Raw genomic sequence first — 144,179 nt, 5'->3', positions numbered from 1 at the left:
GCCGAAGCAGGCCCAAAATACAGGAGAACGCAGGAAAAAAGAACGCAGGAGCTTTTCTGGGGGTTTAGCTTGAACCAATTCTCATTCGCCCATGTTGACACTTTATTGAGGCCTAACTGTACCTGCCGCTCACATATTGCAATATTACAGTATATAAACCCTATCTGAACATTATCGATGGTAAAAGCATCATTAATCATTAAATTCATGTCTAGACATGTGGTTTATGCAAGGAACTTTACCCAAGCTGCAGATGCTACTTTCCACTAAGGGTCGTCGTGTGATATAGAGTGGTGCTCTGAGGTTTGGAGGCAGATTGGGAAGTAGTCACTACCGTAGGGATTTTGAACCACCTCCCAATCTAGGTAGGATAAAAAAGTGGCTGGGCAAATTGTTAGGTCTATCGCATAGTATGTATTGTGCGTTGTACTCTAATGTGTTGGTTGTTTCTTATTTAAAAGACATGTACCACAGTTCAAGAGGTAGCTCTCTATCAAGCAGCCCCTCGCATTACACCGACAGTCGCCCCAGAGCCAGTTGTGTGCATTAAAATCTCCGATTAAGATAAACGGTTCCGGGAGCTGATTAATTAAACCGTCGACATCCCCCCAGTTTAGTGTTTGGTCAGGAGGGGTATATACAGAGCAGATAGTTCTCATTATATTAAGCAAGATGGCGCGAATAGCCATTGCGTCTAGAGAAGTTTGGAGTTGTAACTGCTGCCTAGCAATAGACTACTGCGATGATAGCTACCCCACCTGATTTTAGAAAGTTGTTTTCTGCCTTTAGATGTGTCTCCTGTATAAAGAAGGAAGCAAGGTGACTTATCAAGGGCTCGTTTTTGTTTGTTAGAAACAATATTACCGAGAACTAACAGACAATAATCCAAGGAAACTATAGGAGATGTTATTTTTAGTAATTAGGATATAAAGGTGAAGAAAGTAAAGCGGACGAAAAGATAACTTGCCGCCGGCAGGGACCGAACCTGTGACCTTCGAATGACGCGTCCGATGCTCCACCACTGAGCTACGGCGGCGGTCATTCCAGAGGTTTCTTGGCCCGCGATCGCTAACAACGTGCACCGTCACGCGCGCCAACTGGCTGACGCGGGCCAAGAAACCACCGCCAACTTATCGGCTTACCGCTGCAACGGAGCCGGCGAGTCGCGGCCGCAGCTAATTTTCGTTCGCTCAAACCACGGCTGAGAGCAGCACGTTCGCTGCGCGGGAATGCGCTAGTCACGTGGTCCTTTTTGTATTTCGCGGACTTTCTCGCAGCTTCGAAAGAATGGTATACTTGAGGCTTTCTTTATCGCAAATAATGCAATGGGGGTTTCTGAAGACGCTCTCGAACTTTGCAGTTCGCATTTCTTGCCTAAAGTCAATATTTAGCCATTTACTTAAATAATCATAATTAACAAATTAATTACAAGCAAAAATTGTCTGTAGTGCGCAATGTGACTGTCAGCAATTTGCAGCTTATTTCACTCGCCTGCCTCTAATACTGTATTTTTTAACCCTTGCCTAAGGATAGCTGGGACACCCGGTATATATTACACCGTGACCAGAATCCTGAGGCTAAAATTACAGCGGAAACGCACAAGACACCCATGAAGAAAAGAAACGTACAACACAAGCGCTGACTAAAAATGCTTTATTCTTTTATACGCCAATGCATATATAAGCGCAAGGCAACCTTCGCGCACGTGCACACACAACAATAGCTCTAAACCAAAACGTGTAACAAGGATGATAGTGTATTAGATACGCTAAGACATGAAATCGTATTCAGATGGGTGCAGAGATAAAGAAGTAAAGAAGAAGTAAGAAGGACAAATAAGTACGTTTGCGCTGTAATTTTAGCCTCACGACCGCGTACCAACTAGACCAAAATGAAGTTTTATTTTAGTGACCAGAATCGACACCCGCAGGGAACGCGAGTCGTGGCTTCACATGCCACTGCCAAGCGTTGTCTTTATTTTCTTCTCTTGAGGCCGCGCGCTTTCCGGTTTTGTTCGCTGCCCAAAAAAGGCGCTGCAGGGTCTTGAGACAACGCGAGCACAAGAGTCAGAGAGTGGCTTGCGTTCTGCGCATGCGTCCTGGCGGCTTGCAAATTTCTTGCGTCCCCAATTCTAAAACTCTCTAGTGTTTCGCCGGACTTGAGATGAGCACGTCCAACTTGTACTTTGACATACAGGGCGTGGGCGACCATGCTCGCGCGATTATCTCTTGAGGGGCAGTCTTGTACGTCTTGTGCTTTGACGGCACAGTTTGCGTTGAAGCTATAGACCGCACGAAGGTCACTTTGCTCGCTGCAGCAGCCGCGTTTGCTAAAGAAGTGAGCTGCCAGCTAGAAGAGCCAAAGTAGGGGCTAGTGGAAGTAACAACTGTGACAGTTCGCGTTCGTCGTGTGTATACCTGTGCGTTCTTTTCGCGCGTCCTTTGTGCTTGAGCAGCGCGCAGCAAGTTTCTAGCTGCTTGCCGTTCTTCCTGTGGCACTCCAATTTCTTGCTATCGCATCCATTCGCCCTTGAGGCGAAACTGTGACTTTTCAGCACAAGCTCTGATTTAAGTTTTTAAACGAATGTCAAACATTGCATGTTATTGCCCCAACTGAACCGTAGATCAGCCTCTCAGGAGCAACTGCTGCTGCGGCAGCTTGAAGAGGCACATGTCTCCACGCCTTTGTGGTCAAGGGCTTTGTTGAGGCATTATTGCCGTCTTCGGGAAACGCCCCTGAGACCTTTAATTTTTTGCGAAATACTTTTAATCTATTTTATTCTCTGATCCATGCTTAATGTAACCCATAGCCCACCGCACTGCATTCATAGAGCCTTCATTTGTTATATACATCTGTTCTGGGCCTTTTTACAGCCACGATATAATAAACATATCGAAACTCATGGTTCATCGACATTCCAGCATAAATTGACATGGCGCTCTTTGGCCAGATTTCGCCCTTGCGCCAAGGTATATGTAAACTGGTAGCGTAACTTCCGTAGAAGCCCACGTGTCAAGCCGGTGGCTAGTTGTTGCAACAGTCGCCATCTATGTGAGGAGGGGACAAACAGAATTAAAAAAAAGAGAAAAAGATGACGTCACAACCGGAAGCGGAAATTACGTCACGTTTTAACGCGATGGGCGCGAAATTATGAAATTTTTTGACAGGGCGCCGCTTCTTACTTTTTTTTATAGCTGCATGTTCTTTTTCTTATCACTATGACGGCTCCATAATGAAAACCTGCAAGATAACGGGAAGACGAAAAAGACAGATTTGATAAATAAGGTGTATTTTATTGGCGAAATATTGCAGTTGAACAGGATATTACCCCAAAATATATAACACAGAAAGCAGAAGTAGCATAACAATTCAACGTGCACACTGTGATGGTGTAATGTGGGCCCAGGATCCGAAATAATTCAACCGGCAGTCAGGTGATTCTGTACACACAACACAGACTTTAACACAACCGATAACTCTGACGATTCACACACAACACACTACAGCATTTCTTATTTACATCCTAAACGTCCTACGCGCCTCGCACACAAACTGTTCTACTCGCCGTTATGAACTGTTGCCGCTGCGGCGAGGTCGGTCGTCACCGGTACTCCTTGGGCAGTCAACAGTCACGCTGCCTTGACCGTGGCGAGGAGGTAGTGGTGGTGATGATGGCACTACAGGCCGGTAGATCACCAGGCCACTGCAGCGCAGGTTAGCTGCCCGTCGCCAACATGAGCCGCGGCCACCTCGTGACACCACTCGGGCCCCAGGACCTCAGGCCAGGAACAGACTAGGCTGCCGGTCTCTGTGTCAGCACCGGGCACAGAGCGGGAATCAGGCTCACCAAGTCCACATGGCTGCCGGACACCTGGTTCAGCGATGTCGCGACCCGAACCGCCGACCAGCGGCTGCCGTTCCAACCGTGTCGCGCTCCAACTCCTCGAGCCGCACGCCCCGCTCGCGCTTCCTTTCCGTCGTCTTCCCCTCCAAGGCGTACCGCAGAGCAGAACTGTCGTTCCCTCTTCGCCCCGCCACGGGCCACACAATCCACATCATCACACACACAAACCTTGCACACGTGTTGCTCTTGCATCCGTAGACAGCGCAGCGTTTCTTCGCGTAGCGTGGCGGACTCATCGTACCGAAGGGCGACAGCACGCCGGCCGTGCGCTGGCAAAACACAGTCACTGAAACGGTTCCCGATGGCTGCGATGGGCTATATTACCTTCTGCCAACTACCAGGACTAGAAAACAACGGTTATGCCAGGAAATATGTACGGACGACAGGCACAAACCTACTGCGCAAAAACGAGCGACGCCATTTGCATCTCAAAATGCGCAAAACCGTTGGCCCATGTTACCAGACTGCCTGCATGTGCCCGCTGTTTCTGAAAATAAACGAAAAAAATTGGCCACTCAACCACATACCCAAGACTAAAGTTTGATTACAGTAATCTACTAATTTAATTCGTGACAAATAAATTTAAAACTAATGAAAATAAACGCTTAATTAATTTTTTGTTTTCATTATTTGTCCCCCCCTCACCTAGTAGCGCTTTAATCGTCACGCGGGTGTTGATGTTTGTCGCAATAGGTTTCCGACCACTTTTCGTTCCGACTTTCGCAACCTATTTAGATTGACCTTGCTTGCGCCACGAAACACCAATGCGCCATCTATACTACACAAGGCTATGCTATGCTTTGCTAGCGTGCCCGGGTAGCCGAGTGATTCGGACGCTGGCCTTTAGACTGAGGGTACGCGGGTTCGAATCCCGCCTCGTAGTAAAGAATTTTTTTCGGCAAGATTTTTCTCCTTTAAACCTTTCTTTCCGTCTCGCTGTTTGTTTCTGTCTTTCATTCTCTCTCTCTCACCCATCAGGCTTATTACAGGCCACGCCGTAGCGGTGATTAGTGGGGTTGGCCCAAAATCTGCGGCACATACCAGTTCATCATGATGATAGTTTTGCGGCAGGGTCGACATTTCACGGCCTGCCTAAACAGCTTCGCTGTTAATACCAACCCGCACCTCAAGTGCTACTATATGCTATGGGATTCGTTTTCGCGCTGTGCAAAGGAAAGCGCATTGGTGCAATACCACTTAGACAATTGAAGGCATCGGTGCTGTGTGGTGGTTCATCATTGTGAAAACAAAACAGCGCTAAAAACGGAAGAATGGCGGGTGAGAACCAAGAGAACCACCGAGTTCCTTTGGAACACGGTGCGACCGACACTTCCGACCAGGAAAAAGATAAGACTGACTCAGGGTGAAGTGCGCCTCCTTGGTGATTGCTCTATCTCGGAGGACGTTCACAAGGTTTTGAGCCTGGAACCCAAGTTTGCTTTTGAACCTAACGTTCCACCGGCAGAAAAGGTTGCATTTTCAAGGACCATTTCCCGGTATGCGCCTGAAGACGAGCAAGTAAGTTGCGTGTCTGATTGTGTTGATGTGTGCGCTCAGACGTCGTTGGCTAGGCGAAAGCCTGCGTCTGACAAGTTTGTCATGGAATTTTTAGAGGGAAAGAGTCTTAGGGTATGCCTGTCAGATAAGGAAGGAATGTCCGGGGTGATGACAGAGGATGTTTTTATGGAAAAATCTGAAACAGCTGTTTTAAAGAATTTCAAAAGAGTTGATATAAAAGCAGGGAAGGTGAAACAGCAGACTATTGCTAGGCTGCAACATAGGAATCCGTGCAGTCTCATCAACTAGAGTAAAAAAGGTAAACGAATTAAACTTGCAGGTTTTCTTCTAAGTAAAAAACCATAAACTGAATTCCTCGTTCAGAGCCATCATTTCGGAAAAATGGACTTGGCTATCTGAGATATTGACTAGCCTGCCGACGCACCCAGAAGCCCTCAATGTAGTCGATCCCTTTTCAGTTAAGAACTCGGAAGGTGCAGTTGATTTCCTCAGGACAGCCAACCCGGGTTCATGTACTGCTTTCAGCATCGACATTGGGGACATGTTTTACTCCCAGCCTCATAGTGAAATTCTGCAGAGTGTTAAGTCTTGCGTTGTTGAGGACAATAGTGAAGCCAAGTTTGTTAACAGTTGTGGCATTTCCTTGGAAAGCTTTCTAGAATTGTTGGCGTTTTACCTGCGGCGTATGTTTGTTGAATGGAAAGGGAGCATATTTGTCGCAAAATCAGGGGTGTGTATTGGTTCTAGGGTGGCACCGGTTTTAAGTCATGTTTTTCTTGGTCAAGTTGACAGGTGTATTGCGGAGAAGCTACGGGACCTGACCTGTCGTGTTTTTCCTCAGGTCGATGATTTTTTGATCATCACTAAACCTGAATATAAGCCTAGCAAGACAAGTGATATCTTAACCGCTTTTGAGGATGCTGGTCGTGTGCTTAAGTTCACCTTCGAGCTGCCTGAAAAAAGTCACAGTTTCGACTGAAGGACGAAGCAATAAATGCGATAGCAAGAAATTGGAATGTCGCAGGAAAAACGGCAAGCAGCTAGAAACTTGCTGCGCGCTGCTCAGACACAAAGGACGGAGGAAAAGAAAAGACACAACGCGAGTGCGAACTAACAACTGTCCGAGCTCGACACATGCGGCGCGCTGCTCAAACACAAAGAAAGTTGCACGAAAAGAACGCGCAGGTATACATAGGACGAGCGCGAACTGTCACAGTTGTTGCTTCACCTAAACCCAACTTTGGCTCTTCTAGCTGGCAGATCAATCCTTTCGAAAACGCGGGCGCTGCAGCGATCAAAGTGACCTTCGTGTGGTCAATAGGTTCAACGCAACTTTTCGGTGAAAGCACAAGACGTACAAAACTCCCCCTCAAGATATAGTCGCGCGAAAACGGTCGAGCACGCCCTGCATATCAAAGTACAAGTCTAAGGCGCACATCCCAACTCCGGCGAAACACTCAAAGTTTTAGAACTGGGGACCCAAAAAATGTGCGAGCCGCCAGGGCGCATACGCAGAACGCAAGCCACTCTCGGACTCTTGCGCTTGCGTTGTCCCAATGTTCCAAGACCCTGCAGCGCTTTCCTTTGAGCGGCAAACAAAACCGCAGAGCGCGCGACCTCAAGAGAAGAAAAAGGCGACGATTGGCAATGGCACGTGAAGCCACGGCTCGCGTTTCCTGCGGGCGTAGATTCTGGTCACTAAGGTAAAACTTCATTTGGCCCTAGTTGGTACATATTCCTGAGGCTAAAATTACAGTGCAAACACACATCTTTGTCATCCTTACTTCTTCTTTACTTCTTTGTCCCTGCACCCATCTGACTATGATTTCGTGTCCTCGCGTATCTAATACACTATCATCCTTGTTACACGTTTTAGTTTAGAGCTATTGTTGTGTGCTCATGTGCGGTAAGTTTGGTTTGGGCTTATATATGCACTGGCGCATGAAAGATAAACCAGTTGTTAGTCAGCGCTTGTGTCGTACGTTTCTTTTCTTCCTGGGTGTCTTGAGCGTTTGCTCTGTAATTATTCGCAATGCCCATAGACTGTCGTGCCACCGAGCGGAATTCAGGAGCGTCCTCTCGAGGAGGGTTAGTAGACGACAAAATGGCGGCACTATGCAGTCGCTCCCTTGTTCGGCTGTGCTAGCCTCAGTGTTAACGCGTTTGCAAGAAAGGAACACTACGACTTTGCATGTACCCTGCATCAGTGAACAAACCGGGTCCTCCGTGACACGAGAAATCTGATTCGTTCTTGCGAGGCGCGAAGTTTTCGTGAAAATACGTCGCAACTCGCGCTTTCAATGCTAGCCCACAGTGTACACATACTATCAGCTTCGCGAGGCTTTCTGTAGCCACGTAGGTAAGTTAAATGTTATCGTCCGACATATTCAGTTGAAGCTCACCCTGTTTTACTTGCATATATAATTGGTCAGTGTTTCTTGTACTGCATGAGTCCCATAACACTGTACGCGGTAGGGAGGTCGCGCGGGCTCGCGATGTGCTCATGTATAACTGAGCGATCTCAAGTTGGCGATACATTAAAGTAGGGCCTCTATCCTTTGTCAGCAAAGCGCTGTTACGAATCGTGCGAGCGACGTTTCAATCATTCGAGGACGCGTCTGCTCGACGCCTTTCGTGGAGCGAACGCTTTCCATCCACGCTGTCCTTCGCCAGTGTGTTGGGTTTCATAGCCACCGCTGCGCCGCTTGTTTTTGTACGTTTGTTGATAGGTGGCAGCACACTGCAAGCGATTTGCTTGTTGACCGGTCTGAGAACAAAACGTTCTCCGCGCGCAGACGTCTCTCTAATTGGAAACGTGGTGACGCGAAGTGGTCGAAGTCGTTCGGCGGAGGAAATTCTTCAGATTGCTTTCAGCAGTGATGTTGAAAGAAACCATCTTGACGACGAAGATTTTTCACTGGACGTAGAAGACTGTGAAAGCACCGAGAGTGATAGCGACGATGAACCACCAGCTGCTAACTCACGACGAGCGAGTTGCACTTCACGTCCCCTCGTGCGTTAATGTTCTTTCAGGCTCGTAACTCGTAAGTCACTTTGATTGTATTTAATGTATAATATCCTTGAGCGAGATCGAAATAAAAGCATAGTTCCTCTTGTGCATTGCATGTATCATAATTATTGTGGATATTATGGAGCGCCGCATGCCGCCAACACGCTCGAGCTCGACCAGCGAAGCGAAATGGTTAGAGCGATGGATCGTGCAGTCACGGCCACAATCCACGCCTCTCGGCTAACTTCTTCGACGTTGCGAAAAGGACACGTGTGCAAGGGCGTCCGCAGAACTTTTCGCAGGGGGGTGCAGCTTGCAGGGGGGTGCAGCAGCAGGGGAAGGGGGGGGTGGCTTGCATTCAACACAGGTAGCATTTCTTTCACTGCTGTGACATCACCGGCAAGATTAGTCGATAGGAGTGTGTAACGTGCAAAGTTTGCTGGCAATCCTGAATCTCTGCATAGAAAATTATACGAAATTCCAAGGGGGGGCAGCCGCCCCCCCTTGCACCCCCCTCCGGACGCCCATGCACGTGTGCATTCTTTTCAATATTCATATTTCGATTGTGCTGATCGAGCCTGCAACATGCGAGTGAAGTGAATTGCACACGGCTACAGTCTAAGCATGGCTGTGACACAAGCGCTACTGAATGGCATGTTAAATGCTTGTGTTCCTTGAAGACGTAACTCCGCGTTTCCGACTGCGCAAGTAATGACGAAGGGGTATTATCACAGAACACTTTTATGTTTGCAAGCCATCATCACGCGCAGCAGCGATGGCGCTACTCGTTGGCGGCCTACTACTGCGGCAAATCCGTCAGGCAGGCTCGGTACGTACTACCTCGGAGTGCCGTTCAGCTCATACGTCAATTCTAGTTCATACGGGTTTATGTAGCACGCACAGGATTTCGCAAAGCATCGTTATGCACGGTAACGGAGCTGAAACATAACCTTTCACTTCGCAGCAAATAATTAGGTGGCGAGTACTTGGCACTTTCCATGGTTTGGGAAAGTATTTTAGTCTCATATCCATTTCAGCGCAGCTCATGACTTCATCCGGTGAAAGTGGCATGGTCCGTACGTCCGCACGTCCTATCTGTTCCTATGCTAACAAACGGGTTGACCCTCCTCCTGGCGCCATGTTGAAAAGCACGGCGCGCCACCTATAGTTCGTGGGCATTGCGAATAGCCTCGGGATTATGGCCGCGATGTAAGATATATACTGTGATTCTGGTTCAGCCGTCTCGTTTCTTCCCTCCTGTGGCACAAGTCTAGAAGAGCCAAAGCGTTCCCATTAGCTTGCGCCACCATGAGCCACTCTTTTTCTCTGGCCGACGGGCCACGAGTGGCGTGGTGCTACAACCCTAAAGTGGAAAACTAGCGTGGGTCGCCAGCGATACGACACACACGCAGCGCGGGCAACGATACAAGATGGCCCGCGTCTCGCATAATTTTAATTTCGCTAGGTGTGGCGCCCCGTGCGTTTCACCCAGCGCTACGTGCATTTGCATTCTTCCGTTAGTATCGCGGAGAACGAATGTCGCTATGTGATTGTACTTTTGTTTGCTTTATTTGTGCTCCTATTGTGCATTCTAATACTCAGTGTAATAAATACCATGAAAAAAAGAGGCATGGCGTAATTGTCTAAGGCAGCGAGCTGCGGAGCAAGGGGTCGCAGGTTCTAAACCCCGGTCGAGCGCTTCGGAATTTTTTTCTTTTGCATTATTTTTATTTGTGGCTTCTATTTATGTATACATACATATACATATCCGGGACCTGACGGCAACGGCAAAAATCCGCCGAGAGTGTCCATATAATTGCTATCGCAATTAAAGGACGTTTGCTGCTGGAACAGGGACGAACAAGGGACGACAACAGCGCTGACTTACAACACGACCTATTTTTCGACATGTGGGCACTGTCCGTAGGTGGTAGCTTCGCAGTGCGAAAGAGAGAGAGATAGACATAACTTTTGCTTTGTCCTTGCTGGGGTCAAGGGAGGCGGGGGCCGGGAGACTAGCCCTACCGGAGCCCCCCTTCCTGAGGCGGCGGCCAGACCTTGGGTCTTGGCGGCGTCTGCAGCCAGCCGGACTTCCCACTGTTGGTCATCCGGGCACGCACTGAGCAGCATAGCCTCCCACTGCTCGGGCGTGGTTATCTTAAGTTAAGGTTCTTGCTGTGTTTGATCTTGTGTGTCGCTGCGGGACATGCCCAGATAATGTGGTCGAGGTTGGCGCGAGCCACCCCGCAAGCTTTGCATTGTGGTGTGTAAAGGTTCAGGTATATGCGACTGTACAGCGTGGGTGTAATTCTCCACGAGGAGGGTTAATAGACCGTTCTCACCAGACCATCTGCGCATGCGCGAGTTTCAGACAGTGGAACTGCCGCCATCTTAGTTGTTCTCGGAGCGCTGCTGGTGCGGCTGCTTGCTGCGTGTTTCAGGTATATTGGCGTTTTGCACCAATCCTCGACACGCAAGACGATTGAATGCGGTGGAAAACTGTGTCCGCACCTCCAATGTATGTTATTTTATTTCAGGTTAACTGCATCCTAGCGCTAAAAGAAAAAAAGAACTCTTGATAGTGCTTACATGTGACGAGGTCGTCTCGTCGGGTTGATGAGCTTGCCTCGTTTTGCTGAATAAATATTAGTAATAAAAAAGAAATCACGTTCCCGTCGTCATGAGAGCAAATATCTTCTTCAGTGAACGCAAGCACGCAAGCGACACAAGCTACAGTATCCGGAAAATAACTTGCCTAAACTGCGTAGAGCTCTCCGCTATACGACAACAGGAGAAAAAAAAAGCGAAGGGATGAAAAGAAAATAGAAGCTTATTGCGCTTTTTTTGTTTTGTTTTTTTGTCGAGGTAACACTTTCCATGTAGACTGTATTGTCAACGCAGGCCTTCGATCACAGAATAAGTTAAACGTGAATGAAGATAAAACGGTCGCCCCGAAGCAGGTTAGAGGCGCGTCCGCTGAACGGTGACTGGCCACTGATGCCGTTTGCCAAAGGTTAACATCAAAAAGTCTCGTGAATAACATACTATTTCCAGCTGTACAAGGGATGGATGAGTCAGTAAGAGATTATGGCGACACACGCAATGCGGTGGATAAGCAGTAGCTCGCTCCGGCTGGCGGCGGCGGCCTCAGCCGGTGGCTCGGCGCCGGTATCGTCGCTAGGCCTACCGCTTCGAAACGGCAGTGTACAGTTAATAGCCCACGCTCATAAAGAAGTGCAGATTTGCTACCGTTGTTGGCCGCTTTACGATGCGTTCACAACAATAACGCATATTGAAAGGAATAGGGAAATCCCAGCGGCGGAGTTCGCTGCGATGCCAGCACGGCCGAGTTTTCGCCGTGCACTCCACGGCACGAGCTGTACGCAGCATGCAGTTATAATTTTGGCTTGTATTACAGGTCTAGTTCATGCTAGACGCTGGACAGTCGTCATCGCATTTGGTGAGAGGTCGGTTTAGGTCTCCCTATATATTCGGTTTAGGTCTCCCTATATAGCGATATCTGTTGAGCCCGGAAAGGACGTTGTATGCAATCTGTCGCCGCTGGCGGCGACCGCCCCGGCAAGGGGATCGAGCTCGCGTTATATGAACTTATGCTGTCGCTGATCGGTCCATCGTTCGCGCAGCATGTTGTTATGATGCAATAGGGCACTGCTAAACCACGATGCATTATGCACAGGGACTTCACAAACATGTTGAACTGGAAAGTGCGCGGTAGTTGCCTCTCTGTCCGACTTCGTTGACTGTCCCACACATTCCTGTCGGAGCTTTAAATCCTTTGAGAACACGTAAAATCCGAGTCCTTTTGCTTCAGGCTCCTGTTGTAGCATCCCAGCACACAGCACGTCAACCCAACTATCGCAATTCATCCAAATAAGGCCGCTAAAGCTCGTTAATGCAGCTCGCCAATGGACCAGCTGTAGGCAGCTGAACGTACCGAGTACCGGCATGCACTGCGGCAGCGGTGGCGTAGTGCAACTCGCGGTGAGATCGGTCTATTAGCAGACAATGCCACGCTTTCACGTGGCTAGCGCGAGCCCTGCCAACACCTGCCGTGTGGGTAGAGGGGCTTTTGTTAGCGTTTCCGTTCACGATGGTTAAGAGTAGCAATGTCCATTATATAGACGGTGTGCTCCTGTGCACAAACCACGGGTTCTCAGCAAAAACATGTCACGTTCTTTCTGTCGAAATATGCCGATGGAAAATGCATGGTGACCGGATGCGTGGTGATTTCCAGGCGAGCCTGCACCGCGTGGATACGGCTGATTGTTTGCCATTCTGTGAAGCGGAATACATTCTAGGAAGAATAAGAAAGCACAATTTGGATACAGACAGAAAACACACACTCACACACACGCGCGCCCTGCGTTTCAACGTTACTGGTTGTGTGATTTTAGGAAGTCATGCTGGTCGAATCAGGTTTTGTGGTATTGTTGTGAAGCTATCTAACATTATATATTTCAGTAGTTGCTAAGCGCTTCATCATTTCTGCCAACCATCCCACCCCTCAGCGAATAGAAAATGTATCTTTCTTAACAAACAAGAACTTGAAAAAAAAGAGAGTACCGAGCCTGGACCAAGCCATGAGCCCGAGGAGACGCCTGTTCAGACCTCCTCAGTATGGGATGAGTTTGACACCAGTTTGAGCTCATTGCAAGGAAAACGAGACCCTACAGCTCAGGCTGTAGTTGAGATAGCTAAGTATCTCAACGAACCGTACTTAAATCGCACTAAAGATCCACTGAAGTGGTGGGAAAGTAGGAAGTTCATACAGCCTAACTTCTATGCGATCACTTAAAAAGGTTATGTAATCCCGTGAGAAGTGTTCCTTGTGAATGAATATTTTCTAAACCAGGCCAAATTTGTACCGAAAAGAGGAGCCGTCTGACTTCTGATAACGTCAGAAAAACGCTATTTATTAATCATTGCCTGCATATAATGTAGTGTTTTCACAGCACATACGTCTTGTGGATGTGAGGGTGAGCAACTGGGCGTGTTGGTAAAGCATGATTCGAATTTGTACAAATTCGAATCAGTCTTGTGGATCTTACAAACGTTGTTGAAGTGTTTTATTATTATGCACTTGGCGTTTTGTTTTGTATTTGACTTTACTTTCTAGTGTAGTTTATTGTATTGTACTTAGCATTTTGCGTTGTATTTCATTTCATTTTGTATTGCGCTTTTTTTATTGTACTTGGCGTTCATTCTGTATGGCGTTGCAGCCCGCTCACTTATAATTAGCGAGTGTATGTGAACAAGTAAATAAATTCAAAAGAAAATGTGCACTAACCTTTGTTCTTATTCTGATCGACCGCAGTTGACGACCAAGAAATCTTAAATGGTCGGGTAACAGTGTGGAGCGAATCGTAGTTTCCTAATGATGAACTAATAATATTATCTGGGGCTTTACGTCCCAAAACCACAACATGATTATGAGGGACGCCGTAGTGGAGGGCTCCGGAGATTTTGACCATCTGGTGTTTCTTTAGAGGCGCACTGACATCGCACAATACACGGGCCTCTACCATTTCGCCTCCATCGAAATGCGACCGTCGCGGCCGGGAGTTAAACCGCGACCTCCGGGTCAGCACCCGAGCACAGTAACCGCTACGCCACTGCGGCGGACCTCATGATACACTGGAGGGAAATATGGCGCGAATGTCTATAGGCTGCAGCCACCGCGTTCAACTATTATACGAGTTGCGAAAATCCAAACACGGTATTGGCCGAAATCGTAAGGTTTTCTTATTGTCCCGTCATCTGAGTCGGGAAACTCAACCCAGACGGTCAGATCGAGCCCACGTATTACCCAGGAAGAAAAAAGAAGAACACGACAAGCCAGCAAAAAAGCCATACAACAGGATTCGGGGGCAACAAGCGAGGAGGAGGAGCACCACGGCTCGGAGGAGAGTGAGGCCTCAGTAGACGCAGGAGCCGAGCAGTTAACAGCAAACCAAAACGAGGAGGAATTCCCCGCCATTCCTCAATCTCAGGGCGGAACATCTGTGGAGGAGAGAGGATGTAAGAGCACACCACTGCAGAGGCTGCTAAAGGCTGATAAGAAGCTCTTCAAGGCCCTCTCCATCATAGCCGCTGAGGCAGCGGAAAATGAGTCTGTGGCCACACAGATCGATCTCATAATTAATGAGGTGGCCAAAATGAAAGCACTCATACTGGAGGCCACGCACGAGGTGGCAAGCCTGCAAGGAGAGCTCCGTGCAACACACGGTACCCGGAGCACGGGTCCTATGCTGAGCATGGCTGATGTTGTGCGGGCAGCAAGCCCGGGAGACCAAGGGAGGCCACCTAGGCCAATAAAGCCCACAGAGGCTATTGGGGTGCGATCAGCTAACCATGACCCAGAGAACCTAGCAAAATTAATAAGCAAGAGCATAGACCCATGCACGCTCGGACTATGAGACCCTCCCGAGATGGAGTGGTAATAACAGCCACGTCAAAGGAGGCCATTTCATCTCTACAGAGGGAACTGCAATATAATGCAGCAACAAGACACACGGTGGAGGTTACGAGGGGGCAGAAAAAGCTTCCACAGATTAAAATCGTTGGCATCAGCGACGATATACCCGACGAGGAAATTTCGGCTCGCCTCGGGAGTCAAAACGACCTGCAGTGCGCCACAGCAGACCTCACACTGGTCAGGTCCTGGAGGGAAAGGGCGGGGAAAACCGTCTGCCTAGATATCACCAAATGAGCACATGAAGCACTGAGGAGCAGGACGCGGCCCAACGTCAAGTGGACCCAATGTCGTTTTTTCGACAACTTTTGTGCCACGGTGTAAGAGCTGTACCGAGTACGGGCATGTGGAGAAGTTCTGTCAGGGCCACTTCAGACAGTGTAAGAGCAGGAACAGAAGCTGTCGAGCATGTGAGGGAACTTTATCTGGAGAGAATCGAGAACACTTATTCCTAAGCATGGAATGCCCAGTGTTTAGGGAGGCGCAGGCCAGAAGGACCAGGCAGCTAGTGGCGCAATTGTAAACACGACTCGAGGCACCTGGAAATTCACAAAGTAGATCTCCTTATCGAGTTACTCGAAAGCAAAGAATAATAAACGGAGAATTATGCAAAGCACGCAAACACAGGTACCGCCAAAGATCCAAACAATACATCGACAATCTCTAAAGCTGACACAAAAAGACACTCTCTTCTAATAGTTCAAATAAACCTAGCTCACTGCAGCAAGGCAAATGAAGCCCTTAACGTTCATCGAAATTGCAACCAATTTGATCTATCTATTCTCCAAGAGCCGTATCATTATAAAAACAAAATAACTGGATTCCCCCTCAAACACACAATTATAAGCCACAAAACAAACCCAAAAGTAGCAGTTATAATACACAATTCCAATATCCAAACATTCGCGATATTAATTTTACAAAATGTCATAGTACTAAAAATATATTGGAATGATCAGGAAGTTCTAATTATTAATGTTTACGCACCACCTAAAGGAAATATTGAGGAAATTTTAAATATAATTGAACCATTTATATCAGAATCTAGAAACCAAATACTAATCGCAGGAGACTTTAACGCATTCAACAAAATTTGGGGGGGGGGTATCAAAATAATGAACGAGGGGACATATTATTTGAGTTTGTAACAGCGCATAATCTACAACTTTTAAACTTACCAAACGCACCACCTACATTCGAAACCAAAAATGGGAGAAGTTGGATAGATCTAACTTTCTCTTCTGTAGACCTCCAACCCAAAGTACATGAATGGCATGTTAATGATGAAGAAAATTCCAGCGATCCCAGATACACCGAATATAACATATTTAATGAAGAAATAAAAAAGGGAAAAAGACTAACACAAAATGGAGAGCACAGGCTACTTAAAGAATTAGAAAAAGACCCTTGGATGAAAGAAACAGCAGAATATGAAATTAACACAATTAGAAAATTAGAGTTTGTCACTAAACTGTTGTGCGAAAAAATTAATAGATTAAAAAAGAAATATTCGAAAAATATAAATAATTGTTCCAACACATACAACAGGTGGTGGACTGCAGAACTAGAAAAAGAGAGGAAACTAGTCAGGGCGTTAAGAAGACGTTTTCAAAAGGCTAGAGGAGAACAAAGGACGATATATCAAGAAAGCTACCTTAAAAATCTTATGAGCTATCAAGAACAACTCAGTAAAGCTAGAGATGACTCCTGGAAAAATCTTTGCAGTGCAGTAAGAAAGAAAAAATAACCCATTTACGTTTCCATACAAAATAGCAGCAGAGAAATTAAAAACTTCCATTTTTATTAAATCCATGCCATTACCCGGAAACCAACAAACAAAATCAATAGAGGATTCACTTACCTATATATTAGAGACTATTTCCTACGCTAACAGAACGAATAAATGTAGAGGAGGAGGTAAAGTTAACAAATACCAGCAAGGACAAATCTTTTTCGGAAGAAATAGATAATGGCATGGGTAACCTTCGCAAAAAAGTAGCAGTAGGCCCTGACAACTTATCTACGTAACTAATCCAGGATCTTTATCTAAAACATAAAAAATTCTTGTTTAACATTTTCAATGCAGCATTAAAATTAGGACATTTCCCGTCAGTTTGGAAGAATTCTAAAATAATATTAATAGCAAAAAAGCAATTGGACACACATAATCCGAAACCCCAACATTACAGACATCTAGCAATAAATTCTGTACTTGTAAAAGTGTTACAAACACTTCTTAATGATAGGATATACCACTTCTTGTATGTAATCAATTTATTCCCAACTAATCAGTTTGGATTTACACACAGTACTTCAGCGACAGATGCTCTGGAAGAAATATCCAACAGTATTGCAAACAACACAATAAACAAATCAATTTTAATTTCATTAGATATCAAGAATGCTTTCAATCACATACAACCAAAACACATTAAAGAATACTTTGAAAGGGTTAAGTGTCCAAGCGATATAGGCAACTTAGCACTGAACACGTTAGTGAATAGAGTTATCTCCTACACTACTACACATTTAAACATTGAAAGGAATCTCAGACAGGGCTCACCACAGGGATCACCACTCAGCCCACTTTTTTAGAATATAACAATTTCAGACCTACTACAAACAGACTTTCCAGAAAATACCAAAATTCAAGCATTCGCAGACGATATAACTCTGATAGTTCAGGCACCAACTCGCAAAGCAATTGAAGACGCAGCAAATCAAGCTTTAAATATAATACATCAATGGGCAGAGAAGAAAACAGTGACCTTCAACTTGGCGAAAAGTGAGTTTTTAATTATAGGAAAACACTATCTAAATAGACCACCAATTATCAAACTAGGAGAAAAGAAAATACAATATTCCAATAACCTAAAAATTTTAGGTGTCACATATGATAGCAAACTGTCATTCCTCCCGCATTTAGATGAAATTAAACACAACGTAAATAGGTTAACAACTAACTTAGGTCGATTTTCTGGTAACACATGGGGCATGTCAAGTAAACAAATACGAGACATATATATTTGGGCTACAGAAAGAATGATTACATACGCAGCAGCGGCATGGTATAGACCACACTCACATATTCTACGTGAACTACAAGCAATTCAACGCACACCACTTATTAAAATAACAAAAGCCTTTTCGCACAACTTCAAACATAGTGTTGCCAGTTATTGCAAATGTTCCGCCGGTACACCTAACATTTGAAAAAGAAATCAAAATATATCGAATCCTCCACAATAAAGAATCATTCACATGGGAAGACAAAATATTTAAAAGTGAACAAATATCCAACAAATATGACATAAGGAGTATATACCCTGCAAATAGAGTGGCTATCCCCACGAAACCATTAAAATCAAACTCAATTAAAACCTTGATATACACTGACGGTTCTAAAACAGATAAAAGTACTGGAGCGGCATTTATTCACATGAATAACAATAATAAAATTATTAACACACGACAATATGCGTTACCAACATACAGCTCAAATTTTGAAGCAGAGAGAGAGAGAGAGAAGGAATGTAGGAAAGGCAGGGAGGTTCTCGCTTCTCGGCCTTTTGGCTAAGATCAAAGTGTTCAATGCTCACCCCGTGCTGGGGTCGGCCCGCCGCTGCCTGCTGCCTGGTCTTGCCTGCTGCCTGGTCCTGCCTGCTGCCCGGTCCTGCCTGCTGTCTCCCGGTGCTGTCTTCGTGGCGCCCGCTGTCCCTGGCGTGCTGACGTCTTGCTCGGGGGCCTGCCTGGTCCTGTCCCGGTTTTCTTGGTCGCCGTCCTCTACGGCCCTCCAGATGTCCCGGTGCCCTTGCTTTTAGCGAGGACAGGGGCCCATGGCCTTCGGGAGCAGCGATGCTCCCGACCACAGTGAGGACGACGGCGACCCCCCCCCCCGGGCAGGAGCGCCAGCCAGAGCGGGAAGACACCACCCTTACGCTCTTCTTCCCGCTGCCCCCCACGTTCCAGTGCTGCGAGGATGGCTGCGCGGCTGCCTACAACCCTGCGGTCTGGACGTCGCGCCGCCAGTCCCTTCAGCGGCACCTGGAGGCGGAGCACGGCGTGCGGATCCGGCGGACTGTCAACGTGTGCACCATCTGCGGCGACACGCTGGGCCTTCGGCCTACAACGCACGCCTGCCTGGTCAACCGGCCAGCCGGTGCCCCTCCCCCTGCTCACCGGCACCAGTGCTCAACCTGCTCGAGGTCCTTCACCACACGGAGGGGCCTCCAAAACCACGAGCAGAGGCACAGGAGGGAGGAGGCGCTGGCCAGGCAGAATGCCGCCGCAGGTGCACCGCCCACCCGCAGCAGCACCAACGGTCCGCCACAGCAACCCGACAGCAGCGCCACACCTGCGGACAGTACCGGGACCTCTTCCCCTTCACAGCAGGCCTCGCCCGGACCGGTCACTGCTCCGGAGCCGCCCTCGCAGGTGGCCACCCCTTCCCCCGCTGGAGTGGGGAGGAGGACCTTCCGGGCGAGCTGGACCAACCACAGCAGGACACCGTCTCACCCACCTCGAGCACCGCCTCGGAGAACCTTTCCCAGGTGGCTCCGCCCACCCCCTTGCTGAGCGGTGCCGAGGACCAGACGGGCGAGCCTGCTGACCAGGCAGCGGACACGAGCTCCTCAGACCAGTACGAGAGTCCTGCAGCAGAGGACCCGCAGGAGCTCACAGGGCAGACCGCGGGGCCAGCCGTCGAGAGACCAGCGTCTCCCGAGGCGACGGCACCCCGCGGGAACGACCAGGGCGACGGCAGCACGTACGGCACGCAGGAGGAAGCAGCCGACTCCATGGGACCAGAGGGCGGTGCTTCAGTCCTGGCGGAGGAGACGGCGGAGCTGCGGGCGTTAAGCCGGTTACCTGTGGCAGACGAGCAGTGGGCGCGGTTGGAAGACATCCTGGACCGCGCCGAGGCAGCCGCCACCGAACACCTGCGGCTGCCGAATCGGGGCTCGCGCCAAACACCACCACGGCGCGAGATTAACCCCGATAACGCTGCTATAATACAGGGTCTCTACAGGAGGAACCGGCGCCGGGCCGTCCGGCTGATTGCGGAGGGCCCTTCGCAGCTCTGCCCGATCGACCCAGGCACCCTGCACACCTTCTACACCCGTCTCTGGTCCCCAGCAGCAGTGGACACGACACTCCTCAGGTCAAGAGCCCCCACCAGCGAGGAACTGGACACGTGCCCCTTTCTGCCCGACGAAGTCGCAGCCAAGCTCCGGAGGTGCGAAAGTACAGCTCATGGGGAGGACCGCCTGACCTACCACCACTGGAGGCAGGTGGACCCGGACGGGCGGTACCTGGCGGCGGTATTCAACGTCTGCCTCCTATACCGCCGCACACCCCAGAGCTGGAAGTCGACGAGGACGATCCTGATCCACAAGAAGGGCGACCGCGAGGACCCCACAAACTGGCGACCCATTGCCCTTGGTCGAACGATCGCCAAACTGTATGTCGGGTGTCTTACCACCCGGCTGCAGCGGTGGTTGGGCGACCATGCGGTACTGGCCAGGTGTCAGAAGGGCTTCCTGCCGCACGATGGGGTGTTTGAACACAACTTCGTGCTGCAGGGACGCCTGGACGACGCCAGGACGGGAGGTGGGGAGCTGTGCGTGGGGTTCCTGGACTACGCAAGAGCCTTTGGCTCGGTCGCCCATCAGGCCCTCGTCGATGCTGTCCGCGGCGCCGGCGCGGGGGAGGCCTTCTCCGAGATCGTGGAGGAGCTCTACCGCGCCAACACCACCTGCGTCGTGGCAGCTGCAGGCACCACGGAGCCAATTCCCATCGGAGCCGGTCTAAGGCAGGGCTGTCCGTTGAGCGGCCTGCTGTTCAACTTGGTGGTGGATCCGGTCATCAGAGCGGTGCAGGGAGGCGATAAGCAGCACAACATCCTTGCTTACGCCGATGATCTGACACTGCTCGCCAAGGACCCCGCCACCTCCTTGCAGCGCCGTCTCAACATGGTGACGGCTCTATCGGACCGGCTCAAGCTGCGACTTAAGCCCGCCAAGTGCCGAACCCTCCATCTGTCCGGGCGCTACCCGGTGGGCACACGGCCCAACACCTTCACCGTAGGGAGCGACCCGGTCCCGGCACTGGCGGACTTCGAGGGGCACCGGTTCCTGGGGCGACCTGTGGGGTTTAGGGTGCTACCGGACCAGACGACGGTCGACGAGGCCATCCATCTCGGCAGAAAGCTGCTCTCCTCAATGCTCGCCCCGTGGCAGAGGCTGGATGCAATCAAAACATTTCTGTATCCAGCCCTCAACTTTGCCATGCGGGTGGGCCTCGCCAGCAAGGGAGAGTGGCATCGCTTGGACGAGGAGCTTCGCCCGCTGATCAAGAAGACCCTGTACGTGCCGGCTAGAGCGTCGAACGAGTACGTGTACGGGAGCCCACGTGCCGGCACTGCAGATATCCCTCTTGCGGCGGAGCTCAGCGACATCTGCCGAGTGGACGGGGCCTTCAAGCTCCTGTCGTCGATCGATCCGGAGGTCCGGGAGCGAGCGAGGGAGGAGCTCCACCGGGTAGTGTCGAGGCGGCTACGGCGAGAGGCGGAGACGGAAGACATCGAGGCCTACCTTTCGGGCGACACGGAGGGCGACTTCCGGCAGACTGCGACGCAACTCCAGTCTGTCTGGACGGAGGCCCGCAAGGCCTCCCGTCGCCTGACTGTCGCCTGGGAGATGTTTGAGCAGGGCGCCCGCATCACCTGCGGGGAGGCCTTGGTGTCAGCGCGGAACCGCAACAAGCTGGTGAAGACCCTCCGGGCCATCCTCAACCAGGTCCGGGACCGTTCTCTCCAGGACAAGCCGAACCAGGGCAAGGCGATGGCGTGCGTAGCGGCGGACCCCGCCAACTCACACTTCATGCGGTCCGGCCGCTACACCCGCTTCAAGGAGTGGCGCTTCATCCACCGGGCCCGGCTAAACCTCCTCCCTCTCAACGGCACACGCACCTGGGTACCCGCAGCAGACAAACGGTGCCGACGCTGCGGGTACGGGGAGGAGACACTGCCGCACGTGCTTTGCCACTGCATGCGGCAGAGCCTGCCATGACGGAGCGCCACAACGCCATCGTCGCGCGCCTCAAGAAGGCGGCCCTGGGACGGTTCACTGTCATCGGAGAGAACCAGCAGGTCGGGGTCCCCGGCTTGCGGCCCGACCTGGTCCTGGCCCGGGGAGAGGAGGCCCTGATCCTGGACGTCTGCTGTCCCTTCGACAACCGTATGCAGGCGTTCCAGGAGGCCCGGAGGGTCAAGGAGGAGAAGTATGCCCCTTTACAGCAACATCTCCTCCGGCGGTTCCAGCGCGTCTCCGTCGAAGCCATCGTCGTCGGCTGCCTCGGCTCGTGGGATCTGGGAAACGACCGTGTCTGCTGCAGGTTGTGCTCCAAGAACTACCTGCGGACAATGAAACGCTTTTGCGTCAGTGACCCGGTCGCCGCCTCCACGAACATTTATCGTAGCCATATAGGTCTCCTGTAAATAGTTTTTATTCCGAGAAGCGATACCGCGGTTTTTAGTATTGTACACCTTTACAGTTTTACCGTTTTAATACTAACACCACTAACTATATTTTTTAGCCCTTTTTGTTCCCGGTTCTTATTGTATACACTTTTATCTCGTTCTGTTTTGAGTTCCCAATGTAACCATTTATGATGTATTGTAAATAACATGAAAATAAACTCTGTTCTTATCAGCTTTGAAGCAGAGGCAGTGGCAATAATCAAGGCACTTAAATACATCAAAAACTTGCAAAATGATGAAACGTTTCAAATTAACACAGACAGTTTATCATGCCTTAGAGCGTTAAACAATTTAAATAACACTAATACATTTATTGATGAAATAAAGATACTGGTAACTTCGGTACAATTAACAAATAAAATTACGTGTTCTTTTTTTTAAAGGCCACTCAGGTGACTGCGGTAATGATTTAGCAGATGAATTAGCTTCCAAAGCATTTAGATCAGGGACAATGGTGACAGTTCCAATAACGAAACATTTTATCAAAGTCCAGTTCAAGAAAGAAACGTTCAATAAATGGAACATAATTTGGCATACGGAACATAAAAAGACAACAGTCCACAATTGGATTAAAAGTGTCTATCACATTCCGCAACATTTCCCAACAAACTACTATACGAGTCAATTATTAACAGGGCATGGACGATTCCCGTTCTACCTGCAAAGATTTGGAAAAATAAATAACAATATTTGTATTATCGGAGAAAACGTCACAATATTGATCATTACTTAACTACATGCAAAAATACACTTAAATTCAGAGATGAAATCTCGAAATTCACTCGAAACATTTAAGATAATAAACCAGAATTAGTAAACGAAGTTCAGCAACTAAAAACATTGGAAACCATGATAAAATACATTAATGAATCCATTCCACATAATCATATATAAAAAAGGTTTATTTTAACAATCAAGGTCTTTTGTCGAGCTGGAAGTGTGCTCAACCAAACGAGGTGGGGTTCTCCCCCTCACTCCCAGCATAGACAAGGCTTAAAACAGCTGAAAGCACCAGCGCCCATGACCTACAAGACCACCCCATTATCACTATCCTTCAACCGTCCTGGGGAAGAACAAGACAAGAGCCACTTTGGATGAACAAGTCACTTGGGAAGCAAGAAAACTTCGCAAATTCAAGTTTCAAGATTCAAGTTTCAAGACTGAACACACCGAAAAAAAAGAAAAAGCAAAAAAAAAGAAAAACCGAAAAGAAAAAAATTTAAATAAACGCCCGCTGCTGCCGGGCCCGTTCCCTTGGTGTGGTTCGCTGCGAGTAGTCCCCCCTTTTATTTTTCTTTATTTTAAAAATTTTTTTTTCGTGTTATTTATCTCTCTCGTTTTTTTTCGTTTTTTTTGTTGTTTTTTTCCTCTCCCTAAATTTATTTCTTGGCACCAGCCCTATTTATTTATTTATTTTGATTGGTTATTAACACGTTATACTTGTGGTACGCGTCGGGGTAGTTTCATTTATGTATTTCTTCTATTTACCCCACAATAACTGTTGTCCCGTTTAGAGTCACTGTATGTGCTACCTTTGGGTAGCAGAGTTGCGCATAGGTCCGGTTAGCAACCACAGCTATGCGGTGAAGTCGCACTCTGTTTCCGCAGGCGACATGCCTACCGTGCCGCCAATAAACATGTCTGGCATGTCGACGGCCGACGATAAACATTGGCTGCCGATGACTAGTGTTAATTCATTTTGCTGCAGAGCGGCGTCGAGAAATACAAAAATTGGCCCGAGCGTCAGCTTCTCCGCAATGCATGGATGCTAGCGGCTCTGGAAGACAGATACGCAACTCTGCTACCTAAAGGTAGCATATACAGTAACTCTAGTCCCGTTAATGGGGGTGGCAATCGCCGGGCGGATTCCAAGAGCGGACGTATCGGCCCCCAGAAACGCACCACGAAAACGCGGACAATTTAGAGTTGGTCCTTTCAGTGCGCCAGTGAACGCCGGTTGTGGTCCAAAGACCGAGTCAGAGCCGAGAGTCGATAACACAAACGAAATATATTCTCAGTTAAGGCAGTATAAACATCACAAACACATGCACACTCGGCTGGTAGCAGTTACAACTTCATAATATAACTCAGATGGTGTTAACGCAACGGAAACTAAATGTCCACAATTCTTGGACGGTACTTGAATTCTTCTCTTCAACGACACACTCACGCCAACTCCAGCGGTGTCTGTCGTTGCTCCTTCCGTCGACGTAACTTGTCACGGCTCACAGGGCGTCGTCATTTGATTCTTCCAGATCGACGATCGACTGACCGCACACCATCATAAACACGTCTTCTTTGGCTGACGGAGCCACACTCAGCATAACTTCACCATCTCCGGGCCGACTGACTCACTCACTCACTGACTGGTGGTGGTAGTGGTTTGAAGAGGAAAAGGCGCCTAATTTCTGCAGCCCGGTCGGGAGAACGGCGCTCACTGACTGACTGCTCACTGGTAGTCGTGGCACGCTTTTATCTCCCCTCCCCAGGGTTCTAGAAGCGTCGGGGGGGGGGGGTTCTTCGGCGTGCAGTACAGCCAAGGCTACGGAATGTTCGAGGTTTCTCTCGCCGGTTCTACTCGCGGCGGCGTCGCTCGGTGATGCGTCATCCTTTCCCTCTGCGTTTGATCTGAGACTGCTAGTGGGCGAGGGGGATGCGGCGCGTCGGCGTCTTTTGATACTTGTTTTTTCGTCGTTCGCGCTTCTTGGGCGAGCGGCTCGCGCCGTACTCTCGCGCTGCCGTTTGAAAGCGGCCGCGCGCGCGCTTTATGGACGAGCTCGTTTGTGACACGCGTCAATCTTCTGCTCCTTACAGAGTCGGCCATGAACATGTCCGGGTTTCAGAAACCCAAAAGCGAGAGGGGTGGTGAGGAAAGGTTGGCTTGTCGAGGCTCGGGGAAGCACGTTGCGCTCAAGTGCTTGTGCAGAACTTTTTGCAGAGGGGTGCATGGGCGAGAGGGGGGGGGCATTCAGCAGCGACCAGCGCAGGCACCGTTTTTATCAAGCTGCCTGCATGGAAAAAGTATTCTAAATTCCCGGAGGAGGAGGGAGGGGGAGGTCAGTGTTCTCCCTCTTGCCTCTTCTCTCTCCTAGTATCAAGTGAGCCGGTGAACCGCTAAACTAAGCCGGTTCAATTAAGTGAGCTGAGCCGTTCGGAGCCGCTCACTGAAGTGAGCCGCTTTGTCCATCTCTAGGTAGCGGCCGTTCATGCGCATGACGTGTTCATGCGTATGTGTCGTATGATCCTCTGGCTCCGGTGCCGAAGAGGGCAGGGAAGGGATTTGGCTATTTGGCTTGTGAAGGCTACACGGGGGGAGTGGCAAGGGTTTAAAACACGCCTCCTCGTATCATGGTTTCGCACCGCTACAAATTATTGTTTTTCTCAGCTCGTGATGAACTAATCTGAAAACTTCTTTCGGCATAATGCTCTTCATTCGGCACACAACTTCCAGCGTCTTACTATAATTTGCTATGCTGCCTGGTGAGGGGCCCTTTAAGCAAACGAAAACAAATCCACGGAAAGATGAAGATAATATGTTCTCAATAAAAAATTTCGGTTTCTCATATGCTACATAAATTCTCTTTACTGAAAACTAGTTTCTCCTATTTATTAAAAGAACAACTGTTAACACGTGTGCCTGACTGCTGCCGCTCGCTCGTTGCAACTGCTCCGTTCTTTTAGCACTTCCGTACTTCTCTTATTTGTAGTGTGTGTACCATGTGTTTTGTAAAAGGCGATGTCTTATTGCCGAAATGCGCAAGCGCGAGCCTCCCCTAAGTCTCTCTTGTGTGCCAGTGAGTAGATGAGCAAGACGACGAAGTGGCGCAAAAAGCTCGATAACACCTTCAACTGGACAACCCGCTGAGCTACAGATATCACCAAGTGCTGCTGGAGAAACCAGCGGGTGGTTCCCAGATGGAAGAAGCAGCGCACTCGCCTTTGAACGTAGTGCGATTGCACCGATAGCCGCGTCACATGAGCCTGCATAAAACAGAAAAAAAGATCACATATGTTACCACAGCTCTGGAGAACACGGAACGAAAAACAAGAGCCCATTCTAAGCGGTCATATCCCCGCGCAGACACTGTGAACACCATCTTCATCCACTTTTTTCGTCCAGCGGAAACGGTGGCGACATAAAGAACGCGAGCTATGACCGAAAATTGATAGACTATCCAGAACTGTGGGCGCGTACAAGCAAGAGCTGCAGAAGGTTAAGGAAAGCTGCTTAGTGAGTGCATTCTTAGAAGTTGCGGCCGATGCAGAAGACGGAAATGCAAAAGGAGTGCTGCTTCGAGACCAAGTAAAGAATTAAAAGACAATGTATCAGACAATGTATCGACAATGTATCGTCATTCGACACCTCTCCGCAAAGACCTACGAGAACATCGCGACTGAGGGCCTCCTCCGACTAACATGTCGAAACACTCTCCAGAAACACATTGGAATATTCACCGGACAAGTTCGGTTCAACGACCTGGTCCGTTGTCACTTTGAAAGACAACTGCAAAATCTGGACACACCTCCATCCAACGTCTGCAATCTCGTGGTATACGAGATGATGATCCGGGAAGAACTGATCTACAACAAGCAAATCGACGCATTTGTAGGGGAAGTTGACATGGGCCCTGAACTCCTGAACATTGGTCCTAGCTCGAAAACAAAGTCATGGTGAACTCTCTTTTATGCTTTTCATTGTGCGGTCTGCACGCAAGGTTTAAGATACGTGTACGGTATTTTTTTACCAAAGACTGCACGGGAGAACAGCTGGCAGTCATTGTACGGTGCCGAAGAAGACTGCCGATATTGGGTTGGACATTGCCCGGCTGGTGACTGATAGCCATACAGTGAATATGATAGCAATGGATATTTTGTGCGGAGGCAAAACGAACATACAGGCGTCGCACCCAGTCGATCCTTCTCAGCAGATTTCTCTCTTTTTCAACCAGAGCCACATTATAAAAAATGTGTGGTCAATGTTCCTGGCAAAGAAAAGAAGATCACGTAAAGGTATGTGAAAAGTCTCCACAAAATGCAGAAAAACTCGACAGTGAGGCCAGTAACGTTCCTGACCAGGAAAAACGTGCACCCAACAAACAAAAATGAATGTCTAGTACATCAGAAATCAGGCCTGCCACACATGGGACGTGGCCTTCACGTCACCAGAGCCCTCAATTGAGTTCATGCGAATGATGAAGAGGTGATTCACAATGATGGACTTCAGCAACTGCCAACAACGCATCTACTCTAACAACGCCGACATCCGCCAGTTTACGGAAGCAGACGAGCCTATATTAGAGTGGCCCGAGGGTCCTTGTTTAGCTTACATAGAAAATCTCAAGAACGAAACCATAGCTGATAGATTTTTAAGGAAGGAAACGTACCACGCACGTGTCTTTGCGATCACGTCAATTGTGCAGTGCATTTTTTGTCACTTGACTGTGAAAAAGTTCAGTTTCGTGCTCACACATGAAGTGTCGAGTGACCCGATAAAATCCAAGTTTGGCTTCCTGCGTCGAAGTTCCGGCAGTAATGACATCCTTGATGTAAATAGCACAATATGCGGGATTGAAAAATGCTGAAGACAGGCATCGTTGCTACCTCCGACCAGAGCACCGTTCAGAGCTCAACATCTTTCATCGCAAGGCAGCTGCTGCCGACTAAGCGCAGCCTCACCATGCCTGCCACTGGTGCCAAGTTTCTCGACGAGGCTGTGAACGACTTGAAGAGCCATTTGACAACGTCGGCACCTTGCATAAGTCTGGAAGAAGCCATTGTCGCTGTGGTTGGAGGCTTCACCGTAAGGGCTGCAAGTGAAAGCATTCTCTCCTGGAACTGCACTACTGCAGGGCCAGGAAGGCAATACACTTCTCCTTGGCCTTACTGCCCAGCAAGATCGGGACGGGGTCTTCAAGCCGAGCAAGGAGCTCTTAAAGCTACTGATTGGTCTTTAGAAGCTTGTAGACCACGTTCTCCCCCACAGAAAGTATGTCACAAAGCCCTTAGAGGTATGAATTCCGAGAAGTGTGGCAGTCGTCACAGAACTCATGTCCTCAGCTGTATAGACACAGACAGCGACTATCGCAAGTTTTTTCTGGAACACATAACAACGAAGTTGATGAAGCCGCTGTTCACTGACTATGCTCTCAGCGCTTGCGACGGTGGTGCAGTTGTTAAGTTCCTTGGCCGCAAACGTATGTCCCGAAAAGTGCTTAATTCCTCTTTATTAAGCATACACAAAGCTCAAGTCTATCGCTTTTATGTTGTCGCGGAGCCCTACTTTAGACTACCGTAATTTGCAGCAAAATTACACGAGGATAACCGTGCTGCTTGAAGGGACATGCAAGATACGAGGTCTATACGTGAAAAGAATTGTTCCGGGATTCTTGTTACGTTACTAGTGAACACCAGTCAGAGTGACTGAAACCGTCCCTATAAGCGCAAGAAACTAAAATTTCATCGAAATAGCCCGACCACAACCAATTTGTTCAAGAACAACTGAACAGAAGTGTCGCCACGCTTGCCGATTAGCCGCCGCCGTTACCACCGCGCGTCCACGCCACTCCAACCATAGGCATGCGCACGAGGGGGGCAGGGGAGGGGGCGGTCACCCCCCCATAATAACCTAAGAGGGAGGCGCAAAGTCTGTACCATACCTTTATCTGTCAGACCTGCCCCGTCGTTGTTTAAAGATAAGCAATATGGCCACGCAGAATATTGGCCATAATGGCGGCCAAAGGTCCCTGATGATTAGTGAAATATTGTGGCGCAAGGGCCAGGGTTGGCCAAAGAGCGCCATGTCTTTACATGTGGCGTTAGCGATGACCAGTGATTAAGATGACAGGAAGTATAATGGCTGTAAGAGGCCTAAAATGACGCGCTACGTAGAAGCCTAAAAGATATGATGGAGTATAAAATTCTGGCAGTGAGGCACGATGCGATGTATGGGGTGGGAAGAATGACCAGTGAGCATGATATGTACTAGGGAGAGATGGTGAATAGAACGTATGCGTCCTCAAGGCCCTTGAGGCCAAAGGCCGGCAGGCAGGTGCTTTCTGTAATGTGGCTACAGCAACAGCAACCTCTTTTCAGAGTCAAACTCTCGGGCTGCAGAGCTAAAAAACACACGGACGGAGACACTAGTAGACACGACGGGCGCTGACTTGCGACTCATTAATTGTAAGTCAGCGCCCGTCGAGTTCACTGTGTGTCTCTGTCCGTGTGTGTTTGAGCACTGCACCCCGAAAGTATGACCATGAACCAACTCGCCCAAAGCAATGCTCTGCTTTTCAGAGGTCGTGGTACGGATTGCCTGGGTATACTGCCACGGGCACTTTTTATATTTTAGACGCGAAGCAGCTTATGAACGAGGCCTGTCCCCCCGGCGTGACCAGTGCCCGCGTGCCACTAGATGTATGGAAGAAAGAAGAGGACGAAGTGCTGGCACGAGAGGAGAGCTCGCGCATGGTGTGCAGAAAGGGGTGTTTGCCTGAGAAAACGGTGCCACTAGATATATGGAAGAAAGACGAAAACGAAGTTTTCACATGAGCGGAGAGCTCGTGCAAGGTGTGCAGAAAGGAATGTTTGCCTGACATATGGACGCGCGATAGAGCGCTCGCTCCACTGCGACGCCTGCTCTAGTATAAATCATGCAAGGCACTCACTACGCCATAAATCATGCATGGTACCCTCTTCGCCATAAATCATCGTCATTCACGCAAGGTACCCACTACGCCATAAATCATCGTCATTCATGCAAGGTACCCACTACGCCATAAATCATGCAAGGTACCCTTAGATGCGAAGCAGCTTATGAGCGAGGCCTGTCATCCCGGCGTTGCGTCGACGTAGCCAGTGCCCCAGCCGATCCGGAGTGGTGGGCTCGCGAAGCCGAAGCGAAACGGGCGCGTTGACATCGCACTCTCAAACTTCAAGCTGCAACCTTAGGAGCCATTAACTTTATACTTTACGGACCACAAGGCCGTTATACTCAAGGAAAAACGTTCCCCTGAGCTTTGTCATATATTACGAGTAACAACATCAGGGGAACCTCGAATAGAAGGACCATGAAAACAGATGAAGAAAATAAAACATTTACAGAAATCTAAGTCGACTCATGCCTGCTTCGCTTACTACTCAGGGTTCCCTTTACGGGGAGATGGCGGGATTTTTTTATGAAACCGGTCCGTTAAACGTATAACCAGGGGAGTGAAACTTCCTATACCATCCATGGCACGCCATATTCGCTCGCAGCGCCAAACGAACACCTGGTGTTTGGGGGCGGTACTAAAACATGGCGGCGCAATGCAGACACGCACTGGGGGACGCCATCTTCATGAGGACTGAGGATCCGAGTGACGGGGGGAGCGATTTAGCGCCAAATTCAATTGGGATGCACCAGCAAGCCACATTGAGTGAGTGGAAGGTATTCAGATGGCGAGCGCGCGACCGTCTTCCTCTTGCGCAACCCGCCAGATGATCAAAACGACAATCGTTGCGTCCTGACTGATGAAGGTTTGTCCATCCACCTATTTTTGCACCACTCTAAGTAAAACGGTCTTTTTGTTTACGTGTACACATAAATTAGACAAAAATAAATAGCATAGCTTGTTTGAATCTTTTATTGCCTAAGCGTACCATTCATACAGTAAAAAGACAACACAAAAACAAAAGCAGACAATCAGAATGTAATAAATAAATCCAGCACGTGTATGCTCAATTAAATTACACAGCTACTGCTGCAACGGCATCCTGATATGCCGTGCAAGCATTGAAAAAAAAAAACAAGCTGCATGCAGATCGTACCTTTCGTCCGCCGCGGATCCGAAAGAATTTTATGCCGGTGCGGCGTCAAAAATTTCGACACCACTCAGCACAGCACGATTTGTGATAACGGCGCGAATACATTCATGCGTCTGTTTCGCTGAAGCTTGCAAGGGTTTTGCCACTTTCGCTGAAACAAACTTTACAGTGGTAAAAAGCGGCCTTTGGGACACCGTAGGCCGCAGCATACACGGGAGCGAGACAAGAAACGCCCCTTTTTCGCCGTGAGAGATAGGACGGCGCAGTTCCCGTTTTCCACTCCGGGTGGCGCTCGTATTTTCGCAATCCCGAACTGCAACCCTTAGGTTCACTTGCCTATTAAAAACACCGGAGTTAATAAGTAAACTGGTAATAAATGTAAAATGGAACAAGAACGTTCATTTATGCTCGTAGGTATAGTACAGCCCCCAAACATTAGGATCGCTGCGGTCACGGGACAGAAAAACCGCGAAGTTTCATCGCCCTGGTATAACCACTGCCTTGCGCGAACCCGAGTGTCTGGGAACCTTCCAGATTATTTCAGAAACTTTCGATAAAACTGTGTGCCGCACGTGAACGATACACTTTATTCTGGCAATAACCTGCGCCCGTATAACGTACTTGTATTCCGTATTTCGTATTCCGTTTTCCCCGTGACGTCACAGTTGAGGCGCTGCTCTTGAGGAAGGCCGTAACGTTTTCCGAATTTCGCCAATGAGAAGCGCTCGTAGCCGCCCATAGCTTGTTGAGCAAGACGGGCAGTTTGTCTTGTTACGTGGTAAATGAAAGCGCGACTAGGTTTGGATGGAACAAACACCAACAGAGAGTTTTATTCAAGGGCGAAGCCATCTTTATGTTTTACAATGACACTTATTTCCCGAAATTTATTATGCAGGCACAATGTGCAAATAACTTGTCACAGCGTATAATTCTTACGAAAAACCTTTTTCTAAGCGCCCTGTGAAGAGAGGCGCATGCCATTGTTATCCAGTGCAGCCCTTGCAGTGTAGGGCAACGCGCGCTCGTAAAGTTCGCCTGCGACGATACGCCCCCTCACGCGTATTGCTGTCTCGCACTTGCATGCGTTCTCTGAATTATTGTGGCCAGAGTTTAATCTTTGCTGAGCGCAGAGTTGTCAGGTGCGTTTCATTGTTGATGAACGCGTTGAGTACGGTATCCCATTGCCAGCGAGACGATGCGGATAAGATACAACGCCGAACGCTCGCCTCGGTGCCCGCGGAAGCGATGTGCTGTGCAAGGATGCAATAGCGACACACGTACGCCTGAAGACCCATGTCTTCTAGATAAGACACCGCGGCAACGGTTGGGAGTAGTGTGCTCGCTGTATTTTCATGATTCAGTATTCCTGCGGCCCGGTTTCCTTCGTGGACACGCAGTGCCTAATATTAATCCTGTTGTCGGTGAGCAAATCGCGTATTTATATATCGCGTACAATTGTCATGCCTTATTGGAACATAAGGCAAAACATAGCGCGCGTACTATGTTTGTACTTATTAAACAACAGCACTTGGTGCATTGTGTATACAGTGTGATAAAATTACATTGTTGTGACCATTGAAGAACACTGAAACTTCTTAATTTTGGCGTGACCAGACGTAAAAATTCTTGTTAGAACTGAAGCATGCAAGCGATGTGCATTTCAAGGTACCTGCGTATGCGCGAAGCAAATAAGCAACGCTGCAAGTACGAGAGGTACGCCGCTGCTTGCTTTAATGCAGCTGCGGAAGATTAGGCAAGCGCAGAATAAAAGTTCCAAGAATACATTTTCTAGTAAAACCAAGGTGAATTAAACGGGAGTACGCCGAAACACCACTATCCAGTAATAGTCGATGTTAGTTTAGCTGGCGTTGGCTTGAAGCGCACTCGCCTGCTCACCTTCGCGCGAGTCCTTAGCGATCAGGGGCTTACGAAAACTATTGTTAGATCAAATTTCGAGCTAGTGCCAGCAAAATGACGTCACCTTTTTTTTGCTGCATATTGCGTCGCATCCACCTTTGTTTTTTGGCAACTGTTCCCTCCTCATACAGATGGGGCTAAGCCCCATGAGTGGCTGATGAGCGGCCATTTTCTGAACGTATGGGCTTTTATGGAAGCTTCGCTGCCATGCAGTTACATTTACCCTGCACTACGTCTCTTCCTCGCTTTCTTATCGAGGAGAGCAAGAAAGGGAGAGAGATGCACGTCCTCCATGCTAGAAGCCAGCCTGCACCACGGCGTGATTGCGGTGGCAGAGCAGCGAGCTGGCGCTCCTCGGCCACGCGGAGCGGCCTGGGAACTTTTGACCCCCACTGTGGTCAACGGTCCTCTTGGGGATCGTTTTAGGGGGCCGAAGACTTAAGATACCAAGTTTCAGGAAATTTCCTTAGGCCCATGTCACCAAAATACGCGAAATGCACTTTGAAATCCTTGACGTCACACGCGAATTTTTCGGCGCGAGATTTAAAAATGAGACTATGACGATATTTTTCCTCCATTATTAAAGCTATGATGGTGAAACTAACGACTTCAGTGTTATCAGAGTAATAACATCTCTCAGTCGAAACCAATCGATCGTATCTCTTTATTGTCCCTTTAATAATCAGCAAAAACTCCTCTCACAAAACTGCGGTTCACCAGTCCTTCGCAATTGTAAGAGTCGTTCCATAAGAATTTCGCTCCAAGTATGACTACTCTGCTAATGCAAATAGCGGGTACGTTGGAAGATAAATGTTGCGAATGAGTATTGATGTCACGTTATTTGATAAAAATGGTCGGGACGCTTGAGTTTTCCAACTAAAACCAGCGACACATAAGCTTATCTCTATCGCAATATTCAGCTAGCTTAAGACGCGGAAGTGTTTCCACGAAAATGAGCACGCGTAATTGCATACATTGATAAGTCAGTGTGTTAGTCTCTATCAGTGAAATGTACACCGTCAACCTTTGTGAAAGGGAACACGGTAGCGCGTGGCCTACGCGCTCCAGCCGTAGGGTGCCTCGATGTGTGCGCTTCCTCCGCGCTGGCATCAAGGCACCCTATCCGGTGGTAAAGTGACTTTATTCGGCGCCTCCTTGCAGCGTCTTCAAGCGGGAGCGAGAGCAACCACAGCCTCTTTTCCCGTCATCTAGTGGCGAGCAAAACAACCAATCATTAAAGTCCCTGGATATTTTGTTTTTATTTATTTACAAATACTGCTGTCTCAGTTATTGAGACGTAGCAGGGGTGGATACAGATGTTTAACACAATGAAAAAAAAAATACAGTTCAGCAAAATACACGACTTCGCAGCTCCTTTTTAATTAAAAATTGCTGAGCATCGAGTCTGCGCAGAGACCCATCAAGCTCATTCCACAGATCCACGATCCGCGGAAAAAAGGAAAACTTAAAACAGTCAAGACTACCACTAAAGGGCATAATATTTAGAAGACTGAATCGTCGCGTACGGCGTGCAGAAGCTGCAACGAAAGAAATGGGCGCTAGAACACTGAATCTGGTGTGAACTATCTTATGCAGGAGGATGTTCGATCGGATGTGCGCCGATGTTCCAGATGCTGCAGTAATAAAACGTGCGCATGCGAACTAGGCGAGAACCGCCGGTCATAGCGACGAAAAATAAACCTTGTTGCTTTTTTGAACAGATTCTAACATAGCTATGTCATGTTTGTGGTGAGGTGACCAATCAACCGACGCATGTTCGAGTATGAGCCTGACCAAGGTCTTGTACGCTGTCAGTTTGCATTTTTTTGTCGAGTTGCATAACGTGCGTCGGAGATACCAAAGTTTTCGAAGAGCCTTGTTGCAAATTGTTTCGACGTGCGTGTGCCATTTTAAATTTGTTGTCCGAGTTACACCAAAGTAAACTCCGTGACACGAGCTAGACTGACACCATCATTACTATATATAAAATTAAGAGGCTGTTTCTTGTTTGAAAAGGTTTTTTTTTGGAAAATACCGTCTTTCATGTAACCGGGCCGCCGCGCGGCACGCCCTCCTCTCGTCTCGGCGCTTTTCTGAGCGATGATTGGCCCCTCGGGCCGTCGCCCGAGAAACGCGAGCGAACCTATGTTTTTGTGTTGTCATTTTTCTCATTTTTCGCCAGCGCCATCACCGGGACTTTCGGTGCGCGTGTGCGCACTGACCAACGCTCTGACTCTTGAAGGCCTGCTCTTTATATGGTTTTTGTCATTGCAGTGTGCTGCGCGTTTCAGTGCACCAGCCGGCGTGAAAATGGCTTCATGCAAAAACTGAAGCCGCGCGTAGAAAGAAGTGAATTCATAAGCTCCGCCGTAAGGTCTTCATTCCGACCGAGCATACTGTGGTCTGTGTGGTGCTGTGTATTCCTTTGTACTGAAACGACTATGTATACTGGAAACTTGTAACAAGTTCATGGGAATGCGGACAATCTTGCTATTTCGCTTATTATTTTGCTTATTCTTTTCATTTGGTGGCGTGCGCTGTGCGTTGTAGTAAAGATTGCTGGTGTGCAGAATTCGCATACAACACTCCGCAACGCTTGCCTTCTTTTCGCTGACTGTTGGTTTCCTTCGCAGGTGATCTGAAATATATGTACACTGAAAATATTTTGAAACATATTTTTAGGTTTATGACCTCAATAGTTTAGAAAATTGAACGAATTATGTCCTTCCAGCTATCAGTCACAAAATGACTACATGCATTATGACCAAGCTATAAAGCGCTAAAATTGATTCGACAACAAAAGTTTGAAGTACACCACTTTGAGACTTTTCAGGCGTCGCAGGCCAATGCGTTAAGTGGAAGCCTGCGAGTCTGCCGAAACGCTGTTGTTAGATCTTCTCAGCCTCCCCGAAGTGTGTGATATTCTTCATTCTGTTGCCTTGATATTATTTTGGCCACTGACCGTGTGAAGCGCAGAATGACTCGTCATCGGAAGCGATAGAAGTTAGTTGGTGGGCTCTGTATACATTCATGTACCCTGCATCTGCGATCGGTGCTGCTCTCGCTCTGTCGAACTCTGGGCGATCAAGCTCTTGATGGGACGGAGCAAATCATTTCGCGTCCGTGCTGATGTTCTTGCGCATATGCAGTGTGGGCAACATGCGGTAAACATGCCCAAGCTGTGCCCCAGGAATAAGCTTCTCTTTGCTTCGCCGTCGACACCCTCCTGTTCCCCAGCAAAAAGAATAGAGAAAGACGGCTGAGGCAGCGGACATTCGCAATCGCGGTGATCGCTTTTGTGGTTTGACCCCATCTCTAATGCCGGTCCTATCTTCACATGTGTGTCGTAGCTTTTCCAGGGAACGTTAAGGCAGATCTCAGCCTTCATGGTGAAGATGCGAAACGCTGAAGTGTCACGCGCTTGAAGCATGACGATGGCATATATATTTTGGCTGAACAACAGCAACGAATCAGATCAAATGCGAGCGTCGCATCGTTAGGGCTTCGACACCGGCAAGCTCTCATTGCGATAGCGAAAGAAGTTCATCAAATGAAAGCCGTAGAATTGTGCGCTAAGGGAAAAATATTTGCTAAGTGTCCAAGTGAATGCTAGCTGTCGCGAGGACTGGGCGCCATGCCACGCATTGACATAAATAAAACACTGCGCATAATTCCGTATTGTGCGCGCTTACAGGCATCAGGAGAGCGTTCACGATGCGCCAAGAGGAGGAAAGCCCCATGGCACCAGTCGAGATGAAGATCTTTGGATTGTGGCAGCTGGCACTAAGGGTTTTTGTGTCCACCATTCGCCGCAGATTGCACGCGGCCGGGATTCGCAGTAGCACTGCTTGCCAGAGGCCTGTACTTGTGATGAGTGAAGTGCGCGTTCGAATTGTGCGCCTTAAAAAAAATGCGCAACATAAAAAGAAGACTAGCGCGCGCAAACAGTCACCAACGAAGACGACGACGTCGAAACAACGTCCAGCACGAGAGCACGTGGCGCAAACGTTCGACGTGCAAGTGGCCCAATAAGAAAACAGCACGGATCATCTCGGGGGCCAATCACTTGCCAACACCGAGATCCAGCAGTCACCAATGAGGAGTGGACAAGTGTGCCCGAGGGCAGAAAAAGCCTGGCCTCAGAGGGTTCCGGGGGAGTTCGAGGATACGTGGCGAAGAGAAGGTGTCACCGGACCAGGCGCTGAAGACGGGCAGTCGGATTGCGGACCCGAGCAACCGGCCGGAGCATCCTGCCGCCTCGCTCCTGTGCGACGAGACCTTAACCATGGTACTCGAACACTACCTCAAGGCCTGCGGAGTTCGGTTCCGACAGGCAAGCAGCAGCAGTTGGGCTACGGGCCCGAGCTTTGCGTTCAGGCGCCTATCCCTGCTCCTGCGGGCATCTCAAGGTGTCGCCCAGTAACCACTTTTCCACGTCGCAGCCAGCCAGCCGGCGTCCACTCCACAAGCGGCAGCCACAGCGTTCCGGTTTCCCAAACGTCAGCCAGCATACACGACATGGTGAGACTGACCGCCAGTTATTCCGCCGCTCCGCCGCTCGTCCGCGATGAACTGTAAATCTTAGTTTGAATCTCTAAACTTTCATTTAGTTTGTCGGTAAATGTGTTTTATTGTGTGCATTGACTTTTTTGTAAAGTGTTTAATTTTATGTAGATAGATAGTTGCTACGCTTTATTTGTTTATTAAATGTTTTGTGTGGTTTCTGTTAAACAAACGGCCTTGTCCTTATTAAAACTCTCGGAGGCTCAGCCACAGAGAGCTATTAGCAACAATAAGAAGAACCTGCATCACAGTAGTAAGAGAGAGAGAGAGAGGCAAGAACGACTCCAATTTGCATACAACCACCTGTTCTGCGGAGAAGAACAGTGGAAGCTGGTCGTGCTTACAGACGAGTCTATTTTTACGCGGTGGGAGGAGCAGCAACGGATATGGAGAATCGTCGACTCAAGGTAAGCATTTATTGAAATTTTCGCATTACAGTAGAACAGGCAATGGAGCATCCAGCGCATTGTAACGGAAATTTATTCCAAGAAAACGCACTAGCTCATGCAGCGAAAATTGTGCGGCCTCTACCTCAGAGTCAGCTACTGTGTTAGGCGTTAAGAAATTCACGTCGGAAAGTTTCCAACCTAGGTTTCAATTTCAGGGTTCTGTTCAATTTCATGCGGCCTTCCAGTAGTATTTATTCGATTTTGAAAAACAGTATTCGATGCATGAAAAAGGAAGGAGTTCTAAGATCGTACTTACTATGTCAAACGTGTCAACGGTTTGATGCAGGTTGTTGTACCGACGAACCGCCGAGACACTGTGATGAAGTAGGCCCGCGAAGGAATTATGCCTGGACATCTGCGAGTCGAGAAAACTAACGACCAAATTGAAGAAAAAAGTTTTCTGGCCCGGAGTCACAGCCGACGTGAAACGATTCGTGGCATCTTGCGATATTTGCGAGCGGACTTGACGAAAGGAAGGGGGCCACACGTGTCTCTCGGCAAGTCTTCTGTCATTCACATTCGTTTCAAGCGGGCGGACACTGATATAGTAGGTGCTATCCACCCACCACCCGTACCAGGTAACCGCTATATACTAACAGTGATGGACTGCGTCACGCGCTACCCGGACGCCGTTGCACTTCCCAGCATAAAGACAGGGCGAGTCGCAGAAGCTCTCGTCGAACTGTTCGCCCGTTTAGGCGTACCGAGAGAAGTTCTCAGTGATTGAGGCACTAAATTTACATCGGAACTAATGAAGGAAGTGCCATATATGCTCCTCTTCCATACAACCCCCTACAATCCGATGGCAAACGAATAGTAGAAAAATTTAGCTGCACTCTAAAAATAATGCTAACGCGAATGTGTGCGGAAAAACCCAAAAACTCGGATTGATTCCTTGTCTGTTGCTGCTTGCATACGGGAGGCGGTTTATCACTGATTGAGCTACTCTACGGCCGGCATATTCGAGGCCCTCTGGCGATATTGAACGAAGTTTGGACGAACCAAGTGCTGGACGACGACTTTAGGATCACCTACCGGTACGCACTGGATCTCCGAAATCGCTTGTAAGAAACGTGCAGCTTAGCCTACAGAACTCCCAAATTCGGGAGCACGCTACGCCAAAAGCTATAATCGAAAATCTAAGGATGGAACACTCAAGCCAGGCGATAAGGTTTTCATCTTGTTCCCGACCGTCAACAACGAGATCTTCATACACTATAAGGGTCTTTCGAAGTCTAGGCAACTACTGGGAACTTCGACCGAGGCCTGAAGACGCCGAGCGGGCCCAGAATTTTCCACGACACCCTACTGAAAACTACGCGGAGCGGGAAGCGAACGAAGATACGCCGAATCAACGCCAAGCCACTGTAGAACTTATCGACACGGGCAAAAAGCAAGAAATTCCCGTCCCGGAATTAGAGCAAGAAAACAGAGGGAGTAGAAGATGTGACAATCCACCCCAAATTGACCACCTAAGAAAAGGAGGAGTTGGAGGAAACTATGTCAACGTACTCCAGAATGTTGTCCAATGTCCCGGTCAAGACAGACTGGATAGAGTGCCACATGGTACTGACGACGGACGCCCCACTTCCCGTCAAGCGGTACCTGTTACCAATAGCTACATCCGATGACATCAAAGCCGAGGTACATCAAATGAAAGCTCTCAACCTAGCAAATGCGAACTCGGAATGCAAGAGATTGATTTCTTCGGTCGTCGCATCGGGCAGAACCAGCCTGCGCCACTTGGGAAAACTCTTCCCAACATCCAAACCGCACCAGCACCGAACACGAAGCGACCAGTTACTATGGGAATTCATTCGGAGTTATGCCGAGATCAGCGCCCCCCTCACGGAGCTGACTAGGAAGGGCGAACACATCCTTGTTAAGTGGACGGCGACGCATGAGAAGGCGTTTAAGCTCAAGCAATACATATCGAGCCCCTCGGTGCTTCGCCTCCCCTACCTCTCGAAGGAATTCGTACTTCGCACCGATAATTCCGACATAAGCCTCGGCGCTCTACTTGTGCAGTCGCACCAGGGGCTCTCCATCCGATAGCTTACGCCAGCCGCAAATTACTTCTCTGAGAGGCCTCTTACAGCGCCGTATAAAAGTAATGCCTCGCTTATGTATAAGCGATGCATAAATGGTATAAGCGATGGTATAAGCGATGCATATACCCGTCTTGGTCCACATAGACCATCAGTTACATCAAATAGGCTAAGCAACTTAACAGCAGAGTCTTGCGGTGGAGTTTGCTTCTCTAGGAGCATCAGTTCAGAGTCGAACGTATTAAGGGAAGCGAGAACGTCGGTGCCGATTTCCTTAGGCGAATTTGATCTGAACTAGTTTGAATGTGTTGGATTATTCTGTACTGTGTCCAATGTGTATGGCAAGTGAGTTCAAGCGTCACTCTGTATGGCGAGTGAGTTCAACCGTAGCCAGAGGGGGGGGGGGGGCTAACCCCCTTCCTCTTGGCTACGTGCCTAAGAGCTGTGTATTTTCGAGTTGTTTTCTCTAAAATGCGTGATTATAAATAAATATCCCATTTATTTGAATTGTTATGATCTTGATGTATTGTGAAACTATTGCATTGAGAATTGTATTGAATACCAAGCGACGTGCAATGTCTAATGGACTCAATTTCGGACGAATGTGTGTGCCGGCTGTGTGTTAAGAACACACAGCCGTACAACGCAGGGGTTTTAATCGAGTGCCCTCCACTCTAAGAAGTGCGCATAATATTAGAAAGTAAGATTCGCCACATTTGCCGTATTAAATGCCACAGAACGCGACCGGCGTGTGCTCGAGGTCTCGGAGCCACCGCACGCTTTTATGTCACCGAGACGCAATCCGAATGCTGCTGGCAAGCTGTGTAATGGTTCGCGTTTCGCTTCCCAGCCATGGAGTGTCCCCACCGTCGAAACGACGACAGCGCACCACCAGCGTAGGTAAACGAGACCAATACGAAGTCTTTAATGAAATATTATTGTAAACCACACCTCGCACATCGGAATACCATCAATATAAACCTAGAATCGCTCGTCATGTGAGCCGGGTGAAAGGCTTGTTACTCCCATTTCACGCCTCTTTGCGAAATGGGACTTCACAGCGGCGGGAGCACACGACAGCAGCAGACGACCCGCAAGACAGTGGCATGCTGCGAGCTTCGCGTCCGGGCTTTCAAGTGTCGCTCCCATCGAAACGACGACAGCGCACCGCCGGCGGCGGTAATCAAAACGCCATCTAAGCCTTTTTTCGCCGATTTTATTTGTAAGACTCCAGATCAATACGCATAAAAAACCGTTTCTCATTTAATTTTAGGCTGCCAGAAGCGTATATAACGCGAAGGCTAAAAATATTTGAAAGTGACGCATTTCTGGTGACAGCGCGAACCAGAAAACAAACAGTCACGCCGCATTGGTAGCCGTGAAAGCGGATATGTTCGTAGCAGTTACAGACAGTTTGCTAAATACTGTGAATTGAGTGGTGCGACACGTGCGACATCTTGAGCTGCAGAAGTGCAGAGACTTTAGCGCTATACCTTTATTATACCAGCGAAGGCTTCGTGCAGTTCTACGTATTTATCATCCAGTGCTGGACAGCTTCTGGGCTCCGGACATCTGTGGTGGGGCTATGCGTAGTACGTACCTTCTTTGCATATAAACGCTTATGCATGCATGTTATTCACTGGTATACATCCTAAAACGCTACTTACGTGCCCTTCATTTTATGTAAACAACGATGCAGTCGCAATAAAATCATTTATTCCAGCAAGTTTGTGTGATCAGTGTTGTGATTTCGCTCGGCCTGTATGCGGCAGCACTAACCTACTAAAGTAAGTATGCAGGATACTTGTGAGTTTCTAATAAGTAATTTGATGCAGTGTACATTATGGAAACGAGAGAAATTCAGGCAGGTGGAGAGGGGGCTGCCGGAGCGAGCGGGGGCAGCCGCGACGCAGAAGCAGACGACGACGGTATCGTCTGCTATGTGGAACGCCAGCCGCCATATCAAAGCGACTTGTGTGTTTGTAACACATTTCATTATATACACAGCTATAAATTCTACAAACAATATTCATAGTTCTTAAAACTAAATTGCATGTGGAAGATATTAAAAGCTTTTTGTTTTGAGAGCAAGATAACATTCCTAATTGGTTTTGCAACTACCGTTAGAATCCAGACGGCGCTACCATCGAGTCCAATTTTCGTCCCCATTGGCTATATGGGCATGTCACTCCCTTGCGACCCCTACGCGAAAGCGGTGGAACGCTGATTAGCATCAGTGGCTTGCATGTCTTCGTGATATTACCTATTGCCATGCCTACTGCTCAGCAGAATGGTGCAAAATTTGCGGGAAGAAGTGCGTCAGTTCATGGAGACCACACGCACGCGCGCATTCTGACTGTGTTGCGTGAATGCCGTGTAAGTTAGGTGAAGGAACAGCGAGCACCATTATGTAGCGGCACTATTACTTGACGCGTTCGAAGACTGCAATCGATATTTCATTTCTTTAAGTGCGAAGCATTTCTTAGCGAACCTTTGCCACTTTGAGCGTTTCTATCTATCTATCTATCTATCTATCTATCTATCTATCTATCTATCTATCTATCTATCTATCTATCTATCTATCTATCTATCTATCTATCTATCTAGCCGCCTACACCTGGGTACTCTCATGATCGCCTCCTTAACTTCGTGTAGACCAAAATTGACAAGGGAGGGTAAGAGGATTTCACGAATATGACTGTCGGGTCATGACCCTCTCCTCCAGACACGTGTGGCACATACCTGTACGGGTATGCGCCACAGGTGATTGACAGTTTATATCTACCCAGGAACGACGAGCACAGACATTGGTAATGTAAACGCCAGAGCCTTAAAAAAAACCGACATGGGCAGCGTTGATCCGACGAATGGAAAGCAAATTTACGATCCCTGCAGAAGTCGAACACAAGCATTCTGCGTGGCAATCAGGTATTCTACTCCATAGCCACGCCACGTCTAAAAACTGGTTTAGAAAATTAGCCCATGCAGGCGTAATGTCGGCGCAGCGTCAATTGTGGTTGTGGTGTTGGCCATCTAGTTTTACAAGAAAACAAGAAAGCGTAAACACTACATGTGTTACTCCTACGATACAGGCGTCATATCAGATTAACGTCTGTGGCTCCAGTGTTGGCTCCGCTTTTGCAGCAGTTTAACAAATATTGCATTTGTGTTCCTACGATTCAGCAAGCTATACTGAAGCATTGTTGACCCCGGAGGAATACATTATTGAAAGTTACGTATGATATTCACATCAGTGCACCATAAAGCGCACTTAGTTTCGATAATACTGACGTATGTAATCTAACCTGAGGGCCGACGTTACCTCGCACCGTAAGTTACCCTTTACGCCAGTGTTCTCGACGTGCCTGGTAAGCCCAGGATGTACAGGCAGCTACTACACTTACCAAAACTCGTCGATCCACCTAGTAACGCTTAGCTCAAAGCCATAAAATACAGCATAGAAGTACTCGCTGACTGCATCGCATGAAACCGATTCCCACAACGCGTGGGATCTGCCGATCTTTTTTTTGCGTCTGAATATTTGAAGGGAAATGAAATTTCAATATGATGATTATGGGCGTGCCGTAGTGTCTAGGGATTGATTTATTGATTTTTTGCGAAAAATATAGCAGTGAAAGACATTTTCTAGCCTATAATATTTAGTCCCGAACATTTTGTACTGTGTCTCTTCATAGCTTAAGCGAACTTGCAGCTAGACGCACACAGGCGGAGATGGTGTACACGTAGTTAGATTAGCAGGCGCCTTAACGTAGCTTTTGTGAAAGTCGTGATGCTTGCTAAATCTCTTTACTGACCACTGCAGAAAATCTGTACGTTGATTTGTGTTACTGTTTTTACTCATGTGGCACAGAAAAGAGCTCGACATATTATCTGTGATTAAAAAGTATGATCAAATCCGGGAACAATGTTTCGGTAACTCGAGTGTAGTGTTCTTAGTGCACGGACAGCGGTAACCATGCCATAGCCTGAGGAGGCCGCAGCGAGACAGCAAGTCGACGCTGAACCCAAACGACAACTGGTCTTTATTGAACTCCGTACAAGCAGAAAAAGAAGATGTTTAATGACAAGAAGGAGGCGAAGTCGGCCTGGAAAGCGGTTTTCTAGCCTGCTACTCCTCGCGGGGGTAAGGGGAAAAGGGAAAGCAAGAGGGAGGTATGATGATAGGTGACTATGGTATGGCACAATGAGTCACTGTACACTATGTCCTGCGCGGAGACAGGACACGCGCGAAAGTCTTTATACCGCACATGCTCTAAAGGCGGCACTGAACAGGATTGAGCCAACAGGATGTAACCAGAGATATTTTCTAATTGGTAGAAGCTCCTTTTGGCCTGTTTCTTTTCCATAATGACATAAATGACAAACGTGGCCTTAATTTATTCTTCCGCAGCCCAAAAGCTAGCTGCGTTTTCAGGGAAGTGCTGCTCTTGCCGCGTGTGAGGACATTGACGCGCCCGCTGGCAGACATCCCATTGACGCGTAGTATTGTACCAGGTGCCATAGACACCAGTACATGACCATGGATTCCCCAGTTCAACACAGAGGATGCTGTCTGTTGCTTCATGAAATAGCCCTCAAATTAAAATTAAGGCATGATGAAAGGACATCATAATCGGTTTTACGGATAATGCAAACAGCAGGACTGTCGTGTAGCGAACGCAGCATTCTTGCGGTAGTGTGTCTCGAATATCAAGAAGTTCGTTGCAGCCGGCAGCTTCCACATTGGCACTTTAGCAGTTGTGATGCGACGAAATTTTCTCGATTTAATCCAACAATTAAAATATCTCTTGGTAAAAGCTGTAATGTGTGACCCGGGCTCAAACATTGCTAGTTTCTCAGGAATGCTTGACCATTATTTTCATAAGGCATTTTTTTAGAATTATTAACAGAAAGGCATCTTTCATGCTCGGCATTGCACACCTCATCAAATGCACATGAATTAACTTGAGGCGACTAAAGCTTATAATTGGTTCAGAGGTTGTGGACTGAGAACGCATTGGAGTGCTGCAAAAAAATCTCGTTACACCGATCATGCATTACCAAACCTATTGAACATTTGAAGAGTGGACAGCCCAATAAACTCAAGGTACAACACATCTACAGGATGCCCTTCACTGATATGAGAGTGAAGAATGCAACTCGGATTATCACTAAATATGTTCCCTTTACACCGCTCTCTATCACGACTGTCGGAGAGCTATACTGTAAGTTCCAAGATAATACAGTGTTCGCAGAAAGAATTTACAAGCTGTTTGGGAGTCTGAACAGCTCTGCATTGAGAACTTAGCATACGTCAGACGGCTCTCACACACCACACCTTCCTTGCATTGCTGGCGGGCACTTTGGTGGTGCTCGGGACAAGCAGCCGCACACAATGAAAGCATAGCAAATCAGAATCATGCAACAAGTACCAGCTACATATGGAGCAAAAAATTATAAGATATATCTACTACCCACGCAAGTCTTACGTTTATTGCGCAGATCAAATTGTTTGGACTCACAGATATTGCGAACAACATCCTTGAAAACGCGGCTTCTCTCTTGCAAGTTCCAAACCGCCCTTACAGTTTTAGAGCTAAGCAACAAGCGTCCCTAGCGGTCTTGATTGCAGGAAGAATACAGTCCTTAACTAAATCGTTCGGTAATTTTAAACTACGTGGAATCTATCACAAATAAGAGTCGCTCAGAACTCTTCGCCGTTCGAACTGACACTTTCAGAAGGTACGCAGCTCTTTTATTAAGTCTTTTACTCTAGTACGCCTCTCAGTACAGCATTACAGGCTGTAGAAGATGCTCAGCGTCACAGCACTGATATTACTTAAACAAGGATAACTTTCGCGAAACAGAGGCGTTCCTTGCAGCCACATTTGTTTTATCACCGGCCAGAGATTGCGATGACTAGCTGGTTTCCAGACATTCTGCAGACACGATGTATCCGGGAGACTCCAATAACGATACAATTTGCGAATGCAGAAACTCTGAGCAACATCAATATGTGTAAAACACGAATTAAGCTCTAATCGACCTGACTGAAAAAAATACGCTAGACGTGGTACACGAACATCAGTGTCGCTTTATCAGTGTATAGACTTAACAGAAAAGTCCCAGGCAAACGGGTGAAAGTAGAGTTTGTATGTTCACTTTTTCATGTTATACATGATTTCAAGTCATGGGTCCTCTACGGCTGGCATGTAATCGTCAGCAAGTCCCTGAATACATCTGAGATGTTACCGACGTACTAGAACAAGGCAACGGTTTGCTGGACGAAACGAGTTCTTGGAACACTCTCCGATTTTCTCAACGGCGAACGTCGGAAGCGCTGTCCTGGATCACTTGTAGCGGTCGGTCGGCACCCACCGCACGATTTTCCGGTGAAAAAACACCACTGTCTACGTTTCCGAGACAGCCTTCTCACTAACCGAAGATGCCTTCTCATTGACACACGTCATCACCTTCTCAGCTCGCCACTTCATAAAGCACTCGATGGCCCAGAGGAGGCTTGTTGTTAACGAGACAGCGGCGAGCATCACGTACATGCCGGCATAGGATGAACCCCGGTCTCTGTAATAACCTGCGCAGCCAATGTCACAACAGTTATTCAGATCTCATAGTCACTGAGTGATATGCTCGGCGACATATATGCGTTGAAAAGCCTGCGATATTTTATTGCATTTCACGGGTACTGCATTGAAATTAAAAGCGAGAACACACAAAAGCACACCTACTGTATCACGGCTTCTACGCACGCGCCATCTACTCTAATAACACCTTGACGGCTATTTATGTACCTACTTTGGAATTACAATGTACCGGTTAGCTATCATAGAATTTACAGAGATAATCGATTATTTTTTTTATCCTACTATATGCATATATGTATGCCATCACGTATCATGATACTGTCATTCCAACATTATCAAGAAAATTAAAGCTTTGTCTAAATTTTAAATGCGAAGCATTTCTTAGCGAACCTCTGGTACATTGAGCGTTTCTATCTACGTATCTATGTATCTATCTATCTATCTAGCCGCCTACGTCTGGGTGCTCTCATGATCGCCTCCTTAACTTGGTGTAGACCAAAATGTGCATGGGAAGGTAAGAGGATTTGACGAATATGATTGCCGGGTCATGACATGAATAACGTTAAAATCCTGTCGCGTACGTCGTCAAACCCTTTCCACTAGACACGTATGGCACATACCCGTTTACCACGGCCCGCGGCGTACGGGTATGCGCCACAGGTGATTGACAGTTTATATGTACCCAGGAACGGCAAGAACAGACATTGGTAACTTAAATGCTAGAGCGTTAAGGAAAACCAACATCGGCAGCGTTGACTCAACGATTGGAAAGAATGAAAATTAGGATCCCAGCAGGAATCGAACCCAAGCATTCTGCGTGGCAATCAGGTATTCTACCACTGAGCCACGCCAGATCTATAATCTGGTTTGGAAAAGCAGCCTACGCAGGCGTACTATCGTTGGATCGTCAATTGTGGTTGTGGTGCTGGCTATCTAATTTTACAAGAAAGCAATAAACACTACATGATACTCCTACGATGTGTACTCCTACGATACAGGCGTCATATCAGATGAACGTCTGTAGTTCCAGTGTTGGCTCCGCTCTTATAGCAGTCTAATAAACATTACATTTGTATTCCTGTGATTCAGCAAAATATATTGAAGCATTGCTCGACCTCGGAGGAATACATTAACGAAAATTACATATGATATCCACATCACGGCACCGTAAAGCGCACTCGGTCCACCAGAACGACGCAGTGTCCTCTTCATTTCTTACGAGGCTGGGCAATGGCCTCATGCTCACCGAGTATGATGCCATATTACTTGACAGCCGCTTTGTAGACTAGGCTACGTAGGCCACATACGCCCAGGTAGTGTACAAATACGACAAACACCACCCACTGAAGTTGGTCTACGTAGCACTATCCAGGCCTACCAGCCTCGACGGCCTATACCTCACCAACACGAAGGGTGGCTTCAGGTTCGGACATGTCGCTGGCTCTGTCGACAGAAAATTTGTCGACGAAATGTCCGAGGCATCCACGAATTCCAACAGCTCTACTATACCACATACTTCACTACACATGGACCCCTCGTCACCACGATCACGACGGGATCCTATAACAAGTCATGACCAGCTGCTGGTGCTCACTGATCACGGTGATGATGCCCTTGTTCAAGAACTGTCAAGAACTTCTTGCACACATGCACACGGGTTCGTGAAACGTGCGTGCGTTCTCGGGACACGTATAAGCACTACATATCACCTTACCGCTTCTGGTGTTGGTAATACCGACGGTGCCATTAGCAGCGTTACCCAACCGTAAACAACTGGTTATATAACACACATGCGGCTCTTCTACATGTATATGTGTGCTTATAAAATATATACAAATCTTTAGCGTCATTTTGTAACGTGTCGCTCAGTAAAAAAAGTTACGCCACAGTCACCTACCCGCCACATGCTTCGCATAACATCGACTCCCGCGGTACGTGGGATCTGCCGAATTTTAACGCGGTAGCGTTAGAGAGCTCGTGTCGCAGAAATTCCGCTGTCGGCGTCGGCACCGTTGGTTGTGAGCGAAAAATCATCCGTGAGCGAAAAATCGAGAAAGTAGCAAATAAAATAAACGATAAAATCTTCGGTCCCAATGAGGATCGAACCCGGGCCGTTCGCGTGGCAAGCAGGTGTCTTACCACAAAGCCACGATGTTGCTTGCAGCTACTTCGCACAAAAACACTACATAAATGTCATGTAGTGAAAGGAGTCTCGACGCATTTTGTTCGGCAGGTGTCACGACGAAAACGAGCCCATACGGTAGGCGCATTCGCGAGGCCATCAAACTACGCCGAAAAACGCCGGGATAGTGCAGCCATCGCCGCTAAATACACACACGAACTTTCAAACAGCTCTAAAAATGGACAACTATGTCCATCTAGAGGAAAACATATCAAGCAAACGCAGCAAACGCTAGATAATGTGCTGCCATCTGTGAGGCATTGTAAGAAATATGTCTCGACATTTCATGGCATCCGAGAGGGCCGGCGCGCGGCGTATATCTTGGCCATGCGACTCTTGCTTTAGATCGAAAGCCTGTAAAATTCGCGCGCGTGTGTGCGTGTGTGTGTGTAACAATACACATTAATAAGTATGCACTTAGTGGTTGAAGTGCGCACTAGGGGCCGGATTTCGCTATCGCGTTCAACTCTTAAAGGCGAAGCTTAAGGGTCCCCCAATTTTTTTTCATAAGTCTGACACAATTACGGCATAATATACTACGGCATCTTCGAAGCATCTAGCAGCATAGGTACCTTAGTAGTAGTGCTATATTTTAGTAATATATTCTCTATACCCTAGTAGTATATCTGTAACTACACCTTATTAGTATAGTTAGAGATACTAAGAAAGGGCCCCCGGGAAGTAACGGGAAAATTTACCAGCTTTACTAGCTGCTGGCTAGTAAAGGGATGTCGCGAAAATTGTAAAATACGCTCCAAACTAATAAATCTGTGCATGTACCAGCTGTTTACTAACTTTTTTCTAAGAGTATGTTATTGCAAGTAATATTTCGGATGGTACTACCGATTGCACTATCGATAGTTTGTTTACACTATCGATAGTTTCAAATAGACTATCGATAGTCAATTTACCGATAGTTTTGCATCGCTAGTAGGAACGCATTACGTACTTTATTTTCTAAACGGACTAGGTGATCCATTGTTGACCACCCTTTCTTGTACCCGCGCTGTTGCCTATCCAATAAGTTCTCTGCTTCAAGGATATATGTTAATCTGGTATTTGTAATGGTTTCATATGATTTTGCAAGACAGCTTGAGAGCGCAATCGGTATGTAGTTACTCGCTAGTGTGGGCGGCTTTCCGGCTTTCAAAGCCGGGACGATTATGGCTTTCTTCCATTCATTTGGCATTTCACGTGTTTTGCAGATTATGTTCAAAAATCGAAGCAGGCCTCCGCTGCTTTCGGGAACAAGTGAGCGAGCATCGCATAATGTATTCTATTAGGACCAGGTGCTGTATTTTTGCCTGCAGTGAGCGCCCAATTGATATAAAGAAGCGTTATCGGGCTGTGTTATAATCTGTTAGAGCCTCCTGTAGTTAAAAGCTTTTGTTTTTCAGCTGATTCTTTACATTTTAGGAAAGCTGCCGAATAATGCGCTGAACTGAATATTGTGTGCAAGTGTTGGCTCAATATGTCTGCTTGTTCCTGTAAGTTTGGCTGCCAGCTCTTGAGAGAATGGGAACCGTGTAGGAGGTGTAATCGCCCCTAAACTTATGCACTTGACCCGACATTTTCTTGGACGTTATTGAACTACTGATGGAAGAGACGTAAATTTTGAATGATAATTTTTTCTGCTTGCCTGCGTACATACCGTATTTACTCGAATCTAAGCCGATATTTTTTTTTTTCGAAAAAACGATGTGCGGAAATGGCGGGGGGGGGGGGGGGGGGGGGTCGGCTTAGATTCGAGTACAATGATTAAGCTTTTTTTCTAGCCTTGCGAATTTTGGGGGTCAGCTTAGAATCGGGGCCGGCCTAGATTCGAGTAAATACGATATCTTGCTTTTGTTCGTGCTTTTTTAAATATGACAAGATTTTTTTGCGTAGGATATCTGTGGAAAGTAGTCCACGCTTTGTTTTGTAATTTTTTAGCTGATTTACATTCGCTTCTCCACCAGGATCTTAGTTTTTTACAAAAGATGCCAGAAGAGCGTGAGATAGCCTCTGTTCCTGCTGCTAGTATACAGGCAGTGTCCTGTCATTCATATATTCTACACTTAACTCATCAATTATCTCTGTTTCAAGAGTAGTTTTTTCAGTGAACAGAGGCCAGTTTGCAGACTCAAGCTTCCGGCGCGGTGGGTCTAGAGTGTATTATGAGAAATGGAAATATAAACTGTACAATGGCAGGCATGTGGTCACCACTGTAAGGATTATGAATGACCCTCAAGCTAAAATCGGTAAATATAAATAAGGAATACAGCGTTAAATCCGAGCAGTGCATAGCGCCAGTGCTTGGGGAACAATATGTGGCTGTGCCAGTGTTTAGAAGACGTACAGCACTCGCAAGTATAAAATATTCTAGTATTTGTCCTCGAGCATCAGTTACAGTGCCTCCTGACAATGTGTTATGCGCGGTAAAATCCCCTGTTATAATAAAATGTCCAGGCAGCTGGTTTAAAATCAACTCCAAATGTCTTACAGTGAATGGCGTAGTTGGCGAAATGTAGATGGGTCATTCCACGCCAAACGTCCCAAACATTGCGCTCGACCCTCTCCAATTGTATTGTAAAAAATTGAGGACTTTCATATCAGTGCACTATTTGCCCTCGGAAGGTATTTTTTGGAAAAAAAAATTTTCTTGTCGGTTACAGTGATTTGAATTTTGTCGTAGTGGGTGAAACATAGGTTGCGAAAAAACACTCTAAAAATACAATACTTTACGAAACGCCTTAAATATCTGCTGTTTACTTGAAAAGGAATGGCACTACCTTATTATCGCCCATTGACGACCACTACCTTTTCTCACGATGTGCTTTGTGGTGAAGCAATGCTGCAATTCTGCGCCCATTTTGATTATTTTTTTTAAATTCTACGAATATTACAGACAAAATAGGACTTTATCACATGGCTGCATAATTGGCAGTAAGCGTGTCAAAAAAGTATTCAAGTCGATGACCGAGTATTTTCGAAGTGGAAGGGGCGCAAACATTGAAAAATGTGTGAAATGCCCCACGTTCAGGCACATGTAGAGTGGTAATGCGGTCCAAGTAAAAATGCACGCTTGGTTTCGTTGGGAAGAGTAAACAAAGGAGATTTATTTGTGAAAGTTTAATCTGAGTGTTATTGTTTTTTTTGTTTTAGGCGAGAAACAAAAATTTATGTTGAGCGTTCGCGGCACGCCTGGGCGCAGGCCCGTGAGTCCGCTTCACTGCGCCGCCACTGTTCCTTGGGGCAACTGAAGTACGCAGCGCCCACGCGAGTGGCGAGATCGTGTGCTGCTGTGAGTTTTCACGCTTCGACACGCATCCTTCGGCTTTCCGCAGTGCCGCCGACGAAGTGTCAGGGAAAACGAGTGATGGTTCGTTTAAAATATATTATAATATAGTTAAAGTGGCTAACAGGCACCGGGAATACACTTATAATTCTGTTTTATGGGCAGCTCGCTTGAACGTGACTCGCGCCATTCGTGCCTTGGAGCCGAATGGTGCTTCGTATTCTTACGCTCGGATCTTCGGCAGAGGTGAACTTTGCTCCGGTGATCGCGTCGCCGAGCGAGCACGCGGCACTCGAAGGTTTGTCTTTCGGCCGCATCCCTTGGCAGCGCGTAAGATAAACGTTGCGAACGGTGAGTATACTAATATCGTGTCATATTTTAGACGGAGAGCCTGTACAACGGAAACCGAAAGCGATAAATATACAAAAAGACGAAGCCGCCTTTAAAGGGGTATTCAGACGGGGGAGGAATGCTCGGGGGAGACGGGGGGGTTGCGGATCACGTGACCGCGACGTCACGGATTAGCGAGTAGGCGTGACCCCCCCGCGCCTCCTCGGAGGAGACGGGGGTGTTTTCCCCGAAAGGACAAACAATCCCCCGGCGGTGGGGGATGTGGCGGAATTTCTGGCTCTTGTTTGGCCACATTGTTGCACTTGCTCCTGCAGAGAGCGGCAGTGGGTGCCCAGTCTGCAGTTGGGGTCATCTGTAGCTGGGGTCATCGTCGTCAGCAGCTGGTGAAACGGGCGGTACAAGCCACAGGAGTAGTCTGGTAACACTGGTCTCCCCCTCCGTTCGCCCCGTCCGTGTGAGTGGGGGGCATTTGTGGCGACTTCTCCTCGCGAGTTGACGTCACTAGGCTCCGCCTTTACCCCCCGAGCATTTCTCCCCCGTCTGAATACCCCTTAAGGCGGCTTCGTCCTTTTAAATGTCTACGGCCTTCGCTTAGTAATCGCAGGGCGATTACTAAGATGAAGGCATCGCATGCAGCGTGGAAGAAAGTTGAGCTCTCAGCAAGGTTTGAGTCTACAATCTCCCTCAAAGGTACGCGCACGTTTCACCATTTTGTGCCATCATCACTGACCACTCTTAATGCCGGGCTCACCACCTACTCAGCAACACAGGCTATTCAAGTGGTGAAGACCATACGTCGGCAACGGAAGTAAGAACTGCAACCTCCGCAGAGATCGAAAACACAACCCAAGCTCTGCGCCTGTCGTACGTGTGCATGCAGGGACGTGGCAATGAAATCGTGCTCTGCTCCGACTACTAACCGGGAGCCTTTAGTGCCCTTCCGAAACATTCTGCCAGCCATATACACTGTTTGCAAGTTTTCAGCAACGTAAAAACTCACAGCAGCACACGATCTTGCCACCCGCGTGGGCGCTGCATACTTCCGTTACCCCAAGAAACAGTGGCAGGGCAGTGAAGCTGACTTACAGGCCCGCGCCCGGGCACGCCGCGAACGCTCAACATAAATTCGTGTTTCTCGCCTAAAACAAAAAACACTCCGATTAAACGTTAACAAATAAATCTCCTTTGTTTACTCTTCCCAACGAGGCCAAGCGTGCATTTTGACTTGGACCGCATCACCACTCTACATGTGCCTGAGCTTGGGGCCTTTCACACATTTTTCAATGTTTGCGCCCATTCCACTTCGAAACTACTCGGTCATCGACTTCAATACTTTTTTGACACGCTTACTGCCAACTATCCAGCCATGTGATAAAGTCCCATTTTGTCTGTAATATTAGTAGAGGTTTTAAAAAATAATCAAATTGGGCGCAGAATTGCCGCATTGCTTCACCACAAAGCACATCGTGAGACAAAGTAGTGATCGTCAATGGGCGATAATAAAGTAGTGCCATTCCTTTTCAAGTAAACAGCAGATATTTAAGGCGTTCCGTAAAGTATTGTATTTTTAGAGTTTATTTTCGCAACCTGTGTTTCATCCACTACGGCAAAATTCAAATCACTGTAACAGACAAGAAAATTTTTTTTTCCAAAAAATACTTTCCGAGGGCAAATAGTGCACTGATATGACCGTCCACAATTTTTTACAATACAATTGGATAGGGTCGAGCGCAATGTTTGGGACGTTTGGCGTGGAATGACCCAGATGGAACAAACTGTTACTGTTTCATGTGCTAAAATTGTAACAGCTACGGCTTCTATGTGGCTGTTAACAGTCACTCGTCTAGTAGGGACACCACTTTGCACAATGACAGCCACGCCACCAGACGACCGGCTAGCCTGGGTTCGGTCTCGCCGTAGACAGTAAAGTCATTCAAAAAATGTTTTGTGCCTGAAGTCCAAATTTGTTTCTTGTGGGCGCAATGCAACAGGGGACAAGTTGTTTACCATGTCTTTAATGTCACCTAAATTATGCAGAAGTCCTCTACAATTCCAGTGGATAATAAAAGCCATTTTGAACTTAAGAGGTGAGACTTGGCACTACAAGTAAATGCAAGAGAAGAATGTTAGGTGACACATTTGAAGAAGCAGCAGGTTCAATCATTTTACAGGGCCTTTTCCAGGCCCCGTAATTGGCGTTTTGTCTTTTTTCGAACGGTCGAGAGAGTCCTGACGCCCCTTCCGCGATACCTGCGCCGTCTGACTTGGAGTGGAGTCCACAGCCTCTTGAGAGGCTCTGGACAATCGCTCCAGACAGCGATGTCTACGCTGCGTAGACTTCGTATCGAGCAACGAAGTCTTGGACCCCACGTGGCTGGACGTCGATGGGACCTCCTTGGCCTCTGTGGTGCCTTGGCTGCTGCTCCAGCTGGTAGACGCCACTGGTGTGGTCAGGATAAGATATGGCAGGGCAGCCTTGGCTGCTCTCGCCGCGTGGACGGATGGCGTTGGCCTCGGCACGCCACGCGTGGTCCGGGCAACCGCCAAATGCCGTTGTGGTGTCGGCCCCCATTGCACCACTTCGGCGAAAGATGTTTTCATTGCAAAGGACGATGAATTGTCGCGCTTCACGGAACGCTGTATTTTCCTTGACTTTAACTGTATACTAATTTCTTTTTCTTTCTTCCCGCCTGAAAAAGCTCTGGAGTACGCAGGGTGACTGCAGTGGCAGTTTGCACAGTGCACCTCATCATGATTGCACTCGTCAGTAGTGTCCCATTCCACATTTCGCGCAGATAAGTTGCCCTCGACAACTCTGAGACGCATGACCAGATATTTGACATTTAAAGCAACGCCGCGGGTTGGGAACGTAGGGTCTGACATGCAGTTTTACATAGCCGGTTTTTAGAGTTTCGGGTTAGGTAGTTGAGTTGAAAGTCAGTATTATGTGCTTCGTCGGGATTTCAATGTCGTTCCTTCTGATCGTGATGCGCTGCAGATGGACCATATTTTGAGGAGTTATGTTTCACTGAATTCCATTAGATCTTCGTCCGACACTACACCTTTCACAGTGTTCATGGTCCGGTGTGCGCTCACCGAGACTAGATTATTTACAAACGCCACGAGGAGTGTAAGCTTGCTAGACTGGTCCTTGTCTTTTATTTCGAGCCATGTTAGTAGCTTTATAACCGCTTCCAATAGTTTCCCTTGGACACGTAGCAACAAAAAACGGTGAAATAGCTCAAGCCTTTGTGGATGATTGTTCGCAATGTATCACATGGAACTTCTGAAATGTTTATTTGTTCTTTGACGAAAATAGGAAGGATGCATCGGTGCGGGCCCTTTTCAGGGTACGATCAGTTGGAGGGTTCCGGGATCCCACAAAAACATTAATTTGTTCGGCGACAATGCCAGTCGCCCACCACCGAGCCCAATGAGCGCACATGACAGAGGTCATGAAGCGAGCCCTGACTTGCCTACTGTACATTGTTGTGACTATAACCAAATATGATACAACCTAGGTTGGTTATGTCACACAGGGTTAACATTTCCCGCCGGGAAAATTTGAAGTACATGGAAGTGAGGAGAAGACAGGAAAGACTCAAACTGGAAGAAAAAGAATCAGACGTAGGCCGTTTCCCCCTGGGTGGGTCAGCCCAGGGGTGCCGTCTACGTGAAGCCGGGGCTAAAGGGGTCTATTGCCTCTGCCGGGGGACCTTAGAGGTCAATCACCCGGCGTCGGCTCAACCCCCAGGGTCCCCTTTCCCCCGGATACGGCAATGCCACGCACGGCTAGGCGTTGGAGGGGGTCGAAACACCCTGTTGGGTCGGGTCCATGGTCACGTCGCTCACCAAACGCCTGCTCGCGTATACACCCCTGTGGGGCCTCTGCATTGGAAAAGCGTGATTACTCAGTGACGCCTGTCGTTAGGCTGTGCAATGTAACATTTTGAGAGCCTTCGAAAAATCCCTAGATTCAACAAAAAGACACCAAGTCCCTGAAAGAGGTACAAAACCCCAAGATCTAGGAATAAATCCCTAGGGTTGGCATCACTGCTGGCATGTACGGCCGCCCTGTTTTGAAGGCAGGCTTTTTTGTTGGCGTGTTTCATGACCTTGTCTCGACGACGGTGGTAGCGGGCTGCTGAGAGGTGTGGGGAATGGGTAGGAAGTGCTTTGTACCGAACTGCAGTTCTGGCTATCGGACTTGTGCGGAGCGTGTGGCTCTTTTCAAAGCGCCGACCGGCTGTAGTCGTCTGGAGCAGCGAGGCCGTGCAGTTACGATGGCATACCGAACTTAACGCCTACCGACCATGTCTGCGCTAAGCATTTTTTCAAAGGACGTGATATCAACAGCATATCACGCGGAGTTTGATCGAAGTCTGCTACTTGACGCGCTAAAGAGGCCTGTTCTGTCTATAAGTGCAATTATCACCTTATTTTTGAATTATCCAAAGTACCTGACACGGTCAATTAAACCTACAATGTGTGGAGATAGATTTGCGAGACGCTTACCCTACGAGGCGACCGGCAAGGGGCGCGACGTTCTCCACTGCCGCAGCGAACAAAGACGATACGGCCGGGTTCGTCGATTCTCCGGCACGGCGCAGAAAAGGCACTCGAGGCAGGATGTCAACAAACAACACGGGTTAATATTATTAACCCAAGATGCAGCACAGTACGCCAGTCACGGGCTTGCAGGCTGTAAAGGGAACTCCGCAAGACCGGTCGAGTACGCTTGCCAGCGGCGCTACGACTATCACACAAAGGGCAGCAGTCGAGCACACGAACGAGAAGCCGCCTGCCAGAGCAGCGCGTCAACCTCTCGTGCTGGCCTGAGAGCATCTGACGCGGGCAAGCCCGCGCCAGACAGAAGCGAGCTCAAGGGGGAAGGGGGTTGTCACTGGCGGTCAATGAGGACAGGCGTTGGCAGTGACGTAAGCTAGCATGGTGGCGTGAGCATGTCGAGACATGTGCGGACGCCTGCCCGCGCGCCGGGAAGCCGACACATGGCTCGCACCAGACAAAGAGGCCTGGCGCTGCCACCGTGGTCACCATACTACCGATTAACGGCGGTTCCCGGCGCTCGAGCCGCGCGGGGCCAACACACGCGCTAGCTGGGGAATGATGTGCCAAAGCGGAGGGCGCGCTCGATTCCCACAAATGTCACCCCGGCAGAGAGAACCTCCTGTGCAAGCACCCAAACGACGTCGTCAGAAACTGCGACGCAACCGGTGCGAGTTTCCTCGGCCACTTTGGCGTCTGTTGGCCAGGAAACATTGCTTAGGTACACTTGACTATGGAGCAAAATACGTTTCGTGAAAAAAGGGGGGAAGAAAAGAGAAGAAAGTGAAGCGGCGGTAACAGCCTTAGAGCCTCCACAGAAGCAACTTGAGTCGAACCTGCGGGGTTGTGGACACGTGGCGCTCCGTATACTGAATGACCCTATTCACGGGTAGGAAAACTAAGCCGCAGGATTCGACGGCGCTTTCCTTATTGGTCGTTATCTCGACCGCAGCTCCTGCTCCGCAACAACGTAAGGATCACATAGTTGTACTAGACTGGAAATATCAGACTAGACGCCACCATACTCATCAGTGTGCTTAGGAAATGTTGCCGTGTCAATTTTCTCTATTTTCATGCGTAAAAACACCTCCGAACGCGCCATTCATACATAAGTGGCCGGAAATGAAACCAGTAAGACTGGTTTGCTTTCACTGATTCTGCAACCTTGTGCGTCGATTGCCAGGCATCCTACTTCCGCAAGAACTGCACTCATTAGCCAGAATTATTATTTTGGTTTTGCACGCACACAGTCATGGCGTACTTGAGACAATGTTTGTGTATTGGAGGGTCATGATGATACGTGTTGTTTAATGGCGCAAGGGCCGTTTCATGGCCAAAGAGTGCCAGGACACGATGTTGGATGTGAACAACGATTGTGTTACGGCGCTGTTTGCGGGCCTCAAATTCTGCCCACTGAATGTGCGTAAAACGTATAAATATTAAAATCATAAGAGTGACGTGAAATGTGTGTGGTGAGAATGAATGGCAAGTGGTCGAGATAATAAAATTATGGGGATATTGTATGAGCCTGAATACCTCGTCAACGGCTCTTGGGTCCACGGGACGCGAGGCAGGTGCTTTCTCTAATGCTGCTACCGCAGCAATAACCTCTGTTCAGAGGTCGTGCTACGAATTGTCTGGGCATATCACGCGAAAACTGCGCGCAGTCTTTACAAACGCGAACAATGATTCATGTTTGAAAAGCGGATTACTACCGATCAACATAAAAGGATGCAGTGGAAAGCGCTGACGGTAGCGTAATGGAAAGTGCTTTTTATCTGATAGCTTCAATTCGTTGCACTGGATCAGGATGTGAAGCACGGTAACCGGTTCTCCACATCTCCGACACGTGGATGGGTCACCAGTATGCATGTATGTTGTGTGTGTGCCCTAGTCTTAGTCTGGTAAGTGTTACTTGTGTGCGGCCTGACCTCGATACTGACGGCCAGTTCACAAGATTCGGCTTGATAACATGTAGTTTATTGCGTGTGTCACTGTCCCATAAGCGCTGCCAGAAAGAGCTCAGTGTTTTCCTTAGAAGTGGCTCCAGGTCCATTACCGGGACAGCTATGGATGAATCGACGGCGCTCTGAAGGACGGATGCAGCTAGCTGGTCACCGAACACATTGCGTGCGATCTCGCAGTGCACTGGTACTCAGCCAGGCTCGTAGCCTGGAATTCTTTTTTCGGGAGTGGGGGGGGGGGGGGGGGGGGGGGGGGGAGGCACTCTCTGAGGTCTGACTGTTTCATAAAAACACGTATTTTAATTATTTTCTGTAAAGCACCCCCTCCATCAAAATTTCGGGAGCATCCCCCTCCCCCCCCCCCCCCCCCTGGATACGAGCCTGTACCCAGAATACTACAACATACTCTTTAGGCGCGTAAATGGTGTAGAGTAGTGATTAGAGCAAAGCGACGTCAGGGATCTTGTGTTTCTTGGGGGGTTTTCAATGCTTTTACGACGTTTAATGAATCTGAGTATTTAATGACATGTGTCTTGGAGGGGTGCAATGACACTTCCTTACCTATAATCAGCGGCCTAGGAAGTGCCGAGAGGCCGTTCACCAGGCAGTGTATACCGATGGCCATGGGCAGCTTCTTGAGGCCGAAATACTCAACGATGAGGACGGAGAAGAGGATCATTATGCTGCCGCCAGTGAGGCCAAACAGCACGCTTGCCCCTCCGAGTAGGATGATGGAGTCCCCGTGGTTGAGAGCCAGCAAGGAGAGTGAAGCAAGCAAGAAGCCTACGGCCATAATGTCCCGCCTGCGAGATTAGTTCTTTATGGAGAGGTCGATCTTCCACTCAAGCACCGATTGTCATCTAAGAAAGTCAGTAAATCCCAGTACAAAATTGTGTTGGCGTTGTGATGCTAACGACTCGGTTTCTTTCGCAACCTTGAATGGTAGCTTTACAGAATCGGGAAAGATTATTTTATTTATAGCCTTGCCAATAAACCTTATTAGCCATTTGGCCACGAAACCATTGACTATACGAGTATCTACAGCAAACATATTTTAAATCAAATGTGGCTTCTTGCACTTATTGAGATGGATTACGAACAGTAGGGGATATGCATTACACCTAAAATTGCAATGAAAATGAAATAATTATCATGATTAACGTTATAAATTATTTGCATCATTACTGCTGAACACACGCTGATGCGCAAGCTGAAGCTCTCATTTTACAAGGTGCAATGTACTATGGCTTTCAGTATAAGCTGCTGGAGCGCTCTGCCATTGGCGGTCCACCTGGTGGCGCTTGGTGGATTGCAGATGATATCGATATTCCAGCTAGCAGAAAAGTTCCATACGACTAAGAAAGCCGCCCACTTCGGTCGATGAGAGAACATTCCCAGGCGAAAATTTCTTTATTGCTCCCCCTCCTGAATGTTCTGACCACCGCGGCGTTATTTGCCTTTCGCGCAGTGTGCTTTATGGTTGCAGTTATAGGGCACAGCCGGCACTAATGATAATTCTTTTTGGCGAAGAGAAGATAGTGGTCAACAGACATATGCGAGCCAATGTGACCGTGTTCCTTTCAGATAATGGCCATCCTGTATTGCAAGTATATGTCGAGTCTCAAAGAGCTAAACGCAACACAACAGCACATTTATTCTTAATAAAGTATTCCAGAGCAAAGCTGCACGAACAACAGGATGATGGACAAACACTATCAATCATGTCAGCCAAACCAACGTTACTAGAACAAACTCAGTTTCAAAGCTCCGTATCTCCGCCAGCGGAGGAGGGTGGTCCGAACGGCGGTCGCGAGAACTAGCGGCGCTACAGTCACGTCTTGCTCCACTATCGGCGCGTCGTCTGCGGCCACGGCGTAACGCGGCGGTCCACCGCGCAGTTGCTCGCGGGAACTGCGCGGCAACTTTCTAATTGTACTAGTGGCAAACTCAAACATTTATCATGCTTCCAGTCGACGTTCTCCCGCCTCATTTGCGGGCTACTTAGGTGGATATGCATAAGGTTGTCTGTATGTTCATTCAGAAGCCACGGTTGTGGCTATTTCGCGCAAAGAAATACCAAGGGAAGAGTTCAGGGGAGCGCAAAATTCTTTTGTTATTTCTTTGCGAGAAATAGCCACAACCGTGGCTTCTGAATGAACATGAACAGACTAGCACAACAACGTGTGCTTCTGCATTGTCTGTATGCATTGGCCCGCGTACGTTGGTCATTAATTGGCTACGAATCGATGTTCGGTCTATATTTGAGCTGTCTACATTGCGCTTAACTTCCAAGCATAGGAGATTCTAAGCGAATGAGTGTTTTCACCGTAATCTTTATAACTACCACTGCAATTTTAGTCGCTGCCGTCTTATCTAGACCAAGAACAACTGAACACGTTTGTAAAAGCCTTTATAGTGTACGAAAAAAGGGTACTTACTCGAGATACAAAAACGTTCTAGAAGAACAGTGCTCACGTTGTCTACAATTTATTTTAAAAAGCTATCTCGAAAAACATTACCAATGCTTTGCACTGTTTACAAGACACGTTTTCGCGACGGTTAAAGGGATACTGACCCAAAATCGGAACAGTTTACGAGAACTCTGTAAATGAAATCTCAGTGTGCGATTACATCGAATAGATGTCGTCTCTGAGATGTTTCTTCAGCGGATAGTTGTATTTTCGGTGTTTTTGCGGGCGCGCGCCGAGCCGCCCGACCAGGTGCGGCACCCCTCGCGACAAAACTGGTGATATGCTGTACCCATCCTTCGAACATGGGCACGAACATAAACACCAACGCGTGGTCGGCTAACTGACCTGTGCCCTCCTTCACGACCTCACCATAATGTACAAAGCCGTCTACTTTGTAGGTAGATTTGTTGAACACGTAAGACTGTCTGAGCTTGATTTCATCAACAAGCGTCCCCAATTGGAGGCTGCTTGTTCATTTGCCGTTGTATGGCTTCCAAGCAGACGACTTGAAATTCATATTTACATAGAATGCCCTTCAGTATTTGCGTCAGCCGGCTCATTGTTGGCAGTGGTGGCATGTTCAGGTCTATCGGCAGCTTGTGGCCCGTGGCCTGGCGATTCGTACAAGCAGGCAGTTAAACAACCATTGTGCGTTGTATCGCATTCCACATGGTGCCTTTGCTTTGATTTTGCGGAATGCAGTTGCAACCGGTGGAAGACAGTCCAGCTGCTTATTCAGGCACTACCTCCGAGGTCGTTTTTATCTTTCCTTTTAATTCCACGATTTCTTTCTTCTGCTTCTCGCGAGCAGCTGTGGCCCTAAGCAACATTCTTCGAGGGTTCTTCTTCTTGAGCTCCTGAACTGTTGCCTTTGTTGGTCTCTGCAGTCGCATCTTTTTACGGTGCGTTAAACAGTTCGAACAGATCGGCCGTAATGTGTGCACCGAGCAGTTCTTCGCGCGTACTTAGTCGCTAGAAGCGTCGTCAGTATTGACTCCTTCGCACAACTTCAGTTTTTCAACTTCACCGAGCATATGTTCCATGCCCGCAGCACTTCTTACACTGTACGACAGCCGTTTTTGTTGCGTGCCGTAACCGTTCACTACGCAGTTAAACAGCTCGTCAACTACAGTTGTGTTTTGCACAAGTAAGTATCCGTTCACGAGCCGGCGAGTGTAAAATATTCCGCACATATTGCTCGATACCTCGTCGTAAAATCTCTCGAAAATCCACTGCTTTGAATGCAGCGCGACAGTTGACAACTGATCGAATGTCAGTGTGTTGCAAATCTCAGTCTCTGTAGCGTAGGTAATCGCCTGCCTTTCTCTTTGCTGTTCCATTTCTGGCGGCTCCTCCAAACTGGGCACTGGGCTTTCGCGGGGCGCCGTGCGTTTTTGGGGGGATTTGCGCCTTGGTCCCGAACATTTTGGCTTCGAAACATGAGGTGGAAGTGCTGGGGACAGGTGCGGCACGGCACCGGGCGCGAGTTCCCACTTTCACGTGGGATCAAAACGGTCCCGCAACAACATGACGATAGTGCTTTACAATGCCCTCACTCTAAAATAACGTCACAGACGTTGCATTTCGCAGTAAGCTTTCTATCTTTGCGATGCAAAGCTTGTTCCCACCTTTTGAATTGCGTAGGGTCTTTTGGAGGTCCGAAGAAGTTTCGTGAAGCGGAGTCGTCGTTGCGGTGGCCGCTCTTGCAGCCCGGCGCAAAGCAAGTCGGCATACCGCATCGTGAATCTGTTCGTCCTCGTTACGCTTCGTACATCATGCACGTGTCTTCGTACAAGACGCTAAGCCTGATCAAGAACAGTCGCAAAAATGACGAGCGAAGAAAGCGCAGACGTCGCTGTAACCAACGTACGCCCGTACGTCGCCGGCGCCGATCACAACAAGCGCCAGCCGCGGGAGCTAGACTAAGCTAGACTAGAGTCACTGGAAAATCAGAGTACCGCAAAGGTAGGCTGCACGCGGGCAACATTGGGTGGCGGCGGCCATGTCCCTTCCAGACCGCCCGGCGCGTTAGCTTCCGTGTGTTGAGAAGTGACCGATCTTTCAGCCCCAGTGCCGTGTTACGCTCGGCAGAACGGAATTATGTGTGTGTGTTTCTTCAAGAGGATATTAGAAGTGATTTCAAGTCATCGACAGGTATGGATCGACTGCGCGGTTAGCGGTGTAACTAATGAAACGTACGGCGAATGTTGCCATGTGCTCGCGAACTCTCTTCATGGCTTCATCGGTCTCTTTTCGTGTCACGCCCGGGCGTGTTCGCTAGGTCCAGATCTGTAAACATAGTTGCATTAGCGCAGTGACATCGTGCGAGATCCATTTACTTCGATGTTTGGTGAATCTTGACTGTTTGCGCTAGCTTTGGAGTCGGCATTCAGGTTCATTGCACTCGAGAACGTTATCGAACAACATCGAGGACATTCAACATTGCGTCCTTCGACTGATCGCTGACGCATAGCTTGCTTGCGCACCGTACGTGCTTGCTGTTCAACTGGTTGATATGTGTAATAGAAGTTGTGTGTGTACGGTACTTGGAAGTTGTGCGCGACGTCTTGATTCGGAACGCCAGCAGCCAAACGCACGGGCGAATCGGCATGCGGTACGTAAGGTGCATCTTATCTTACGATACGTAGAAAATAGGCCATCAAAAATTATTGACGTCACACTTAATTGTTTAATTTCATATTTCTTGTCTCCTTAACATTCCCAACGTTGCAATGAATTTGGAAATATTTTGCTGTGTTCCGACAAACAGCTCTTTTTTTTTTGGCGTTGCCAGCGCGTAAACAGCTGGGGATCGGTTTCTGCACTGCTGCACTTTTTTTTTCATAATGCACTCTTATTAAAACTTCCTCGGCACGGTGCTTTATGTTCTTTTGATCGGAAATAGCACATCCCGGAATTTTTAAAGCGCATGCTACTGCAACACAGTATGTATATAGACCTAGGGCGCGCATAAAATCTGCTCCCTCAATGCGTGAGATCTGCTTTTCTTTTTTTTTTTTTTTTGCTGTGACCATTTCTCACCAATTATACAGTATTTTAAGGGTACGCTCGGTGTAATGCAGCATTAGCAGCATTTTTTTGCAACAAATGTAAAAATACGCTTGATAAAATTGCCTTATACCAAGTTTATCTACAGAGTTCCACGCTTCTGTTTTGTGCAATGCCAACGATCATGCCACAATTGCCTTCAAAGTATACCAGTAAACAGTTATTATTTTAACAAATCTTCGAATTCGCTCTCGTGCGTGACACGCTTATAACTCGGATAGCATGCGTAATCTGTTCAACAGATCGAGATAAACAGCCGAGCAAATAGAAAGGTATGTAGTTTTCAATATCGCTGACCACAGCGAACCGAAAAGATGAAGTATCCTGTCGCATAAGATATTTTCCAGCAAAGTTAGTGTAGTTCACTGCAGGAAGGAGTGTTATTCGAGGGGGGCGAATTCGTTGAGGCCAACTATGCAGCCACGTAGAACGGCGTGGCGCTCTTTGACATTAATGAACGCTCACATTCATGACCTTGACGGATATTCAGACACCAATGGCAAGTTATTGCTAGATCTCTGCGAGCAACATAGTCTTGAGATAGTTAATGTGGGGCCTAAGTGCGAGGGGCAGATCACGTGGGAAGTCGGAAACAGGCAATCGAGCATTGATTACTGTCTCATGACAGAAGGAATATATGACAAACTTAGAGACATGAGAATAGACGAAGAAGGCATTAACAGCTTGGGTAGTGATCATAAACGCATAATATTACAAATGGGATATAAAACTGAAAATAAGAACATAGAATCAAAGTTTGGCAGCTCGTATCTAAATGACAAACAAATAACAAATATAGCCGCAAGAGTCGAGGAAAAAGTAGACGAACTACCAGGCAAAGACTGGAAGTATAGTGAGCTGCTACATGTAATCACGAAAGAAATGGAAATAGAGAAGAAAACTATTTGTTGGAAAGGAAAGAAAAAGCCAAAAAGTTGGTGGAACAAAGAAATCCGGGAAGCGATCGAGATGCGACGTCAGGCATCACGGGAGCACAGACAGGCAAAAAAGGAGAAGCGGCCACAGGACGACGTTAACCAAATATGGGAAATATATTTAGAGCAAAAATCCATTGTGCAGAAATTAGTCGAGGCAAAAATTAAAGGTGAAAGTGAACGCTGGATGACAGAGATTCGCGAAAAGAAGAAGGCCGCGCCTACGATATTTTGGAGCCACCTAAAAGCGCTGGGTAGGAAGTCTGTCACAATGCAACAACATATGGTAGATGAAGGAGGAAATAAATTCGAAGGATATGAAGCGCTAGGTTACATTCGAAAGATAACAGCCGATTCGTTTAAAAAGGTCCCCCAGGGGATTCCCCCGGTGAGTAAAAGTACGCAAAGGAGAGCAACCGACGAAGATGTAGTACCAGAGAATTTCAATTGGAAGAAGGCCGAAGGAAAAATTCCTAAGCGCACTACTCCGGGCTTAGATGGGGTTCCCGTCAGCCTCATTAACGAACTCGGACATAACACTAAAGAAGCGCTGCTGAAAGCCGTAGAAAAGTGCTTACAGGAGAGGGAAATACCAGACAGTTGGCGAAAAAGTAGAATGAACTTAATCTATAAAGGCAAGGGAGAAAAAGATAACATTCGCTCGTATAGACCCCTAACAATTACATCGGTGCTATACAGGTTGGCGATGCAGGCAGTAAAATTAAAAATAGAAGCGTGGGTAGAACAAAATGATATTTTGGGAGAACTTCAGAATGGATTTCGAATCGACAGGCGGTTAGACGATAATCTGTTTGTTCTTACCCAGTGTATAGAAATATCTAAAATAGAAAACAGGCCCTTATACGTAGCTTATTTAGATATCACCGGGGCGTATGATAACGTTAATCAGGAAATTTTGTGGGATATATTGAAGGAAGTGGGCATAGGTGACGACTGTGTACAGCTTTTGAGAGAAATATACCGAGAAAATACAGTTTGTATAGAATGGGAAGGAATAAGTAGCAAGGACAGCGTTGAAATTAGCAAGGGGCTGAGACAGGGATGCCCTTTTTCCCCGCTGTTATTCATGCTGTACATGGCGAGGATGGAAAAAGCGCTAGAAGGTAGCAACATTGGATTTAACTTGTCACACAAACAGGTCGGAGCGATGGTTGAGCAGAAGCTTCCAGGTCTATTTTATGCTGATGATATTGTCTTATTTGCGGACAGTCAAGATGATATACAGCGACTGGCAGATATATGCGGAAGGGAGTGTGAGGCTCTAGGACTAGGATTTAGTGCAACAAAATGTGGACTGATGATATTCAATGATCACGGAGACCATACGGTCTTAATACAGGGCCAAAAAATACCAAGGGTAAGCGAGTACAAGTACCTCGGAGTATGGGTAAATGAGGGGGATAGATATATGGAGGTACAAGAGAAAGCATCGGTAGCAAAGGGAAAGAGGAATGCTGCAATTATGAAGCACAGAGCTTTATGGGGATACAATAGGTACGAGGTGCTTCGAGGGCTGTGGAAGGGTGTGATGGTTCCGGGGCTTACATTTGGGAACTCAGTGGTGTGCATGAAGTCAGAGGTGCAATCAGGAATGGATGTAAATCAAAGGACGGTGGGCCGCCTCGCCTTGGGCGCTCACGGGAAGACGACAAATGAGGCGGTGAAGGGTGATATGGGATGGACAGGCTTTGAAGTGAGGGAAGCGCAGAGCAAAATGAGATTCGAAGAGAGGCTGAGGAAAATGAAGAAGAGTAGATGGGCAGAGAAGGTTTTCAGGTATTTGTATAGAAAAAGCGTTGACACGCAGTGGAGAAAAAGAACTAGGAGGCTCACCAGTAAATATACGGCTGGCAGTGCGGGCGATATGACAACAAGGAGCATTAAGCGGAAGGTCAGAGAGGCGGAGAGGACTTATTGGATGGCAGCGGTGGAAAAGAAGCCGGCTCTGAGTAACTACCGAAAAGGAAAAAACGAAATAAGGAGGGAAAGGTTTTATGATAATTCAAGGGGAAGCGCTTTACTGTTTGAAGCAAGGTCGGGCTGCCTGAGAACGCGTAGTTATAAAGCGAGATTCAGTAACGAAGAAGAACTATGTACATGCTGCGGGGGAACTAAGGAAACGATGGAACATGTACTGATTGAATGTGGCGATATTCACCCAGGTATACGTGTGGGCACGAGTCTACATGAAGCCTTGGGTTTTAGGGACAACAATGGAAAGCTGAACACGCCCGCGATAGAAATAAGTAAGAGACGGTTAGAGTATTGGTGGCAGAAAAGTAGAGATAAAGCACAAAAATAAATAATTGGGGGAAAAAAGGTTATTCTGCCTTAAGAGGCAGAGAGATGGACTGTGAATTTATATTTTTTGTTATAATAACATAGATTTAATCAATGTAGATAAGGCATTAGGACAACATGAAACAAGGAAGTTTTTTTTTCTTTTTTTTCTTTTTTTATCCTTCGAGCCTGGTGGCAGACATGTCACCGCCCCGTTATAAAGGGGACGCTCATAGCATCCATCCATCCATCCACTGTCCCACACGGCAAACGAAATTCCCAGAGTAGCTCACCAGTAATGTTCGATTGTGAGCTACTCTCTTCTGCAATCTGCATACAGTGGCGTAGCCAGGGGGTGGCACACCGGGCCCGTGACGCCCCCCCCCCCCCCGCGGAAAAAAATGTCTGCTTACGCCCCTGTCTGCATGACGCGTTTAAACAAGCGACGAAGTACTTCAGGGGACCGTGGTACTGCTAAATGTCCGGCCACGCTCTGCATTGAACGCGCCTGCAGCCAAAGCGCTTGGAAGGGGTATGGCGGCGAGAGGTCACGTGATGCGAGTAAGCCAATCGCGTCGGCGGCGGCGCGCGGAAAACAGATGCGATACTCTGAAATTTTTCCAGTGACTCTAAGCTAGACGTGACTGCAGCGCCACTAGTTCTCACGACCGCCACGCGGACCGCCTCTCCGGAGGAGCTTTTAAACTGAGTTTGTTCTAGTAACGTTGAGCCAAACGACATGTGCACTGCCTGAAACCCGCAGACACTGCCTCAATAAGCTGGACCTCGCACGCGCTTCTGAGAAAGCTGCGGACCACCCATCTTGCGGTTAAAATTGACAACCCTTTCATTTCCCTTTTCAACACAACGGTTCCTTATTTTTTTTTATACGTGGATGGTCAAAAGATACCGGAACAGAAGCGTGATTCATACCGAACGCTAAAAACGCATTCGTTGAAACTCCTATATCGCAAAAAATCAGATACACGGGAATTCGGGTCACCTCGATATATGTGAATGCTTCTCTTTTCATACCCTACGCAAAATAATGTGCGATTCAATAGTGTGGTTCATAAGCTACAGTTCTGCTGCGTGCTAAGGGTTATTTTGTAAGCTAGAATAACGGTAAGGAAAAGGCACATTGTATGGTATGCAATAACGTAGACGCGCATTAAAAGCAACTGGCGTTTCGAACGGCGTTCGGCACGGATGAGAATTACTTTGAAGATTGCCAGACATCGAAGGCAGGATTTTGTTTCATCTGCGCGAGTACATTACTGTGAATGCGTCACCGGAGCCGCAAACGCATTTTCTTTGCACATCCAATATAACGAGAGCTTCACTTTTCTCTAATGTTGACCTGTCATAATTTGCAGCTTTGAACATTGCGTTTGCTTCTTGCTTGATGAGGTTCTCCTGTGTTATATTCGAATACATCCCGCTAATAAGACTAGGCGATAGTTTTTTTTTGTTCCTTTCTCTGCGCGTGCTCTACGATACGACATCACTTCAAATCAAATCCATATTTTCTTGCTTGATGAGGTTCTCCTGTGTTATATTCGAATACATCCCGCTAATAAGACTAGGCGATAGTTTTTTTTGTTCCTTTCTCTGCGCGTGCTCTACGATACGACATCACTTCAAATCAAATCCATATTTTCAGTCCCTTGAGAAGAAGTTATTCATCTCCAACTTGCCCGGATTATTGATCATGCTCCCAGGCAAACAGTAATTATACTGGAGAAAACAACTCTCTGCAAGAAAGAGTGTGAGCATGTGTGTTTTCTTGTCCCTTTCCAACGCACTGCCATTACGCAATACCTTGGCTAAATTATATAACCGGACGTAAAAATACCTGTGGCACAGCTTCTTATCCGAGACAATGCCGGAACATATGCGCCCGATGAACTCTCCGGCGCCGTAGCACGACAGCAGTAAAGCAGCCTGCAGCTTGGAGAGGCCACGGCCCATGGCGTGGTCCACTACGGTAACGCTGAACATGACGAGATTGTAGGCAAACACAACGCCCGTGAATACAATCACGTAGTAGATTGGCCGCCGCAAGAAGCTGAGTTCCTCGCTCCGCGAAACTTTCGTTCGGCCTTCCTGCACATCAATAATTATGAAGCCACAACAAAGCGAACATAAGTGCACACGAGAACTTCCCAATATGATGCACTTGTTTCACAGGCTGTTCTTCTTAAAACGGAGTAGCCGGCACGTCCAAGGTTACAATGGTCAATACTATGCATTAAACTTTAGTAGACGCGTCTTTATAAACGCAACGAAGGTGTAGAGTGGCAATTACAATACAAAGACTTTATACTAAGGGCGCTCATCACCCTAAATCTGAGGTTTGCTGATAACAACAGAAATGATTATCTTTATAAACTTGTGGCGGTCGCCGCTGCCACAAGTACACCCGCCCGGCAAGCCCCTCAGGTACCTGCCTCGTTAAGGAGCTTAGCGGCGGTCTCCCGTTCCGGCTGGAGTCGTGCTCGTCTAAGAAGCGCTTCATCAGGCTTGGCAACGAGCAGCGATCCCGCCACGGCGTTGAGCGTGAGGCCACCGATGATGAGCAGCGTGCCACGAAGCGCGTATTGTTCATGCATGTGCACCAGTAGCGACGGAAAGATGAACGACACTAGGGTGCCACCCACGTAGCTGATGCCGCTGCCAGTCGCGCGGTACCTGCGAACAGGGTGCCGAAATAGTTCAACAAGCATAATGCCGAAGGGTTTTCGAGCTGCTAAGGTCGCTTCACGAAAAAATTGGAAGGTTTTCATGCCCCTATACAGGGCGTGCACTATTCAGTAGCGACGTGCGTTCTTTCTTTCAATAATGTTTTGTCTCATACTTACTATTTATTATTATAACACACTGTCACTTCCTCAAAAGACAGCCGACACTCAGGAGATATGTAAATATCTCGATCGCCAAATATTCAGCATAGAAAACAGCAAAGCGCTGGCACATAACCTGTGCCGTGATTGTCTACCTCCTCTTCCCCGCAGGTGGTGTAATAAACCCCTTGTCCCGAAGGAACATTAGCTCTCCGATGAACGAAAAGTTGTCATAGAGCTCTAAGCTTAGAGCGAAAATACGCGTAAGGTAAATGCAAGATAGAGTCAATGACTAAGTGACAGACAGACAGACAAACAACTTTATTAAGATAGTCCTGAAGAGCACCGCAGCCGTTCAGGGCGGCAGCGCCGCGGGCCGCTCCCGCGTGGGGACGGGGAGGCCATGCCTCACCGCCGCGTCGTGGGCCCTCTGGATGGCCTTTAACCGATGTAGTAGATTCGAGCTCCTTAGCTCGGAGCACCACTCTTCTTCAGTGAGGCGTTAAGTGATGGATAGGAATAATTTATTCCAGTTCCCCCCCATGAGATATCTGCAGAAACAGCGGTGCTGCGGTTCTCCTGTGTTTCACTTGTGATTTTCTGTGATGTTTTACGACATTGTGTAGGTATCTGTGATTCCGCTATTTGCTGAGTAGAGATGCGCGGGAAAGGCCTGGTGGTAGCCCCTACCACAGCCACCCCTTCTAAAGTGCTTTTAGGCCCTATTCACGCTCTAGCCGCCTGTCCCCGTTTCATTGTGCCGCTACCACTTCGTCCGCGACCTCGTAAGGAGGGAAGGGTGGGGTTGTGCCCTATAGACCGGGTGGCGGCTCACGCCACCTAGCCGTAACTCATCATGTTGTATTAACTCTACGTAGTGAAAAACTAAATTTCACTCCTGCCTTGATTTTAGCCACCGATATGCGTGCCTAATGTCATATTTGCCTTTAGTGCCTATTGTGGTGAGCGCCGGAACTCGCAAGCTTAAGTTGTGTTTACATTCTCACGCCTCCGCACCCGCACGTAGCAAAAACTCTGTGCCGTGAACCTTACTTTGTGTATCATTTCTTACACTGTGCTTTTGTGTATGCGTAAGACTCTGGTGTACGCTTTCCCTCTCCTCTCTTTTCTTCCCCCTCTCGCGATGGCGGCCCGCGCTCACGTGCCGCCGCAGCTCAGCAGATGGAGAATAAACAACCATACCGCGCGGACGTCTCGTCTCGCAGTCAGTCCACCTTGACGAATGCTCTCTACACTATTAACCATTCATTCACATTACCTTGGACCTAAGGGTGAAGCCCCTTACAGAGAAGTTTCAGATGTTCAGCCGTTTTGTCTTCATCTTCCCACGAACAGCGTCTATGCCGTCGTGCTTGACTCTGTGCGTCTTAGTCCGCAATATTCCCGTCCTGGCTTCAAAAACAGAGCTACCGCGAGAGTGATTTCTTTCTTGAAAGTTCTCTACGTTTCCAGTGCTGATTTCGTAAGCATCCCTATTTTGCACAGGCCCATCTCCGCTTGAACCTTTGCGTAAAAGGTTATTCTATTTTGCTTGGTTTCCTGCTGTTTTCCGAGTACTTACTTGATAACTTTCTGGTTCGCTTCCTCTGTTTTGTACCACATTGTTCATGTACAATAGCTGAAAATTTCCTAGCCGAACGCTCATCTCCAGCTTCTCTAAAGCGCTCCTCAAATTCTATCTTTCTGCTACCTTCCCTGCCGTTGATTGATGTCCATCACATGTCACCTCGTACACCCTGATTTAGAGCAGGAGAAGGAATAAACTTCATTGATACGAAACGGGAGTGGGAATGGGGGGGGCCACGTTGGCGGGGGGGGGGGGGGCTAGGTTGTGACCCAGAGGGCCGCAACTATAGCAGACCAGTCCTCCGGCCTGGTCTGAATAACCCAGTGTGTGCTCCTTATGAAGGCTTCCACGTTACAATAATGAAAGATGATAAGCTGCATAAAAGCACAGGCAGGACAAGACCACATGTTATGGAGGTGCCCCAACAACCTGCCCCCCGATGAGCTCTCGCAGTCAGCGCCCCCCTAATTTAGTGTATTCGCGTGACCAGGGCAGTTACGCCGTCTATGGGTGTAACTAGAAACATGCGATGCGGTCACTTATCTAAGCCCAACTCTGGAACAGCTGCGCTAATGAAATATGCCTTAAAATAACGTAACGGCGCGGAAACCACAAACGTTACCGTTAAGCGTATGACGTGCACAATCTCGGTTTGTGGCTCTCGGCGTCGTGGTGGTTGGCATCCCTCCGAAAAAAGCTTCACAAGTGGCGTCAATTACTCGCAATGCCATGGCGTATTACAATGTGATGTGCAAAAAACTGTGCAGCTTCCAACTCTGTTTTTAGGAACAGCAGTTGTGTCAGGTCACCGCGTTAAATACCGCCTCGTGACGACCACCCGCAACGTTACTACCTTCAGACTGAACTGCTGGCGCAGTCAGTAGTTCAGCCTGGAGATATAAATAGGTCTGACTGACGGTCATATACTCATGCCATTACAAGGAATCAATGTCGTCACGACGGTACTTAAGAATAAAGGAAGTAAGCACCAGGTCGTGTACTCACTTGTGGAAATATGTGTTAATGGCCACCATGTTGGAAGGGAAAATCATCCCTTGACCAATGGCTGTAGAAAAAAAAGGAAGTGCGAAGTTACTGCGAAACAATGGATCAGAAAGAGAGTAAAAACACCGCTTAAAACGGAAGGAGGAAGGAAAGGCGAGGTCACAGTTTTCAGCAAGTCCCATTTTAAAAGCAATTGCCTTTTTTTTGTTTACTTTTAAAATGCCTACGAACCAGCCCGCGTTATACCGCGTAATAGCCAAACCCATCTCTATATGGCTTAGCGCTGCTTTTTCGCAACCTAAACAGAAATAGTGAAAACAGGGCGCAGGATAGGGGCAGGCAACGTTGCATATTTCCCATTGTGACGTCCTCATCCTACTCCTGGCAAAATGCTAACGTACTTCATATGAACGAGCTCCATCACGATTATTAGGATTTGAGACGTTACTATATGTGAGAAACATTGCAAATGAAAAGGTATTTTGAAACCTAATTTATAATGCCGTACAGGGTTGGACGGAACACTACAGGAATTTATAATGTGTTTTCAAATACGCAGTGAAGTCTCTTGTGCCTCGAAAATAAATCAGACATGTGATATCATAAGATGTGTGCCAGTCATTGGAACATATTGTCTTCAGATTTCAGAAATAATTTGTACACATTATTCTGATGCCCATTCAGAAGCCGAAACGCCCGATTTTAATCTATAGCTGCGGCATTTCTTTCAAAGGGGTATGCACATAAGCCTACCCAATGGGCTCGCACTTCAGACATCTCATTAGCTGAACGGCCCGCCGGCACGCCTTCGAAGAGCAATGCGGAGTGCTAGATCGTAACTGTTTCTCGCGGTCAACAGCTTCGGTCAACTGGGCGGGGCCTCTCCGGACTTATGTTCTAGCCGACTATAATCAATAGAATGTTGCCATAGAATATAATGATATCTAGCGTTTTACAAGCCAAAACCCTGACATGATTATGACGCACGCCGAGGTGGAGGGCTCCGGAAATTCCGGCCAACTGGGGTTCTTTAATCTGCACCTAAATCTACATACAAGGGCCTCGACATTTTACCTCCATCGAAATGCGACCGCGGCAGCCGGGATCGAACCCGCTACCTTCGGCTTAGCAGCCCAGCATTATAGAACGTTGGCAGCACGTGCAATACGCTATGCAAAGTACGCACCGGTTATGATGCCAATACAGATGGTGATACCGATGACGCCGTAGAAGACCACGCTGAGAAGTATGCCAACAGCCACCAGTAAACTGCCAGCTATAGACACTGTTCGCAGGGGCAGCTTTTGCAGGAGTACTCCCGTCACGACACCTGGGAGCGAGAACAGCGGTTATTGGAATTACGAAAAAAGCTTGGTGAAAGTAATCTTTCTTTCATTACCCGTAGCAAGAGGGTTAAAATCGAATAAAGTAGGAATTCAGTCGCGCACTTTTTTGCCCTCCCCTCCCCCTTAGACGCCGACGCTGTTGCTGTACGCAGTCCTCTCATTTCGCAAATAAAGCGTGCTTGAACATTCATGAAACTCCTCGATGATGTAAAAACTGTGGAACCTGTGGTGCACTGCTTTCAAGAAAGTGGTGTAGTTTAAGGTCGCTGTAAAAAAAAGGCAGACCGGTACAAACAAATGTTTATGACGTTACGGCTTCCAGCATGCATGTCTTGTTCACAATGAAGGATCCGATGCAGAAGGTGGAGAATTCCAAGAACTTCTGTCCGACGTATTCCTTACCGCCTCTCCGAACCACAAAGCATATTACTACAAACTGCTCAATTCACGATGGGTTTGCGCACGCCAGACGCCAGACAAGCCAGACGTCCCAATGGGCCCTATTGTCGATTACAGATGTTCCCCTGCATAACCTGTCGAAATTCCTGCATCAAGTCCTAGTTCCGCTCGTCGGTCAGGGCACAACTCACGTTCGCAATTCATTCGATTTTGTCGAGAAGACCTGTAGCATCGATCGAAGATGGCGACTTCTTGGTGTCATTAGGCGTCAAGTTCACGAGCGTTCCTATAGACCCAGCTGTCAACGTGTGCACCGTTGCTCTCGAGGCTGATGCAACGTTGGCCCATAGATCCCCGATAGATCTACCGGACCTGTGCAGGCTCCTGGATTTTTGCCTAAACAATACGTACTTCGTTTTATGGGCCATTTCTACAAGGGAAGGCACGGCACTCCCATATGTGTGGCTACTCCGGCCACCGCGGCGAACCTCCCCGTGGATGTAATGGAAGCGCGGGCGTTACCTTCCTTTGCCCCTTCCCCGAAAGCGTTCCTGCGCTACGTTGGCGATTGCTTCTGCATCATTCAAAGAGACGCGGTGAGCAAATTCCTGGCCCCAGCTAAGCAGCCCGGAAAGTGCTATTCAATTCACTTTAGAAGAGAAGGTGGATGGCAAACTTCTTTTCCTGAACGTCCTCGTTTCACGGCAGGGTCAAAGGCTAAGTTTCAGCGTGTACCGTAAGAATTCTCGCACAGGCCGCTACCTGAATTTCACCTCTGTGAACCCCGCCACTCATTGAGGACTACTACAACGCAACCAGCGTACCAAAAGCTTTTGCACGAACCCCGCGGACGCGGCTGTCGACGTGGCAAAGGCTCTGGCACACTGCGGATACCCTAGGCACTTTATCAGCGCAACGACACGTCAACTGTCACTGGGGAAAACTTGACGCGCCTCCTTCCAGCCAGCCTACCGCCTCCATGAAGCGAGCCCCTGTACCGTACATTCTTAAAGCAAGCGAATATTTGGCATGTGCCCTAGGTAAGACGTGCACGTGGCACACGTTTCAGCCAAAAAGACACGTCACCAGCTTCGGATAGTGAAAGATCCCAGAGCATTTTCTCGGTTTTTATTACATATCATACGCAGACTGCAAGGATGTTTACATCGAGGAGTCGGGAAATTACAAGAAGCGTGTACAGCAGCACACCCGTGACGTAAATAATACATGCATCCGCAACAACGCTTTAGCACATGGGTCGACAACCTTTTGAGGCGAAGGGCCGAGTTGCATGAAGCTGTCGCGGCGGGGGCCGCACGGCAAAGTTGTCTTTGCAGGCAAAGAGAAAACATTCGGCGAATTGACAGTAATGTACAGAACTGGAATAAAAATTCTTTATTTTCAGCATGCACGGGACAAATTTGCAATTTACAAACACAGGTTACACCATTTGAGGTCCAAACTGCCATGTCGGCCTTCAGGTAGGAAGTGACAAGAGGAAAAGGGAGGGGGCGTCTGACCTCGTGCCGGGGGCCGTATAATACTGCTACGCGGGCCGGAGGTTGCCAACCCCTGCTTTAGCAGAACACGCCGTCATAAATTACCACAAGTGTCTTTGGGACAACGCAAGAATCGTCGCAACAGAAAAAAATTACAGCATCTCGGCTGCAAAATGGGAGGCTGCTATTATCAGCTCCGGGCTCGAAGAGCAGCTATGGGCAGTCCAACGGGCCCGCGACGCAGCAGAGAGGCTTGGTCTTTCTGTTCCGACGTGGCAGCGGCCCGCAACGTGCTAGGGCGCGTTCCGAGGAACCAAAATAAAGTTTATTCACCCATCCATCTCGGCTGCATCTGGAACCGCTTATGATACAGATCACTTACGACACAGTTAATCGTAACGGCGGAAATCGAAGCCCGATCTACGCACGTTCTTTGCATGGACTACTCAAGCCCATTTGAACGAACCACTTCTGTTGTTGCAGTGATTATGAACACTGTTTCCGTGTTGGAAGCCGAAACGTCGTAAACGTTTTGTTTGAACTGGTCGACGTGTCTTTTTTGTTTCGAATGTACCCTCCCGGCTAGACGCCATTTCGACAAGCTCTCGACGTAGTTTAAGGTCGCGACGTTTCATACGTAGCTCTAAAGGACACGAGTTTACAGGACCCTAAATAAACTTTCACCACTTGACTTCGCGCACATAAATAACGGCGCATGATTGTTTTCGCTAATAAGGTTGCCGGAGCCACTAACCAATCATGCCATCGTGTGTCAACAGCAAAAACTCAGCCACTCTTGCTATACGTATCACTGTACTGGAAGTGACCATGAAAAAACAAAAAGAAATGGCGAAGCTTGCACTAAGTCGCGCAAGGCTTGAAATAACAAACTGGACGATTCTGAAGTCTAACCTGGTTGCTTCTAGGTCGTTGCTAAGCTTTAGCTAGGTGATGCTATGTTTCTTCTAGGTTGCTTCTCAGCGCAGAGAGGTTCGAGTTAAACCACAGGCAGTCACAGGCACGACACGGATGTCCAAACTCCAGAGGCAGAAACTCGAGCTGAAACCGACCGTGTGCACCTCCCATAGATATACGAGCACGTCGTCGTTCGCGTAGGACTTCCGTCGTTTCGAGGTATTCTCTCGTTGTACGTACCGTTGAAGCACTGTGTACAGATGCTTGAAGCGAAGCTGAAGCGTGTAGCCACAGTGCTTGCCACTGGGTCAACTTGACGGTTTAATACAGTTTTTTCAATCAATGGTAACGTCTGTAAAGAAACCTTAATTGGCGTTCGCCGTCCGTCTTTGCCTTCTTCATTTCTAGTGGACCAGCGGCGAGTAGTGGGATCAGCCCAACTTATGTGGCACATAAGTATTCATGATGATGATAATTTTTGTACACACGGCCACCTTCAACAGCTTCGCTGTTGAAAGATTGAGCTAGAGTCCCACCGCTAGTCAAAACCGTGGCAACATGTGGACTCAAACACACCTCTTGCTCGCCCGGCCCATCGCGAAAGGCACAAGCTTGTGCCGCGCGCACATGAGCACCGTAAAGCATCCGACAAGAATCACTGGAGGAAACGATATTCGGTTACAACCTACGAAAAATGTCAGCTCCTCCTACAGCCATCCCTGTCGCAGATAATTTTCACAAATGCTCAGTCCAATAGCGCTTACTAATATTCGTGACGTCAAGCGCTTCTCGAGTGTTTGAGACAGCTCACTTTCCCATACAGACCCACGTCAGTGTCGCTGGTTTTATCAGAAACCTGAATATCCCGATAATTTTTTTCAGGGATTCCGACATCACAGCTCGGCGAAACGTAATCGTTTAGATAGTAACGACGAACCTTTGGCTCTTGATATGCGTAGTACTTACACCAGCCGAGGAAAATTACTTGTGGTTCGAACGAAAACCAGCTAGCACGACTGTCTTTCACGGGTGAAGGGCAGGGCAGGCGCGTCGTGGTTGTGGGAGGAGCTGCCATTTTGTGCTAGCTTGTAACCGAGTATAGGATACCATTGGTCTCTAGCTATCGTAGGAATGTTTGTTTGCTTCTCTGTTTGGGTTTATTGGCGCAAAAGCGACTTGGGCTATGCTGCGCCAACAGCAAAAAGCTAGAGGTGTCAGAGGTAAAAGGGCAAACTTGTGTTATTTAAAGTCTGCTGAAATAGCCTAATTCATTTAAAAACGTCATGACATTTGTCAGAGGCACAAGTTCATCGTCTCCTAAAAGATGAGTGTAACGACGTGTGCATTTTATATAATTTGTTGAAGTCTCTGCATATCCATATGTGCGCATGTAATTAGAATGTGCAACATCGTCAGTGGAGCGTGACAATGTGCACACATTGGCTGTGCTTCTTTTTCTGAGTAGATAACTGTGTGTGAGGTGTGTGTGCCCTATTCGAAGTCTGGCTAATATGACCTCAGTGGAACGTTCTTGGAGATAACAGGTTTTCTATTCTCCTAGTACCGGTTTTATGAGGTGCAATTTGTTAGTATAGTTCTTGTTCCGCTGGCAATACCATTTTTTCCTCAAAGGTACCTTTATCAAGGCAAAAGCCTTAAATGCCCCATCAAACGCGAAATTTGACCTTCAGCGTCAAGCGGCGTCGGGGACGAGTGAGGCAAGAAATCATCATCACGTGATGACGTCACAGATCGCCAAAATGCGTGACGTCAACTTGGCGTCACTGTGACGTACCTTCACATGGTGACGTCATCACATGATATCGTAGCTTCGTAAAAAGTGGTACGATCACGCAGGCAATGGAAAACCGTGTCAGGTGCCTCCGATCGTGGAGGCAGTGAAAACCACGTTAGGTGCACAAAGCTTTTGAAGGGTGGCTGGGCAGGATGAATACATCGACAGAGAAGAAAAAGAAGATGGCTTCCGCCTGCGAGTCGTCTTAAGTGAATGCATAAGGCAGCGCCCTGTGAGCTTTTTTTTCTGTGATACAGTTTGAAGTTTGGCATTATCAGCCCACATGTCCGCCTTTTCATTTCCCGCGATTCCAACGTGAGTCGGGACCCAACAAAAACGAATGGGGTGGTAACATGAAAATGGAGTGGTTCGGACTTGCATGTGAGAGTGTGTGTAGGACATCGCCAATGAGATGTTCTCGCTCAGATCTTAAATTCAGGGCTTTGAGAGCACTTTAAGTAATCTTTGTAGATGACCGCTCTTTTGTGTTTTCCCGTTACCACTTTTCGCACAGCCATCCACAGAGCGGGACTTTCAGCTGTAAAAACAGTGTAGCGAAGCGTTCGTAGTCGGTAATGGGTCGTCCTCTAGAGCGCCTTCTAGTGGGTCGCCTCTTCTCTGAGAGCACGCTCCTCGTGCAGAGAGTCGGCCCCGCTTTTCACTGTCGCCGTCGCCGAGTGCCCGCTAATAAACGTCTTGACAACAGAAACAAATAGCGGCAGTCTTACAGTCTGTTTCCATGTTGTTGATACGACACTGCATCCCACGCATTCATGTGTCTTTGAACCGTCTCTTTGTAAAACTAATTGTGGGCACTCTATGTTTCTTGTACTGAGCGGAACTCTTGTCTTTCTTGCTCGTGGGGGTGCCCTGTTTATTGAGGTGCGTCAGAGAAAAGTTTACAAAACGTGTCAAGTTGCACCAAGGAGCTAGTCTAAATGGCTTTTCTGCTACATTAAGTGTATCGTATTAAGTCGTAGGCGGCTATCTATCTATCTAGCCGCCTACAAATTTGTGCTCTCGTGGACGTTTCGTTAACTGGATATAGACCGAAATGGCTATGGTGTGAAATGATTTATGACGATGAATGGGCAGGTCGTAAAATGAAAATCATGATATGCATGTCATGAACGGCATGATTTACATGCCACGGTCTTGGAGCTCTCGCGCTCGGTTTGTTTTTATATGTATCAAAACTGCTGTGGTGTGACGTGTGTGCACATCGAACACGAACGGCACGTCGGCACATGAAAATCATGAAGTGCATCGGCGCGATTTACATGCCACGCTGATGGCGCACTCGCGGCCGTTTTTCTAGCTTGATATACACCAAAATTGGTACGGCGTGACATGACTATATCATGAACATAAATGACAGGTGGTGACACGAAAATCGTGACATGCATGTCATGTACGGCATGCCTTACCTGCCACGCCCCTGGCGCGCTTGCGACCATTAGTGAGGTCACTATGGCCTCTGCGCTACGCTGGCCTGTACCAGCAGCTGTGGAGGCTTCCAGGCCTCGAGTGGAAGATGCGCATTGTGCACCTCCCGGCTCTCTACGTGAGCGCTGTAGTGCCGACACTAGGTCCTGCAATTGGACCTGAGTGCTGACAGACAACATTTGAGGTACTCGCCCTCTCTGTACCGTTTGGCTGTAGGAGGCCTTCTGGGCAAACTCCACTGGTTTTCTGGCTTCGGTGTATGTGAGCTTCTCTTGTAGTGTTCATTAGTTTTTATTTTTTTTCTAGACAGGACACGTTCAAGAATATGCGACATCAGGGCCCTCGCAGTTGATGCAATGCAAATCATTTGTGCACCCCTCATCGCTGTGTCCGGTAAGACTGCAGTTCACGCACGTCGCCTTTCCTCGGCATGCCTGAGACCGATGCCCATACCTTTGGCACCGGAAGCACCTTCGTGGATTCGGGGCATAGCGTGTCACTTTAAGGCGTAGGCACGCGGCTTGTACCGCATATTGAAGGGTTGTGCTCACGAAAGTCAGCCCTACATATCTTGTTCTGGTTTCTTTTCCTTCTCTTGTTATCACTATGTTGTGAGCGGAAACCACTCTTTGATCAGCTAAGGCTTCGTTTATTGCTTCATCGGTGCATTTTGGGACATTATTGTAAGAGATCACGCCCTCGGCATGGTTTAGTGATCGGTGTGGTGTGACACATATACTTCATAGTCGTCTATTGTATTTAGTTTCCTGATGTTGTTGCTCCGCTGCTCGCTATGTACTTCAATCAAAAGATCGCCGGAACTCATTTTCCTAGCGTCGTAGTCGCCGTTAATGCATTCTGTGATGGCTTTGCCGATAGGAAAGGGCGGTATGTCCTGCATCAGTGTTGCACTCTATGAAGTTATTACAGAAAATATGGTGAAGCTGTTGCGTTTGGAGTGAATTCTTTGGTTTCTTCGGTGCGACCCCGCTTTCGGAGCCGACCAGTTTTGGGGATAGTGGGATTTTTATCCATACAGAAAGGTGCCGTGTTCGGTAATCATGCTGGCCGCCCACCTTGGAGCCCAACCCGGGAGTGTATTTCAAGCACTAGCCATATATAACTACTACAACCATACGTGACCAGCCAAGGAAGACTAGTCACGCATGGTTAACCCTTGTCAACGGGAAAAAGGAAGTAAACAGAAGGAAAAAACGGACAGGATAGATCAAACGTGCGAGAGAAATTCAAAGATGGTAGATAGAGTAGGCTAGGAAGAGGTTACAGCCGATTTCCCCCAAGGTTGGTCAGCCTGTGTGTGCCGTCTGCGTGAGGCAGGAGCCAAAGGAGTGAGTTGCCTCTGCCGGGGAGCCTTAGAGGTCCAATCGCTCGGCGTCGGCTCAAGCACCAGGATCTCCTTTTCGACGGACACAGCAAAGCCGCGCACGGCGAGGCGAGGGAGAAGTCGAAACCCCCCGTTAGCTCGGGTCCGTGGTGTCGCTACATGCCAAACGCCTGCTTGCGCAGGCGCCTCTGCGGGGTATCATAGTGCCACCCGTGCTTCTTTTGTTATTTTTATGTAACTATAGTCCGTTGGACGCGTAGCCGCTGCCAAACGCAAGCCGCGCCCTAATGTCTGAGAACCTTCCAGAATATTTTAGGGCGCGTTTTGCGCCCTAAAAGGCAGCAGTCGGTGTGTTAGACTAAACTCTTCATTTGGCCCAACTTATGGCCGGGAAACCGAAAGTCAAACTACAGCAATGCACATTGTACACAGATAGCGGCGAACAGAGCGTCGGCCGTCGATAAAACTGATCTGCAGTAAGGCGGGTCGTCATTTATACATGCGGCATAGAACATTCGAGCCTTATCGCTGGTGGCCGTGTTAGTTCCAGAATAATTTCAACAGTTCCCGCTTGCGCGCTCAGTTCTACAAGATCATAGGCGTGCGCAGGGTACCCCTTCATGGGGGGGGGGGGGGGAAGGTTCCTCGCGGCGCCCCCCTTGGTGACTAGCCACCCCCCCCCCCCCCATACGCACGCCTGTGAAGAAGATTCTAAAATAGTCTGGAAAGTTCTGAGACATTAGGGTGCGGTTTGTGCAAGGCAGCGCTAGGAGTGCCACAGAATATAGTTACATAAAATAACAAAACAAGCGCGCGTGGCAATAGGACTGGTCATTAGTATAGTAGTTTTATTTCAGTGGTCACTCAAGTACTAGTTTTCTAAACTTCCATAGGCGATATGTTTGTATAGATATTCTCCCGAGCTCTCCCATAATCAACATGCAATACTACAAACTCGTTTCAGGTTTCAAGGGCGTATAAGCGACGTAAATTCATGTCTTGCACATCTATCCCGCGATGGCTGAATCGTCGTCCTTGCAGTTCCCATGCACTTTCAAGCCGCAGTTCCCACTGTCAATACTAGCATGAAACTGGTTACACGTGCTGCACACGACCCCTTCAGCAGCATATTACTGCGGGACTCCTTCGCATTCCTGTTTACCACTTGCACGTCACTGCTATCAACGCATTTTGCTGAAGATCATAGACACGTGTGGCATGTTCGGTATTGAAATGCAAAGGTCAGAAAAGCACGACCGATGTTTCACTTTGACCGCGACATTACGATAAGGGCAGAGAGGCCGCCGGACTTCTTAACTTTTGTTTTGTTATTCCTTTTTGGCGCTCTGTGGTTGATACGCGTACGAGTTGCACGAGTGTAGTGATGCATCTAGACACCGAGTGTGATGATAACATAGTTTCATTAACCCTTTCCCTACCGAAGACGAGCTGGGCTCGTCCACCATGAAACAAGCATTTGGGGGTGCCGCAGTTAAGCTACCCTGATTCATTTTTTCTTGTGTTCTCTTTAACTTCAACAGATAGCGCAGCAAAAAAATATGGAACACGCGCTCAAAGCCTGCATTTTGGTCGAGAAAGGTAAGTACTTAATTCAAGTAACCGGAATTAGAAAACGACGTCCTCCTTCGTACGCGATCGGTGCGCGCGTGTCGCAACAGCTCCGCTCAGAAAAAGGAGTGCCCTTCTTCGCCGAAGATTCGTTAAATGAAGAATTTCACTTCTCCTACGAGTGCAGCAGCGACCGCACATAGAAGCATAGTTTGTCTAAACCATCGGATTCGGACGACAACCATGTGTCGACGTATCGGCAGTGGACGCCCTTAGATGTTAGGAAACCCGTATCTATATATGTATCTATATGTACCCGTGTAATATATCTTTTCACGGACTCGCTTCCCTGCGCTTTATTTTTTGAATTTCAAAGAGACGTTTTCTACATCGCAGACTGGAGAGGTTAGGACACTTTCCGCGGTGCAGTGCAGTGAAGGCTGTGCACAGCTTCAAAACAAAAGTGTACATATATATATATATATATATATATATATATATATATATATATATATATCCTGAAGAAGACGGGGCTCCCGTCGAAACGTAGACAAAATAAACAGTTGTTTTTATGAAGGCGCATATACTTTTATGCTTATATTATATATATATATATATATATATATATATATATTGCGTGTATCTAGCTAATAAAATCCTTTGAATAACTTGTAGTTGTTTCAAGACACGCATACTCGAATAGGCAAAGAAAATAATAAAAATAATGGGTGTTTTTGTATCGTTTTCGGCCACAAAGCTCGTCAAGGAAAGGGTTAAGCTACACCATGCCTTCGAGCGCTGAATGCGCCGAGATAAACAGTTTGCCGCGATGTACATTTTAAAGCGAGCGCGGCATTTTCATGGCCATAGTTCGAAAAGGTGTTCTTCCAGGTGTTCATCATCTAGTAAAATATATTGCCGAGGTACTGAGCCCACAGTATTACGACAAAAAAGTAGAACTAGAGAAAAGAGGCATGAGTGATCAACGCAAGTGCGCCTACACTTGACTTTTTCAATACCGGACTTTATTCTGCTACCGCCATGGTTTACATTCAAAAGTGAAGTTCTTAACTTTAAGAGAGTACATTACTTTCATACCAAACGGGACAAATACAAAACGCACAGATAGAGACAAGTTCATCCATCATATTTCTGAACTGCCAAACCTACACAACATCGTATGTCGGAACTAGAGCACTGCACGGGCCGAGATTTTCGTCCCGGGCCCGGCCCGGCGATTCAATACGCGACCCGAGCCCGGCCCGAACCCGAGAAAAAATTTCGCCTACCCGGCCCGGCCCGGCCCGGCCCGACGGTAGATCAGGCCCGACAAAGGCCCGAGCCAATAATATAGGTGATGTTGCCAGAAAATTGAATCTACAGCAAAGTGTTTTGGTAGCAAATATCTACGCTTTGCTGGCGAATATTTCGCTAACAATTTTACTTAAACCTACGGTAATTTCGTATAAAAAGGGGCTCACGGTGGAAAGAGTTGAGTGGAAATATTGGGTACAATGACCGTTTGTTCGGCAATGGTATAATATAACTTTTTTCTTTTTTTTTTTTTGCTAATGCAATGGGGATCATCAAGAGCGTTTTGTAGCAGATATTTCAGCAAGGAAAGTGATTTGCAGCATGAATTCAGTTTTGATAGGAAGTGCAATAAAAACAGAGGAGAGAGAAAACACAACGTTCTCATTGCGCTCTTTACTGAAACATAGAACGCGCTTTAACGACAAAGCCAATCACGCATCCTTCTGGATATGTAACACGTCTTCAGCATGGCAGCACCTTGCCACAGCAAGATGGAGGAAGAAAGTCAAGTTTATTACCTTGCTGTATGTACACTAACCTAGATAAAAATTATAACGAACCGTGTGCGCCACGTGTGCTTTTAGAAATACGTAAAGGCAGCCAAAAGGACGAAAAAAGTATTTGTGGTAGCATTCTTTTCATATATCAGATTTATTTCATATATCACCACTGCTACTATATACAGTCCATAAGTCTTTTGTGGCACATTTTATAGTTTTATTTCTTCACGTGTTATTGTGCAAAAAATCAAATTATCTAGAGATTCCGGCGTTAAGCACGCCATCTACCGCTGTATCACATATCCTGCCACGCTATAGTTTCTCGCACTGCATGCGCTAGCCGCAGGGGTGCACATCTGTCTTGCGAAATGTGAAGGCGTCGGCAGTCGTTGTTCTTAACTTCCACCACTGGAGCAAATTTAGGATGTCTTTGTGGAACTCTGCAGAATGAACGTAGCTGTGAAGCTTATCCCTTCATTTCTATCGTTCCCGAACGTCGTGACACTATTCAGTATCACCTATAAAAGTCCTATTTGAGGGCTTCTGCTTGCAGTTTTCAGCCGTGTATGTTTGTACGGCTTGCACCGCGCTCTTTTTTTTCTGTCATAATGCTCTATGCCATCCTAACGATGTTGTACTGGTAGAAGGTGATCACTGGACTACGCGGGTGTACGATTGGCAGCAGGTGGACAAAGCGATTTCGATCTATTTTTGGTGTTCGTTACAGTTTTATAATAAAGGCGCGAATAAGCTTCTTGACGCTTGCTCATTGGATGCATATAGTTCGAGGTAAAGGGACATCACCGGGCACGGAATTCGTAATTGTCTTTTTTAAAGCGTGATATTTCGTCAAGCGAATGTATTTTACCTAAAGCCTTATGCTGTTTGATCCTATGCTATTCCTGCACATTCCAACGGTGTTGTGGCAGTGCCATGTAGCTCTCACACTATATACCTGTATAGTGCAGGGGACCCTATTTTTCATTTTCTTATAAGTAGGTTCTTAAAGGGATATTCAGACGGGGGAGAATTGCTCGGGGGAGACGAGGGGATTGCGCATCACGTGACCGCGACGTCACGGATTAGCGAGTGGGCGTGACCCCCCCGCGCCTCCACGGGGGAGACGGGGCACTTTTCCCCGAAAGGACAAACAATCCTCCGGCGGTGGGGGATATAGCGAAATTTCGGGCTCTTGTTTGGCCACATTGTTGCACTTGCTCCTGCAGAGAGCGGCAGCGGGTGTACAGTCTGAAGCTGCACGGTCGTCTGCAGCTCGTCGTTAGCAGCTCGTCAAACGGGTGGTGCAAGGCACCAGAGTAGTCTAGTAACACTGGTCTACCCCTCCGTTCGCCTCGTCCGTGTGAGTAGGGGGCATTTCTGGAGAATTCTCCTCGCGAGCTGACGTCACTAGGCTCCGCCTTTATTCCCCGAGCATTTCTCCTCCGTCTGAATACCCCTTAAGTTACACAGGCATGACAGGTCTAAAGCTTTGTTGTCGTGAGGCATCCTCTGCGGCCACCATGTGTTGATACCTAACCGTGAAACAAAACTCTATACTTCAAAATCGGCGTCCTTATTTTAGTCATGTTGAAGATAGGTATCGATATGTTGTTGGAATCCTGTCGCTAAATACCCTTCAGAAACGACCCATATGTGACATATCGGAAAGCTCTTCTCTTAAATGGCAACATTTAGCTGACATTTGGTACGACCTAGCCCCTCTACCCTCTACACCCCCCCCCCCCCCCGCGCTTTTACCTGCCTTACTGTCCTGGCCCTTGCGGGAGTAAATTTTCGTAAATGCGTCCCGTTAGCTGAGGTGGGTTTGAGACCCCTAACATAGCGGATACAGGTGGAAGTTCAAATGTTAACAATTTGGGCACACCAAGCAGGCTGTGCACGTCCATCTCGCGTCACATGACCACTGGGGGCCGTGACGAAGCCACGGAAAAAGAATGTCTACGTATAGGAATTCTATGTAACGAGAGTCCGTGCAGTCCTTTCTTTTTAGTGGAGGGCTGGAAACTTCAAAAACATTTGCTCACTTTGGAGCTATGTGATCGCTCTTGCGATAAGCTACAGGTATATATTTATTATATTACACTGATTACTGCGATTACAAAATAACATTTGCGATATAAGATCATAACGAATGAAAATAAAGCACAGAATATCGACATGTTAAATATATAAGCGCCTGGTATATCTACTTTTAGCTCGCCCGTTTAAGATAAATCAGGTAGCCCCATATGCAAGGAGCAAAAGAAGTTCAGTACTTGTCTCTAATAAAATTTCTCTAAATAGCTTGCCCCACATAAAAAAAGCGTTTTTTTTTCTCAAGAGAAAATGTGAAACACACACACACACACACACACACGCACACACATACATACATACATACATATATATATATATATATATATATGCACAACGTATGCAGAACAAGCATGAAGGGGCCCTAAAAGAAAAACAATTTCTGTATTATCAGTAAATTACTCTTTATCAAATCCTAAATCACCACGCTCGCCGGAAGAAAACTCTTGGTAAGTGAGAATATGAGCAAAATGATAAATGCGGGTGGCGACGCCCTCTTTAAGTTCGCGCAGCAGACACCGTGACATCTTAGATTCTGACAGTGTCTGACAGGTCCTACGGAGTTCCTAATCACTAAAAATGAAGTACATTGACCTCTGAGAGAGCCATAGACTTAGCATACCAAGTTTGAGGAAAATTTATAGAACCAATGTCTCCAAATACGACAAATACAGTTTGAAATCCGTGGCGTCACGCTCGGAGATTTCGGCGCGAAATTTAAAAAAATGGAATTTTGACCTTGATTTTCTCGTCTGATAATAAACTTATGATGGTGAAATGAATGACATTCGAGTTCTTAGACTTCACTTTACCAGTCTGAACCGATTCAGTGCTTCACAATGGTGTCCATTTAAGAACCCAGCAAAGTCCAAGCCCGGCCCGACCCGAGCCCACCACCTCAAACCCGGGCCCGGTCCTAAGCCCGGAGCTTCAGGCCCGAGCCCGGCCCGGCCCGGGCCCGCCGTGAGAACTACTTTACCCGGCCCGGCCCGGCCCGGCCCACGGGCCGGGCCGGGCCGGGGTTTTCGGGTAGGCCCGAGCCCGTGCAGTGCTCTAGTCGGAACGACTTGTCCAATGATGCATCTTGCTGGGCGAGTCGGTTGTGCATAATTAAAACAGGGTGCTGCGCAAAAGAGACACGGACAAGAAGAGAACATGTAACCCGTGTCGCAGATACTTAGTTCATGTATCTGCGCCCGTCCTCGTTCTCTTCTTGTCCGTCTCTTTTACGCAGCATCTTGTTTCATTTAGGGACTTGGTCGCAAGCCTTCCGATCATTCGGTGCTCATGTATATATCTGGGCATAGCAGAAGCGTTGTTAACACAGGTACATATGTTCTGAAACGAAGTTTTGTTCGTACACCTTCGCAAACCTTGCTCATTGTGGATGCTAGTCGGTGCTCCCTACAGCGCGGTGATTACGCTGCACATATGGCCTTTCTGGCAACTGTTTGGCGAGCCATATTCAAAGAACACTGAATGCGCAAGCATTTCTATGCCGACAGAACGAGGAAAATTGTGCCGGTCCATCCGTCTGTCTCTGGAGACGAATCATTTTGAACGAAAAAAATGCATGAAGCAATATAGGTTTTCATCGCAGAGATAGGTTTCGAATCGGGTCCCCCTCCAAGAAGCCGATTGCCTTGCCCACTGGGCAGGACACTCAGGCTTGCAGTCAGTAAATATATTTGAACCGTACGGGTTATGTAAGGGAACACTTTCTATGAAGGTTCCGTTGAAGTATTTTGCGGCGGTGGCATAAAAGCCATTCTTAGGACACAGTCTAAAGCCAACAGGAAGGAAATTCTAATCAGGCTAATTCCGATTTTGCGACAACTCAATGGCAAACACGCGACAGAAATGCGATAGAAAGAGAAGTAGTACGTGATGCACGCGCAGCTTCCCTTTCTCCCAATTTCCCCGTTGGGCAAGGGCGAAAGTAAGCTACCGCTACGGCGCCACGCGTTTCTCGACGCCGCATCTACGGAGTTCTCGCGAGAAGTTGAGACAGCCGCGTAGTAATAGGACCGGCTTCACTGCCGTATGCCTCTGCACATGAATTTATAGGGCTAAATACGCTTTCTAGAAGCTTTTAGTGTGTATAATGCTCTTTATTCTAGAAGTGGATTCAGCGATGAAGACATGTATGCCATAATTTTCGAGTTGCAAGCGGATGCTCTGATCAGGAGGGCTCCAATTATGAACGTGTTGAAGCAGAGCCATCCCTCCTAATTCAACAAGAGGGATGGGTGATCTACTTGCAACATGATTATTTTGAATGTCATAAAGCGCAAACGAAAATACCCTGGAAGAAGAAAAGAACGCACATCACAGATAGCGTGTGGCATTTGCGTTCCGTACATTACCCAGTGCGCACCAAGTCTCCTCAACACGATATTTTCAGTTAGTTATGTTGGGTCTAATGGCGCAAAAGCAACTACGGCTCCCATTTCAGTTCTGCCACTGTTTTCTCGCTTGGTCTACCTTACCTGGCGGCTGTTTGATTGATGAACGAATGTATGCCGCCATTAAAATTCACGGCAGCGTCGCCGCCCGTATCTTTGTTTTGCGTTTTTTCTGGCTTCCCAAGCGTCTTCTCGGGGTAAGATAGGCGCCACTGGTACTGTTGTTTGATGGTAAGTTGCAAGTACAAATTATTTTTCCCTTTAACGTCTATCGTAAGTCCGATGCTTGCGATTTTTCGTGTGCGACTCGGTGAAGTCAGTTTGGAGCAAGTCCACTATGCTCACCAAATATGTTGGAGACGGCGCCCAAGAGCGAGAAAGGCCACGAGCCGGCCTGGCGTGAGGCGCCCATCTCGGAAATCATGGTGACGAACACGATGCCGCCGCTGCGGTTCACGATCATGGTCCAGAAAAGGCACCAGCTGCAGGCCGCCGCCACGAGCACGCTGCGACCGGTGTCCTGGTAAGAGGACATCGCCATGGCTGCTTGCTACAAGGCCGACCAGGCTGTGCCTTCGTGCACGATACACACCGATGGTGCAGGGGCGACAAAGAAGCCACTTCAGCGGTTCTGCAAACAAACCAAAGGCAGCGTATGTGTGCGATAAGACAGCAATGGTTACAGTACACTCTCCTCGGGCCACTGCGTGCAAGGAGGCTGCGCACACTTGTTCAACGCGAACGCTACTATTCAACGTGCGCACGCCGCTATTACCGGCAGCAAACCGAGGCGTCTAGCTCGCGATTCGGTGTCCACACGATATAACGGTGCGCCAGCTCCTGTTCCGTCTTATCACAAAGCCAAGACGACCGCGCGCCCAGCCGCTTCTGCGAAACACATATATATTGAAAATTCGAAACGCGTTTCATATTGAGAGATGAATATCAAGTTGGTTAGCTTTGGTGCGCGTAGATTCCTTGAGAATGTAATGCGTGCGCACGCAGCATTACTTCGCAAGCACTCCAGCCCGAAAGCGAGCACGAGCACACTTAAACCGAAACGGTTAACAGGACGCGGGACAATGCTATCCTAGCAGCGCAACCGGCGGGCGATAGCTGGTTGGCAAACCTCAGCAATCTATTTTGTTTTGGGTTCTGTGTTTCTCCCGCAGAGAGATAAGCAAAACAAAATACATCTCGTACAGCCCTAAAGTTCAACTGGCTCGAGCCAATTAAAAAACAATAAATGAATAGTGCCAATTTTCTAAAGCACGTTTTAGAACAAGCCAGTTTAAACAAAACGTTTAGCCGAGCACGACCGAAAGGACGCAAATGTGCTGATTTGCAATATGTGCCCAGTTGCTTCGAGTTGTCGATGAATTCTCCCTCGCGCTGCCAATTGCTAGCTTCGTGGTTAGCTCAATTGGTAGAGCGACCGCTCCGGAAAGGCGTTGGTCCCGGGTGCGTACCCCGGACCAATACTGGCACGAGGTTAACCCAGGCCGTCTACGAAGCGAGTAGGAGACAGGACACAGAAGAAAAAAAAACAGGAAAGAAAAAGATCAGATAGAGGAATAAGAAAAGGCGATCGCCGATTTCCCCCGGGTGGGTCAGCCCAGGGGCGCCGTCTACGTGAAGGCGGGGCCAAAGCGGTGGGTTGCGTCTGCCGGGGGGCCTTTAATGTCCAAGCACCCAGTGTCGGCTGAACTCCCAGGTTCCCCTTTTTCCCCGGACACGGCTAAGCCACGCCTGGCAGGGCGAGGGAGGGGTCGAAGCCCTTGCCTGGCTCAGGTCCGTGGTGACGCCTCACCAAACGCCTGCTTGCGCAGACGCCCCTGCGGGGCAGACCGCTAAAAGACCAGAAGCGAGGGATGCCTCGTATTGGCCGGGTCTAATCGCGTAGGGTCAATTTCTCCCCTGTCGGTGAACACCTTAAGAAGTAAATCAGGAACAAAAGAAAAGCTGCTTGCACACCACATTTTTCCAGAGGTGTGCGAATATTCGAGTTTCGAATTCGAATCGAATAATACCTAACCGAATAATTCGACTCGACTTTCGAATAGCTATTATTTGAAGTTTCAAATATTTCGACATGACGAATATCTAAAGCGCGACAAAGGCCAACGGTGCAACTTGGTTAGGGTGGGGCGGCTAAAGCTAAAGCTAACGTCGTTACAGTAATCTTTCGTTAAAACTTTCACCGATATGCTGGTTCAAAGCGAGCGCATGTTTATTTTAAAGGAGAATATGTCATTTTCGCACGGGTGAAAACCCACGAGAAAGCTTTTAAGCCCTTCACAACTAGCTTCCGCAACGAAGGCACGGACTTCTTGCTTAGTTCAGTCGCGTATGGCGCAAGCGCCACAAAACGTCCCGACTTTGGCCCGCGAAACCCTCTGCGATTGGCTTGACATATGCAAATTTGTTCACACTGTGCAGTCGCCACTGCCGCGCCGCACCACTGGTTCAGAAACTTCCATCGTTCCGGCACGCAGTTAAAACGCTGCTGTGAACGCGCGGCCGAAACGTTTTGGGCCAGGAGCACTCATGACGATAAAGCACAACATTACCGTTGTTCTTTCTATCAGTTTTCAATAAAATCCTGTGTATTCAATATTCGATTCGATATTCGACATTTCTGGCTACTATTCGGCACTATTCGATTCGAATCCGATTCGAGATAATTTTTCACTATTCACACACCCCTATATTTTTCCTTTTTTGCGCTCTTCACTGTCCTTCCCCCTGACGGCTCTCCACGGATGCGCATCGCCAACCGCTCGCGCCTTGTCAGCGCGGCGGCGTATGCTGGCCGGAGCATCCCATTTCACGGCTGCTAGCGGTTGTTTTCGGGGAGGTGGTTTAACTAGAGGACTAGGTCAAGCCCGATAGAGTTCCGAACAAGCAATGTTTGTTGTCCGGTAACATGAATAACAGTCTCAAAATGCACTCGAAAGCTGGATATGTTCATATAGGCGCCCATTTTGAAAATAGGCATTTGTAGGTATTTATAGGCAATCTAAGCACAAACGCCAGAAATAGGCGTACTTTCGGGCTAGTAGGTTCATATCCAGAGTAAAATAGCGCCGGCGAAAACAACAGACAAGACGAGGAGAAGGACATGTAACACAATGCGCACTAAACACGTTGTTAGTGCGCCTTGTGTTACGTGTCCTCCTAATAATATCTAGGGTTTAACGTCCCAAAACCACGATATGACTATAAGAGACGCCGTAGTGGAGGGCTCCGGAAATTTCGACCACCTGGGGTTCTTAAACGTGCACGTAAATCTCAGTACGCGGGCCTCAGACATTTCCGCCTCCATCGAAAATGCAGCCGCCGCGGCCGGGATTCGATCCCGCGACCTTCGGACCAGCAGTCGAGTGCCATAACCACTAGACAGTGCTGGGCAGTACCGAAGATACATGTATCTTAGATACTATCTCAGATACTCTTTGGGTATCTTGTATCTGTATCGCGATACGTCTCGCAAGACGAGTATCAATAATCGCTGGCTCAACTCCGCTTCTCAAGCTGGTACTGGTGCTACTAAAGCGCCTCAGTAAAACTCATCGCAGTGACATAATTTCATTTTTCCGGCAAAGTCCACCAGTGAAGGCAGGCAATGAAGTGTGCGCGTCCGTTTTGGTGGAGCAGAGCAACTTGACAGCGCTCGCGTAGTCACGACAGAACAAGCGCGCGAACGTCCAGCTTGGCTCACGTGTCTTTCGTTTTCTCGATTTTTTTTTTTTCGTGTGCCAGTGCCATGATACTTGCCCTTATCCACTGTCCAGCGCCGCGTACCACAATGCGTGCGGCGACTATCGCGCAAATTCTGATGCCGCTCCCCTGCGCAGTGCTTCGTTACGAAATCTGAAGTATAGGGTTGCTTTGCTTGCCGTGGCTTTCACACACAAGCGATTTGAAGGATCTTGTGCATGTAAGTTCGACTTACATGCGATTGACTTATGTGCAAATAAGATCCGAACTGTAGCACCACTAGTACCGATGCTAGATTTAATATATGAAGCGCTTTTCTAACAGAATATATGTTCGTGTACCGTATCTTTTTCTTCCTGCTGTCAATCCAATTCCGGCCGCGGCGGTCGCATTTTCGATGGAGGCGAAAATACTTGAGGCCCGTGTACTTCGATTTAGGTGCACGTGAAAGAACTCCAGGTGGTCAAACTTTCCGGAGCCCTTCACTGCGGCGTCTCTCATAATCGCATCGTGGTTTTGGGGTGCTAAACCGTAACAATTATTATTATTATCTTCCTGCTATCTTTATTCAAAGAGCTTTTGAAATCATAATTTGATTGTTAGCACAAGTTATTTCTTAGTTGTCCTTCTTTTCCATCCCGTACATTACCTAGGGCTCTGAACTTTTTTTTTCCGGACTGGTCGCACAAATATACCTCTTGTAACGTGCTGCCAAAATAAGTTCTCTGCTTTATTCTTACATTGAACTGTCTGCTTTATTTCTGCTACTGTTTGCACATTTATATTTCGCTTTAGCTTACTGTTCTGCGAGGTGATTTCGAAAACAAATATGTAATCATGTGGGCGCGCACTGAGTATGCAGTACCAAACATCCTGCTTACTGCTTAGTAAAAGAGCGAAATTGAGTTTGCATTAAAATGATGGAAATAATTATGGGCCATCTTAAAGTTGTTAGGAAGGGGATTCGAGAAACATTGCTATACCACATGATCTGTTTTCCTCATGAGCGTCCCAACGAGCCGTTCCAGTCAATTTTTCGTAGGCACCAAGTATTTTTACTGTCTTACATTAACAAGCAAATTCAAGATGCTTCATGATTAATTGTCATAGCTATTAAGGGTGCCGCCTGTATTGTGTTTCAATACTTATTCACGATGAATTTTGATACAGAACGACTTTTCTATTTTATTTATAAATATTTGATTTGTTTTCCTTTTTTAGGACTCCCTCATTTTTTTACTATTACTAATCGCCAGTTAATCGGACATATAGGTGGCAATACCGTGAATAGCAGCGCTGTGCCGCGAAGATTTGTGCAACTTGCCACGCGCTCTCATGTCTTTATTTTGGTGGGATCGGGTTTAAACTGCAAAAACATTATTAGCAGCGCTCGGCTCAAGACACGTCGCGATGTTTCGGAAGCTTCGCAGTTGTTTCACATTGTTCTGTTAAGATTACGCGCGAATCCCAGCCGCGGCGGCCACATTTCGATTGAGGCGAAATGCTCGAGGCCCGTGTGCTTAGATTTGGAGCACGTTAAAGAACCCCAGGTGGTCTAAATGTCTGGAGCCCTCCACTACGGCGTTCATCATAACCATGTCGTGGTTTTGGGATGTAAAACTGCAAAAGTTATTATTAAAATTATGCGCAGGACGTGAGCACTGTAGTTCATTCGGGAGCTTACGCGAGCACCATCGGTAACGCTGGAAGGTTCGATCGCAGATGTGACCACGCCTTCCGTCTATGACCAGAATACCGAAGGCCAACAACATTTATTGCTGCTATCAGTGTACAGAGTGCTTTGATTGTATTATGAGTTACTTAGTTTTCTGGGCACGAGTTTGCCCAGTGAGCAGTTTAGTCTCTACCAGAGTGACTGCCGCCTTCTTTATCCTTACCACCACGTGACAATACAATAGGTATTAGCCATTTCTGGGGTGAACATATTCTCTCGTTGAAGAAAAATTGTTGAAAGATTGCACGTTAGTGAATATATTGATAACGAACCCTTTACGCCAGCAGAGAAGTAGAACATGAAAAGTCATTGCAGTTTTATGAGCTCTACGCATACACAGTGCGTCACGAAAAATATCGCCAGCAACGTTGTTGCTGCTGCACACCGGTGATTCAGTATTGCGTGAACGGTCTTTTACAGACAAGGTAAACCTCCACACCGGTATTTGCGCCATCGTGCGAACGCTTCGTATTGAAGTTCTTGTGATTAGATCGCAACCCGCTAGCTGGTGGGCAAGCTGAGCAGCGACTCCTATCAATTACAAAAATGACAAGCAAGAGCCGCTATCAGTGAAGAGCAGTCCTGTTAAGCAGCCAAAACAAACCCCAATAAGTTCTGTCGGAAGTAAACTAATGCACTTGGAGCAAGAAGGACAATACTTTTGAAATACTAACACACACTTCATTAAAATTAAAGAAAATTGGTCACATTAAAGAAGTTTTCAAGCAAACCGTTTCGTGCATAGGCGTTCGCTACTACATTAGGGGGTCTATAATAACAAATTTGCGAATGTATCGAAGTATCTTGAGATACAATTGCCACAGGGGCGGGGGGTTGGGCGGTTCAACCCCCCCCCTCCGAAATTTTTCAGTTTTGCTTGCGTATATATACACGCGCACATACAAACTCACGCACGAACATACATAAAGTATGGTTGAACCCCCCCCCCCGAAAAAAATTTCTGGCTACGCCCCTGAATTGCCAAGTATCGTATCGGATACAATTATTGCGGTAGTATCTTGTATCTGTATCTCCAATACTTCTTGCCTGAGTATCTTGTATCGTATCGCCATACAATTTCAAAGTATCTTTGCCCAGCCCTGCCACTAGACCACCGTGGCGGGGCGTGTCCTTCTCCTCGTCTGGACTGTTGTTTTCGCTAGCACTGTTTTACTACCAAAAATAGGCATGTAGAGGTACTTTAAAAACACTATGAAAGCCCTTCTTAACCTCTAGTTCATGCTCATATATCAAAGCGGGGCGATAGGAACAAAATAGGCATTTGCCTAAAATCCAGTCCCTAATGATCAGTTTTCCCACACATAAAAAAATCTGAGAATGAAAACATTATTTCAAATAGATTTACTGCCTTAAGTATCTGAATCCCAAAGGTTCTTCTCTCCGTAACACATCGAGAACTAAAACGCAATGCTATCCTCAGCATGAGAGAGTATGTTCGTTGCAGACATCAAATGAACTTTTTTTTTTCACGATAAGCGTCGTCCATAACATTTCGTTCGAATGATTATTAGGTCTACTTACGGTCAGATAATATATTGACCCGACAAATAAAGTGTTCCTCTCACTGGCTGAGACATTCACAGCAGAAGCTTCGCACAAAATGCTATCACAAACATGTGTATCAGCCGAAGAACCGATATATGGGATCTTTTCCTTTCAAGAGTACTTGCCGCGAGGTTCCAAACTATAAAATAAAAGGTAGCGCTGGCTCTCATGATCTATGTTGTATTTCGCTCTTTGCCTCCTCCCCTGAAGCTATATAGGTTCGTTATTCAATAACGTTGTTGCAGGCAGGAATGAGCGCGAAAGAGGCGCGCTGCGCTACAAACCTGCACTACCAACCTTCTTTGTAGTGCAAATCCTGCGCTAGAAATCTTCTAGAGGAGTTAAAATAATAAATAACTCGTACATTCTCATTATTTTTGAAATGATAGTTTAATGACAGTTTTCGAAAGTTAGCGTACATGTTTGATCATTATAACAGCTGCATGTGTTTTTTTACCAAGGCTTAAAATTGGATATGTCCTAATATACAGAAGATGAGCCATCGCTGAAATTTTCGTCAAAATTAGTGCAGTAGTTCAAAAGTTGGCGTTTAGCCCCTCATCTCCCCTTAACCACCAGCAAGGAACCTCGCCGCCACTGCCCCAATACCGCAGCGCGATGACACATTGAGGCGCAGGGGCAGAGAAGCAATCGTCCCTCTGTGCATTTATTTTGGAATGTGGAGCGAACCCTCTGAGCTCGGACGACATCGATAATTGCAGGGCTCGGCAGGGCGAAGTGAAACAGACGATTAATGCATCGTAAGAAGAGAGCGGTCAGCTTCTAGGAGCCAAACAGGAAGACTGGACGAGTTTCCAGCATGAGCATAAAGAGTGAATAAAGTAATGACTTTTGACAAACAAATCTGGCGACCTAATGCTGCAACGTTCCCTTGGTGACATCAATCACCGGAGGCCTTTTACGGGCGGTGAAAGGTACAATATGTGCCGTAATAGAGGATGAAGTAACCGTGAGACGTGCAGTAATTCTTTATGGTCATAAGCTGTCACATGGTTGCAGGTCGGCATGGGATAACCATTGCGAAGCGCTCGCACTGAGACCAGTCGGCAAGGTTAGGGCAAGCAACATGGCACAATTTATGGAAAATGAGCCACATGCGTAGTCTACGAATACCCTTTGCGTACAGCAAGTCATACATCGGCCGGCCAGTGTACCAATGTACGAGCCAGGGAACGCGAACTAAATATTACTAAGGCGGGCGTGGTACACATTTGGCAGCGCATTGTAAAGTGCACTCGTCAACCACTGCTCAGGGAGGTCAAGATTCTCGGCTAAAGAATGAGACTGCAGATAAGTTAATGGAAGCTTAATATATCAAAAAGAAAAGTGCCATTTGTATCCTGCTATCCTTTCCAGTCGGAGAGGAAATTTTCTTACTCTGGTTATCCTAAGCATCTGAAGAACCTACGCATGCGTGTATAACTATTTACCCCTCGGTAGCTCACAAAAGTAAATCAGATGGAAGTACCACCGGTGCAGTCTCCGTGGTCCTTCATTTCCGTGCTTCATGTGGCACGAAATGCTTCTCAGCAAGCACCGACTGGGCCAACAAACAGTTACATAACATCTTTTATTTTGCGCTAAGAAAGTAGAACACATGAGAGAAGACGGGACAGGCGCTACTAACTGGTTTATTGCAAAGGTTGCAGTGAGATATGCAGCACAGTGAAGCGCAGACGTACCCAGCGCATATCAAGACAACAACACTTATCGGCCTAAGGACATGTGACATCAAAAAACCTTAGTCTCGCTCTTATACAGGCAGATGGACGTGTCGCTAACATAATCAGTAGCTTCTGTCTTTATGGTACGCCTCCCAGAGTTCACGGTCTGATTTGTTCCCGCTTCTACTTGGAATCTTGGCCTCACGAAATATCGGCTCACACGTGTATTTTCGGCAGTGGGACGAAGGACGGGCACCGTCCACTTTCTTTACGTTTTGCGCATGCTTCCTTAAGCCGGTAATTAAGACAGCGGCCTGTTTGCCCTATGTGCGACTTTCCGCAAGACAGCGGTATGTCATACACCACTTTTTGCACACATTGTACAAAAGTATGCTTCTTTGAGCATCCTTTCTTCTTGCTGGCCACCTTTGTTGTGCGAGGGCAAAGCTGTGCGAGCTTGCTTGGCGCCGAAAAAATCAAGATCTTCTCTCATGTGTTCGTCGTCCTTAGCGCAAAAATCAAGATGTACTCACCAACTCGCCCAACAACAAGTTCTTATCAACAAAAAGTTCTTGAGAATGTAGTGGTAAGCGTTCCGTGGCAGCTAGCCCGTGCATTAGGCCGTTTACGATTGTCTCTGTGCTATCTTAAGAAGAAAACGTGGAGTGCGGAGTTCTCCAGCTTTCTTGAACTTCTTGTTCACTGCCTAGACGCCTTGGGAGGTCCATCAGCAGTTTCCCATCCAAAAAAGCGTGTTCTTGAAGCACAGTGATACTTAGCCGCTCACTGCAATATTTTTTATACGCGTGAATTAAATGTTCATTCTACAAAACCGAACACAGTTTTTTTCTAAGACAACCTTTGTTGGGTGCCCGCGTGTCCACGTTTATCAAATGTAAGATCGAGTTTAGACTCGGCGACGCGCGTGCCATTGCGAGCGCCACCAAAAGTTGGCCTGAATAGGTTGACATGCAGCGAGCGCCAGGAGGTAGCGATCGGCGTGCAAACAGGCCTACCGTCTTCTATCGTGAATCGGAACCGACTAGCTTGTTTGTCTGCGTTTGTGTTGTCCTGGCATCTCGTGTCCGTGTTTACACGCCTACCGTTTTTTTTTTTTTTATCATGAGCGCCAGTAACTGAATCTCAGAGAACAGCTCGCTCGACTAAACCAATGACCATCGTTTGCTGAGGGCAGCGCGACCCGGACTGAGGACTGAGAGACACGTACACAAACAAGCGCTGCCCAACAAACAAGTCCTCAGTCCGGGTCGCGCTGCCCTCAGCAAACGATGGTCAACTACCAACTCGCCCAACTTGCCGTTTTTAAACCAATGAGTAAGCGTCTACAGTGCGCGCGGGAATGACGCGGTAACACGAACGCCCGTGAGGTAAGAGAATGTAGTGGGGACTGCGGTAACTGCATTGTATACTGAGCTAGGCACACCTGGCGCAGCAAACACAGCACGCAGCCACAACAGACTGCGTATGATCGGCTCAAGTGAACAGCTGTCTACCGCACCTTGCAAGGGCGTTGTCTTGTTCGCAGGAGCTTTTGACCGAATGTGGTTCTCACACGAGCGAGACAGCAACAAGTAGGGGTGTGCGAAAATTCGAATATGCGATTCGATTAGCGAGACACTTTTTTAATATTATAAATTCCTCGGACACCACAAAACTTCAAAACAAGTATCGAAATCAGCATAAAGAAATGCACCTTGCAAGGGCGTTGTCTTGTTCGCAGGAGCTTTTGACCGAATGTGGTTCTCACACGAGCGAGACAGCAACAAGTAGGGGTGTGCGAAAATTCGAATATGCGATTCGATTAGCGAGACACTTTTTTAATATTATAAATTCCTCGGACACCACAAAACTTCAAAACAAGTATCGAAATCAGCATAAAGAAATGTACATCTGTGCTACACTTTGCAACATTTAATGTAAAAATAGACAAAATATCGAAAGAAGGGGAACTTTTCCCGAGCCGGTTGATATTATGTCAGGCACAACCAAGTGAATTGAACAGACAATTCGGCCAGGGAAAGCGCCGAGAACGTTAATTCTTCTTTTACTATAGCGTACTAAATCTGACGTAATTGAAATGAAGTCGATGAAAAGTCACCCTTTCGGACGATGAAATCCCACCGACGGAAAGAGTGTTCTTACTTTTGCAAGACCGACATTATTTATATTACAGGACTGAACACGCTGGAGTCGCAAGACTTGTATGGAATGCTTCGAAGTTTCAAGGAGTGCGCCCAAGGGCTACAGAATAACATGACTATGAACCATGCTTTTTCGGTAGTGTGTCACTGATACCTTCCCGTGTATTTCGATGAACAGCTTAAAATTAATTGACATGAAATGACGTGGACGAAAAGCCACCCTTTCCGTCGGTGGGATCTCAATCCATACCTTCAAATTACGCGTCCGGTGCTCTACCAATTAGGCTACCACGGAAGGCGCTTTGCCGTTCACTTCTTTGGGTACGTCTGTGCATGTAATCCTTGGAGTGTTAGCCAGAGCTTCTCGCAGACCATGCGCGAATGTTAAAATTATTTTGTCCCTTAAAACAATATATGTATCGCTAATAGTTGCGAGACAAGAATATCAATTTATTTGATTTCAATTGAGGTACAAAGCTAATTCTTAATTGGAACACCGCGTAGTGTAAATTGCTTCGCAGTGTGAACCAGAATGAAGACTTCCTCAAATCAGTGATTTTCTCTCGTAATATTTAAAACTTCAGTGGTATGAAAATATTTTTTACGCTTAATATACCTTTCGCGGAGTAAGTATTTCATACATAGCGCAATACTGTATGACGAAAAACGCAAACACAGGCGATTTCGCCAAGCATTCTGGAGTTGTATATGACACAAAAGTTGGACCAGTTTTGTTGAGCTTGAGACACCTTGCACAAACGCCTTTGCTTAATGCGTAGGCCAACTTTGGTAATGAAACAAAGAACGATACTCTCATTATTAATTTTCTACACACATCATTCAGACGATGCATTACGGGAAATTCGGAAGGTTCCCACGTGACCCAAATTTTTCTTGTCTCTGAAATATTCCAGCAATTCACTGTTTTCAATGAAGCAAGTCAGCACGATATTTTGTTTTTCAAATACATTAGAGATGACCGACAAAACGACTGGTAAGTTTGCCGTGGAATGACCCATTACACCCTATAGCCCAGAAAACGAAATTGTTTTAACTGCCAAGCCGCTCTAGCTCGGCGTAATGAGGTGACTCAAAAACTATCATTATGAACGAGTATGTGCCACAGAAATTGGGCAACAGATGGCCGGCGTATAGCAGGGAGGTGAGACAAAGAAAGAGGCAGAAAGAAAGAAAGATAGAAAAAAGAGAGAGAACCTTGGCGAAAAAATTGCAGGCAGTTTGCATTAAGTCGCGCAAAGTTTGGCACAGCGAAGCGCAGACCCGTCGCCGCTCGTACATCCCATCGACTGACACGTCTAGCTTCGAGATGGGCGGCTTCCTCGTCGGCAGTCAGGCTATGCACTACAGAGCGGAGGTCGGGCGCGATGTCTCTGTCGGTGGGCGTGGCTTAGCTACTGCGCATGCAGGTGGTGCAGTATCTGGTCACTAGACGGCGCGACGCTTGCTTCCTCTTGTCATCTTCTTTTTTTCTCTCTACTTCTTTCTCTCTATTTCGGTGATGTTCTCTATCTCTTTTTCTTACTGCACTTCTTTCTCTATATTTCTCTCTTCCTCATTCATTCTGTGCTACTCTTTTCTCTCTCCCCTCCTGATTTCCCTCCTCCTCACCATCAAATCTCTCCTACTCACGCTCACTGCCCTTTCCCACCCCCTGGCTGCACTACACTATACAAGGCTTTGCTTTGCTCTGCCAGCGTACCTGGATAGCCAAATGGTTAGGCCATTCGCCTTCGGATCAGGGTACGCGGGTTCCAATCCCGCCTCATGAAGAATTTTTTTTCGGCATTAGTGTTTTTTCTTTCTCTTTCTTTATATCTTTCCTTCCACCGGTCTGTTTGTTTATGGACCGATCAAACTACTTCCTGTTTGAAGAAATTCATTTTCTTTCATCGAAAAGGAATAGCATCACCGTTGCTCTATATCCGAGCTACGGTGGGTCGATGAGTGCTTTAGTTTTGCCGAACTGGAAGCGCTAAAAAAGCTTCCGATTTAGTCGCCGGTCAGTCTGCTTAGCCTTGCCTATCACATGGTAGCTTGCAGCGATCGCGCCTGTTTGCAACAAGGCGACGAATAAGGCAGTGGACTCGAGAACATTGGGAAGCCCAGCTTTTTCAAGCTTGCCCCACGACTTGATCTACCAGGCTAGGGAGATAGTCAAAATCGACTGTTTGCTGGGCTATGGAGACTGAATTAACAGCTGGGCTAGTTGGTCTCGCTTAATCTTGAATTGACTTTTACAGTGCAAAATAAAACTTCGACGGCAATGAAGCCGACTCACTGCTCATTTCTTTCTCTCAGCAAGGATGAGCTCAAAGAGTTGTATACGCTCACAAAGAGCTCAACATCGTATCACTACAATTGAAAATATTTATTATACTCATATGAATCCATCTCGCAAGCTGCTCTAAGTAGCCGCTGCCAATGTGACTGGCGGGCAGCCTGTTGAAATTATGTTCAGGAGACACTCTCCGACTATTCCAAAAAAAGTTTAGGCATTGTTCAGAATATCAATGAGCTGTTCAGTGTGCACACGTCATTCTAATGCTACGAGATTTCACAAATTTGTGACGTCGCGTAACAAGCAGATGATAATATGGCACACCGAAAATGTTTGACAAATGCCGAAGAACCAATGCCCAACAATATGCCGCATTTAAAATAGCTTATTCTCTTGTTTTTTACGTAGTCGTGCATAAGTGGTCATTACGCGATGCATCAGTTTCGCGTCATTTGTTGCAATAGCGTTACAAGCAGTTGCTGTGTCCATGACCCAGAAAAATTTCGGCCAATCACAAAACAGCTAACGACCAATACGAAAGGAAAATAATGGAACGTTTTACATCGCCGACATTATTTTTTCCAAGAAAATTTGCGGCTAAACCGTTTGCGTTGCGCATTGGCTTGGAGTTGCCGGAGGGCACTCCAAGTAACGTTGCAAGTGCAAAGACGATGAGTATACACAATGGACTGCGCCCCTAATACCGAAAATTCCTCATTTTTAAAGAAAACGTGTGGTTCACAAGTTAACAATAGTAATATAATAGCAATAGTAATAATAACCACGCCCAAGAAACACTATTTTGACTAGGAGCAAAAAAAATATATAACATACGCAAACTTGAATATGTGCAAGAAAGTGTGATACTTTTATTTCGAAGGTTTGTCGAACGGCATACACATTAAATATATGAACTGAGGCCTGTTTCCGCGAAATACATCAACGGTACTCTATGGTGGGGCCCATAGAGCTACGAATCACAGTCCGGTGGTCTCGTTGTATGCTTACTACGAAAACTAAAATGTGCAGTGATTGCCACCTACATTAAAGGGGCCCCGCAACACTTTTTCAACATGGTCAGAAAACGCTGCCAATCGGCAGGCGAGGCCCCTGAGAGAATGTGAGCCAAGCATTATAGCGCAGCACGTCGAATTTACAATTCTCAAAATCATCTAGAAATAGCTCACTCTTCTCCCGATAAATGATGCCATAAAACCCAAATGACCACGCCATAAGCAGAAAGTCCACGACTATTGGCTGATTTAAGCATCGTGTGCTGCCTAGTTACAGGCATGCTGTGACGTGCCCGCGCTCCCACTGCCGATCACACTGAAAGTAAACAGTGCATTTGAAGAAAAAACAAAGAAAAGTAATGAAAGTGCTCAGGGTGATGAAGGAACGTAGCTTTTTGCCCCCTTGACATCCACTCTGCGTAGGGGATGACAAGAGGGCAAGAAGGGAGTTTCTCTCTCCTTTGAACAACGAAAGAAGAGAGAACGCCCTCAAAGCGTGCGACGAATCACTAACTCCGCTCGTAGTTGACGGATTCTAAAATTTTTGTGGCAGTGGATTCTTGAGGCAATAAGCTCCTTTATTGAAGCCATTCGATGATTACTTGGAAAGCTGTTGCACGGCCCCTTTAAAAAACGCAGTTGTTAGTGAGTAGTTTTTACACAATAATTAAATTTTATTGAATGATACAGATCTGTACTACTGGTAAGGCCGCCATCGACATAACTGTACTCATGTAAAAGGTTAGTGTATAAAAAGTGTTGCTTCACGTATATGTATGGCTCTCTCAGCGCATGCTACTTGAAACAGACGCTCCTTTTGTGTAATGCTACTAAACGCTGTTCAGCGAATTCACTAACTGCATATGAAAAAGCAGATAAAAATGAGCGCGAATGAAGTTCCCTGTTTCTCTCTCTCTCTCGCTATATATATATATATATATATATATATAGTTATTAAAGGTTAGTAAAAGCTTGTTTCGAACGTTTGTCGTCTTTTCTCATATGCATTTCCCACCGGATCCCTTGAACTTCATCCTCGCATATATATATCCTCCTGAGACCTGAGCGAATTTGTAGCCACACAGGTGAAATCAGAACACATTTTTGGAATGCGCACACATGCTGTATTAAACCAGAAAAAAAAATTGCGTCTGTGCGGCAAACAGTTTTTGCACAGCAGTGTGTGCATTATAATGCACACTGGGTCTCAATGCACAGAAAACGAACGACACCCGCCTATAACGAAATTTTACATGTGCTCGCGAAAAGTGCGCTTATTTGTTGTGAAACTGCCTGGAAAGTTTCGCGCAGATGTGATGCAAAGAACGATGTTGCACGTGATACACCGTAACTTTGTGCGCTGAGCATAGGCGTGCGCAGGGTTCCCCATCAGGGGGGGGGGGAGGGGTGAAAGTTCATCGCAGTGCCCCCCCCCAACTACGTCAATGTACGAAGCAGATTTTGTGCCCCCCCCCTCTTAAGTGACTAGGGGTGTCAACGCATGGGGCAGATTTCCCCCCCCCCTCTTAGATGACTAGAGGGGGTGGCCGACCCCCTGCAACCCCCCCGCGTGCGCACGCCTACAGCGCTGAGAATATCCCGGGTTTCGGGGTTTCGGCACCTCGAGGAGGATCCCTAGTTCCCAAGCTCTGAAATGTGGTTTGCTTGCACAGTTCTTGGCTCAGAAGGCATGGGCCCGACCTTGGCTTTCAGCAGCTTCCGTCGTGACTCATTAGGGAGCTTTCGAGTACACAAAGCTTTGCATTGGTTTTTCGCGCAACCGCGCATGCGTCGTACGCTTCCGCTTGCGGGCTCCCGTTAAGTGACGGAAATAGCGGGCCGAAAACGCTAATGCTAACTTAGCATACGCTATTCGAAAACTGCCTATTGTACCACACCTGTCTTCCGGCAACAGGTAATGAGGAAGGGACAGCCTCATCGTATGAGAATTCTAGGTCCGAGGTGTCGTCATTGACTGGTCATTGACTCAAGAACACGTTTCTTTATCACTGATTCTTAGGTGAAACAAACGCCAAAGCTTAATGCCAAAGAGTAACGAACCACATGAGATTGGCAAACATACGCGGGAAGAGCACCCATTGAGACCGCGTGTGCATTATAATGCACATTTGAAGAAAACAGCTTGTGATAACAAAAATACTCGCCCTTAGGGTTACATGACGTGCGGAAATTATCCCTAAACCCTTCCTAAGTAGATTTCCACAACAATTAAGAAATATCACGCGATGATTATTGAGCAATTTGTGAATCACTTGGGCGCCGTGAGCAGAACGTCGAAGACGAGAATGACGCCATGTTTCAAAGCGGGAAAACGGGACTTCCACTGTAGTATGCTTCCTGTATTGCTGACCAGATGGCACCACATGATAGAGAATGCGATTGCACCAAGAGTCTTTGCTCTAATAGTGGCGCGAATTTCGAAAACCGGGAAAAAACAAATGTGCATTTTAATGCACGCGGGGTCTGAAGAGGATATACAGGTATTTTCCGGCGTATACGACACACTTGTTTTCCGATATTATTCTGGTGCGTCTTACATGCGCAAAAAGTCATGCGATTCTGCGAAACCATACGTCCATATTTATTTCGTGAGTGCGATAAACTAAACGCCCGAGCATTCGTACAAATGTATCTAATCTTGTTATAACAATGAAACGGCTGGGGTCTTAGATGTAAGCTAATTACTGTTCAAGCAGTGCGGTGACCACGGAGATTACGGCCGCAATAAAAGCCACCACCGTCACGCGCCCTATTGTATTCTTCGAATTGTTTGTTATTAAACGAACCATTATACTCACGGAACTGAGGCAACAAATAAAAGAGGACAACACAACGGTTCATTGTAACGTTGTAGTGCCCGCGATATCAGTCACAAAAGCGAAAAAACGACTTCGTTATCATCATCATCAGATTCCATGCGAAACATCGCAGCAGTCCGGTAGTAGTCGCAGCTTCCTCTATTTACGTTTTGTATGGGTGTTTGTAGGTGGTAACCGTGCGGCGCGTTCGTTGTTTATGTGTTCCCGCGAAGCCCCGTAAGGCCGTAGAGGAATGGCAGCCACCATAGTAGAGGCAACGACAACGATGTGCTTCAAGGTGCTTAAACGCCGCGTACAAGTTACTCAGAGGGCGACAACGGCAACCCAGCGATGCTCCCAACCGAGGCGGAAGAACTTTTGATAGTGCGCCGGAGGATGTGGCTGCAAATCCAGTGGAATAAATAGTCGTTTTCTGCGTCTTAAGACAGCGTTATATGCAAGTTTTATACTGCTGCTCACAGATATTCAGTGCCGTTCGTAACTACGCATTGCGCAATGAATGCACTCTGCGTGCGTCGTTGTATTTTATCATGTAGACAGAGTTAAAATAGATGCGGCTTATCGGCGACTTTACGCCGGAAAATACTCTCTCTCTATCTCTCTCTCCATATATATATATATATATATATATATATATATATATATATATTGTAATGAAGAAACAGAGACAGTACCCGTTCGCTGGGCCGGCTGTTCTATTCACTGACTTCTTCTCTCTCGTCTTCCACTAGCCTAGCGCGCGCTCGCGCCCCAGCGGCGCTGCCATCCTTACACTCGGCCACGACTGCGACGTAGCATGACGACCTGCCGAAATGTCTCTGGCGGGCGAAATTGACTGCTCCTTGGCGGTCTTTGTAGATATCGGTTCAGCTGTGAATGGTTATGTTGGAGTGCAGATGTTTCCGGCGGCCGGCACTGGCTATTGAGGGAAGGTCGTAGCTGCCGCTGTCGCTTCTCTCGTTGCATTTCTTGACGCACTGTAGGAGGTTCACGATGAACGGTGGATGACTGCACTGATGTGTTGTCACCGCAGAGAGACCGTCTGTTCTGTTGTTGCGCGCGTCGCTGCTGCTTTTCAGCTGACGGACGAAATCTCGTCGACGCTCTCCAAACACACGAGCGAGGTGGAACGTACCGCGCTATCGAGTAACGGGCGTCCACTGTTTTGAGGCTCCACATAGAGGGCAACTGAACATCCACGGACGGTGCCTGAAGCGCCGACAGATTGGCAGGTGGTGACGAGGAGGCATGTATGCCGTCCCTGGGCGAGAGGAGCCCGTGTGCATTGTTGCCGCGAAGTATCACGTCACCGGACAAGTAGTTCCCCGGAACCACAATGGAGGCCTGGACGCCGTCCGCTGGTGGTGGGATGGATGCTTGCCGCGGTGATCTACTTGCGGGTTCCATCAGCGAGGAAGCGTGACGGCGTTCCTCTGGAAGACGCGTTGCCTCAAGCTAATAGCTGGGGTTCGCCGAAGCCTTTCGACGGCTGCGCCATTGTAATGAAGAAACAGACAGTACCCGTTCGCTGGGCCGGCTGTTCTATTCACTGACTTCTTCTCTCTCGTCTTCCACTAGCCTAGCGCGCGCTCGCGCCCCACCGGCGCTGCCATCCTTACAATATATATATATATATATATATATATATATATATATATATATATATATATATATAGGGGGCCTAGGCAGAAGTTTTTTTGGTCTGAAGAGGAGGCCGGGCAGGCAGATGTGTTCGAGTGTCATTTTGTGCTCTGTGTGCAATGGCAAAAAAAAAACAATAATAATAATTTCAATTTCGGGAGGGGCACGGGCCCCGTGTGCCCCCCCCCCTCGCCCCCGGCTACGCCACTCTTATATATATATATATATATATATATATATATATATATATATATATATATATATATATATATATATATATATATATATAGGACGGCCGACGGAGTGAAGGAGGTCTGCCCCCCCCACCCCACCCCACTCGTGAACAAGTTGCCGTTGCAAAATATAGCCACGTTGGCGCATATCTTGTTCAAGGTCTCGCGCCAAGCGAGCCGGGATGTTTGTATTACGCCGGAATTCACAAGTTCTGGCGACGTCCCACAAACGGGAGCGCATCGCTCAGGCACCCCGTGATGCACCCCACAGGACAGCCCAGCCAGCGCGGAGAAAAGCTGGCCTCGTACGAGAGATAAGGAGAGGACACTAAGCCCTGAAAAGGCTATCCGTCGTCGGATGTTGAGGGTCAGCAGGGGATTAGTACTGCGGATGTGAACCCCCCTAATCTACAGGGGTTTTTAACGCTGATAATTGCACAGAATATGGTTACAACTTGTCTTCACTGAAATCTTCCGGCTTTATCGCGTGCAGCGGTATCAATAATATTGCGTTGTGGAATAGTGTAGTCTCTTTCCTTCTGGTGGTTGCTTCCCGATTACCGAAAGTAGTTGTGAAATGAGTTTATGGTGGCATAAAAGTGCACTTTCGTGGAAGAAACTAGCGACTTCCCAAGCAATAAAGATATCAGAATGAGCAGCGACGTGTGTACAATGGAGATAAACGCCCTTTAGTATCCTCGTTGCAACCACTGAACTATGGTAGACCTATGAGGGCATCGTAAATTCGATGTATCGATCGATTGATTTAATCTGAGAACAATGAGAGATGCCGTAACACAGGGCCCCGAAGTAACGCACAGCACCTCTGATTCCATATGATACAGCAAACTTTCCGTGCACGCAGGTTCTTGCATTCAACTAGCATGCGGTCGTAACCAGGAATCAAAATTTACGACGGCATGCTCAGTAGCATAAGGTTGGAAGCATTGAATTGCCAGGCTGCATCACTGATTGGAATAATAAATTAGTGTTCCGCAATCGAAACGTCACAGTCGGCCGCATGACGGCCAGCGCATTTTTAGCGACGACGGTGAATGCTGTGGACACAGGTAGTTCAGCACGGCATAGACGTAAAACGATAACTTGGTCCTGAATTGCGAACGCATTTCGTTCCCTCGCGATCATCCGGCGTTCACTGGTGGGGCGTGAAAGGGACGGTGGCAATGCGGGTCAGTTATAATGTTTGAAACGCTGACCACTGTTAGGAATGAGGTTGCGTGGCCCATCGCTACCGCCACCTTTATGGTCCGATGTCGTCCCTCAGGCTCGTTGCTGGGAATACGCGTCGTTGTACCCCACCTCTGGAACCGCTGTTGGGACTCGGATTGCGTGGCCGGTGCGAATACGGGTGTGCATCGTGCTCGGAGTAGTCAGTAAGGGCAAGGTGAAGAAGGAAAAGATTTTATGTACAGACTAATTACATGATGCAAGACTCAGTCAACATGACTGCCAGCCCGACCACGTCAACTGGTTCGACTCGGTTCGACTCCGTTCGAGTCGTTCTCCTTCTCCCTGATCGACGGACCGGCACGGCCTTAAGTCCTCTAGCCGTCCATTGTCCTGTTGACCGTCCGCCGGTCGCAGGTGTTGACGTTCTTCTAGTATTTTGACCGTCCGCCGGCCGCAGGTGTTGACGTTCTTCTAGTATTTTGACCGTCCGCCGGCCGCAGGTGTTGACGTTCTTCTAGTATTTTGACCGTCCGCCGGCCGCAGGTGTTGACGTTCTTCTAATATTTTGACCGTCCGCCGGCCGCAGGTGTTGAACCTCCTTTACAACGCAGGAGTTGAGCAGCCTTTCCATAGCTGGGCAGCTTTCAAGAACGACTGGCGTCAGTTGACGGGGCCGGCCGGGTGAAGACGTCGTTTTCCCCGGATTGCAGACAAAGCATGCAGGGGTTCATCCCTGCTTCCACGTTCGGTCAGGTGCTCTGGCACAACACCACTCTACAGGCGTGCTTTTGAAGAGAAGAAAACTTGCTATTATGGACACCGAATTGACGCTGCGCCGTAGAGGAAAAATAACGCAACTGCTGCAACTGAGAATACCCATGTTTCTCAAAACGTGGTGATCCAGAAACTGGGAGACACTTTTAATTGATTTACTGTGTCGCATACTGTTCATCTCAGCGCTACGAATTGAGTGCGAGCCCGAGCAACTATAAATCGGTGCCGGCACCCATGGCTGTTCGGAACGACTGCAAGAGTTCCACACACCGGCAGTGACTAAACGTCTGTCTTGTAAATCGCCACATGTTAACTGTTTCAGTGCGATAACAAGAACCTAAAGAGTTCTTCGAAAGAGCCGTACCACTTCAGTAGGCTGATATATATCAGAAGTTAACGTACTTTGTAGTAATCATCTTCGCGGTGACACAATCACTATCTCAAAACTTCACCAGATTGACACGGGCGCGTCGCCTTTTGAAATTCAATGCGATCACGCAAAGGGCGACAGCGTTCACTGGTGGCACTGTATCAAGACTTTACTGTGTGTGATGAATGCTAATGCGATCCAAACGCCTGGTAGGGCAAGGCGGGATTGGTTGGAGAGGACGCGACATGCTGAACGGGAACCTTGTGGCCTTGGCACTGAGGGCGCAATCGAATATACTTGCACACAAATGTGTACATGTGAGGTCAATAAAACTTGCAGCGAGGTCGGACGTGGCTGTTACGGTGAAAACCAAAGCAGTCGAACCAGTAATGATTGAGCTAATTTTTGAGCGGGCATTTTCCCAGCACTCGTAGGAACACTCGTAGTACAAGGAAGTAATGATCGCAGTAGAATGAGAGCGGCGAACACGGTCGTCGGTAGCCGATAATCTTATCAGCTGGTAAAAGGCGTCCGCATTGATGAAAGTGGTGTCGCACATTCCAGCGTTATCGCTTATGCTCGTATTAAATTAAGAAAGAACTCCATCACACGCGTTGTGCGTGCATTGTGATCACAACAACGAAAACACTCAAGGAGTTCCCACTGCATGCAGCCGTGGCATACGCCTAGCGATAACACATGGTAATGTTTTGGCCAGTGATAGTCTATCACAGCAAAGAAACGAGAACACGCGTCAGTGACTTTAGAAGATGGCCGCTGGACATTGTCCGCACTGTGGGTCAGCGTGGGAGGCCGAACCGTATTTCTCACGGCGAAGTCTAACCACCAACTTGGAGCCGCCAGATAGGTAGTTCCGGTGCTAGAGAAGGCCATCCGGCGTCTCTATGCGAGAAGCTTGATGACGCAATGCTCGAAAAGGTGGTGGAGTCGACGACTGCGAAAGCAAGTGGAGAACAACGCTTATTCAGGCATCCTTGCCGCAGCCTGCTGTGAACGAAAATGCTTATTCAACGTAGGATGGCCAAGCAGAACTTTCGGTTGGTGCACGCGAACGCGAAAGCGCGCCAGCATCGCATTGGCGACGGCCGTAGCTATAGACAAGGCGCACGCCAAAATCTTGGAACCTCAATTTCTGGCGAGCTAAGTGACCTAAGGGGTCCTTCAAGGTATACAGCCAACTAAGCGCATAGTGGTCTGCCATTACGCCGAAAAAGCAGCCTTATATAGGTTATGTTTTTGCATGATCGACTGTTGACCCGAAGGTCGCGCTATGAAGACGAAATGCTAGAGGCTGCTGTACTTAATTTAGGTGCACGTTAACCAACACCAGATGGTCGAAATTTCCGGAGCTCTTCACATTGCGTTCCTTATAATCATATCGTCATGCTTGCCGCATCGGAATGACAGACAGCGCTGCATGTGACCATTGTGGCAATGACGAAACCATTGAAAATATTTTATGTCAGTGCCCTCACTACAGCTCTGAGAGACAGCCCCTCTCAGCAGCGTTCGCTCGCCTCGGAGACCAGCCGCTTTCTGAGCAGTCAATCTTGGAATGTCGGAAAGATCGAGCTTCACGCCAGAAAGGAACGAAAGGGCTGATGAAGTTTCTGCGAGCTGCCCACCTCATTGAACGATTGTGACACTCCTCTCTGTGTGTGTGTGTGTGTGTGTGTGTGTGTGTGTGTGTGTGTGCTTCCCTCCCTCCCTATCCCATTCCTCTCTTCCTTACTTTTCTGTCTCCCCTTCCCCAGTGCAGGGTAGCAAAACAGATATGTTTTCTGGTTAACATCCCTGCCTTTCCGCTTTGCATTTCTCTGTATCTATCGTTATGCAAAACCCTAACAATTATTATCGTTGTTATGGAAAAAAATGGCGAGCCCCAACTCGCCATTCTTTTTCCAACTTGCTTTGCAGCGTCACTGCCCTGACGGAATGCTTTCGCGATGCGGTGCCGATCATTTGCGAGGCAATATTTTACTGTGTAGAGACCAGGCTCGATGCCAACTTTCTTGAAAATATCAAATGTGCTTCAGTTGCCATTATTGAAATGACACACAGCGTCATACAAAGCAAATTTGGTGACTGACAGGCTCACGTACGTGTCCTTGTGCGTAAGCAACACATGTACGACGTTGGCCTTCCACCTGGTGAGGAGTTTATAACTTTTATGAATAAAAATGATGTGTTGACAATGCTATTGGAACAATATTACATGTTCACACTTGATATGATTGTTGAATAACAAACAAAATGCTACATATCGGGCTAATCTTATGATGCACACAAAACTCGCACTTTCAGTTTCGGTTTCGCGGATGATGGGTAGTCTAACATTTTGCCTGTATTGTCATGTGGTCGTGACATTGAAGAAGGCGGCAGTCCGCGGGTTTAAGACGAAGCTTTTTATTTGGGCGAACATGCGCCCGCGAAACGCAGTCATACTATAAGCGATACACGCTTACACTGATACCGGCGAACAGAGCATCGGCCGTCGATAACCTGATCCGCGGCAAGGCGTGTCGGCATTTATACATGCGCCATCGAATATTCGAGCCTTATCGCTGGTGGCCGCGTTAGTTTGAGAATAAACTGAGCTGTTCGCGTTCGTGCGCTTAAGCCTAAGGGAAGATCCTAAAATTATGTGGAATGTTCCCAGACATTCTGGCGCGGTTTGCGCAACGCAGTAGCTACACGTGCAATGGGCCGGTAACATAAAACATAGAAAGAAAGGAGCGCGCGTGGCAGTATCTTTTTAAAGAAACTGCGTAGACAGAAACTTTATGCAGCGAAATCATCGGCGATAAATTGCGCACTTAACGAGACCAAACACCAAAAAAAGGACATTCTGAAAAAAAAAATCGCCTTTTCCACTTGGCCCGATACCGTAAGCGTCCCCCATTTCTGGTGCTCGTCTGCCTGTTGATAATTTCATGACTTTACTCGAACTTTATCTTCTCTACCTTTCATCCGCTTGAGAATGGATTTTTTCTGCAGCGACAAGGAATTTGTATTTGGTCTTGTGTTGCGCCGCAGCGTCTGTCTTGTGCAGCATCTTCCTACCGGACGTGGATCATTGTTTGTTTATTATCCCTGACGAAAGTAATCATTCTAAGAGGGGGCGTGCAAACACGGACACAAGAAAGACGTCAGGACATCCCAAACGCCGACTAACAACTCAAGAGACGCACAACGGCGGAAAAGAAAGAAGGCACGAAAACTTATCTGCGCATGCCCATGCAATAGGCGAACCTATTAATCCGGCACGCGTGGGGGTCTACGTGGAAGGTAACTGTTAAGGCATTCGATTTCATCTTTATGGAATTAATCGACGGTTGGCTCACGCATGCGCTACCACTATTCTCGATATGCCAAGTAGAGCTGTGCACGGGCCGTGTTTCCGAGCCCGAGCCCGGCCCGGGCCCGCTGACTTTGTCGAAGGCCCGCCCGAGCCCGACGGCAAAGGGCTGCGAGCCCGCCCGGCCCGGCCCGACGTACGAAAACACCATCCCGGGCCCGGCCCGGCCCGGCCCGGCTTTTTGAAGGTTCGCTGCGGGCCGTTCGCGCGATGTATCGCGTGTTCGAAATCGCGCGATCGCTCGGTTTTTTCACATTTGGAAACCGTCGCTCATCACCCGGAAGTCACAAAACACCCGAACCGGATGTACATCAGCGACGTACTAAGCACATCAGCCGTACACCAACAAATAACGTAATAATTATGCACGTGCATATGAAAAAAAAACTCGCATTTCCCCGAAGGGGAGTATGAGGAAGTGCGAAGCACGGGGTGATGCTATGAGGGGGCGCGTGCGACTAAACTGCAGAGCCGAGCGAAGGAGACGGCAGCGAGAGAGCACGCGCCAGCCGACCCACGGAGGTCTGGCCGTTTTTAAGTGCAAAGCACTTTTACTGATGATGATGATCTGTCTTCCGAACTCGTTCCAGAGAACCCGCAACGCGTTCAACTTGTTGGCGGCGTTGCGCACGCCCGAGATGGGGCTCAGGTTGTTGTCGAGCCACAGTCGATCGCACACCGCGCAGCTATATCCGAAGCTGCGGTCCAGGAAGTCTCGCTTGAAGCGCGCGTCCGGCCGATCGAATTCGAGGGCCCGCGCTCGCTCACGCATCGCGCGTCCCCGCGCCAGATCGGCTTCGGGGTGCTCGGCTCGCTTCGCACGCTTTCGTTCGGCGTCTCGCCGCCGGCCTTCATCACCACAGGCAATGCGCGGGGCGCGCGCAGCCACGGAGCGGAGGGCGGAGCGCGCGCAGTCACGTGGGGCGTGACGTCGCTGCGCCGTTGCTACAGACGCTCCTCTCCGCTCCTCGCGCTGTTGCTATGGGACGGCGGATTCAGGGTCGCTTATAAAGTGCATTCGCACTTAATACTGCGAGACAATGGTAAACGTTTTACGTACCAACATGCAACAAATATTTTATTTTCATTGCATACCTGTGACAGCGTGGCACTTTTGCTATACAAGTAGACGGCCTCATGCCAGCAACAATGGAGTTCGCTCGCCAAAGCCGTCACGTGTATGGGGTATGCCCATGCAAGCGTCAGCGCGTCAGCTTGCACGAAGGCGATCAACGTCGGGTCGCTCGTCGCTGTCGCGTGCATTTTCACTCATATGAGATTTGGCCTTAAATCTAACGCAAACAGTCGCGTGGCGCCGTCACTAGCTCAGGTGGTGTTACTTCTGTTTGTCGGAGTGCAACAGAGGCAGTGCTTTACCTGCTCCCCGTTTGTTTAAAGTAGCGAATGGAAAAGAAAAGCGGTAAAGGGCGGTCGCGGAAAAGGCGCTGCATGCGTGCTAGAAAACAATTCCCGCTCATTCTCTATATTTCTGGCTTGAGTTGGGCTTTGCGCCGGGCCCGAGCCCGGCCCGATAAAACTGCAAGTAGCCCGAACCCGGCCCGCGCCCGAGGTGAAAATACGTCGGCCCGCCGAGCCCGGCCCGCGGGCCGGGTCGGGCTCGGGCTTTCGGGCTACCCGGAGCCCGTGCACACCTCTAATGCCATGCCTCAATCATCAGGCGCGTTTCTTCATTTCTTGCCGGTGCAACACTGCGCATTCATCGAATTTGGCGTACACTTACACTCTGGACAATGTAAAGATAGATTAGAAGGTAAGCGTCCGGTTAGCGATCTCTTATGTTCCAACAATCTTTGCTTAATGCATCGGCCCGTCTGTCCTACGTAGAAGCGGCCGCAGCTGAAAGCGACCTTATACACCACACTTGTACGGCAATCAGTGAACTTGTTGGTGCCTTATACGAAACAAATATCGGTCCGCTTCTTGTCTTTTACTCGCTCATTCTTCCTCTGAACAGCAGTACAATTCTTACCTAGCTTATTGGCAGCCGTGAAAACAACATTAACGCTCGTATCTACTTCCTACTTCCTTTAGCCTGTAAGATACGCAATGAATGTACGGTATACCTACGACACGTTTCTTTCTATCGCTTTTTGCAACGATGCTCCAACTTAATATAATGGACTTCTTTAAACGTTCAGCGAGAGTGGCCACTGCATCACGAGGATACCCTACATCTAAAAGAAGCGTAACCTGTACGTTAAAGCTATCACTCATTGTGTGCTCACAAGACTTGGTGAGGGCTGGCTTAAGGCAAGACATGGCGATACCATTTTTTACAACCTTCGAGTGCTTGGACGAAAAATTTAACAGCGGTTTCGAAGATCTAGGAGAATACTGCCAGCGCACGTGGTTCTTCTGAAACGTTAAGGAATTGTCTAGAAATTGTATTCCATTATTCTGAGGCACCTCTTTAGTAAAGCTCAGCCCTCCTCCATTTAATTAAATTTTTCGCTTACTGAGGTTACCACTGTTTCAAAGTTCTCACCACTTAAAAAATCAAGTAATCGTCCACATAACGAAAAATTCTGCAGATCCCACGTACCGTGGGAATCGATGCTTTGCGAAGCATGCGCGGGATGGTGACTGTGGCATAATTTTTGATGTTGAGCGAAAGTTTACGGAATGACGCTAGAGAAATGTGGAAGTGGCATAAACACACTCATATATGCTGAAGAGTCGCGTATGTATAATATAACAGTTGTTTACAGTTGCGTAACGATGCCAACAGCAAAATGGGTATGTTACCAACACCAAACGCGGTAAGCTGTTATGTAGTGCTTATATTCTTCAATACTGAATAGCGCGAATTCGAACAGCACAAAGAACAAACACAAATGCACAGGACAGGCGTTACTCGCAACTAAGCTTCATTCAGGAAAGTTCTCCTGGATATAAACACAGCCGAGTGGCACGCGCAGGCACACTGCACGTACATGTACGTTACAGTCACAGATGCAGTTATGACAGTTGCGTTACAGTTGTTATGCTTATACTTGTCCGTAATGACGGAGAATGCACGCGCGTTTCGCGGACCCGTGTGTATGTGTAGAAGGGCTCCTTGACAGTTCTTGAACAAGGTCATCATCACCGTGATCAGTGAGCACCAGTAGCTAAGCCGGACTTGTTCATCGGATCCGTTCGTGATCGCGGCTACGAGGGGTCTAAGTATAGGGAAGTGCGAGGTATAGCACAGATGGTGGAAATCCTGGATGCCTCTTACGATGAAATGATATATGACGCCTCCTGTGCTGCACGTGGCAACTAGGTCTTTTGGTGCCCTGTCTACATTCAAGCAGTCTTTCACGCAGTGTAAGGACCAGGAGTTGTAGGGTCTTGATAAATCAATGTTGAAGTCACCGGTGATGATGAGAGGCCTTGTTCGCTCGGAAGATTTACGTTGCGGTCCACGTTGTCCTGGATTTCCACGTTGTCCTCATTCACGTGGTCCACGTTGCGGACCACGTGAATGAGTGCATGGTAGTTGAGCGTCTTTCAGGGGTGTTCTGTCTTCAGCTTCCTCACTTTCCTTGTGTCCGCCGCGGTGATGTAGTGGTTACGGTGCTCGGCTGCTGACGCGAAGGTCGCGGGTTCGATCCCGGCCGCGGCGGTCACATTTCGATAGATGCAAAATGCTAGATGCCCGTGTACTGTGCGATCTCGGTGCACGTTAAAGAATACCAGATGGTCAAAATTCCCGAGCTCTTCGTAACGGCGTCTCTCATAATCTTATCGTGGTTTTGGGACATAGAACCCCAACAATTGCGTGTCACTTTCCTTGCGTGTCAATGTGTGTGTTCGCGTTTACTGTGTTGGTTGAGATTGTATCACCTGTGGCACATACTCGCTTAACAAACTCTGGTATGCGGGTATGTGCCACACGTGACTGAGAGAAAGGGTTTCATCACGTACGCGACAGGTATTTTGCGCTATTCATGTCATGACGAGTGAATCGTGTTCGTTATACACTGATCCCCTGCTATGCCAATTTTGGTACATTCGAAGTAATAGAGACGACCAGGAGAGCGCCCAGACGTAGGCGGCTAGATAGATAGATAGATAGATAGAGAGATAGATAGATAGATAGATACGTAGATATAAACGCCCAAAGTGCCTGAGGTTCGCTAAGAAACGCTTCGCATTTAAAAACTTTAATAACCGAATTACTTTATGGCGCCTTCCAAACGTTTGTTAATCTTACTAAGTTATAAATCACTAAGAACCGGAGCAACCTTAGAACCAATACATATCCCTGATTTCTGCACATAAAAGCCTTCCTTGTTCCAACCTACCAGCGTCGACTTTAAATACATAAAAAGAATTTCTAGAAAAGCCCCGGTAGAAACACCACATTTATCCGTGAAAACCGTCTCGTGCCCTTGTTCGTTAATACATTCATTACCACATTTTAACAAGTCTTCGTGCGGCAAGGAGTAATAAAAGTATGCAATATCCATACTAAAAGCTTTACAGCGGCCGGGGTTCTCTGAGAGGAATTGAACTAGCACCTGAGAATTGCGCATACTAAAAGGGTCTGAAAAACTCAGAGTTTAAGCAGTTCTGCAAATGACTTGATACAGCGACTTGCCAGGTGCCTTGCTCTGAAACGATTGCTCGAAACGAAATCTCGTTCCTATGCGTTTTCGCTGAAAAAAAAAAAAACAATTCTAAAGTAAGTGATTTAGCATTCTTGATATTACAAGCTATTCTCTCAAGGTTATGTTTTAACAAAAGGTCGACAGCACGTTGCCTAACTACGGATAAGTATTCATTCCTAAAATGAATGCTTATCAACTAGCTCAGCTCTCAGTTACACGAAAGTAATGTTCTTAAGGAATTTCGGTATGTTGACGATGTTTTTATCCGTTTAAATAAGCCCCGTTTTATAACCTCAGAAAAGTCTGTTGATGCTATTATTGACCCTTTTCGACAGTGTGGGGAGGGCTTGGCCTTCACCAATGAATTACCCACTGACAACTCGCTGCAGATTTTAGATCTACGTCTCGCTTTAGCTGATTATATATGTTGGAGCTATAGTCGCCGGGCGTAGAATGCATTGTTGTCATATGATTCCGCGGATTCGACGCTTGTCAAGAGAGGGATTGCCAAACTGTGTCTGCGATCCGCTGTCACGAAATCATGCCGACATGCAATGCGAGATAGTTTTAATGATCAGATTCGGCGTTTATTTGTTGCCGGTATCCTTGCACGGTAGTTAGCGCAAGCGTAGAGGTTCTTCTGCGTGAAGCAAAAGCAGCCCGTTTCTTTGTGAACCCTGGCGCATCGTAGGAGGCGTCCAGAAGTGATGCCATAGATGCATCTTATATCCCACAACTTGAAAAAGATAGCGAGCAGGCACGATCTGCCGATTGCCTTTTCCGCCCCTCTTAAGCTGGCTGCGCTCCGTCCCAGAATAGCTTCTGCTAAGAAGAAACCCAGTGGTTGCGGAAAAAAGCACGCTTTGGCGTATGTAAGATGCGCGACTGGCGTCGTCTACGAAACTCCACTATCATGTGGAAAATCTTAGGTCGGACAAACCCAGCGCTGCGTGAACGATCGTGCGAGGGAACAGGAGCTGTCAATTAAAAGCGACGGGAAGGCGCATTTGCCTGCGCATTGTCAAGCTTGTATGTGCGCACCCATTTTCCGAAACATCAAGATATTGGGCAAGAGCAGTGATACCGGAGTCCGCGAATTGATGAAGGCCTTTTATACATCTGTAAGACATTTGCTTGTGCATGTTTGTTTATGCGTGTATATAGAAGGGTGACGAAAAATAAATGTCACTTGAAAGTTTGCGCTCGTGTGTGTTCGTCTCACTGTGCCCCTGTTTGTCATTTTGCGCATACGAGTTTTAATTTGAAGGATGAAGTTTTATAGAATGGGAACAGATAAAGGAGGGAGACTTTGTTCAATAGAAGCCAGTTAGAGGTCAACTGAAAGAGCTGCACCCATAGATCGTCCTGGTCTGCAGTATTCCTAAAAACAAATAAATAAGTAAATAAAAGTAAGATGTCAACGGGGGTTTCAAACTAACCAATTCCGTATTCTTAACCGTTGTAACTGGAATTCACAATTTTTTGCAATCGTATTTTCTAAGCAAAGGTTTCTCTCTCAAGAAATGGGAAGTTGCACTCGACATGTGTTCCTTGGTTAATGTCTGCACCGCAGTTCTTTGTGCGAGAAATTCTTAACATGCATTACCCGTAGTTGTGGTTACAGTACGCACCCAAAGACCTGAACAACATGTTGCCAAATTTTCTGAACTTGCAAGATTAGAAATAAAGGGTTTTTTATGTTTTCTTTTTGCCTGTAGCCAACTGATACGCACTACAACTCTATGCACACAGCATGCGCATTGAAGCCGCCCTATACTCACTGCTAAAGCGCTTTTTGTATTTACTTCTTACTACGTTACGCATCTACGTTGGGCTCGTTTATATGGAGGCATGGCGTAAAGGCTGCCTATAGCCATTTTCAGCATGCGAACTAGCGCCTGCGAATCGTTCAAGTATTGCTCGTATGCCACGCGTATAGCAAGTGAGCAGTTAACCTCTTTTTGCCGCCAACATTTCGATGTACGTACATTCCCCCATCCTTTGATTTTAGAACTATCGCACGGCGAACGGTGTCACTGATATTGATACCTTCGTCCAGACAGACCACAGAAATCGCTTTGATGATGAAAAGCTGAAGACAGAGCAGGCGAGGTGGGGAAAGTAACATTACGCCGGATAAGCGTCAGTTATAACTATTGCAATTTGCGAGACAAACGCGGTCATTTTCGTCCGAGGGTAACACATATTTGACGTTTTTTTTTTTCTCCCTAAAACTGGGCTAAATTTTACGGGAACGTAAAGCACGCCGGAGTGTCTTTCACTTTCAAAACATTGGCAATCAAAAAGGGTCAATCCTGACTATAACCTGGACTCAAAAGAGCAGTTTCAAACCGAAAAAGAGCCAAATGCTGCGCCTGTTTGAATGAAACTGAGCCAGATCCATTAAACCAGCGCTGTGTGAACAATCGTGACCAAAACAACTAACGTGTGCGAATGGAATTTGTTTCACTTATTACTTAGTTGCTTTGCTATCGTGATTTCGCTCCAAATTTACTTTTTCTTGAGCGAGTTGCTGCTTACTGAAGGACTTCATATTGTAGGACAAAAGTGGAATGGAAAGAGCAAGAGGTTGACTTTCCTACTTCTTTCGGCCTCTTAGTGTTCCTTTTTCGTGTTTTGCGTTAGAGGATAATGTCCTTCTTTCGCTCAAACACAGCATATTTAAAATAGAAGACAACGCAAATGATATTCGGCACCGAACTCTTCCCCGAAGAAGAAGAACGGCTCATAAAAGGCGCGGCCTTAAACCGTGTATAAGCCAGCTAAGAAGAAGAACAGCTGAAGCACTTTTTGGAAGCCTTCAATAGATACCAAGAACAAGAAAACGCCGCCGACAGTCCAGAACAGTGCGACTTGTCGCAAAGAAGGACCACTCGTTCTTCAAGTCTAGTGATCGCCATTATGCCCATGAAACCAAGCATGGCACCGAAGAAAGCAGAAGATGTTTTAATTTTGTCGCAAGATATTGCTGTGTCGTTGATTCACTGCCATTTAGACTACTTTTGCAAGTCCAAATGAAATGTTCCAATCGTTGGGAGCCAAATGGAAATTTTACTCCTGGACACCGGCAATAGTGGGCTATGCAGATTTTAGCCGCAATCATCTATTTTACGGATAGCTTTTGTTCCCGCTATATTGGGCTGTTAACCTTACCGTTTTGTACTAAACGAACAATGCTGTGGTCTACGTATATACCCAAAAACTATTGGATTGGTGCATTCGACGTTTCCTCGCCTTATCAATTACCTTAACGAGATACAAAAATAACAAAACATTCGTTTAACAGTCCGAGGTGGCGGCCTCCGTACCTATTACGCAAAATCGTCTATTTTGGTGACATGAGCACACTGGCAAAAAATTGTTGGAGCAGGTCCGACCGTATTGTCAGTAGCAAAAAACTGCATTTTTCTCAGTTGCACTTAAAGTGGACTTGGCTTTTATAGAAATAAAAACACCGCATATATAATGGTTTCGCTTCTAAATACAACATTAGTTGAAAGTAGCGCCTGTCTTGTGCATTCGTTCGTCTTCTGTTCCTCTCGCGCTATGCTAGGCTGATCACTGTGCTTGCCATTTCATAGGAGTATCCCTGAATTGGCAAAGTTCCATCCGTGCTCCTTAGCTTTCACTAGAGAGCTCATTTAGCCCTGCTAAGTCGTATATGGAAGCCAAAGGAAAAATTGAATCTCTATATGAACCGTAAATAGCGCTTTGCTCATTGTAACGTCACCAATAATCGCAATGAGATTATTATGAAGCGATGCAAGCGCCTCACGAGCGCACATAGGCGCGCTCCGCATTGGCTTCGAACAAGGCACTCACCTAGCTATGAAGTGCGTCCTTATTCCATGGTGTGTACAATCTTTCGGTCAGCGCGCACTTTTCGGTGTCCTAAACTCGGAAAGCCCGCCTTCTCCAGCTCACAAGTGAAGCGTCTCACCAAACCGCCAGTCGGCAACAGCGGCTTACTCCAGCAAGCGCATTCGAAGCGGCCACACGAGCGGCCTCCAGCAGCAGACGACTCCTGGCACCGTGCCACCGATATGACGGGAAAGCGGCTCTCGCAAACGGCGGCGCGCGCAACAACGCTCAAGCCGCAACAAAACGCCTTCCACGGCCGTGTTCGTGGACGCGGCGTCGCTATCAGGACAGACTTTGGCAACAGCGATCGGTGGCCTCCCTCGATTCCTCCGCTCACGGGGCTTGCGAGCGGTAGCAGTGCGTTCGAGAGGAGGCGAATCTGAAATTTCTTTTCGGCCACGGAGCTCCGTATTCCGGGCTCGCGGGAGGCATCATTTGCACAGCTGTCTTGGCACCGGTAGCCTCCAGTGCGGCGTCGCTGACCCCCCTCGTGTCTCCGCAAAGTCAGCAAAGATAATGCGAACAACTCGCTCTTGGAGTATCACGGACACAACGACTCGCTCGTACTTCAACCTTTCACTTCGTATCGCCACTTCAGGCCTTGCACTGGACAGGTTATCCTGCCTTCAACACAATGGCATTCGGACTCGATCGCTCCAGCACTTTTCGTCGCCTTAACGGTGCGAGATCGCGGCATAGTGCAGTTGATGTCTTGTTTCCTCAGCGCAGATTAGGGTTCAGATTAAACAGAAAGTTAGAAAGCTTGGTCTATATTCAAAAGCACGTAACGCCTGAAGTGTGAAATTCACGAGCACAATCCAGCCCTCTACGTCGCAACTCGCGACGCTGACATCATCTATGGAGACTTGAAGGGGACCCTCAACTTCTCTGGTGTCACCAGTACAGCCGAGCTTTGAGCTGGTGCAGCTATATATATAGTAATAACAGTTGTGAAAAGGCGCGCGCTGTTCTTGTAGGATTGTAAATTGTTCACTGATGAGCCATACTTCCAACCAATAACGGCACTCTTGATGGTGAACAACGGCTTGGCAATAATTGAAAAAGAAAAAAGAATGTCCAGAACAAATGTGCAGCGACCATATCCTACAAGCTAAACCGGACAGGAAACGTAGTGCTGTAACCACGCCACAGCCCTAGCAGCACGTATTGTTGCTATATTGTAACGACGCTGATAATGTATCCATGTTGAGCAACAGTGGGCACATTCAGGCAATGTTGACGGAACGTTAAAGTAGCGATGCTGCTGAAATGTGATAACCAAATAAATATTAAACCAACGTTGCACGAATGTGATGGGGTTTCGTATACACAGTACATACTCATCGGCAATGTCTAAGGTTTCACACCTTTTCATGAACAGAATTTGCCAAATCTTCAAGAACTTTCGTAAGCAGGGCGTAATTCAAAAGAGTTGTTGCAGCACAAACATGCGGAGATAAAGATGTCAAAGCGTCACTTCAGCAAACTGACAGCGTTAGATCCCCGAGTGACTGACGGCGCGCACCGCTGATCGCATTACTACCGGAGAATTTTCTATCTGTGCAGACGAGGCTGCCTTGCGAGGCCGGAACGCCGATGCTTCCTCAGCAAGTGTCCTTGCAGGAAGTATGCCGGCTTCGGTTGCTTGAGCGCGCGCTTTTAAATGCGAAGCATTTCTTAGCGAACTTCTGCGACTTTGAACGTATCTATCTATCTATCTATCTATCTATCTATCTATCTATCTATCTATCTATCTATCTATCTATCTATCTATCTATCTATCTAGCCGCCTACGACATTGTGCTCTCCTGGCCGTTTCGTTAGTCGGATGTATACCAAAATTGGTGTGTCATAACATGGCCTTATTACGAACATAAATGACAGGTCATATCATGAAAATCATGACACGCATGTCATGAACAGCATGATTTACATTCTACGAACATAGGCTCTTGCGGCCGTTCCGTTAATTTCATATACACCAAAATTGGTACGGCGTGACAAGAATTCATGACGAACATAATGATTGGTCCTAATATGCAAATCATGACGCACATGTCATGTGCAGCATGATTTACATGACATGGTCTCTGGGCGCTCGCGGCCGTTTAAATGAAGGGATATATACGAAAACTGGTAGGACGAGACATTTCTGTATGAAGAACATAACTGACACGTGGTAACATGAAAATCATGACATGCATGTCATGTATGACATGATTTACATGCCACGCTCATGGCGCACTCGCGGTACGTTTTGCTAGACTGATATACACCAAAACTGGTATTGTGCTATGTGACTGTATGAAGAACATGAATAACAGGTCATAGCATGAAAACCATGACATCCATGACATGTATGTCATGATTTACATGCCGCGCTCATGATGCATTTGCGGCCGTTTCACTTGAATGATATACACCAAAATTGGTATTGCGCGACACGACCGCATGACGAACGTAAGTGAGAGGTGGTAACATGAAAATCATGACGTGCAAGTCATGCACAACCTGATTTACATGCCACGCTCATGGTGCGCTGGCGGCCGTTTCAGTAGATTGATATACACCAAAATTGGTATTGCGCGAAGTGACTGTATGAAGAACATGAATAACAGTTGATAAGATGAAGACCATGACATGCATGTCATGTATGTCATGATTTACATGCCACGTTCATGATGCATTCGCGGCCGCTTCGCTAGCTCGATGTACACCAAAATTGGTATTGCGCGCAGCGACTGTATGACGAACGTAAATGAGATGTGGTAACATGAAAATCATGACATGTATGACATGTACGACATGATTTACATGTCATGCCCATGGCGCACTCGTGGCCGTTTCGCTTGCTTGATATCCACCAAAATTGGTATTGTGCTATGTGACTGCATGAAGAACATGAATAACACGTGCTGGCATGAAAACCATGACAACTATGACATGTATGTCATGATATACATGCCACGCTCATGATGCATTCGCGGCCGCTTCGCTAGCTGGATGTACACCAAAATTGGTATTGCGCGCAGCGACTGTATGACGAACGTAAATGAGACATGGTAACATGAAAATCATGACATGCATGACATGTACGACATGATTTACACGTCATGGTCATGGCGCATTCGTGGCCGTTTCGCTTGCATGATATACACCAAAATTGGTATTGCGCGACGCGACTGCATGACGAACGTAAATGAGAGATGGTAACATGGAAACATGACAGGCAGGTCATGTACAACATGATTTACATGTCATGCTCATGGTGCATTCGTGGCCGTTTCGCTAGCTTGATATATACCAAAATTGGTATTGCGCGACGCGACTGTATGACGAACATGAATAACAGGTGGTAACATGAAAACCGTGACATGATGCCATGTTTGTCATGATTTACATGCCGCGCTCATGGTGCATTCGCGGCCGTTTCGCTAGCTTGATATACACCAAAATTTGTATTGCCCGAAGCGACTGTATGACGAACGTAAATGAAAGGTGTTAACATGCGAATCATGTTATGCATGTCATGTACGGTATGATTCAGGGGCGTAGCCAAGGGGGGGGGTTGGGGGGTTCAAACCCCCCCCCCCGAAATTTTTCAATTTTGCTTGCGTATATATACACGCACACATACAAACGCACGCACGAACATGCATAAAGTATGGTTGAACCCCCCCCCGAAAAAAATTTCTGGCTACGCCCCTGGTATGATTTACATTCCACTGTCATGGTGTGCTCCCGGCCGTTTTGTTAACTGGATATATACCAAAATTGGTATGGCACTACACGAGTGCGTGATGAACATAAGCGACAGGTCATGCATTGTATATACCAGAGTATGCGTTTCATTGGCATGGTGTATACCAGAGTGTGCATGCATGCGTGCATGGCAAACATGCGATATATGGTGGACTAGATGCCATGGCATGAATGATTTCATTTGGCTCAAAGACAAACAAGGCGATGTATGCAGCTCTTCGCTGGCTGCTTCGCATTACATCGATTCCCACGGTGCGTGGGATCTGCCGAATTTTTTCTTGAGGCGTGCATTCGAGACTTACGAAGAAAAATTTGATGATGAGCAATATGTTCCAAATCCTCGCCACCTTTGGTCCTACCTGGCGCAATAAGAAAGCCGGGTCAAGCGCTTTCAGTTTTTATTCACGAACTAAGTTGGCTCTCGGAGCTCCGTTTGGGCTCTAACGGCCAATAGTTAGTGGTCTCCTTGGCGCTGGAAGTTGCGGCGCAGCTTCTTTGCGGCTGTGTTTTCGCCTGTCTTTGGTGCAGCATTGTCTGGAGCACCGGTCCATAGAGTACTTAGATGCACGGTGCTTCTGTTGTTGAACGCGGATCGACAAGCAAAGCCATGCAAGCGAAGAAATGAGCGGGAAAATCGCCCGCAGTTCTAGTGCTTGTGTTGCGGTGTGCGGAGTGCTCGCGTTATTTCGATAGGTGTTGAAAATAAAACGATCATGACTGAAGAGTGGGCTCAGCGCTTTGACTGATCGCCAAATATGAAGGCGAGTCACTGAACATGTACACATGTAGATTTTCAGTTTCTCTATTTTCTTCGTAAAATGGACGCCCGAGAATCATAAAGAGTAATATGTGCGCTCAAGGGTCCAGATAGTGACTCATCAAGTGATGTTTAGCATTGGTTAGCAAGAAGCAAATAATCCGATGGGTACGTTTATGTGTCCGCCGTACCTTTTCTTTATGCCACATTCAGTTTGATATTCGGCATAGATTACGATGAGGTCAATTGCAAAGGAAGTTACTCAAAGGCGTCTAGAGGCAATGCATCGTTTTCAAGTGCATGGCTACATCAGAGAGCAATAGTTCATTACTTGCTGTTGCTAGAAATTTTTGCGCTTTTGTTTTATAATCAGAGTAAAGAATTCGGAACTGTATCTACGTCAGCATTACTGCTGCCACATCTGTCTTGCAGTATGGACCTGTCTCATTCGTTTGCATGTGTGACCACCAGCTCTGCGCAATGAGAAAATGCTATGAGTCGTATCAGCTGGACATTGAAGCGTTACCTTTTGTCAAATAAATGGCATGGCATTACGGAAAATATTTTTTTTTGAAGTGGTGTTAGAAACTGCCTCGGAACTTATGCTTAACGTCAGCTGAGGTATAAATATCGTCTGCTCACCATCTGCTCAATGCATTGCCTTCGCTTCAGCTGAAGCCATTGCACTTTCCGTAAAGCTGGTTTGGTAACGAAAAGTACGGTAAACGTCTTTTAGCTTAACGTTTTCGTGTAATTTACGTTGACAACACAAACAGCCCTGGCTGCTGCCCCTTAAAAGCTTGGGGGTGCATACTAGCCCAGGTATGTTTGCTGCATTTGTTAGTACCAGACGTGCGTAAAATTTTGTCAACGTCGCCAACGTTGACCTCGCGTTGTGCCTACCATTTTTGTACAAGTAAAAGCGAGCGCTAAAACAACGCTGTCTCACTTCACAGGTCAGTCTGAAACGAAAGTGTACACTATGTCATAATTCATTGAGCCGCGCAAGTCCTCTTGTGTTCATATCACGCAGCTGTGACTACCCAGGGGAAAATATCGCCTAAAATGCATTTAATCACAGAGACGCAGTATTCGAAGCTTACTTTCACGGTTGTCACAGTGCTTGACTTCAGGTGCAGGTGAGCAGCCAGTCGGTGTACAAAGGATGCGTAAGATAACAATAAAAGTGCGAACATGTAGAGGTGCTACCTCTGTCTAAGATACACCAACATTTGGTGACGTGAATAATATTAGCAGAATTTTCAGAATTCGTGAATACTGCCGCCTGCCTTCGAAATTACACTGTGGAACCAGAATATATTAGTGCCGTAATGTACACAGGAAAACTTGGGAACATGGAAACAAAAGTTAAATATCGTGGTTGCCATGCAGTTAGCAATATCAGAAGTAATTTAAGTAATTTCTACTCACATAATATCGTGCCTTACATTAGTTATGGGCGAGCTAGGGGACGTGTAAACATACATTGTGGAGTTTCGAGTTGGGAAAGTGTAAAGGTCACGAAATGTTGTGTGAGGCAAATATTAAAGGAAAAGAACGACTGACTGACTTTTTTATAATTAGAGGGCAACAGAAGTGTACACAGTCATTTCGTGATTACCTAGGGATGCAGCATTACTATTCTTACATGTTTGTTCCTAGGTAGGAGACCTTTCAGTCCATAAACAAATCAGTGAACAACGTGGAACTGTTCTAGTTCTGTCATTACCTGCTTTGTTTAACAGAACAAAAAGTTGGTGAGATTGGTGAGGCACATTTTGTAAAAATTAACCAACACAACATATAAAAAGCCTAGTCAGCAGATACTGACGTGCAATGTTGCATTGCAGTAAGAATGGGCATGTCTATGCCTCATAGAAACATTTAGAGAACGAGTGCCCTTCCCGCAAATTATTATGCAGACCAAAAAAATGACGGCTTTTTTTATCGAGGGGTCACAGGTGAAATTGTGTACAGTGACCATGGCGCCTTGTAAATAGTGTTGGATTTGTTGGACAAGGAATGTTGATAAAAACTTCCCTTGATAAAATGTTGGCTACAGTGACATTCGAAGTTAAATTACTCGAAATGGCTTGAAACCTACGTGTTTCCTTGAACTTGACTTGTTTGAGCATTTGCAATAGGCATATCCTGTCGAAATGGCTCAAAGGCAGCAGGAAGAACATTGGAAAGCTGTGCTTTATGTAGGCCAGTTCTTATAAAAGAAGAAAAACCCAATTTGGGGTTGGCAGTATACTGAAATAAATAAATAAATAAATAAATAAATAAATAAATAAATAAATAAATAAAAGCCTTTCTAAATGTGCAGGTTTCCGGTACATGACCAAGACAAACTGCAAGAATGGCTTCAGGCTATGAGCCAGCCAGGCTTTGTACCAATGGGTCGCCACGTGCTGTGCTCCGCACATCTCGAAGAATCGGCTTTCCACGCTGGCGAGCAACGCCGGCGCCTCCGTGAGAGTGCCGTGCCATCGAAGTTCATGACACCAGCCAGAAAAGATGAGGATACTGCTATTTTTATTCAAAGTACCAGTGCATACACGGCCATGAAAATAGTTTGAACAAACCTTCCTTCTCAAAGATGAACAATTGTAACATTGCATTACAATTATGAATACAAAAATGTTTGCAGTGTAGCAGCCCTGACAATGCAAAAAAGGCAACAGTACTTGTTGTGAACAGTAAGAAAACATTTTATGCATGACGCTCACGTAACAGACTTTACGATCCTGTGCCAAGGAAGCCAGCTATGCAGATCACGCTATTTGTATAGAGTGCAGAGAGTGTAATTAAAGTTCTGAAAGCTGCAGTTTTAGAGGCTGTTCCTGAGGTAAAAGATAAAGCACAAACACACAAGACGCCCCACATAGAAAGGCACGGCACACACAAGTGCTGTGTGCGTGCCGTGTCTTTTCTCTGTGGGTCGTCTTGTGTGTTTGCGCTGTATCTTTTACCTCAGAAATATGTACTAACTAGGCTCAAATGGAGTATTATTAGAGGCTGTTGCTCAGCTGTTATCTTACACAGAGAAACAAGGTACTGCAGGCATAACTTCGTCTTGCACCAAGTAGAGGTGAACTTGGTACATGCGTCATGCTTCTTCGTTCTCTCCACCTTAATTTGGCACAAAATGAGTTGATAGATGACTGACACCATCTAGCACGGCGTCATTCCATGTGCGTAGGCGTGTGCGCACGTGCCCTCACTTAGAACAAAGAAATGCGCAGAAATTTTGTAAAATTGTTTCCTTTAAGAAAACGCGTTATTCTGCAGAATATTACGGGGACGTGGTAGTAGTAATGGTAAATGTGGTCAAGATATCCACTTTTTCCATTTTTTATAGTCATGGTGAAATATTAGAACAAAGTAAACAATAGCAATTGCGAAAAAAGCACTTCGCCAGTGTGCTCTCTGCAAAAAGTATGAGAAAGCTGGATTTAGAAAACAGAATCTTGCAGCTTTCCCTTGGCACAGTGCTCCCATGTTTGCATCGTCGTAAAGAAGAAACGGAGTTAAAGGTAGCCGCAATGCTGGACCTTTCCGAGGAAATATAAAACAAACTCACTTCAGAGTTCCATTTTATCAGCTTTGAGCTTCATTTCCTCTGAACTACGTTTTCTCAGTTTTTTTTAATTTGCGCAGTTGCCGTCAGAGATCCCTGTACCATTTGACAACAAATACTAAAGTTATAACCCTTACGTTTTTTTTGCATCTACACTGAAGGATTGGTAAATGCTGTAAAGCTGTCCACGTTTGCACGTCACAAAGATTTCTGGAATTAGATTTTTGGAGAAATTTCTAGTGAAGCTGTATGTACAGGACATCTCAAAATGTTTAGTGTGCTTCTGAGAATGTTAAAAAATCAACCGATGCCTTCATGGCACAGAATGACCTTTTGTGAATATAGTTATGCAAAAACGTTGGGATATGTACGCATAATTAATTACGTAATTGTGGGAGGTCAGTTAGAGTTTATTAAGTGACGATACTCAAGAACTGCAACAGGTAGCTCAAAACCAATTTCAGTTATAATATCAGCACATCAAATCATATATACCCTACTGAAAATTCCTATATATACAGGACCCATACATATGATGTTATTGGATACAGGTCGTATAGGGGATACGGCTTTATAGGTGATACAGGTTTATAGGTGATATAGGTTGTATAGGTGATATAGGTCGTATAGGTGATACAGGTAGTATAGGTGATACAGGTAGGTGGATTATATGGGTGTTACAGGTGATATGGGTAATATGGGCCGAATCAGCGATTTGGGTCACAAATGACGTGCAGCAAAGGAACATATTGATAAGGACATGCCAGTTTATGAAGCGTATAATAAAGCAAATATATACAGCAATTCAAGCTGTAATGATATCTCGCAGCAGTCTAATTATAAGAATGTAAGAATTCACTGTTGCACTTACATATATACTTGAAGAAAAACGATCAGGCAAGAATATTTGGTAACTGATTATTTATTTAAATCTTTAAGCATTTCCGCAATAAAACGGTTCATCTTTTTTCAAACGTTCAGCTCCCGGCACTTCGTTGGGCTTCTCGGCCACATACTTGTTGAAGGCATCTGTGGAATAATGAGCAGGAATGTGAAGGAATTTTAAGCACTCATAAGTTCACATGTATGGTAAAAATGAATGTCATTACATTAAGCGAAATTAATGAAGCATGAAATACTCACTTGCATGAAATACTCCTTCCAAGCCCCTAGTTGACACAGTTAGCAAAAACAGGTGCTGTACACAATTGTGTACATAGCGTGTCAAAGGGTTAAGAACACTTCAGAACTGCAAAACTTTGGTGATGTAAACCACAATAGTTACGTAGTTGCATACTGATACAACATCCAACGCACAATACTTTTTTTCACTTTTCATGACTTTCGAGTAGAACGTACGAAGGCAGTGAAAATGATAAACTTACCTTCAAAGATAATCAACAGAGGCGCGTGGTTTGGAGATCCAGCAAATACAGAAAATGTTGATGGCACATCATGGTGACGGTATCTGTCTCGGCAGCTTTGCAGAAGGGAAGCTGCGATGGAGTCTTGCATGTAGGCTGTGGTGTCCATTTTTCCGCAGGAAAGTTGCGATGCTGGGTCTGGTGAACAACCGTTCCGCCGAAACAAACTTCCATGTACGGCCACAATTGCAGCACATGAGCGAAGTATGTTCTTCACTCTTTCGCTGATAGCCTGTGCACATCGCGGTACTCGATGTCCACGAAATCAGAGCAAGAGAGATCGCAAGTGACGAACACGTCCGCACTCGTGACGCTGGTGAGCAATTCTGAAGAAGGAAGTGCGGCGCGGAGGGATACACAACAAGAACTAAAGTGACCGTCAGAAATTTACACTGGTGTAACTGCCAATAAATTCTGCGAAGCTTATTTGTGAACTATCAAGTTTTCATGGCGCAATATTAGCACCCTATAAAATACAAATTGATCTTTTCTCGCGTTATTTTCTTGATCGCAACAGTAGACGGGCCTCCTTGCACCTGTGCAGCGAAAGTTTGCGACATGCGTTCTCAGAATTCTTCTCTTCCCCCCTCATGGTCTCGCCACGTGCAAAGACTACCGCCCGCGACTTACCAGACAGGCGAGTTTCGGAACAATAGGGCGCGCCTTTTCCCCCCACGGTCGGGAGAGCAGCTTAAAAATGCACGACCGTTGAAAGACGCGTTCGTCGAATCCGCATTCTTTTCGCGTAAGCCGGCTACCACGACGTGTTTTATCCCCATTTTTATCGTACTTCTCATGAATAAATAGTAATAAAATAATAATAATAAAGACACTGCATGTCAAAGCATTGAATACACATTCCGATAAACATTGAATCAAGGGTATTTTTGCTAATTTTGGAAGGCAGCATTTTAGCGAATCATTGAAGCAAATACACGTGTCGCACTTGACCGCGACACGATCCGTCTACACAGTTCAGAAACACGTGCGCCGCACAGTCAGTGCCTGAAAGCATATGCTTGCATGCAGTTTTATGTAATGCAATGCTGCTCCACTTAGTGCTGTAACTGTATCCTCAAGTTTGGTTTATGCCTAATTCAGGACCCTTATTAACGAACGTGTCTTACAGAAAAATGGAAAAATATGCGTAAGAGAAAACTGCAGCCAATAGTGGTGCTGGCCATATGACGCACACACACACACACACACACGCGCGCGCGCGCGCGCGCGCACACACGCACGCACGCACACACGCACACACGCACGCACGCACGCACACACACCATAAGTTTTGTGAATTCTACCCCAGAAGCTAATGTAGGTGTCACCATCCCTCATTGAGAGCGCTCAATACTAGGTCAATTAAATGTGTAGTGACCGTGGGTCAATTAAAACTTTCTTAATGTATGTCAATTAAAAATAAAATGAGTGAGAGTCAACTGAATATTTCAAACCTAATGTCAATTCAATGTTTATTGAGGGCACTCATTAGAAGCTGCCGTTTAATTGACCAGCTATTGAGTCAAAAAGGCCTCGGTTCGGGGTCAATTGACACGCAAAGTGCATTTTTGTAAGGGGTGCGCGTGCAAAAAGATGTTGTAAGAGGTGTAGATGAAAGCGGATGATTATGTGTTGCACTGCCACTTGTCAAGATAAAAAAAAAGCCAGCTGGTTCGAGAGCTAGAGTGAGATGAAAGGGAATTTGAAAGATAACATTGAGAATTAGGTGCTGTCCTGCCACTTATAGAGATAAAAAGGCGAACTATTGATCAGGATGAGATTGTGAGAGGTTTGAATGAGAGCGGATGAAAGAAAACAACTCCTGTGTTGATCCTGTATGCCGCCATATAGGTCCTGGGAAGCCCTATTTGTATCCTATAACCGCCATATGGGTCCTTTGGAGGTCCTATTTGAGTCCTATATACCGCCATATGGGTCCTCCGTAGGTCCTACTTGCGTCCTATATACCGCCATATGGGTCCTGTTTAGGTCCCATTTGGATCCTGTTTGGATCCTATATACCCCCATACGGTCCTATACAATTCCTATATTTAGTCCTGTAAGTCCTATATGGTTTCATACAGGATCCATACGGATCCTGTATGAAACCATATAGGTTTTTTCAGTAGGGTATGCATGCAGAATGTCATCACTTTATTCCTATAAATAAAAAAATTGTTTACGGCGCCTCGTCCTCCCCTTGAAAAGCAAAGAAAGTGTCCGACAGGGAGAACTGCTAAAAACAATTTATTTATATTGCTTGCACAGCACTCAAAAGGTAAGAGGGATAAGAAAAAAAAAGGTGTATCTATATGCATAATTTTTCACCTGGACATACGCAAATAGGAATTATGAATGCTACGTCTCACTGGCTTATACAATAGCGGATGGGAAGCTACTAATACTAATATCCCAGTATGTGAAGTAGACTGTGTGCGTTAGTTACCCACTGATTGCCTTTTTTAAAAAAAAGTAGAAATAATTATGCGCCAAGGCAAAAGAAGTGGCTCGTTTGCCTTGCCATGTGCCTGCGTGGAAACAGCGTGCATTCCACATTAAAGAAAAGGAAAAATTGTCCTTCCCTCGTTTATAAAGCTACAAACGAACGCCTGCAGTTAAGATTGCACGTTTGAGCAAATCTGTAGTTGTAAATTTACTCGCCCTCGGTATGTGACATGCTGGTGTTATATGCTTACATGATAAGGACCACCCAGAAATGGCAGTGTTGGAATTTTCAAACGCTAGGGCAAGAAATGTTTTTCATATTTAAAGGAACTGTAGCATATTATGTGAAATAGCTAACTGGTGTTCATCAGTGATTTAAATATAACTGCACACCAAGACAAGGAATAATAAAGAAGACAAATGAAGACAGTGATTGTCTTTTCTTTGTGTCCTTATCAAAATGGGAGATCAACTTATCTCATGGTTGTGTGAAGCATTATGGCTTTATAGCTTTGTGTTGTGGTTGGTTCGGCAATGATGTTTTTCCACAATTACGATTTGCCTATCGAGTAAGTGTCTGTATACTTGCTTTTCAACACACGTTAATTGCTTTTTTAAATGTTTTTTCATATGTCCATATATGTGTACGTATACTGTAATGCAAGCAGAAAAATGCCTGGGTCTTCGTAGAAGACAGAGATCCTGCCTTCGTAACCCGCTTTTTATTTGTTGTAAAGAGTGCATTGACCAACTGGCTCATGTTTCTCTGTGTTTCTATAAATGAGCGGTTAAGTAAGTCTGTGGTAAACATTCATTTGCAGGAACAACACTTGCCGATGCCAAGCAACAAGGAAACAGCCCACAGCTCGTCCTGCATGCAGACTGCAGCTGGGTCGCCAAGCACAAGCCTGCAAAGCATCCTCTTTGACCACATGTAGGGCTCAGCAGAACAGCTTGAGAGCAGAGTGAAGAGGCTCAGCGAGGACCTGGATGCTTCAAGAAAAAAACCGTCAAGTTGATTGAAGGGAAAGCCAGTCGCCACCACAAAAGAAATAAAGCTAGGAAAGTGCGGCAAAGATACTGCAAGAGCAGAAAGAACAGTCGCAAGCAGTGTCAAAAGAGAAGTAGGTACTTTATCAAAAGCAGTTGTTGCAGAGTGGCAAAGAAAAGGAACAGAACAGCCCCGTGGGAGGAGGTATGCTCTTGAAATGAAAGCCTTTGCCGCAACATTGCATTACTACTCGCCCCGAGCTTATGATTACGTGAGCACACTTTTTCCTATGCCGTGTGTGCAAAGGATACGACGCTGGTTCAAGGCTGTTGATGGCTGTGCAGGATTCACGCCTGAAGGACCTGAAGACTAAATACGCAAACGCCACTCCTCGTGAGCGCGTGTGCTCAGTTTTGTTGGATGGGATGAGCATCAAAAAGGCGTGCGAGCTGGATCTTCCAACAGGACGTTTCATCGGCTTTTCAGATTTGGGAGAGAAGAGCCAACAACCAAGTGACCAAAGAACACTCCACTTGCCACTGACGCGCTTGTGTTCGTGGTTGTTTGACTGGCAGCGACGTGGAAGATGCCATTTGGGTATTTCCTAAATGCTGGTCTCTCAGGCCAAGTCTTTCCAGACCTTCTATTGCAAGTTCTGCAGAAGCTGCAAGAGTGCGGGCATATCGTGATGCCTGTTATTTGTGACTGCCTAGGAGCCAATGTCTCAACGGCAAAATACTCGGTTGTCGTGTGCATGAGCAGCGTTATGACGACCTGACAAGGTCATTTGAGTGCCCAGAACACTAGCGAGACATTTACGTCATCTTTGATGAATGCAATGGCTTGAAGTTGCTGCAGAACCTCCTTCGGAGACAAGGAAACACTAACCAGCAGCACATAAGGGGTAGCAGTGCTTTAATTGTTCAGAATAACTTTCCTCTGAAATAGTAAAAATTCTTAAGTGTGAACCATTATCTGCATCGTGTAGTGCATTTTAGGAATGCTAGCTGTTTTTGTAAAATTAAGACTGTCTTGAATTGTTAGCTTGTGCAAATGAGACGCTAAGGTAAGGCGAACATTTTGTCCGAAAGAGTTTAAGCTTGTAACGCCCCCTGCCGTAAGTACGCAATGTACTCACTAATTAGGATGGCTGACCTTTTTAAACTACTGCAGGGATGTATTTTACAATACAACATTGCCGGCGATAAGGGTGTATAGGATAAATAATAACTATGACACGAAAGGCACCAAGGAGCAGTGGTATCAAACCTCACTGAGTGATTTTAGACGGCTGCTTAGTCAACTGCTATGACTTTCATAACTACGTCATAGCGTGCATTCATTATAAAATTCGAAGACCTAGAAGATGGGTTTACTCATTTAAAACAACTTTAAAACTATGTCCAATATTGTTAACCCTTACACCACGTTCCAAAAGTTGCTGGTGCATTCCGTACTTGTGAATGTGAAGCACAGCACGAATTGAGACACAGTAATGTGAATCGACGAAAATATGGCGATGTACACAGCAGGATCACCTTAAAACAAAGTAAGCTTTAAGTTTCTGAACCAGCATTCACCCTTTAAAAATATGAGTCTTTGGACAATGACGCTCTCTAATTGAATACGAATATTTAGGTGGTACTGTTAAACATGCAATAGAGTATTTAATATTTTTTCTTCGAATAAAGCTCCATGTCCAAAATTGGCAGGATGTTTAGTAAGAAAGAAAATTAGTCCCACATATATGACCAGGCACACAGCTAGAGACTGGTGGATAATCTTTGAGTCTTAGGCTACAAGTTTGGTGCCAGCAGTGGTGGCTCTACATGAACAGGGGAAAGTGGAAGAACATTCTTATGAGCTTTACCTGCCCATTGAAGGAAGCTACATGTCGAAAGTATTCTTGAGACCTCCATTGCTCGATGAAACATGATTTGATTGTATATCTCACTTAAGAGACCGCACAATTTCTTCTTGTCCGCATCATTTGAGAGGCGACACTGGCAGTGGCAGCCATAAGGGACAATACCATCATGTTCCTTAAGTCACAGTGCATGGTTGTTGAAAGGAAGAGGTGTGGCGCCAAGGAACTGGGCACTGTATTAAAAGAATGAAAATATGATGAGCATAGGGAAATAATGAATCGGAATGCATTTTGATGCCTGTTGAAAAAACTAGGCCAGAATTATTGAATAATGAGATTAGTAAGAGGCCTTGTTTCTATGGTGGTGCTGGTGGTCATGATGTTGCCGCATTCGGTGTTACCGTATCAATCGTGCGGCATAAACCTTCATAAAAGTACTTTTTGCTTCATTCTCTTTCTTCAAGACTCCCCTAATTTTAGTTTCTTACGAATGAAACAAAACACATGAATGTCTAAAAAGCCACATTACACGATTTGAAGCATCGAAACTTGAAATCGAATTCTACTCGGACAGTAACAGTGACTAAGTTCGTTCTCAAATTTAAGATTTCCGAACACCCTTTACAAAAACAGTCATCACACTCCTTAATCACTAGCCCCAAACATTGGGCTCCTTTGAAAATGCACCGGTTCATTTCGGCAAAGGTGCAGCTCAACTTCACTTTTTCTTCCTTAGCTTTCTATTCCTGAAATCATAGTGCGCCGCCTTCATTGGCGCTATTGGTGCCAGAAAAAGTTCCGTGCAGACCTTCCTCTGAAGCGTATAGTCTAGCCTCGATGCAAGCAATTGTAGATTCTCACGAACTTGAATTGATAAGACTGAGAACCCAAAGACAAAGAAGTAGGCAGCATACATCATAGAGCACGTACCATGTAAACAAGATAGAGAGATCAGCTAGTCAATAGACAGACATGCAACTTTTTCTATGTGACTTTTTTTCTTACTTTTTTCCATCCACACCGATTCGACACACCCGCCCCCTCCCCCTTCAACCCCAAAAGGAAAACGACCAAAATGACACTGAACCAGATTCCTCTGGTGGTACTCTGAATACTATGCCACAAAAAGGAGACGTTTACACAAGCCGTGTAAAGCCTAAGAAACAGTGAAGCTGGTTGATCTTAGGGGATTAACGTGGCCTTCTTAGCTGATTCTAGGTCTTTCCCTGGCGTAGACAGAGTAGAGTCGAGCAACAGCAGGTCCCACACCATGCTAGAATGTCAGTACACCAGCTCAAGAACTAACGTGCAAAGCTGGCTGTGGCACTCCCGGTAGAAGCGCGGAATGTCTCCATCGGTGGGCGCGGCTGGTAATTAACCGCATGGAGGTTTACTTGCGGACGCCGCAAGTTTTGCATCAAACTGTAAGACATTCCCTTTTAAAAAGAAATTCACAAGTGATGTAATTAAAGAAGAACTGCAAGAAATGCGTGCTGCTTTAATGACATTTTAGCTAAAAGAACAAGTGAACCTGATTGTTTCAATCACTTTGCACATGAAATAACTCATGTCAGCGTGTGTGTAAAATTTCTTTCCCTCATTAAAATCCATTGATAGCTTGGGAATGAATACTGACATCTCTTTGCATTTGGCATCATATTCAGACTGGTGAAGCATTCCGATTCCACAACATTTACAAAGCCAATTACAGCTTCAACACGGCACAGCTGTTTACATTGCACTTAACTATGTTGCCACATAAAAATACAAATAAGTAATGAATTCTTTCATGATGCCCAATTAAGATAATGCTGTTGAGAGGGCTAAGCATTTCATACAGCTGACTTTTGAGTTGAAAGTGAAGCATTACAGGCTGTACTTGTGTTGGTTGCAAGTCATTCAGTGGAAACACATTGAAGCGCTTCATCAGCTCCAGCAGAATGGAGGTCTGAATGCTGCAAACAGGCTTTCACGGGCTCATGTCGAGTACCACCGTCAGGTACGCTGCTGCGGATGCAGACATCACACCTCAATATTTGAACATGCTTGCTTCGTTCTCTTTAACAGATAATGAAAGTGAAACTTGCAGCGCAGACATTTGGCGCATCAGTGAGCAAAGTACTGGAGTTCGCATCAAAACTGTCTCTGCCTGGCTTTGAAAGGTGCAGTGGAACAGCACAATTCAACGACATGATCGACAAGTAAGTACCAGTCTGAATCACTTCAATTCAGTTCAATTTTATTTTTCCAGTATACGCAGGTCTCTTAGAAAAGTATCTGACCTTATTTTTCTTTTTTGCGAACACCTGATGGATATGTAACAAGCGCGCTTGCATCAGCCAACCTTGAACCTTCGTGCGCATGCGCGAATTTTTTCCCGCCTACCGATAGTGTCAGTCGCTTGTACGCAGCGTCTGAGTGAGGTAGTGCGCAGTGCTCTCGTCGGTTTTTTTATTGCAAGGAAAATGACGCAGCGCTACTTCATGAAATTTTGCCAGAAACTGGGCGACAGCCAAGTGGAAACCATTCTAAGATTGAGACGGCTTTCGCTGACGATGCTATCAGCAGCACACAGATTAAGGAGTGGTACAACCGGTTTAAAGACGACCGCACATCGGTGGAGAGCGAGCCACGCTCGGGTCGGCCATCTACATGCCGAAATGACCGGGTGATCGCCTAAGTGAATGCTGTGGTGATGCGGGACCGTCGTGTGACTATCCGAGAAATTGCGGAAGAGGTGGGCATCAGCACGTTTTCTGCACACTCCATTATGACCGAAAATTTGGCCCTAGATAGAGTTTCGGCGAAATTCATGCCGAAGCTGCTCACGGTGGAGCGAATGCAACTTCGTGTTGAAGTCTCACAGGACATGCTGGATTACACAAACAGTGACCCCGACTTCATGAAAACCATAATCACTGGTGACGAGTCTTGGGTGCACGGGTACGACCTGTAAACCAAATCCCAGTCGTCACAGTGGAAGCATTCCATGTCACCAAGATCAAAGAAGGTCTGCCAAGTGCGCAGCAACGTCAAAGTGATACTGACTGCTTTCTTTGACTCCCGCAGTGTCGCACACGACGAGTACGCACCACAGAGTCAAACAATCACCAAATAGTACTATAGGGATGTCATCCGTAGCCTACGTGAGGCTGTGTGGCGCAAGAGACCAAAGTTCCGGTCAACAGGAAATTGATGCATCCATCACAATGCTCCAGCAGATTTCTCGCACTTGATTCAGACCTTTTTTGGCGAAAAACCAGACTCCAGTAATTAAACAGGCTCCTCACTCTCCTGATATGGCCCCCTTCGTCTTCTTGCTGTTTCTCAAAATCAAAAGACCATTAAAAGCAGCGCGATATTAGACAAGAGAGGACATTATGGCTACAACGACAGCTGACCAAAACTCCATTCCGAATAGGGGCCTTCTCGGAATGCTTCCAACAATGGCAGCAGCACCACTGGGAGAAGTGTGTAGAGTCTCAAGGAGGCTAGTTTGACAGTGATTAGGTTTCCAACGCTCTAGGTTATGCCAGTTTTTTTCTTCGGCCAAAGGTCGGATACTTTTCCAACAGATCTCGTATACGTGCTTGATGGTTGCGTTGGGTTAAAAGTTTTGACGGGATCCAACGACCAGAGTATACAAGCAAGTAACGACAAGCAGTCCGATACAGTGATGAGAATGAAAAGTATGATACAGTAAGTAGAGATACAGTACACAACTCAGGTGTACAACCTAGACGATGACTAGATGTTCCAGGTGTGAACGAATTTCTGCCACGATTAAAACTGCAACTGTTATTACTAGGCATGTGCGAACATTTGAGCATATGTTACAGCATTCCAATTCACAAAGGCGTGCATTAGACTGCATGTAACCCCCTGCATAGGTGGTTTCACTATAGCGTAGAAGCACTATGCCGCAAAAACACATATCCAGGAAAAATGTGCACGGCCGCAAAGCTTTATTTTAAGGTTGAAGGAACATATCATCCAAAGGTCGATTAATCATTTTTTAAGTTTAAAATCTTGTCATAAAGGCTTATCTACTCTTCTAAGTGAAGCAAATTTTAAAACGTAGCATATTTAAACGGTAATCAGTTGCATCCTACTGAAATTGAAATTGTGCAACTATTCAACGTTGTTTCCACTTCATTTCAAAACAAAATGAATGACATTCGGCCTTGTTCCAATATTGCAAAATGTTGTGCAGGTTTCGTGGGTCATGGCAAATACGTTCATTTTTTTTATAATATGTCATATACGCTATCGAACTATTCGATGCGAAATTGTTCCACCAAATTGCTATTCACTGTGAACCTAAAATTTACTATGTATTTGCACATCCCTAGTTATTACGCTAAACAAAGCATAACCTGCTTTAACCAGACATCAGACAAAGCATGTGAGGAACTAAGGAATCATATCAGAACAGCAGCAATCATCAGTACAGATTCAATGCCACACTGAAGATGATAGAAAAACATGTTGCATTACTTTCACTGCCTTGTGCTTTTTGTCTCCTGAAGCGCTGTTTGTGTATTACAACCACAGTCGTTCTCTCTCAACATTCATTCCGTATTTCATTCCTCACTGTTTCACAGTAAGTTTCTGCGGCTGTTTCACTTGACGCACGCGATAGGGGCTGCAAAATGAAATGAGTGCATGCTATTCCGAGATTTTTCTGAGCATCTGGTCTTGACTTGTCCACGACAGCTGTACCTGCTTCACCAATCGCTTTCCCCTGCAATTTTCTTGTTATGGCACCAGCTTCCTGTAACTTGCTTAGGCAAACGTACTCGCATAGCTCTTACAGGTTTGCTATAAATCATGCATACCTATCTAATTGTATGAATTACGACGATTGAAGTCCTCAATCAATCGTCACAAGAAATCTCCAATGCTGCTGTGCAGAACAGCACTATCTGCAAAGCACAAGTCGCAAAACTCAAGACTGTTCATTGTCCCTGCTTCTTTCCAGACAAACTCATTTATTAAAAGTACAGTTGTGTGCATACTTCTTGATTTCCTTCAATATGCATCACCTAAATATGATCTTGCAAGGAATTTGATCATGGAGTGCACGGTATGTCGAAATTATGCTCCATATATATTCCATGCCACTAAGTGGCCATTGTATAGGGCATGTATTTATTCTTATAAATAATCAATGCAACAATTCAGTTGCTTCAATTCATGCGGAACATGGTTTCTTTTCCGCTGCAGCACAATTCAGAAAGATATTTTGACCCATATTTACATTAGCACAAACACGATTGGTGTCACATGTGAAACATTTTGTAAATGCAATGTTTCATGTTCAGTGTTCAGGAAATACATATGTAGCTTCCTGTGGTGTTCTGTGATCTGACGTGAGTTAGTAAGGATTACACGCCTGCACTTCCCCATAGTGTGCAGGATGTAATGCGTCAAAAATTGATTGCACTTTTCTCTTAAATACTCTGCCCTTGATGAGAATGGAGATTTTTTTCTTACTTTCAGGAGCCTTGGACTTGCTAAATTCCAGCAGCCCCATTTAGAGAGGCTACAAGGCTCCACTGCGACCGTCAAGCTTCCGTTACCAAAAGGAGGCCACGGAGCAAGCTGGAATGGAGCTCATGGCTCTGCAAGTGGCCACAGGAACGGCAGTTGTAGAGGACAGCAGGCGCATGTCTGTGATTTCCCTGGTGTTCGCGCTGAAGGGTGTGTCGTACCTGGGAGAAGCGATGTTTGAGGTTGACCTGTGCAGGTAAATGAGTACATAATGCATGCTTACTTTTTTATTCCACAATGTTCCGAGTCCCCTACAGGTACTACTTAGATCATCAAATGAATTCAGAAATGCTATCATGTGACCTCAGAGGACAACCTAATGAAGTCGAGAGCATTACGGAATCTTGCCTGGCCAGGAGAGTACATTGGAAACAGTAAAGAGCCGCCGACCGCCCCCCCCCCCCCAAAAAAAAAAAAAACGTTTACTACGTTTTGCGTCAGCACAAAAGCGTCCAGTACACTGATAGCTTTGTGAACAAGTCTTCCATGCTGGAAGCTGGAATATCACAAATGTTTTCTTTGGGCTGGTCGACATCTCTTAATTTGTATCGCAGACGACAACTAGCAAATTGTTCAACTCATAAGTATGATACGGCCCAAACAGCAGTTCATATCTTAAAGCAAATAGGCGCACTATGGGAACAAGGACAAAAGGGAGGAACCGACGAC

At 46.9% G+C, this 144,179-nt stretch overlaps 2 protein-coding genes across 2 annotated transcripts; one reads left to right on the top strand and one right to left on the bottom strand.

The window, feature by feature from the left end:
* The first annotated feature begins 18,761 nt into the window (after window positions 1-18,761).
* Window positions 18,762-21,992, top strand: LOC119385401 (uncharacterized). The gene has a single exon (XM_037652846.1). The coding sequence runs from the start codon at window positions 18,762-18,764 to the stop codon at window positions 21,990-21,992; it is 3,231 nt and encodes a 1,076-aa protein (XP_037508774.1).
* A 22,342-nt stretch (window positions 21,993-44,334) lies between these two features.
* Window positions 44,335-123,222, bottom strand: LOC119385400 (monocarboxylate transporter 12). The gene is made up of 8 exons (XM_049413184.1): window positions 123,090-123,222; window positions 90,368-90,653; window positions 74,582-74,725; window positions 73,396-73,456; window positions 70,406-70,650; window positions 69,815-70,061; window positions 59,745-59,986; window positions 44,335-46,833 (listed from the first exon to the last, which is right to left on the bottom strand). Exons 2-8 carry the CDS (start codon window positions 90,561-90,563, stop codon window positions 46,652-46,654), a joined length of 1,317 nt encoding a protein of 438 aa, XP_049269141.1. The 5' UTR covers window positions 90,564-90,653; window positions 123,090-123,222; the 3' UTR covers window positions 44,335-46,651.
* Between the last annotated feature and the right edge of the window lie 20,957 nt (window positions 123,223-144,179).

Source organism: Rhipicephalus sanguineus, chromosome 3 (genome assembly GCF_013339695.2).
Source record: "Rhipicephalus sanguineus isolate Rsan-2018 chromosome 3, BIME_Rsan_1.4, whole genome shotgun sequence".
Taxonomy (NCBI): Eukaryota; Metazoa; Arthropoda; class Arachnida; order Ixodida; family Ixodidae; genus Rhipicephalus; species Rhipicephalus sanguineus.
This window is presented reverse-complemented; position numbering and strand designations above follow the sequence as displayed.

Bases quoted from the DNA above. Each gene is read 5' to 3' on its own strand.
- LOC119385401 (XM_037652846.1), top strand. From the start codon at position 18,762: ATGGCCTTCGGGAGCAGCGATGCTCCCGACCACAGTGAGGACGACGGC.
- LOC119385400 (XM_049413184.1), bottom strand. From the start codon at position 90,563: ATGGCGATGTCCTCTTACCAGGACACCGGTCGCAGCGTGCTCGTGGCG. The intron at 70,651-73,395 runs GTGAGTACACGA...CCCTGTTCGCAG, and splicing joins ATTAACACATATTTCCACAA to GTACCGCGCGACTGGCAGCG. The intron at 59,987-69,814 runs GTATTTTTACGT...CTAATCTCGCAG, and splicing joins GATAAGAAGCTGTGCCACAG to GCGGGACATTATGGCCGTAG.